Genomic DNA, 144,179 nt, shown 5'->3' with positions numbered 1-144,179 from the left:
TCAATGGACTCAAGCCTAGCAACAATTGTTAGCATGTCGCAGGACCGGGCAGTGTTTTGCTCTGTTGTACAGAGGATTGCTATTTATCCCCAGAATGGTTCAGCTGTGAGGATTTTTGTTTTCTTTATGTTGAGATGAAATCCATACTGAAGGCTGTGGTCTTTGATCTTCATCAGTAAGTGCTTCAAGTCCTCTTCACTTTCAGCAAGCCAGGCTGTGTCATCCGCATAATAGAGGTTGTTAATGCACATTCCTCCATTCTTGATGCCCAGTTCTTCTTCATAGAGTCCAATTTCTCAGACTCTTTGCTCAGCATACGGATTGAATAGGTATGGTGAAAGGACACAACCCCAACATACACCTTTCCTGACTTTAAACCACGCTATATATCCCCTAGCGTCTATAGGGTCGCTATGAGTCGGAATCAACGGCAGTGGGTTTGGTTTTTGGGGTGTATCCCCTAGTTCAATTTGAATGACTGCCTCTTGAACCATGTTCGGGTTCCTCATGAGTCCAGTTAAGTGTTTTGGAGTTCCCATTATTAGCAATATTATCCGTAATTTGTTGTGATTCACACACTCAAATGCCTTTGCATTGTCAATAAAACACAGGTAAACATCCTTCTGGTATTCTCTGCTTTCCACCAGGATTCATCTGACATCAGCAATGACACCCCTGGTCCCACGACCTCTTCTGAATCTGTCTTGAATTTCAAGTTCCCTGTCGATATACTGCTGCAGCCAATTTAGAATGATCTTCAACAAAATTTTACCTGCATGTGATATTAATGGTATTGTTCAATAATTTCCACATTCGGTTAAATCAGCTTTCCTGGGAGTAGGCATAAATATGGATCTCTTCCATTTGGTTGGCCAGGTAGCTGTCTTCTAAATTTCTTGGCACAGACGAGTGATCACTTCCAGCACTGCATTTGTTCCTTGAAACATCTAAACTGATATTCCGTCAATTACTGGAGCCTTGTTTTTCACTGCTGCTTGGACTTCTTCCTTCAGTACCATCGGTTCCTCACTACCTCCTGAAATGGTTGAACGCCAACAAATTCTTTTTAATATACTGACTCTGTGTATTCCTTCCATCTCGTTTTGATGCTTCCTGCTTCATTTAATATTTTCCTCACAGAATCCTTCATTATTGCAACTGGAAGCTTGAACTTTTTCTTCAGTTCTTTCACCTAGAGAAATCCCTAGTGTGTTCTTCACTTTTGGTTTTCTATCTCCAGGTCTTTGCTCATGTCATTATAATACTTTACTTTGTCTTCTTCAGCCACTCTTTGAAATCTTCTGTTCAGCTCTTTTACTTCATCATTTCTTCCTTTTGCTTTAGCTACTACTTTAGGTTCAAGAGCAAATTTCATAGTCTCTACTGACATCCATTTTGATCTTTTCTTTCTTTCCTGTCTTTTTAATGACCTCTTGCTTTCTTCATGTATGATGTCCTTGATGTCATTCCACAACTCGTCTGGTCTTTGGTCATTAGTGTTTAACACATCAAATCTATTTTTGAGATGGTCTCTAAATTTAGGTAGGATACACTGAAGGGTGTATGTGACTCTTGTGGACTTGTTCCACTTTTCTTCAGTTGTTCAGCCTGAACTAACATGAGCAATTGATGGTCTGTTCCACAGTCGGCCCCTGGCCTTGTTCTGACTGATGATATTTAGCTTTTCCATCGTCTCTTTCCACAGATGTAGTCAATTTGAGTCATGTGTATTCCATTTGGCGAGGTCCGTATGTATAGTCGCCATTCATGTTGGTCAAAAACGTAAATTGCAATGAAGAAGTCATTTGTCTTGCAGAATTCTATCATGCAATCACCAGCATCATTTCTATCACCAAGGCCATATTTCCCAACTACGGATCCTTCTTCATTTCCAACTTTTGCTTTCCAATCACCAGAAATTATCAATGCATCCTGAGTGCATGTTTGATCAATGTCAGACTGCAGAAGTTGGTAAAAATCATCTATTTCTTCATCTTTGACCTTAGTGGTTGATGCATAAATTTGAATAATAATCGTACTAACTGGTCTTCCTTGGGGGCACATGGATATTATCCTATCATTGACAGTGTTGTACTTCAGAAAAGATCTCAAAGTGTTCTTTTTGACAATGAATGCAATGCCATTCCTCTTCAAGTTGTCATTCCCCGCATAGTAGACCATATTTGCCTGATTCAAAATGGCCAGTACTAGTCCATTTCAGCTCACTTATGCCGAGAATATTGATGTTTATGCATTCCATTTCATTTTGGATGCTTTTCAATTTTCCTAGATTCATACTTTATGCATTCCATGTTCCTATGATTAATAGATGTTTACAACTGTTTCTTCTCACTTTGAGTCATGCCACATTAGCAAATGAAGATCCCGAAAGCTTGACTCCATCCACATCATTAAGGTTGACTCTACTTTGAGGAGGCAGCTCTTCCCTAGTCATATTTTGAGTGCCTTCCAACCTAGGCAGAGGGGTGGGGCTCATCTTCTGGCTCTATATCAGAAAATGTTCCACTTTTATTCGTAAGATTTTCACTGGCTAATTCTTTTCAGAAGTAGACCGCTGGGTCCTTCTTCCTAGTCTGTCTTAGCCTGGAAGTTCAGCTGAAACCTGTTCGCCATGGGTGGCCCTGCTGATATTTGAATACTGATGGCATAGCTTCCAGCATCACAGTAACATGCAATCCCACTCAATATGACAAACTGACAGACATGTGGGGGATTTTGCCCATAGAATCCTTCAAAATTGCAACTTGAGGCTTGAATTTTTTCTTCAGTTCTTTCAGCCTGAGAAATGCTGAGCGTGTTCTTCCCTTTAAATTTTCCAACTCCAGGTCTTTGCACATGTCATTATAATACTTTGTCTTCTTGAGCCACCCTTTGAAATCCATTCAGCTCTTTTACTTCATCATTTCCTCCATTTACTTTAGCTTCTCTACATTCAAAGGCAAGCTTCAGAGTCTATTCTGACATCCATTTTGGTCTTTTCTTTCTTTCCTATCTTTTTAATGACCTCTTGCTTTCTTCATGTATGATGTCCTTGAAGTCATCCCACAACTCATTTGCTCTTCAGTCATTAATGTTCAATGTGTCAAATCTATTCTTGAGATGGTCTCTAAATTCAGGTGGTTTGTACACAAGGTTGTATTTTCATTCTTGTGGACTTGTTTTAATTTTTTTCAGCTTCAAGTTAAACTTGCATTTGAGCAATTGATGGTCTGTTACGCAGCCAGCCCCGGCCTTTTTCTTACTTATGATATTGAGCTTCTCTATAGTCTCTTTCCACAGATGTAGTCAATTTGATTCCTGTGTATTCCATCTGATGAGGTCCATGCATAGTGACTGTTTAGGTTGGTGAAAAAAGGTATTTGCAATGAAGAAGTCATTGGTCTTGGGAAATTCTATCATGTGATCTCCAGTGTCATTTCTAACACCAAAGCCATATTTTCCAACTACCAATCCTTATTCTTTGTTTTCAACTTTCACATTCCAATTACTAGTAATTATCAATGCATCTTGATTGTATGTTTGAACAATTTCGGACTGCAGAAGGTGATAAAAATCGGTAGTTTCTTCATCTTTGGCATCAGTGGCCACTCTGTAAATTTGAATAATAGTCATATTAACTGATCTTCCTTGTAGGGTTATGGATATTATCCTATTACTGACAGCATTCTACTTCAGGATAGATCTTGAAATGTTCTTTTTGATGACAAATGTAAAACAATTCCTCTTCAATTTATCATTCCTGGCATGGAGACCGTATGATTGTTGGATTCGAAATGGCCAACACAAATCCATTTCAGCACACTAATGTCTAGGATATTGATCTTTATGCATTCCATTTCATTTTTTATGACTTCCAATTTTCTTAGATTCATAGTTTGTGCATTCCATGCTTTGATTACTAATGGATGTTTCCAGCTGTTTCTTCTCATTTTGAGTAGTGCCACATAAGCAAATGAAGGTCCCAAAAGCTTGACTCCATCCACATCATTAATGTTGACTCTACTTTGAGGAGGCAGCTCTTCCCCAGTCATATTTTGAGTGCCTTCCTACCTGAGGGATGCAAATCATTACAGAAATGCAAGTCAAAACAGGAATAAGATACAATCTCTCTCCTGCTAAAATTAAAAAAAAAAAAACGTTGCTGTAGAGTCAATTCTCACTCACAGCGACCCTATAGGACAGAGTATAACTGTTCCATAGGGTTTCCAAAGACTGCCTGGTGGATTTGAACTGCTGACCTTTTGGTTAGCAGCTATGGATCTTAACCGCTACACCACCAGGGTTTCCCCTACTAGGATGGTAATGATTAAAAAAAAATAAAGGCACATAAAATAGCAAATGTTAGCAAGGATGTGAGGAGATAAGCACTGTTATCCACCGCTTGTAGAAATGTAAAATGGCATAGCTAATGGGAACAGCATGGCGATTCTTCAAAAAAAATAGAAATATAGCTACCATATGATCCAGGAATTCCAATCCTAGGAATATGCCCTAGGGACCTAAAAGTGTGAACAAAAACAGACATATGTATGCAGACATTCATTGCAGCACTATTCACAATGAAAAAATAGTGAAAACAACCCAGGTGCCCTACAGCAGATGAACGGATACACAAAACATGGTACATATATAGTGTGGAATACTGTTGTTGTTGTTGTCGGGTGCCATTGAGTCAGTTCTGACTCATAAATATCCTATGCACAACAGAACAAAACACTGCCTGGTCCTGCCCCATCCTCACAATCGCTCTTATGCTTGAGCCCATTGTTGGAGCCACTGTGTCAATCCATCTCATTGAGAGTTTTTTCCTCTTTTTCGCTGAACCTCTACTTTACCAAAAATGATATCCTTCTCCAGGGACTGGTCCTTCCTAATAACATCTCCAAAGTATGTGAGATGTAGTCTTGTGGTCCCTGCTTCTATTGAGCATTCTGGCTGTATTTCTTTCAAGACAGATTTGTTCCTTCTTCTGGCAGTCCACGGTATATTCAATATTCTTCTCCAACACCAACACGGTATATTCAACACGATATATTCAATATTCTTCTCCAAAGACATCAATTCTTCTTTGGTCTTTCTTATTCAGCGTCCAACTTTCACATGGTTATGAGGCAACTGAAAACACCATGGCTTCCGCCAGGAGCACCTTAGTCCTTAAGGTGACATCTTTGCTTTTTAACACTTTGAAGAGATCTTTTGCAGCAGATTTGCCCAATGCAATTCGTCCTTTGATTTCTTGACTGCTGCTTCCATGAGCGTTGGTTGTGGATCCAAGTAAAATAATAAAATCCTTGATAACTTCAATCTTTTCTCCATTTATCTTGCTGTTGATTATTGGTCCAGTTGTGATGATTTTTGTTTTCTTTATGTTTGGTCTTCATCAGTAAATTCTTTAAGTCCTCCTCACTTTTAGCAAGGAAGGTTGTGTCCTCTGCATAACACAGGTTGTTACTGATGACACATTCTTCTTCATATAGTCCAGCTTCTCAGATTATTTGCTCAGCATACAAACTCAATAGGTACAGTGAAAGGATACAACCCAGACACACGCCTTTCTTGTCTTTAAGCCATGCAGTATCCCTTCATTCTGTTCGAATGACTACATCTTGGTCTAAGTACAGGCTCCTCATGAGCACAATTAAGAGTTGTGGAATTCCCATTCTTCGCAATGTTATCCATAATTTGTTATGATCCACACGGTCGAATGTCTTTGCATAGTCAATAAAACACAAGTAAATATCTTTCTGGTATTCTCTGCTTTCAGACATGATCCCTCTGACATCGACAATGATATCCCTTGTTTCATGTCCTCTTCTGAGTTCAGCTTGAATTCCTGGCGGTTCCCTGTCGATGCACAGCTTCAACTGTTTTTGAAAGATCTTCAGCAAAATTTTACTTGTGTGTGATATTAATGATATTGTTCAATAATTTCTCCATTCGGTTGGATCACCTTTCTTAGGAATGGATACAAATATGAATCTCTTCCAGTCGGTTGTCCAGGTAGCTGTCTTTTAAATTTCTTGGCATAGATGAGTGAGCACCTCTAGCACTGCATCCTTTTAAGTTGAAACACCTCAATTGGTATTTTGCCAATTCCCTAATCCTTGTTTTTAGCCAATGCCTTCAATGCAGCTCGGACTTCTTCCTTCAGTACCATTGGTTCTTGATCATATACTACTTCCTGAAATGGCTGAATGTTGACCAATTCTTTTTGGTACAGCGACTCTGTGTATTCCTTCTATCTTCTTTTGATGCTTCCTGCATTGTTTAATGTTTCGCTGTAGAATCCTTCAATATTGCAAGTCAAGGCTTAAATTTTACCTTCAGTTCTTTCAGCTTTAGAAATGCCGAGTGTGTTCTTCCCTTCTGATTTTCTATCTCCATGTCTTCGCACATTTCATTATAATACTTTAGTTTGTCTTCTCTAGCCACCCTTTGAAACCTTCTGTTCAGCTCTTTACTTCGTCATTTCTCTCTCTCCTTTTCTTCCTTTAGCTACTCTACATTCAAGAGCAACTTTCAGAGTCTCTTCTGACATTCATTTTACTCTTTTCTTTCTTTCCTGTCTTTTAATGACTTCTTGCTTTCTTCACATATGATGTTCCTGATGTCATTCCACAACTCGTCTGGTCTCCGGTCATTAGCGTTTAATGCATCAAATCTATTCTTGAGAAGGTCTTTAAATTCAAGTGGGATATATTCAAGGTCATACTTTGGCTCTCATGGAGTTGTTCTAGTTTTCTTCAACTTCAATTTGAACTTGCATATGAACAATTGATGGTCCGTTCCACAGTCGGCCCCTGGCCTTGTTTTGACTGATGATATTGAGATTTTAAACCGTCTCTTTCTACAGATAGAGTCGATTTGATTCCTGTGTATACCATCTGGTAAGGTCCATGTATGTAGTCACCTTTTATGTTGTTCAGAAAAGGTAAATATGATAAAGAAGACTTTGGTCTTGCAAAATTCTATCATTCAGTCTCCAGTGTTGTTTTTATCATCAAGACCATATTTTCTAACTACCAATCCTTCTTCTTTGTTTCCAATTTTCTCGTTCCAATCACCAGTAACTATCAATCCATCTTGATTGCATGTTTGATCAATTTCAGACTGCAAAAGTTGCCAAAAATCTTAAATTTATTTTTCTTTGGCCCTAGTGGTTGGTGTGTAAATCTGAATAATACTTATGTTAACTGGTCTTCCTCGTAGGCGTATGGATATTATTCTATCACTGAGAGCATCGTAACTCAGAGTAGATTTTGAAATGTTCTTTTTGACAAAGAGTGCAACACCATTCCTCTTCAGGTTGTCATTCCCAGCATAGTAGACCCTATGATTGTCCAATTCAAAATGGCCAATACCTATCCATTTCAGCTCACTAATGCCTAGAATATTGATGTTTATGCATTCCGTTTCACTTTTGACACCTTTCAATCTTCCTAGATTCATACTTTGTACATTCCATGTTCATATTTTTAATAGATGTTTGCAGCTGTTTCTTCTCATTTTGAGTCGTGCCACATCAGCAAACAAAAGCATCAGGATTGGAAGAAGACTCATTAACAACCTGAGATATGCAGATGACAGAACTTTGTTTGCTGAAAGTAAAGAGAACTTGAAACACTTATTGAAGAATATCAAAGACTACAGCCTTCATTACACATTACATCTCAACATAAAGGAAACATAAATCCTAACGACTGGACCAATAAGCAACATTATGATAAAAGAAGAAAAGATTGAAGTTGTCAAGGATTTCATTTTACTTGGATACACAATCAATGCCCAAGGAAGCAGCAGTCAAGAAATCAAATAACACATTACATTGGATGAATTTGCTGCAAAAGACCTCTTTGAAGTGTTAAAAAGCAAAGATATTACTTTAAGGACGAAGGTGTGCCTGATGCAAGCCACGATGTTTTCAATCACCTCATATGCATGTGAAATCTGGACAATGAATAAAGAAGACGTAAGAAGAATTGATGCCTTTGAGTTATGGTGTTGGCAAAGAATATTGAATATACCATGAACTGCAAGAAGAGCAAATCTGTCTTGGAAGAAGAACAGCCAGAATGTTCCTTAGAAGTTGGGAGGGTGAGACTTCATGTCACATACTTTGGACATGTTATCTGGAGGGAGAAGGACAACACGCTTGGTAAAGCTGACAGTCAGCAAAAAAGAAGAAGACCCTCAATGAGATGCATTGACACAGTGGCTGCAACAATGGGCTCAAGCACAACAATGATTGCGAAGGTGACGCAGAACCAGGCAGCGTTTTGTTCTCTTCACATAGGGTCACTATGAGCCAGGACCTACTCGACAATGCCTAACAACAACAACAACAACAATAGTGAAAGCCTAGAATGCCTTGAAGAGATCGTTGGTGGAATTATGGAATCAAACACAATTCTGGTGAGGACTCAGAAGGAAATGAGGAGAGCTATAACACCAGAGATGGCACAGCCAGTGAGAAGCAGCTGCAGAGAAACGGTGGCATCAGAACTAGGAGACTGGCATAAGGCAACACGGGTGCCAACCCACAGAGCAAGAGAGCTGAGTGCCTTTGCACAGGAGACTTTCTAGTGGGGTGGGGTGCCTTTAGGCACTTATCAGTGAATCTAGGCTTGCCAACCCATGGGGCAAAAAAGCTGAGTGTCTTCCAGTCAAAGTTTACTGACAGAGTGGGGTGCTTCCAGGCACTTCTCTGTAGAATTAAAGAGTTTTGGAACACTTGCCTGAGTCCAGGGAACCAGGAAGCAGAAGCTGAAGAGAAAAGGAACACAGGATGCAGAACTGCCTCAGTCTCAAAGGGTAGAACTACAACCTCTAGGGTGTTGGAGAGTGGAGCCATGGCCTCTGGGGTTTCAAAGGGTGCGACCACAGACTCCTAAGTTTCAAACAGTCAGATCTTCACCAACTCAGTTCTGCAGTGTGGGACTGCCTTTCATGACTGCCAGAGGGATGGGGACAGATCCACTGCCCAAAGCTGAGGGGGCAGGGCTGCCATGTCCAAGGGGCAGAAGAACAGGGTCTGCCAGGGCCGAGGGGGTAGGGCCGTCACTCAGATGGACTAGGAGAATAGGGCTGCCCAAATGTGAAAGAGCAGAGCTGCCATTCCAGTGGGCCTGGAAGGCAGAACTGAAGCCCAGGGCCGAGACACCTCCACCCAGAATCCGGAGAGTGTGGCCAACACCCAGTCTGGAGAGCAGATCCATTGCCTAAATGGTCTCAGAACAGAAGATTATTTTCAAGCCTTGAGAGCTGATGTAATGTGTTCTACTGACTTGCTTGGTATCTGTTTTTCTTCTTTCCCTCCAATTTCTCCCATTTGTAAATGAAATCTCTACCTTGTGCCTGCTCCACCATTGTACTTTCAAAGCAAATTACTTGTATTCTAGATTTCACAGATGAGTAATTTTGCAGAAGATGATAATTGGGACTTGGAGTCGATTTAAGACTTGGGATTATACGATGGGGCAAAAGCGTTTTACATGTGGCAAGGACATGAATTGGGGGGAGCCAAATGATGAAATATCATGGATTGCATAGTGTCCCCCAAAATATGTGTCAACTTTGCTAGCATTATGTGGTTGTCCACCATTTTGCAATGTGATGTGATTTACCTATATGTTGTAAATCCTAATCTGTGCCTGTGGTTAATAAGGCAAGATTAGGTTACGCTAAAGAGGCTTAGAGTGGGATGCAACACACTTACTCAGGTCACAGCCCTGATTCTTTCATCTTGCAAGAGATAAAAGGAGAGAGATGCAAGCAGAGAAGGGGGACTTCCTACCGCCAAGAATGAAAAGCTGGGAGAGGAGCATGTCCTTTGGACCTGGAGTCCCTGTGCTGAGAAACTCCTGGACCCAGTGGAAGATTGATAACAGGACCTTCCCCCAGAGCTGACAGAGATAGAAAGCCTTCCCCTGGATCTGGAGCCCTGAGTTAGGACTTCTAGCCTCCTAAACTGTGAGAGAATAAACTTCTGTTTGTTAAAGCCATTCACTTGTGGTATTTCTGTTATAGTAGCACCAGAAAACTACGACATCAAAGAAGGGCAAGCAGTGTGGAGAGAGATGGAGGGGGATGGGGGCTTTCAGACAAAGGCTTTCCTAAAACAGAAAATGCTCACTGTCCCTGTCACTAGGGAGGGGAGTAGCCCAATCAGCCCCCTGGGAGCTGGAGGAGCCATTAGGCCCTGGAGTCCCATTCATACATCAGGCCCCTCTTCTACCTGGGAGGACTGTGGGGAGGTGACAACATAAGACTCTTGAGGAGGAGGGGAAATACCCCTTTCACAGCAGCTTGTGGAAGAAAATGTCCAGGTCTGGGAATGGAGAGAAGGCAGAGGTTTCAGTGTGGAGGGAGTTCAGAGCTCCTGTCCCTCATCTTTGCAGCCCCAAAGCAGCTGCCAGCCCCACCCGCTCAGAGCTGTACCTTACCTAGCCCACAGCTGCCCAGGCCCCAAGTCCAGAAACCTGAGGTCAGGGGAAAGCCACCTCTGGTGATTTGCTTGGAAGGAGAGAGAGGAAGAGGAGGTAGAAGCTGATGTTGACTTGGAGAGGGCCTGACAGGGAACTCCACCACCCTGGACTGAGTGTTCAAGCTCTGAGTCACCCTTCTGGGAAACCCCATAGATCCTGTCTCCACTGACTCCATGGAGCAGGCAAGTAAGAAGCCAGAGCACACCTGAAGCCTTCCCCTTTTTTCACTATAAAGCTTTCCCAATCCCTGCTGACCTTGGAGTCCCTGCCCAATGCAATCAATGGTGGCCGACACCCTTGCTACAGCAAGCTCTGAACAAATAGCCTCTGTTTGTTCTCATTTTGTCTTTGCTTATTTCTACAGAACCATCTCCCCCATACACAAACACACACAAATATGTTAGGAATGACAGAGAAGGGAAGTGTAGAAATTCTTCAGAGGAAACACGCCAGTTCAGCCTGAGCAGTTTTGTCCAGGTGGAGGTGAAGTGTCTGGTTGGCAGCTAGGGCCAGCCAGCCTCTGCTGTATTTTTCCAAGTGACTTCTGCCAGCCTTTTAAAACTTCAATGTGCTTGGTTATTTTGGAGGCAATGACGTTGAAGGCCATGGAGGTGCCGGGTATCTTCTTCAGTTGAACCCCATTGAGAGACCAGCGAGGGACTTTGCACACCTCTGCCCGCCGTCACATGAAGTCCCCCTGGTCCAACTTGTGAGGCATGCACAGGAGCTGGGACCAGGAACTGATCTTCATTCTCACAGGAAGTTAGGGAACACAGCTTCGCCTCCAGAGGTTTGAGCATCTCCACTCAGTCCTTGCATTCAAATTCATTCAGGTTCCTTCTGGCACACCTGAAGACAGATTTCTTCTTATAAACTTGAAGAACCTCCCACTGGCCCCCTGCTGGCCCTGGGTAGTTCCAGAGGGAGAGGCTGGGGTCACACCACAGGGAAAATTCTGCTGGTCACATACCTGTCAGAGGTGCCCAGCATGGATGGAGTTTCTTTGGACACGTCTCCAGGGGAAATTGGTTCTGCCTGGGGCTCCACCAGTGCAGCTGATATGGTGGGCTGAGGAGCAAGTCCTAGAGAGGTGCAGGACTGCTGGGCTGGGATGCCGCACCTTACAGATACTCTCTGCAGGGTACAGCCCAGAAGCCTGGTTGGGCTGCACTGAGGCCAAGCTGGATTTCTGGTGCAGGAAAAGCAGGGCTGGGGAGACTGAGGCAGAATCAGAAACTAGGAGGTTCTGGACTCTCTCACAGTTAGGCTGTATTTGCCGTTCGAGATGGAGGTTAGCCAAGGCTGGCCTCCAGATAAGGGCATTCTTGCTTTCATTTGTGCTAGTTGAGAACTCTCCCTGTTCATAGGGCTGGTCTTCTCCCCTGGGTGAGATAGGGAGCTAGCAGTTTGAGTTCTGATCCATCTGTGAGGCCCAGATCTCTTCCTATGTGTAATCTATGAACACCACTAACTCAGTGTGTCAGGGTCCTTGTAGTCAGTAAGTAGCCATGTAACCCACAGGCACCACTAACTCACTAAGTCAGGGCCCTTGTAGTCAGTGAGTATCTCCATGTAAGGCTTTAGTTCATAATCTTTATGGCCCACATTCATCCATGGATCTTTCATGATTTGCTTTAAAGAGGCTTTCTTACTGGAATTGAGGATGAGACATTTCTTGAGCAGGTTTTCACACTCCATGAACATGTAGAAAGGAACGTGCTATTTTCCACTCAGTTTCTGCTCCTGCAACCACTTCAAGTTCTGTCCATCAAAAGGCAGGCATCCACTGACCAGTGTATACACAATGACTTCTATGCTCTACGTATCCTCTGTGGTTTCATTGTATTTTTGGCCCTGGAAGGGTTCTGGGGCAACATAAGGGGGACTGCTACAAAAGGTATCCAGCTTTTTGCCAAAGGTGAATTCCTTCCTGAAGACAATGTCTGTAATCTCAATGTCCTAACAGCATCCAAGAAAAGGTTTTCTGCTTTTAACTCTCTATGCACACTAAACTTTGGTGACAGTGCTGCACAGAGGACACTGAAGAGTTTGGCTTGGGTCACTTCACTTTTTCTTTCACATTTCCATGAGCCAGTAGGTAATCAAGCACTCTCCTCCATTAGTGTACTCTGAAAAGGTGGAGTTTTCTCAGTCTTGATCTCTTCAAATAACTATGTTAGGATGATTCAAAGTCTCCATTTTTCTTATGTCATGGGAGGGTTTCAAAAGGCTGAGGAAGTTCTGTTTAGCCTTGCCAAAGATCTTGACCCTCATGTTCAGCCAAGCTTGCGTCAGGCTGGTCTGAGTTACAACTTCTAATCTCAGGGCCACTACCAATGAGTAAATTTTAATGAAAGTAAAAGAAAGTTTTGAGGTAAACCCTGATACTGGGCAAAGCTTGAATTCTCTCTGGTCCTACCCTCTACCCTCAGGGCCCCTACAAAGGAACGTGCTGGGGCAGATAGTGACCCTGCACCAAGCTTAGATTATGTCCAACCTGAGCTATGGTCACTAGCCTCAGTGCTATTTCCAAATACTGAAACAAATGATAATACAGGAGATTGGAATGATTCATAAGAGAATGGACAAAACAAGAGGGGAAGAGAAAGGAATTCATTCCAGCAGGGTGGAGATCTTTACCCAGTTATTAAGAAATGAAAGGAATGAATATTGATGGAGTCAAAACAAATGTCTTTCTTAGTGCAGCACTCTCACAAGTTGGGTGGTTGTTCCTCAACATTAAAGGTCCCTAAAAATCTACTTTAGTCACCCAAGTTTGGAGGAATTTGAAAAGGTGCAGGACCAATATGACGATGAGAAACCTGACCTCCTATTGCCTGGGGCGATGATCCCAAATCTTATTTTGTGAATTAATATCGCCAGCTTCTTTTTTTTTTTAAGTTTTTATTGTGCTTTAAGTGAAAGTTTACAAATCAACTCAGTCTTACAAAACCTTATATACACCTTGCCATATACTCCTAGTTGCTTGCTCCCTAAGGAGACAGCACATTCCTTCTCTCCACTCTGTGTTTCCGTGTCTATTCAGCCAGCTTCTGTCCCCCTCAGTCTTCGCATCTTCCCTCCAGACAGGAGCTGCCCACATGGTCTCATGTGTCTACTTGATCCAAGAAGCCCACTGCTCACCAGTATCATTTTCTCGCTTGTAGTCCAGTCCAATCCCTGTCTGAAGAGTTGGCTTTGGGAATGGTTCCTGTATTGGGCTAACAGAAGGTCTGGGGACCATGACCTCCAGGGTCCCTCTGGTCTCAGTCAGACCATTAAGTCTGGTCTTTTTACTAGAATTTGGGGTCTGCCTCCCACTGTTCTCCTGCTCCCTCAGGGATTCTCTGTAGTGCTCCCTGTCTTGGCAGTCATCAGTTGTAGCTGGGCACCATCTAGTTCTTCTGGTCTCAGGGTGATGTAGTCTTTGATTTATGTGGCCCATCCTGGCTCTTCGGCTCATACTTACCTTGTGTCTTTGGTGTTATTCATTCTCCTTTGCTACAGGTGGGTTGAGACCAATTGTTGTATCTTAGATGGCCGCTTGCTAGCATTTAAGACCCCAGATGCCACTCTCCAAAATGGGATGCAGAATGTTTTCTCAATAGTTTTTATTATGCAGATTGACCTAGATGTCCCCTGAAACCATGGTCTCCAAACCCCATCCCTGCTACGCCAGCCTTTGAAGCTTTCAGTTTATTCAGGAAACTGCTTTTGCTTTAGTCCAGTCGTGCTGACCTCTCCTGTATTGTGTGTTGCCCTTCCCTTCACCTAAATTAGTTCTCGTCTACTATCTAATTAGTGAATCCCAGTCTCCCTCCCTCTCTCCCTTCCTTGACTCGTAACTATCAAAGAATATTTTCTTCTCTGTTTACCCTATTTCTTGAGTTCTTATAATAGTGGTCTTATACAATATTTGTCCTTTTGCAGCTAATTTCACTCAGCATAATGCCTTCCAGGTTCCTCCATGTTATGAAATGTTTCACAGATTCATCATTGTTCTTTATCAAGGCATAGTATTCCATTGTGTGAATACACCATAATTTATTTATCCATTCATCCATTGATTGGCACCTTGGTTGCTTCCATCTTTTCGCTATTGTAAACAGTGCTGCAGTGAACATGGGTGTGCATGTATCTGTTCATATAAAGGCTCTTACGTCTCTAGGATGTATTCCAAGGAGTGGGATTGCTGGATCGTATGCTAGTTCTATTTCTAGCTTTTTAAGGAAGTGCCAAATTGATTCCCAAAGTGGTTGTACCATTTGACATTCCCACCAGCAGTGTACAAGTGTTCGAGTCTCCGCACAACCTTTCCAACATTTGTTATTCTGTTTTTTGGATTAATGCCAGCCTCGTTGGAATGAGATGGAATATCATTGTAGTTTTGATTTGAATTTCTCTAATGGCTAATGAATGTGAGCTTTTCCCATGTATGTGTTAGCTACCTGAGTGTGGTCTTTAGTGAAGTGCCTGTTCATATCCTTTGCCCATTTTTTAACTGGGTTGTCTTTTTGTTGTTGAGTTTTTGCAGTAACATATAGATTTTAGAGATCATGCGCTGATCAGGGATGTCATAGCTAAAATCTTTTCCCCAATCTGTAGGTAATCTTTTTACTCTTTTGGTGGAGTCTTTGGATGAGCATAGGTGTTCGACTTTTAGGAGCTCCCAGTTATCTAATTTCTCTTTTGCTGTTTTTGGAGTTCTAGTAATGTTTTGTACGTTTATGCCATGTATTAGGGCTCCTAGCATTGTTCCTATTTTTTCTTTCAGGAACTTTATCATTTTAGGTGTTATATTTAGGCCTTTGATCCATTTTGAGTTGGTTTTTGTGCATGGTGTGTGGTATAGGTCTTGTTTCATTTTTTTGCAGATGGATATCCAGTTATGCTAACATCATTTGTTAAAGAGACTGTCTCTTCCCCATTTAACAGACTTTGGGCCTTTGTCAAATATCAGTTGTTCATATGTGGATAAATTTATGCATGGATTCTCAATTCTGCTCTATTGGTCTATGTATCTGTTGTTGTACCAGTACCAGGCTGTTTTGACTACCATGGCGGTATCATATGTTCTAAAGTCAGATAGTATGAGGCCTCCCACTTTGTTCTTCTTTTTCAGTAATGTTTTACTTATCCAGGGCCTCTTTCCCTTCCATATGAAGTTGGTGATTTGTTTCTCCATCTCATTAAAAAATGTCACTGGTATTTGGATCAGGATTGCATTGTATCTATAGGTGGCTTTGGGCAGAATAGACGTTTTTACAATGTTAAGTCTTCCTATCCATGAGCAAGGTATGTTTTTCCGCTACTGAAGGTCTCTTTTGGTTTCTGGCAGTAGTGTTTTGTAGTTTTCTTTGTATAGGTCTTTTATCTCTCTGGTTAGATTTACTCCTAAGTACTTTATCTTCTTAGGGGCTATTGTAAATGGTATTGATTTGGTGATTTCGTCTTCATCACTCTCTTTGTTCATGTACAGGAATCCAACAGATTTATATATGTTTATCTTGTATCCTGAAACGCAGTTGAACTCTTCTATTAGTTTCAGTAGTTTTCTTAAGGATTCTTTAAGTTTTTCTAAGTATAAGATCATGTCATCTGCAAACAGAGATACTTTTACTTCTTCCTTGCCAATTTGGATGCCTTTTATTTCTTTATCTAGCCTTATCGCTCTGGCTAGGACCTCCAGCACAATGTTAAATAAGAGTGGTGATAAAGGGCATCCTTGTCCGGGTCCTGTTCTCAATGGAAATGGTTGCAATCTCTCTCCGTTTAGAATGATGTTGACTGTTGGCTTTGTATAATTGCCTTTTACTATGCTGAACAGTTTTCCTTCTATTCCAATTTTGCTGAGAGTTTTTATCATGAATGGGTGTTGGGCTTTGTAAAATCCCTTTTCTGCATCAATTGATAAGATCATGTGGTTCTTGTCCTTTGTTTTATTTATGTGATGGATTAAACTGATTGTTTTTCTAATGTTGAACCATCCCTGCATACCTGATATGAATCCTACTTGCTTGTGGTGAATTATTTTTTGATATGTTGTTGAATTCTATTGGCTAGAATTTTGTTGAGGATTTTTCTATCTAAGTTCATGAGGGACATTGGCCTGTGGTTTTCTTTTTTTTGCGGAGTCTCTACCTGGTTTTGGTATCAGGGTTATGCTGGCTTCATAGAACTAGTTTGGGAGTATTCTGTCCTTTTCTATGCTCTGAAATACCTCTAGTAGTAGTGGTGTTAGCTCTTCTCTGAAAGTTTGATAGAATTCTCTGGTGAAGCCGTCCGGGCCAGGGCTTTTCTTCATTGGGTGTTTTTTGATTACTTTTTCAACTTCTTTCATTGTGGGTTTATTTAGTTGTTTGTGTTAGTTTAGGTAGGTAGTGTGTTTCTAGAAATTTGTCCATTTCATCTAGGTTTTCAAATTTCTTAGAGTACAACTTTTCATAGTACTCTGATATGATTCTTTTAATTTCAGTTGGGTCTGTTGTAATATCGCCCCTCGCATTTCTTATTTGGGTTATTTGCTTCCTCTCCTGTTTTTCTTTTGTCAGTTTGGCCAATGGTTTATCAATTTTGTTAACCTTTTCAAGAACCAGCTTTTGGTCTTGTTAACTCTTTCAATTGTTTTTCTGTTCTCTATTTCATTTAATTCTGCTCTAATTTTTATTATTTGCTTTCTTCTGGTGCCTGAGGGTTTCTTTTGTTGCTCTCTATTTGTTCAAGTTGTAGAGATAATTCTTTGATTTTGGCCCTTTCTTCTTTTTGTATGTGTGCATTTATTGATATAAATCGACCTCTGAGCACTGCTTTCACTGTTTCCCAAAGGTTCTGATAGGAAGTGTTTTCATTCTCACTGGATTCTATGAATTTCTTTATTGCTTCCTTGACGTCTTCTATAACCCAGTCATTTTTGAGCAGGGTATTGTTCAGTTTCCAAGAATTTGATTTCTTTTCCTCCTTTTTCTGTTACTGATTCCTACTTTTATGGCCTTATGGTCAGAGAAGATGCTTTGTAATATTTCAATGTTTTGGATTCTGTTAAGGCTTGCTTTATGGCCTAATACGTGGCCTATTCTACAGAATGTTCCATGTGCCTTGGAAAAGAAAGTATACTTGGATGCTGTTGGGTGGAGTGTATGTCTACAAGGTCAAATTGGTTAATTGTGGCATTTAGCTTTTCCAGGTCTTTACTGAGCTTCTTTCTGGATGTCCTGTCCTTCACTGAAAGTGGTGTGTTGATGCCTCCTACTATTATTGTCGAGCTGTCTATCTCACTTTTCAATGCTGTTAGAGTTTGTTTTATGTATCTTGAAGCCCTGTCATTGGGTGCATAAATATTTAATATGGTTATAGCCTCCTGGAATATTGTCCCTTTAATCATTATGTAGTGTCCTTCCTTATCCTTTGTGGTAGATTTAAAGTCTGTTTTGTCAGAAATTAGTATAGCCATTCCTGCTTTTGATTGTTGTTTGCTTGATATATTTTTTCCATCCTTTGAACTTTAGTCTGTGTCTTTAAGTCTAAGGTGCATCTCTTGGAGACTGCATATAGCCAGATAGTGTTGTTTTTTTTAATCCATTCTGCAACTCTCTGTCTCTTTATTGGTGCACTTAGTCCATTTACATTCAGCGTGATTATAGATGGGTATGAGTTTATTGCTGTCATTTTGATGCCTTTGTGTTTTGTTGACAGTTTCGTTTTTCCACTTCTTTTTCTGTGTTGAGAAGTTTTTCTTTGTAAATTGCGTGTTCTTCTTTTTCATTGTGGTTGAATTTGTTTTTGTCTTTATGTTTATCTTGTTTTTTATTTTGAAGTGTAGGATTGTTAGTCTTCTTTGTGGTTACCTTGATATTTACTCCTATTTTTCTAAGTTTAAACCTAACTCATATCTCCCTATATCACCTTGATTTCCTCTCCGTATGGAAGATCTATGCCTACTTTATTTAGTCCCTCTTTATTGATTATTGTCTTCTTTTACATAATGACATCACTGATTCTCTGTTTAGAGCATTTTTTTATCTTGATTTATTTTTATGATTTCCCTGAGATGATATCTGGATGTCAACTCTGTTTTGTGTTCTAGTGTTGGGTTGATATCTGATATTATTCATTTTCTATCCAGAGAATTCCCTTTAGTATTTCTTGTAGTTTTGGTTTGCTTTTTGCAAATTCCCTAAGCTTCTGTTCATCTGTAAATGTCTTAATTTTGCCTTCATATTTGAGAGACACTTTTGCTGGATATATGATTCTTGGCTGGCAATTTTTCTCCTTCAAGGCTTTATATATGTCATCCCACTACCTTCTTAACTGCAAGGTTTCTGCAGAGTAGTCTGAATTTATTCTTATTGATTCTCCTTGGTAGGTGACTTTTTGCTTATCCCTGGCTGCTCTTAAAATTTTCTCTTTATTTTTGGTTTTTGCAAGTTTGATGATAATATGTCTTGGTGGCTTTCTTTTGGGATCTACCTTGTATGGGGTTCGATGAGCATTTTGGAAAGATATCCTTTCATCTTTCACAATATCAGGGAAGTTTTCTGCCAACAAATCTTCAACAATTCTGTCTGTATTTTCTGTTATCCCTGCCTGTTCTGGTATTCCAATCACTCGTGAGTTATTCTTCTTGATGGAGTCCCACATGATTCTTAGGGTTTCTTCATTTTTTTAATTCTTTTCTCTGATTTTTCTTCAAATATATTGGTGCCAAGTGATTTATCTTCAATCTCACAAATTCTGTATCCCAGTTCCTCGATTCTGCTCCTCTGACTTTCTATCGAGTTGTCTAATTCTGTAATTTTATTGTTAATCTTCTGAATTTCTGATTGCTGCCTCTCTCTGGATCCTTGCAGTTTATTAAATTTTTTCATTATGTTCTTGAATAATCTTTTTTATTTCTTTAACTGCTTTATCTGTGTGTTCCTTGACTTTTTCTGTGTGTTGCCTGATCTTGTTCCTGATGTCTTGAAGAGTCCTGTATTCTTTTGTATTCAACATCTGGTAGTTCCAGGAATACAGCTTCATCTGGGAGAGTCCTTCATTCTCTGTTATGGGAGTTTGTTGAACAATCATTGTCTGCTTTTTTATGTGATTAATATCAACTATTGTCTCTGAGTCATTTATAAATTATTGTATTAATTTATTTTGTTTGCTGTGTCCTAGTTTCTTGCTTTGTTTTCTTTCAATATAGCCAAATAGGTTACTAGAGTGAGCTACCTTGGTTATTGGTGCCTTTGAAGCACTAATGTCCTCTAACCAGATGGCTAGAGCTGTTAACTGACCCATGAGTCTCAGAGTCCATTCAGTATTCTTGTATTGATTCAGCTTAGGTGTCCTGATAGTCAGTCACCGAGTGTGTGGTGTAGGCTCTCACCTGCTATCTTAGAGGAGCAGTGATGATGGGTATATGCACTGGTTTCTGGTAGTGGCAGGGGGTCACACTCCGAGGAGGGCAGGGTGCTGACAGCCTTCCCCCAAGTGTCAGTGAGGAAGGAGCATCTCTGTTCTCTAGAGCGCTCTGGTGGGTGGGCTCTGTAGCTGTACCTTAGGCACCCAATGCTTATATCTGTAAGTACTGGTAGGCATCGCTATCCTTTCGCGGGTGGCTAGGTGGCATGGATGGAGCCTCCAGTCCTCAGGCCCCTGCTGTGGGTAGGTGAAGGCCCTGTTTAATAGGCAGAGTGGTATGAGACCTCCAAAACCTGTTGCCCCACCACACAGCTAAAACAGTTACAGTCAGACCTCAAACAGATTAGCCCTTGCAATATAATAGCCACCTGTATCCATGTAGGTAGGGGTGAGACACAAAGTCTACGGATCACTTACGCCTGGGCTGAAGCCACTTCCGCTCTGAGCTTCCAAACTAGGGAGTCTGCAGGGTATTTTCCCCCCATTTGTTAATTCGTAACTTCTCCCAGGCCAGGAAAATGGCTCAGAGAGCACAGCAGGTTCTATCTCAGGCCCAGGGAAATCAACTGTTAATGAAGCCAGCTGGGGCAGGGGGGAGGGATCAGACAGATAGGGGAAAGTTCTTTCAAAAGGGAGCTATTAGATCCGCGCACGGTAAATTACACAAAATCACTTATCTTGTGTCAAGAGCTCTGTCTTATCTCAGATTCCAGAGGCATGTGTAGCCTGTGCGTGCTGGCTGGGTCCCCACCGAGATTGCCCCAGGGGGTCAGGGCTGCATCCCGTGCTTGCCTTCTTTTGCTGAAGGAGCTGTGTCCTAAACTCCACCGCCAGTCCCGTGGCCATCACTACAGGGGGTCGTGGTGCTAGCACTTTGGTTGCCTTCTTTCACTGAAGTAGCTGGTTCCTGAATGCCACAGCCAGCCCCATTGTGGACATGCCACAGGGTCAGGGGTGCACCACTCTGCTTGCCTTCTTTCACTGAAGCTGCTGTGTCTCAGGGAACTACCATCAACCCTGCTGTAGTTGTGACAAAGAACAGTGCCAAGGAATCAGAGCTGAGGTGCTGTGCGGGCTCCACAACTGTTGCTGCTTCTGCACTGTCTCTCCCTCCCTCGTTGCTCAGACCGATTCCTTAATTTTGCCTTTGATGCTCAGGGTTCCTAGTTTGTCATATATGTAATCAATTCACTTGTTTTTTCCTGTCTTTGTTGTAAGAAGGATCAGCAAAAGCTTCTGGCTAGTTCGTCATCTTGGCCCCGCCTCCTCACCAGTTTCATGAGGAACCTTAGTAAAATGAGTGTGAGAGTGACCACCTTAGGGTCAGTCTTATTGGTTTTGATTACAGGTAGTTCCTCACTTACGAAGTAGTCAAGTGACAAAAAGTCACACTTATAACTGTCCTTTTTTTTTTTTGGTACATCTTATTGTAATATGTACTACATACAACGTTGCACTGTATAATTTGCTGGTGTCATCATTCTCAAATGTTCACTCACAGATGTTCAATGTTACGACTTATTGATCAAAACACCACTGTACAGCAGGCTATGGCCTGGTCTACAATGATGTCTGTGTCGGTGTTAAGTGTAGGGACTCAGGGAGTCTTAACAGATAGAAAGTTGGGCAATGTTCAACTTTAGACATATGACAGTGGAACTGCACATGCGCCCAACAGCCATCAGGACTCTGACTTCATTATTACAACCCTGACACTGACAAATAAAGATCTGATTTATAAAAATACTAATAAAAGGCAGTAATAATGAAAAATAAAAAAAAAAAGTCTTCAACTATGCCACAGCAAATTATGATGAAGTCACTGAACGATAACCCCATTGTAAATCATGGATGACCTGTACCCTGAAATGGAGGAGTATGTTCTGGTTGACACAAGACCTACAGCTCACTGTTGAACAATCATACCCAAAAACCCCCTTGTCATCAAATCGATTCTGACTCAGAACAACCCTATACTACAGAGTAGAACTGCCCCATACAGTTTCCAAGGAGCAGCTGGTGGATTGGAACTACTGACCTTTTGGTTAGCAGCCAAGCGCTTCATCACTGAGCCACCAGGGTTCCTGAATAATCACGTTGTTGTTGTTAGGTGCTATGGAGTCGGTTCCAACTCATAGCAACTATATGTACAACACAACAAAACACTGCCCTGTCCTCCATCATTCTCACAATCCTTGCTACGCTTAAGCCCCCTGTTGCAGCCACTGTGTCAAACCACCTTGTCGAGGGTCTTCCTCTTTTTTGCTGACCTCCTACCTTCCCCAGGGATTGCTCCCTCCTAATAACATGTCCAAGTATGTGAAACGAAGTCTCACCATTCTTGCTTCTAAGGAGCATTCTGGCAGCACTTCTTCCAAGACAGATTTGTAAGTTCTTTTGGCAGTGTATGGTATATTCAATACTATTTGTCAACACCATAATTCAAAGGCATCCAGTCTTCTTTGGTCTTCCTTATCCATTATCTAGCTTTCACATGTATATGAGGCAATTGAAAATACCATGGCTTGGGTCAGGTGCTCTTTAGTCCTCAAAGTGCCATCTTTGCTTACCATGTAGGAAACTCCATACTGGAGGGCTATGGAGCCCTGGTGGGACAGTAGCTAAGAGCTTGGCTGCTAATCAAAAAGGATGGCAGTCTGAATCCACCAGCCATTCCTTGGAAACACTATGGGGCAATTCTTCTCTGTCCTATAGGGTCACTATGAGTCAGAATTGACTCTAGGGCACACAAAAACAAAAACCATCTGGTAGGAGGAAAAGGGCTCAGCTTCGGATATATGTGACCTACCCGGCTTTCCTCTTTTCCTTAAACTGTTTGAAACGTTAACAGAAGCAGCTCTGGTCCTCAGGATCCCAAAGACTTTGAAACGCCTCAATAGGAAGAGAATCAAGTTCTTTTGGACGGCCAGAAACTAAAGCTCAGGTCCGGGGTCGGGGGGGAAGCTCACGCCCAGCTGCCCCAGTCCGCTCCAGTGCCTAGCGGTTTGGGACCCCGCCCGATTCCCTGCACAGCCCCGCCCCCTGCAGGCCCACCCCGCCCCCTGCCTAACTCGGTCCTCGGCGCAGCCCCGCCCCCTGCAGGCCCCGCCCCGCCCCCTGCACAACTCGGTCCTCGGCGCAGCCCCGCCCGCCGCACCTCCTTCTACGCATGCGTAGGAGGTTCGCTTGGCGCGACAATCCCACGAGGGTGAGCGAGTGGCGTGTTTCTAGTTTAAACCCGCGCTCCGCGTCCCCTCCAGCCTCGCGTCCTCCCGCTCGGGGTCCGCGGGGCGCTGCAGACGCTCAGGTCCCCGCGCCCGCCCCGCTGTCGTCCTGGATCCGCGTCCGTTTCCGGTAAAACAGCTCCGAGCCGGCCCGCCTGGCCTTCCCACCCTGGCCAGGGAGCCCGCTACCCGCCTCCCGTCGACCCCTCCTCGACCCCTCCCCCCCTTCCCGTCGGGCCCTCGCCGACCCCTCCCCCCCTTCCCGTCGGGCCCTCGCCGACCCCTCCCCACCTCCCCCTTCCCGTCGGCCCCTCGCCGACCCCTCCCCCCTCCCCCTTCCCGTCGGCCCCTCGCCGACCCCTTCCCCCCTCCTCCTTCCCGTCGGCCCCTCGCCGACCCTTCCCGTCGGTCCCTTGCCGACCCCCCCACCTCCTCCTTCCCGTGGGCCCCTCGGCGACCCCTTCTCTGCGCTCTCAGGGTGGTGTCGGCCGCGCCCCCGCCCCAGTCCGCGAGTAGGGAAGTTTTGTTCATTTTGTCGTTTTCAGCCAAATAGTCTGCTTCGTCCTTTCATTCCTGAAATTTATCGTTTCTTGAAAGTTTTATTGATAATTTACTTAATTTTTAACGTGAAATTTGGGTTTCCTTTTTTCCGTCTCTTGGTTTACAGATTTGAACGGTCGGTTCATTTATTTTCAACCCCACTCCCCCACCCCTTTTATTATTGTATTTTAAATTAAGGTCTACATAACAAACTAGCTTCTCAAGAAGCAGTACATATACTGTTTTGTGATTTTGGTTACCAACCCCTTCTCGATCTTGGGTTCCGGATCACCAGCTTTCCTGTCCCCTCCTGCCTTCTCGTCCTTGCCCCTGGGCTGGTGTACCCCTTTTGTCTTCTTTTGTTTCATGGGCCTGTCCAATCTTTGGACAAAGGGTGAACCTCAGGAGTGACTTCATTACTGAGCTAAAAGGATGTATGGAGGCCGTACTCTCGGGATTTCTCCAGTCTCTTTCAGGCCAGTAAGTCTTGTGTTTTTGTGAGTTGTACATTTTTCTCCAGCTCTATCTGGGGACCCTCTATTGTGACCCCTGTCAGAGCGGTTGGTGGTGGTCGCTGGACGCTGTCTAGTTGTGCTGAGTTCAGTCTGGTGGAGGCTGTGGTAGTTGTGGTCCACTAGTCTTTTGGACTGATCCTTCTTTTGTGTCTGTTTTTTTTTTTTTTTTTTCTTCCATTCTCTCTTGTTCCAGCGGGATGAGACCAGCGGAGTATCTTAAATGGCTGCTCACAAGCTTTTAAGACCCCAGATGCTACTCATCAAAGCAGAATGTAGAACGTTTTGTTTATAAACTGTGTTACGTCAGTTAAGCTAGATGTTCCTCGAGACCATGGTCCCCACGGCCCTCAGGCCAATAATTCAGTCCCTCAGGGAGTTTGGATATTTCTATGGAGCTTCCATGACCTTGCCTCAGACAAGTTGTGCTGGGTTCCTCAGTATTGTGTACTGTCTCACACTCTTCATCGATGTTACAATTTCTCTCTTGTCTATTTAGTGTTTTTCCATCCCCACTCCTGCTCTCCCTCATAACCATCAAAGATTGTTTCTTTTTGTGTGTAAGCCTTTTCATGAGTTTTTATAGTAGTGGTCTCATACAATATTTGTCCTGTTGTGATTGATTTATTTCACTCAGCATAATGCCCTCCAGATGCATTCATGTTGTGAGATGCTTCACAGATTCATCACTGTTGCTTATGATTACATAGTACTGTATCGTGTGTATGTACCATACTTTATCCATTCATCTGTTGCTGGGCATCTAGGTTGTTTCCATCTTTTTGCTGTTGTGAACGATGCTGCAGTGAACATGGGTGCGCATATATCTATTCATGTGACTGCTCTTATATCTGTAGAATATGTTCCTGGGAATGGGATTGCTGGATCATATGGTATTTCTAGCTTTTTAAGAAAGGGATCATATCGTCTTGCAAAAATTTCCACCAGCTGTGCAAGAGAGTTCCAGTCTCCCCGCAGCCTTTCCAACATATGTTATTTCATTTCATTTTATTTTATTTTGATTTATGCCAGTAATGTCAAGGTGAGTTGGTATCTCATGGTTTTTATTTGCATTTCTCTAATGGGTAGTGATTTGATTTACATTTCTCTAATGGCTGGTGATCACGAGCATTTCCACCTGTGTCTGTTAGCCACTTGAATGTCTTCTTTGGTGAAGTGTCTGTTCATTTCCTTTGCCCATTTTTTTAGTTGGATTATTTGTCTTTGTTGTAGAGGTGTTGAATTTTCCTGTGGATTTTAGAGATTAGACCTACCTTTCCTGGATTTGTCATAGCCAAAAAAATTTTCCCAGTCTATAGGTTCTCTTTTTACTCTTTCAGTGAAGTCTTTTGTTTCCCCCTGCAGTGGGTTCCCGTTTATCTGTTGATATTGATCTAATGTTACCACAAGCCCCAACTCTAAGAAGATCCCAGTTATCGAGCTTATCTTCTGGAGTTTTTTTGTTGTTAGTTATGGTTCGTATCCTGTTAATACCGAGTATTAAGATCTCTAGTGTTGATCGTATTTTTTTCTTCTATGATCTTTGTAGTTTTTTATTTTATATTTAGGTCTTTGGTCCATTTTGAATTAGTTTTTGTGTATGGTGTGAGGTATGGGTCCTGTTTCATTTTTTTGCAAATGGACATCGAGTTTTGCCAGCACATTTGTAAAAAAGACTATCTTTTCCCCATTTGATGGACTTTGGGCCCTTGTCCACGAGGATCAAGTGACCGTAGATGGATGGATTTACATCTGGGTTCTCAATTCTGTTCCATTGGTCAATGTAGTACCAGGCTGTTTTGACTACCGTAGCTGTATAATAGGTTCTGAGGTCAGATAGCAGGAGTCCTCCTACAGTATTCCTGTTCTTCAATAATGCTTACTTATCCAGGGCCTCTTCTCTTTCCATATTAATGTTTTATTTTTCCATCTTTTTAAAGAATGCTGTTGGTATTTGGATCAGGATTGCATTGTTTGTAGATTGCTTTGGGTAGAATTGACATTTTCACAGTGTTGAGTCTACCTATTCATGAGGATGGTATGTTTTTCCATTGATGTAGATCTCTTTTGGTTTCTTGCAGTACCCTCACCCTTTTTTTTTAAGGTCCCTGAAAGGCCCAAACGGTTTGAGTTGGTGTACTAACCTAACGAAAGGTTGGCAGTTGAGTCCACCCAGAGCCCCGCGGAAGAGAGGCCTGTCTTTCTGTATAAAGGTTACAGCCAAGAAACCCTGTGGAGCAGTTCTAGGCTGTAACGTGGGGTGTCGGAAGAAGGAATCGAGTACAAGCCAACGTTTTTTCTTTCTTTGGTTTTTAATAGTATGTTTTTAAAGAGACACTTATTTCAGGGTCACTGCTTTGACTACATTATCTGGTTTTGAGTACTTTGATTCTTTGTGATGACAGTGATGCTAAATTGGTCATTTACCAGTTGTCACATACGTTATAAAAACTTTTTCTGTAATCAGATTCCAAGTATGTAAACTATCTTTAGCTTTTTGTTTCGTTTAGCTTTGCTTCCACTATTTGATTTTTGTTAACTTTTATTTTGATTTCCCTGTGCAAGGGCTGTGGCCTACCTCATACCTCTTTTTTTTTTTTTTTAATTGTTTCACAGCTTTATTTCTAATTTAAGACAGCACAATATCCAGTGATAATAATCTGTTCCTGTCGAGTCGATTCCAACTCATAGTGGCCCTACAGGACAGAGCAGAATTCTCCCATAGGTTTTCCAAGGAGCACCTGGTAGATCTGAACTGCCAACCTTTTGGTAAGGAGCACTATGCCACCAGGGTTTCCATCCAGTAATAGGAGAGTTGTTAAATACAGTGAGATATCATCTTATTTGAAATTAGCTGATGTTTACTTTATGACTCACTACATGGTCGTATCTCCAGTAGCCTCTAAGCACAGGAAATGGTGTACTGCCCCTTCGATCCTATTGAAGGCTGAGCCCAGGTCTCTGTCTGCACGCCCTTTGACTCTCCTCTTCTTCAGCACCCATGTGACTCAACGTGTGGCCCTCGAGTGTGCACCCCTCCAGGACCTGTGAGTAATAAACAAGTCATTTCTTCTTTTCAGGGGCTGAATGTTAAAGTGCAGCTTTGTAACCAAAGAAGCCACCACCTAATTTCCATACAGGTGGTTTCATCAGCTGACCCCTTCTGGGTGGCTTCGTGTTTCCCCCTGCAGTGGGTTCCCGTTTATCTGTTGATACTGGTCTAACGTTACCACAATCCTCAACTCTCTGATCACATGGTTGGTCTCTCTGGCATGACCAGTTTCCACTCTGTGTATTTCCTCCTGCAGTGAGCTCCCATTTACCTGTTGATATTGGTCTAATGTTAACACAATCCCCAACTGTCTGATCACATGGTGGGTCTCTCTGGCGTGACCAGCTTCCACTCTGTGTGTTTCCTTCTGGAGCGGGCTCCCATTTACCTGTTGATATTGGTCTAAGGTTAACACAAACCCCAAATCTAATCACCTGGTGGGTCTCCTTGGTATGACCAGCTTCCATTCTGTGTGTTTCCTCCTGCAGTGAGCTCCCATTTACCTGTTGATATTTGTCTAATATTAACAGAAGCCCCAACTCTCTGATCACATAGTGGGTCTTTCTGGCGTGACCACCTTCCACGCTGTGTGTTTTCTTCTACAGTGAGCTCCCACTTACCTGTTGATATTGGTGTAATGTTAACACAAGTCCCAACTCTGATGACATGGTGGGTCTTTCTGGTGTGACAAGCTTCCACCCTATCACCTCTTTGGTATAAACTATCAGGTGTGGACAGAGGGGCCTGCTGTGAATCACAAAGGCTGTCTCTCACTCTGGAAATTCCAGGGCTTTAGAGGTTACTTCCCAGGAGTCAGGACAAAGGCCAGAACGCTCTTTGTTGTTGTTGGAAGTTGTTATTGAATCTGTTCTGACTCAGAGCGAGCCCGTGTGTACAAAATAGAACTGCTCCATAGGGTTTTCAAGGTTGTGACCTTTCAGAAGCAGATTGCTAGGCCTGTCTTCCAGGTTGCAGGGCAAGGCTTCCCAGCTTGGGACCAAGTCCTGTTTAGGTACTTGCCTTCTGCTGACCAAGAATGACCAGGAGAGGCTCAGAGGTTCCACACGAAGAAAGGTTTATTAGCGACAGAAAGAAAGTAGAGGCTCGCGAGAAAGGAGAGGAGCTTCTGCCTATGCTAGTCTCCAGTCTTTCCCTGAATGGAGGTTTTCTTGAAGTTTATAAAGGGTTTTAGGAGGGAAGGATCTCATGTTTTATTCATTGCTTTTGGGGGGAAAAGGCGGGGCTTTCTGAGAAATAGAGGGGCTAAGAAATTAGGTGTGTGCGCATCTGGAACCCAGGGTAGAGTCAATTTGGATGTCACGTCACCACTGCGGAGTCTCAGGGCCCACTTGACAAGACTGTAAGGACACACCCATTCTCGCTGTGCATGCCCCGGGGATCGGCTGATTCTGTTCATCTTTGGAAAGCAGCTGGTAGGGAAGATACATGGAACTCTGTGTGTCAGAGTCCAGAATGTTGGTTATCTTGTAACACCACTCCCTATGGTGGAGTCCTGAAAAACAACTTCCAAGAGATATGCAGGATACCGCTCCTATGGTGGGGTCCTGAAAAACAACTTACAAGAGATAATGCAGGATGCCACCCCTATGATGGGGTCCTGAAAAACAGCTTAAGAGATATGTAAGATTTTGTGCATCAGGGACTGCACGTGTGGGTTGTCTTGTAACATCACCCATGGGTTAGAGTCCCAGATCAACGGGCCTGTTATTCCGGTATTGCGGCTATCCAGCCTTCTGTCCCTGTCTCATCCGAGGTGCAGCTGGGTGGATTCAAACCACCAACCTTTTGGCTAGTAGTCCAACGCGCTTAACCGTGTGCCACCCACCAGCCATAGCCCTTTCTTTAGGTGAGATCAAATTCTTTACTACAGAAGTAGAATTTAAATATGTTTATTGTATTAAATACTGAAAAAAATAAACAGAAAATGATAGTAAAAATCCAGCCATAAAATCCATCACTCACAGATAACTGCTCGTATTTTGATTATACTGATGGTGCGCATGCATCAGAGGTTTCTATAAAAAACATTGTATCATTTCGTAAATAAGTTTTACACATTTTCCCCATGGCCTTAAATATTTTTACACTATTGTGTTAATAAGGAGCCCTGGTAGTGAAATGGTTAAGTGCACAGCTGCTATCTGAAAGGCTGGCTGACGGTTTAACCCACTCAGCTGTTCTGTGGGAGAAAGACTTGGTGATCTGCTTCCGTAAAGATTACAGCCTAGAAGACCCTAGGGGGTAGTTCTACTCTGTTACATGGGGTCTCCATGAGTTGGAATCGGCTTCGCTGCCCCAACAACAATAATACCATGTTAATGGTAGTAAAAATACCCGTTAACCTGTTGCCATTGAGTCGATTCTGACTCATAGTGACCCTGTAGGATGGTAGAACTGCCCCATAGAGTTTCCAAGGAAAGCCTGGTGGATTTGAACTGCCGACCTTTTGGTTGGCAGCTGTAGCGCTTAACCACTACGCCACCAGGGTTTCCAGTAGTAAAAATAATAACTGATTATGTATATGCATGTGTGTGCATATATAATGATCTTTTGACTAATTCTTTTTGTGTGTGTGTGTCATATATATGTGTGTTTTTTTGTGCTTTAGGTGAAGGTTTACAGCTCAAGTTAATTTCACATACAAAAATGTATATACATATTGTTATGTGACACTAGTTGCAATCCCTATAATGTGACGGCACACACCCCCTTTTCACCCTGAGTTTCCCATGTCCATCCAGCCAGCTCCTGTCCCTTCTTGCCTTCTCATCCTGCCTCCAAACAGGAACCGCCCATTTGGTCTCATGTATCTGTTAGAACTAAGAAGCACACTCTTCACGAGTATAGTCCAGTCTAATCTTTGTCTGAAAAGTAGGTTGCAGGAATGGTTTTAGTTCAGGGTTAACGGGGTCTGGAAACCATGGCTTCAGAGGTTCCTCCAGTCTCAGTCAGACCATTAAGCTGGTCTTTTTATGTGAATTTGAGTTGTGCTCCACCGTTTTCTCCTGCTCCATCAGGGACTGTCTGTTGTGGTCCCTGTCAGGGCAGTCATTGGTGGTAGCCAGTCACCATTTAGTTCTTCTGGTCTCAGGGTGATGGAGCCTCTGGTTTATACGGCCCCTTTGTCTCATGGGTTAATATAAATAACTTCCTTGTGTCTTTGGTAGTCTTCATTCTCCTTTGCTCCAAGCAGGTTGGGACCAATTGATGCATCTTAGATGGCTACTCGCAAGCTTGTAAGACCCCCAGACACCAATCACCAAAGTGGGATGTAGAACATTTTCTTAATAAACTATGTTTATTAAAAATTCAAGCCTCAAGTTACAGTAGTAAAAGATTCTGTGGGGAAAATATTAAATGGCACAGGAAGGATCAAGAGAAGATGGAATATACAGTCATTATACCAAAAATAGCTCAGTGTTCAACCATTTTAAGAGGCAGCATATGATCAGGAACCAGTGGTACTGCAGGGAGAGGTCCAAGCTACACTGAAGGCATTGGTGAAAAACAAGGCTTCAAGGATTGAGGTAATAACAACTGAGATGTTTCAGCAAATGGATGCAACACTGAAAGTGCTCATTTGTCTATGCCAAGAAATTTAGAAGAGAGCTAACCGGCCAACTGACTGGAAGAGATCCATATTTATGCCTATTCCTGAGAAAGAAGATCCAGCTGAATGTGGAAATTATCAAACAATGTCATCAATACGACATGCAAGTAAAATTTTGCTGAAGATCATCCAAAAGCGGCTGCAGCAGTATATCAATAGGGAACTGCCAGAAATTCAGGCCGGATTTAGAAGAGGGCATGGAACCAGGGATATCATTGCTGATCTCAGGTGGATCTTGGCTGAAAACAGAAATTTCCAGAAAGATGTTTACCTGTGTTTTCTTGACTATGCAAAGGTATTCGACTGTGTGGATCATAACAAATTATGGATAACGTTATGAGGAATGGGAGTTCCAGAACACTTAATTGTGCTCATGAGGAGCCTGTACATAGACCAAGAGGCATTCATTCGAACAGAACAAAGGGATACTGCATGGTTTAAAGTCAGGAAAGGTGTGCGTCAGGGTTGTATCCTTTCATCGTACTTTTCAGTGTATACTGAGCAGATAATCTGAGAAGCTGGACTACATGAAGAGGAATGGGACATCGGGATTGGACATAGACTCTCTAACAACCCCCATTACGAAGATGATACAGTCTTGCTGAAAGTGAAGAGGACTTGAAACACTTACGGATGAAGATCAAAGACTACAGCCTTCAGTATGGATCACACATCAACGGAAAGAAAACAAAAATCCTCACAACTAGACCAATAAATAACATCGTGATAAACAAAAAAGATTGAAGTTGTCAAGAATTTCATTTTACTTGGATCCTCAATCAACACCCGTGAAAACAGCAGTCGAGAAATCAAAGGACATTTTATGTTGGGCAAATCTGCTGCAAAAGACTGCTTTAAAATGTTAAAAAGCAAAGACATCACTGTGAAGACTGAGATGCACCTGACCCAAGCCATGGTGACTTCAGCTGCCTCATATGCATGCAAAAGTTGGATTGTAGGATTTTTAGTCTCCTTAGTAGTGACCTTAATATTTACCCTTATTTTTCTAAATTTAAACCTAACTTTTATTTTTTTATATCGCTTTGTCTTCCTCTCCACATGAAAGATCTATGACTACATTTCTTAGTTCCTCTTTATTGTTTTAATGTTGTCTTCTTTTACATGATAACGTCACTGTTTCCCTGTTTTGAGACAATACATAAGGAAGATAGAAGAAAAATTGACACCTTTGAATTATGGTGTTGACAGATGATATTGAATACGCTATGAACTGCCAAAAGAACAAACAAATCGGTTCTGGTTGAAGCACAGCCAGAATGCTCCTTAGAAGCAAGGATGGCGAGATTTCGTCTCACATACTTTGGACGTGTTACCAGGAGGGACCAGTCCCTGGGGAAGGACATCGTGCGTGGTAAAGTAGAGGGTCAATGAAAGAGAGGAAGACCCTCAACGAGAAATGGATCGACACTGTGGCTGCACCAGTGGGCTCAAGCATAATGTTTGTCAGGATGGCACAGGATAGGCGGTGTTTCGTTCCGTTGTGCATAGGGTCGCTATGAGTCAGAATAGCACGTACGAACAACATGCACTTACGTCAATCAAAACTGATACATGTGGAGGCGGGGCCAAGATGGCAGAGGAGACAGAAGCTTCCGGTGACCCGTCTTACAACAAAGACCCGAAAAAACAAGTGAAACGCTTATGACAACTTAGGAGTCCTGAACTTCAAAGGCAAAGTTAGAAAACGGACTGAGTGGCAGGGAGAGGGAGAGACAGTTCAGAAGTGGAGAGGAGTTGCCAGACCTGGATCGCCAGGATCCCTCAGGGACCATTCCCAGTAGCAACTGCGACAGGGTTGGTAGTAGGATTCGGCCACAGTTTCTTCAGGGAGAAACACCAGCCACACAGCGTACTCACACCTCCAGAACAGCACTCTTGGCAATAACAAAGTATTTGTGTATTTTACTGTGCCCGCAACCCCCAAGCCAGCTTCAGTGGCTGTTGATTTCCCTGGGCCAGAGAGAGGTCCTGCTGAGTGCCCTGAGACATTCTCCCAGCCTTGGAGAAGGAATATTCGCAACTGGGGGAAAAGAGAATTTGCCAGCTCCACTAACCTGGGAAGCTCAGGACAGAAGCGGCTGCTGTCCAGGCATAAACAGTCCATGGGCATTGAATACCTTTCCCCCCTGCATGGACCTGTGTGGGCCCATCTCAGGAGAATAAGCCATTCTTGGCAGAGTGCAACTGTTTCAGCTGTGCAGTGGAGAGGTGGGTATTTGACATTTGACATTGCTTTGCCTATTAAGGTCCTCACCTACCCACATCAGGGACCTAAGAACTGGTGGCTCCGCTCAGGTCACCCAGCCACCCATGACGGGTCCAAAGGTAACTGGTACCTCCCAGTCATTACAACCAAAAGCTTTGGGTACCCATGGTCTATCTGCAGAATCCACCCACCTTTGTTCTCTAGGGAATAGGGGCGCACTTTCCTCCCAGACACCTGGGGGACATTTGTCAGTCCCCTGCCTTATTCAGAGCATGATCCCCTGCTGCAACAAGATACCAGTACCTACACCAATCACCCCATCTCTCTGTAAGACAGAGCCTGTACCACACACTTGATGCCCAGCTACCTGGACGCTTGAGCTGAATCCATACAAAAAAAATGAATGGACTCCTAGACTGATATACCTGATAACAGCTCTAGCCATCTGGGGACAGGACGTCAGAGCTTCAAAGGTGAAAATAATCAAGCTGGCTCACTCAAGCAACCTATTTGGGCATATCAAAACAAAACAAGAAGCTAGGATACAGTGAACAAACATAAACTAATACGGTAACTTACAGATGGCTCTGAGATAACAGTCAATATCAAATCACATAAAGAAGCAGACCATGATTGCTTCAACAAGCTCTCAAAAGAAAGAATCAAGGGATCTTCTGGATGAAGGTGCCTTCCTGGAATTACCAAATGCAGAATACAAAAGAGTAATGTACAGAGTTGTTCAACACATCAGAAAGGAAATCAGGCAATACACAGAACAAGTCAAGGAACATGCAGATAAAGCAGTCAAAGAAATTAAAAAGGTTATTCAAGAATGTAATGAAAAACTTAATAAGCTGCAAGAGTCCATGGAGAGACGGCAATCAGAAATTCAGAAGATTAACAATAAAATTTCAAAATTAGATGACTTAGTAGAAAGTCAGAGGAGTAGAATTGAGGAAGTGGAAGGCAAAATTGGTGAGATTGAAGATAAAGCACTTGGCACCACAATATTTTAAGAAAAATCAGATAAAAGAATTTTAGAAAATGAAGAAACCCTAAGAATCATGTGGGACTCTGTCAAGAAGAATAACTTGCGAGTGATTGGAATACGAGAACAGGGAGGGATAACAGAAAGTATAGAGAGAATTGTTGAAGATTTGTTGGCAGAAAACTTCCCTGATATTATGAAAGATGAGAAGATATCAATCCAGGATGCTCATCGAACTCCACATAGGGTAGATCCTAAAAGAAAGTCACCAAGACATGTTATAAACAAACTTGTCAAAACCGAAGATAAAGAGAGAATGTTAAGAGAAGTTAGGGATAAAGGAAAAGTCTCCTACAAAGTAGAGTCAAGAAGAATAAGCTCGGACTACTCAGCAGAAACCATGTAGGCAAGAAGGCAATGGGATGACTTACATAAAACCTTGAAAGAAAAAAATTGCCAGCCAAGAATCATATATCCAGCAAAAGTGTTTCTCAGATATGAAGGTGAAGATAGGACATTTCAAATAAACGGAAGTTTAGGGAATTCGTAAAAACCAAGCCAAAATTACAGGAAATACTAAAAGGAGTTCTTTGGTTAGAAAATCAATATCAGATGTTAACCCAGATACGGAAATCACAAAAATAAACCAAGATAAAAATGCTAAACACAGGGAAACAGCAATATTATTATGTAAAAGAAGACAACGTTAAAACAAAGAAGGACTAAGAAATGTAGTTGTAGATCTTTCATATGGAGAGGAAGACAAGGTGATACATAGAAATAAAAGTTAGGTTCAAACTTAGAAAAATAGGGATAAATATTAAGGTCACTACAAAGGAGACTAAAAATTCCACTCATCAAAATAAAACACAAGAAAGAAAGACTCAGCATAAACAAAATCAAAACAAAAAAGAGTAAAAAACAATATATAAACTACTCAGCACAAAAAATTAAGTGGGAAAAAGAAACTCAACAACACACAAAAAAAACTGTCAAAATGACAACTAAACTCACACCTACCCATCATAATGCTCTATGTAAATGGATTAAATGCATCAATAAAGAGAGAGTGGCAGAATGGATAAAAAAAAATCACAGTCCATCTATAGGGTGCCTAAAAGAGATACACCTTAGACTTAGAGACACAAACTAAAACTTAAAAATATATCAAGCAAACAACAATCAAAAAAGAGCAGGAGTGGCAATATTGATTTCTGACAAAATAGACTAAAGTTAAATCCACCACAAAGGATAAGGAAGGACACTATATAATGAGGAAAGGGACAATATATCAGGAGGATATAACCATATTAAATATTTATGCACCTAGTGACAGGGCTGCAAGATACGTAAAACAAACTCTAACAGCATTGAAAAGTGAGATGGCTCCACAATTATACTAGGAGACTTCAACACACCACTTTCAGTGAAGGACAGAACATCCAAAAAGAAGCTCAGTAAAGACATGGAAGATCTAAATGGCACAAGCAACCAACTTGACCTCGTAGACATATACAGAACACTCAACAGCAGCCAAGTATACTTTCTTTTCTAGTGCACGTGTAACATTCTCTAGAACAGACCACGTATTAGGTCATAAAGCAAGCCTTAGCAGAATCCAAAACGTCAAAATATCACAAAGCATCTTATCTGACCATGAGGCTATAAAAGTGGAAATCAATAACAGAAAAAGCAGGGGAAAGAAATCAAACTCTTGGAAACTGAACAATACCCTGCTCAAGGATGCAATAAAGAAATTTGTAGAATCCAATGAGAATGAAAACATTTCCTATCAGAACCTTTGGGACACAGCGAAAGCAGTTCTCAGAGGTCAGTTTATATCAATAAATGCACACATACAAAAAGAAGAAAAGGCCAAAATCAAAGAATTACCTGTACAACTTAAATAGAAGGAGAGCAACAGAAGAAACCCTCGGGCACCAGAAGAAAGCAAATAATAAAAATTAGAGCAGAATTAAGTGAAATAGAAAACGAAAACAATTGAAAAAGTTAAAAGGACCAAAAGCTGGTTCTTTGAAAAACTAACAAAATCACTAAACCATTGGCCAAACTGACAAAAGAAAAACAGGAAAGCAAGCAAATAACCCAAATAAGAAATGAGATGGGTGATATTACAACAGATCTAACTGTGAAATTAAAAGAATCATATCAAATAACTCTGAAAAACTGTACTTTAACAAATTTGAAAACCTAGAAGAAATGGATGAATTTCTAGAAACACACTACCTACCTAAACTAACGCAAACAGAGGTAGAACAACTAAATAGACCCATAACAAAAAAAGAGATTGAAAAGGTAATCAAAAGACTCCCAACCAAAAAAAGCCCTAGTCCGGACGGCTTCACTGCAGAGTTCTACCAAACTTTCAAAGAAGAGTTAACTCCACTACTACTAAAGGTATTTCAAAGCATAGAAAAGGATGGAATACTCCTAACTGATTCTGTGAAGCCAGCATATCCTTGATACCAACACCAGGTAAAGACACCACAAAGAAAATTACAGACCTATATCCCTCACGAACATAGATGCAAAAATCCTTAACAAAATTCTAGCCAATAGAACTTAACAATTTTTCAAAATAATAATTCACCATGACCAAATGGGATTCACACCAGCTACGCAGGGATGTTTCAACATTAGGAAAACAATCAATGTAATCCATTGTATAAATAAAATAAAACACAGGAGCCACACAATCTTATCAATTGGTGCAGAAAAGAAATTTGACAAAGTTCAACACGCATCTGTGATAAAAAACGCTCAGCAAAATAGGAATAGAAGGAAAATTATTCAACATAGTAAAGGGCATTTATACAAAGCCAACAGCCAACATCACCCTAAATGGAGAGAGCCTGAAAGCATTACTCTTGAGAACAGGAACCAGACAAGGGTGCTCTTTGTCACCACTCTTAACATTGTGCTGGAGCTCCTAGCCAGAGCAATTAGGCTAAATAAAGAAATAAAGGGCATCCAGATTGGTAAGGAAGAAGTAAAAGTATCTGTTTGTAGAGGACACGATCTTATACGCAGAAAACCCTAAGGAATCCGCAAGAAAACTACTGAAACTAATAGAAGAGTTCAGCTCAGTAGCAAGATACAGGATGAACATACAAAAATCAGCTGGATTCCTCTACACCAACAAAAAGGACATGGAAGAGGAAATGACCAAGTCAACACCATTTATAGTAGCCCCCAAGAAGATAAAATCTTACCACAGACGTAAAAGACCTATACAAAGAAAACTACAAGCCACTACTACAGGAAACCAAGAGAGACCTACATAAGTGCAAAAACAGACCTTGATCATGGATAGGAAGACTTAACATTGTAAAAATGTCTATTCTACCAAAAGCAATCTATAGATGTAATGCAATTCCGATCCAAATTCCAACGACATTTTTTAATGAGATGGAGAAACAAATCACCAATATCATATGGAAGGGAAAGAGGCCCTGGATAAGTAAAGCATTACTGAAAAAGAACAAAGTGGGAGGCCTCACTCTACCTGATTGTAGAACCTATTATACCTCCATACTAGTCAAAACAGCCTGGTACTGGCACAACAGGTGCTTAGACCAGGGGAACAGAATTGAAAATCCAGACATAAATACATCCAAAGATGAGCAACTGATATTTGACAAAGGCGCAAAGCCAGTTAAATGGGGAAAAGACAGCTTCTTTAACAAATGGTGCAGGCATAACTGGATATCCATCTGCAAAAAAAGATGAAACAAAACCCATACCTCACACCATGTGCAAAAACTAACTCAAAATGGTTCAATGACCTAAATATAAAATCTGAAATGATAAAGATCGTGAAAGAAAAAATAGGGAAAATGCTAGGAACCCTAATACATGGCATAAATAGTATGCAAAACATTGCTAACAATGCAGAAGAGAAACCACACAGCTGGGAGCTCCTAAAAATCAAACATTTATGCTCATACAAAGACTTCACCAAAAGACTAGAAAGATTACCTACAGACTGGGGAAAAAGTTTTTAGCTGTGGTATTTCCAATTAACGTCTGATCTCTAAAATCTATATAATACTGCAAAAACTCAAGTACAAAAAAAAAATAATGCAATTAAAAAATGACAAAGGGTATGAACAGGCACTTTACTAAGGAAGACATTTGGGTAGCTAACAGATAAATGAGGAAATGCTCACGATCATTAGCCATTAGAGAAATGCACATTAAAACCACAATGAGAGGGAGGGGGAGCCAAGATGGCAGAATAGACAGACGCTTCCATCAAGCCCTCTTTACAACAAAAACCTGAAAAAACAAGTGAAACGAGTATATTTGTGATGCACTGGAAGCACTGAGCGTCAAAGGCAAGCTTAGACAACGAACTGAGGGGCAGGGGAAGGAAGAGACCGTTCAGAAGTGGAGAGGAGTTACCGGACCTGAATCACAGGGAGCCCTCAAGCACCATTCCCAAAGCGGTGGCAGAGGGCTGGTACTAGTGTTTGGCCTCAGTTTCCTCAGGGAGAAGCAGCCAGCCACACAGCCTACTCACACCTCTGGAACCTGAGGAGAACGGCGCTTTCAGCAAAAGCTAAGTACTTGCGTATATTTTACCGCGGCCCCCCACCCCCAAGCCGGCTTCAGCGGCTGAATCCCTGGGCCTGAGATAGACCCTGGTGAGCACCTAGAGCCATCCTCCCAGCCTTGGGGAAGGAAAAAATTTGCAACTGGGGTAAAAGATAATTTGCTAGCTCCATTAACCAGGAGAGCTCAGGACAGAAGTGGCTCCTGTCCAGGCATAAACCGTCCGTGGACCTTGAGCACCTTTCCCTTCTGCGTGGACCTGTGTGGGCCTATCTCAGGAGAATAGGCCCTTGTTGGCAAACTCCAACCATTTCAGCTGTGCGGTGGAGAGGTGGGTGTTTGACATTTGACGTTGCTTTGCCTATTAAACAAGGTCCTCACCTATCCAGATCAGGGACCTAAGGACTGGTAGCTCCACTCGTCACCCAGCCACCCGTGACAGGGGTCCAAAGATAACTGGTACCTCCCAGTCCTTACAACCAAAAACTTTGGGTGCCCATGGTCCCTCTGCAGAACCCACCCACCAGCACACTCTAGGGAACAGAGATGCATTTTCCTCAGAGACACTTGGGGGTCAGTTCTCAGCCCCCTGCCTTGTTCAGAGTGTGACCCCCTGTTGCAATCAGATACTGGTATATATGCCAATCACCCCTGCCCATCTAAGACTGTACAACAGAGCCTGTTCCACACACTTGATATCAGCTACTTAGAAACCTGAGCTGAATTCATACAAGAAAACTGAATGGACTCCTAGACTGATATACCTGATAACAGTTCTAGCCCGCTGGGGACGGGACACCAGAGCTCCAAAGGCGAAAATAATCAAGCTAGCTCACTCAAGCAACACATAGGGGTATACCAAAACAAAACAAAGCAAGCAGCTACGACACAGTAAGCAAACATAAACTAAATACGATAACTTATACATGGCTCGGAGACAAGTCAGTATCAAGTCACATAAAAAAACAGACCATGATCACCTCAACAGGCTCTTAAAGAATCCAGGGATCTTATAGGTGAAAGTGCATTCCTGGAATTAACAGATGCAGAATACAAAAGTTTAATATACAGAACCCTTCAAGACATCAGGAAGGAAATGAGGCAATATGCGGAACAAGCCAAGGAACACACAGATAAAGGAACTGAAAAAATTAGAACGATTATTTAGGAACATAATGAAAAGTTTAATAAGCTGGAAAAACCCATAGACAGGCCGCAATCAGAAATTCAGAAGATTAGCAATAAAATTACAGAATTAGACCACTTAACAGAAAGTCAGAGGAGCAGAGTTGAGCAAGTAGAAGCTAGAATTTCTGAACTCGCAGATAAATCACTTGGCACTAATGTATTTGAAGAAAAACCAAGTAAAAAGAATTTTAAAAAATGAAGGAAACTTAAAAATCATGTGGGACTCTATCAAGAGAAATAACCTACGAGTGATTGGAGTACCAGAACAGGGAGGGATAACAGAAAATGCAGAGAAAATTGTTCAAGATTTGTTGGCAGAAAACTTCCTTGATATTGTGAAAGATGAGAAGATACCTCTCCAAGATGCTCATCGAACTCCATATAAGGTAGATGTTAAAAGAAAGTCACCAAGACATATTATAATCAGGCTTGCCAAAACCAAAGATAAAGAGAGAATTATAAGAGCAGCGAAGGATATATGAAAAGTCACTTACGAAGGAGAGCCAATAAGAATAAGCTCGGACTACTCGGCAGAAACCATGCAGGCAAGAAGGGCAATGGGATGACATTTTAAAAAATTGAAGAAAAAAAATTGCCTGCCGAGTATCATATATCCATCAAAACTGTCTCTTAAATATGAAGGTGAAATTAAGACATTTTCAGATAAACATACGTTGAGGGAATTCATAGAAATTAAACCAAAACTACAAGAAATACTAAAGGGAGTTCTTTGGTTAGAAAATCAATAATATCAGGTATCAACCCAAGACCAGAACACTGAGCAGAGAAACCAGAAGTCAACCCAGACAGAGAAGTCCAAAAAAACAAAGCAAGATTATTTTTTAAAAAGCCCAAAACAGGATAACAGTGATGTTATTACATAAAAAAAGACAATATAAGATAATGAAGAGGGACTAAGAAACGTAATCATACACCTTCATATGGAGAGGAAGATACGGCAATACAGAGAAATAAAAGTTAGTTTTAAATTTAGAAAAATAGGGGCAAATAATAAGGTAACCACAAAGGAGACAAACTATGCTACCCATCAAAATAAAATACAAGGGAAAAATACAGACTCAGCAGAAACAAAATCAACAACAACAAATATAAGGAAAGGACAATATATAATCTACTCAGCACATAAAATTAAGTGGGGAAAAAGAAACTATCAACAACACACAAAAAAATACATCAAAATGATAGCACTAAATTCATACCTATCCATAATTACCCTGAATATAAATGGACTAAATGCACCAATAAAGAGTTAGAGTGGCAGAATAGGTTAAAAAACAAGATCCAGCTATACGCTGCCTACAAGAGACACACCTTATACATAGAGACACAAACAAATGAAAACTCAAAGGATGGAAAAAATATATCAAACAAACAACATCAAAAAAGAGCAGGAGTGGAAATATTAATTTCTGACAAAATAGACTTTAAAGTTAAATCCATCAGAAAGGATAAGGAAGGATACTATATAATGATTAAAGGGATAATACACCAAGAAGATATAACCATATTAAATACTTATGCACCCAATGACAGGGCTGCAAGATACATAAACTCTATCAGCATTGACAAGTGAGATAGACAGCTCCTCAATAATAATAGGAGACTTCAACACAGCGCTTTAGGTGAAGGGCAAGACATCCAGAAAGAAGCTCAGTAAAGACACAAAAGATCTAAATGCCACAATCAACCAGCTTGACCTCGTAGACGTACAGAACACTCCACCCAACAGCAACCAACTATACCTTCTTTTCTAGTGCACGTGGAACATTCTCTAGAATAGACCACATATTAGTTCATAAAGCAAGCCTTAGCAGAATCCAAAACATTGAAATACTACAAAGCATCTTCTCTGGCCATGGCCATAAAAGTGGAAATCAATAACAGGAAAAGAAATCAAACACTTGGAAACTGAAAATACCCTGCTCAAAAAAGACTGGATTATAGAATACATTAAGGATGGAATAAAGAAATTTAGAGAATCCAATGAGAATGAAAACATTTCCTTTCAGAACAATGAAAACATTTCCTATCAGAATCTTTGGGACACAGTAAAAGCGGTGCTCAAATGCCAATTTATATCAATGAATGCACACATCCAAGAAGAAGAAAGGGCCAAAATCAAAGAATTATTCCTACAACTTGAACAAATAGCAACAAAAGAAACCCACAGGCACCAGAAGAAAACAAATAATAAAAATTAGAGCTGAATTAACTGAAATAGAAAACAGAAAAACAATTGAAAGAATTAACAAGACCATAAGCTGGTTTTTTGAAAAAATCAACAAAATTGATAAACCAGTGCCCAAACTGATAAATGGAAAACAGGAGAGGAGGCAAAGAATCCGAATAAGAAATGAGATGAGTGATACTACAACAGACCCAACTGAAATTAAAAGAATCGTATAGATTACTATGAAAAACTATACTCAAACAAATTGGAAAACCTAGAAGAAATGGGTGAATTCCTAGAAACACACTACCTACCTAAACTAACACAAACAGAGGTAGAGCAACTAAATAGACCCATATCGAAAGAACAGATTGAAAAAGTAATCAAAAAACTCCCAACAAAAAAAAAAGCCCTGGTCTGGACGGCTTCACTGCAGAGTTCTACCAAACTCATTCGATGAAGCCACCATATCCCTGATACCAAAACCAGGTAAAGACACCACAAGCAAAGAAAATTATAGACCTATATCCCTCATGAATGTAGATGCAAAAATCCTCAACAAAATTCTAGCCAATATAATTCAACAACATATCAAAAAAATAATTCACAACCAAGTAGGATTCATACAAGGTATGCAGGGATGGTTTTACATTAGAAAAACAATGTAATCCACCACATAAATAAAACAAAAGACAAGAATCACATGATTTTATCAATTGATGCAGAAAACGCATTTGACAAAGTTCAACACACATTCATGATCAAAACTCTTAGCAAAATAGGAATAGAAGGAAAATTCCTCAACATAATAAAGGGCATTTATACAAAGCCAACAGCTAACATCACCCAAAATGGAGAGAGCCTGAAAACATTCCCATTGAGGTCAGGAACCAGACAAGGATGCCCTTTATCACCACTCTCACTCAACATTGTGCTGGAAGTCCTAGCCAGAGAATTAGGCTGGATAAAGAAAGAATGGGCATCCAGATTGGCAAGGAAGAAGTATAAGTATCTGTATTTGCAGATGACGTGATCTTATACACAGAAAACCCTAAGGAATCTTCAAGAAAACTACTTTAATAGCATAGTTCAGCAGACTATTGGGATACAAGATAAACATACAAAAATCAGTTGGATTCCTCGACACCAACAAAAAGAACACCGAAAAGGAAATCACCAAATCAATGCCATTTACAGTAGCCCCAAGAAGATAAAATGCTTAGGAATAAGCCTTAGCAGAGATATAAAAGACTTATACAAAGAAAACTACAGTACATTTCTACAAGAAACCAAAAGAAACTTACATAAGTGGAAGAACATACCTTGCTCGTGGATAGGAAGACTTAACATTATAAAAATGTCTATGCTACCAAAAAGGATCTATACATTTAATGCATTCCGATCCAGATTCCAACGACATTCTTTAATGAGATGGAGAAACAAATCAGCAACTTCATATGGAAGGGAAAGATGCCCCAGATAAGTAAGGCATTACTGAAAAAGAAGAACAAAGTGGGAGGTCTTACCGTACCTGATTTTAGAACCTATTATACCACCACAGTAGTCAAAACAGCCTGGTACTGATACAACAACAGATACATGGGGCAATGAAACAGAATTAAGAATCCAGACATAAAGACATCCACATACGAGCAGCTGATTTTTGACAAAGGCCCCAAAAACAGTTAAATGGGGAAAAGACAGTCTTTTTAAAAAATGGTGCTGGCATAACTGGATATCCATCTGCAAAAAAATGAAACAAGACCTATACTTCACTTCATGCACAAAAACTAACTCAAAATGGATCAAAGACCTAAATATAAAATCTAAAACGATAAAGATCATGGAAGAAAAATTAGGGACAACGTTAGGAGCCCTAATACATGGCATAAACAGTATACAAAACATTATAAAGAGTGTAGAAGAAAAACTAGATAATTGGGAGATCCTAAAAATCAAACACCTATGCTCATCCAAAGACTTCACCAAAAAGGTAAAAAGACTACCTACAGATTGGGAAAAAGTTTTTAGCTATGACATTTCTGATCAGCCCCTGATCTCCAAAATCTACATGATACTGCAAAAAGACAACCCAATTAGACACTTCACTAAAGAAGACATTCAGGTAGCTAACAGGTACATGAGGAAATGTTTACCATCATTAGCCATTAGAGAAATGCAGATCAAAACTAAAATGAGATTTCATCTCACTCCAACAAGGCTGGCATTAATAAAAAAAAAAAAACACAAAATAATAAATGTTGGAGATGCTGTGGAGAGATTGGAACACTTCTACACTGCTGGTGGGAATGTCAAATGGTACAACCACTTTGGAAATTGATTTGGCACTTAAAAACTAGAAATAGAACTAGCATATGATCCAGCAATCCCACTCCTTGGAATATATCCTAGAGAATTAAGAGCCTTTACACAAACAGATACATGCACACCCATGTTTACTGCAGCACTGTTTACAATAGCAAAAAGATGGAAGCAACCAAGGTACCCATCAATGGATGAATGGATAGATAAATTATGGTCTGTTCACACAATGGAATACTACACATCAATAAAGAACAGTGAGGAATCTGTGAAACATTTCATAACATGGAGGAACCTCGGAGGCATTATGCTGAATGAAATTAGTCAGTTGCAAAGGGACAAATATTGGATAAGGCCACTATTATAAGAACTTGAGAAATAGTTTAAACTGAGAAGAAAACATTCTTTTGTGGTTACGATGGGGGAGGGTGCGAGAGGGGCATTCACTAATTACATAGTATTTAAGAACTACTTTAGGTGAAGGGAAAGACAGCACGCGGTACAGGGGAGGTCAGCACAATTGGACTAAACCAAAAGCAAAGAAGTTTCCTGAATAAACTGAATGCTTCAAAGGCCAGCGTAGCAGGGGCAGGGGTCTGGGGACCATGGTTTCACGGGACATCTAAGTCAATTGGCATAATAAAATCTATTAAGAAAACATTCTGCATTCCACTTCATGGAGTGGCATCTGGGGTCTTAAATGCTAGCAAGCAGCCATCTAAGATGCATCAATTGGTCTCAACCCACCTGGATCAAAGGAGAATGAAGAACACCAAGGATACAAGGCAATTACGAGCCCAAGGGACAGGAAGTGCCACATGAACCACAGACTACATCATCCTGAGACCAGAAGAACTAGATGGTGCCCGGCTACAACCAATGACTGCCCTGAAAGGGAACACAACAGAGAACCCCTGAGGGAGCAGGAAAGCAGTGGTATGCAGACCCCAAATTCTCATAAGACCAGACTTAATGGTCTGACTAAGACTAGAAGGACCCTGGTGCCCATGTCCCCCAGACCTTCTGTTGGCCCAGGACAGGAACCATTCCCAAAGCCAACTCTTCAGACATAGATCGGACTGGGCAATGGGTTGGAGACTGATGCTGGTGAGGAATGAGCTTCTTGCATCAGGTGGACACTTGAGACTATGTTGGTATCTCCTGCCTGGAGGGGAGATGAGAGGGTGGCTGGGGTTAGAAGCTGGCGAAATGGGCACAAAAAGAGAGAGTGGAGGGAGGAGCGGGCTCTCTCATTAGGGGGGAGAGTAATTGGGAGTGTGTAGCAAGGAGTATATGGGTTTTTGTGTGAGAGAGTGACTTGATTTGTAAACTTTCACTTAAAACACAATAAAAATTATTAAAAAAAAAAAAAACTACCATGAGATTCCATCTCCCTCCCGCAAGGCTGGCATTAATCCAAGAAGACAAAATAATAAATGTTGGAGAGGTCATGGAGAGACTGGAACACTTATACAGTGCTGGTGGGAATGTAAAATGGTACAACCACTTTGAAAATCAATTTTGTGCCTCCTTAACAAAGTAGAAATAGGACTACCATACCATCCAGTAGTCCCACTCCTTGGAATATATCCTAGAGAAATAGAGCTTTTACACAAGCAGATTTATGCACACCCACGTTAATTGCAGCACTGTTTACAATAGCAAAAAGATGGAAGCAACCAAGGTGCCCATCAACGAATTAATGGATAAGTAAATTATGGTACATTCATACAGTGGAATACTACACATCAATAAAGAACAACGATGAATCCGTGAAACATTTCATAACACAAGGAATCTGGAAGGCATTACGCTGAGTGAAGTTAGCCAGTTGCAAAAGGACAAATATTGTATGAGGCCACTATTACTATAAGAACTCGAAAAATAGTTCAAATAGAGAAGAAGGTATTCTTTGATGGTTACAAGAGTGGAGTGGGAGGGAGGGAGACAGAGGGGTTTTCTCTAATTAGATAGTAGATAAGAACTATTTTAGGTAAAGGGAAAGACAGGCCACAATACAAGAGAGGTCACCATAAGTGGACTAAACCAAAAGCGAGGACGTTTCCTGAATAAACAATGTTTCGAAGGCCAGCGTAGCAGTGGTGGGGTTTGGGGACCATGGTTTCGGGGGATATCTAAGTCAATTGGTATATTAAATCTGTTAAAACATTCTGCATTCTACTGTGGAGAGTGGCTTCTGGGGTCTTAAACGCTAGCAAGCAACCATCTAAGATGCATCAGCTGGTCTCAACCCACCTGAAAGCAAAGGAGAATGAAGAACACCAAAGACACAAAGTAATTATGAGCCCAAGAGACAGAAAGGGCCGTATAAACCAGAGACTACGTTAGCCTGAGACCAGACGAACTAGATGGTGCCTGGCCGTAACTGATGACTGCTCTGACAGCACAGCAGAGAACCCCTGAGGAAGCAGGAGGGCAGTGGGATGCAGACCCCAAATTCTTGTGAAAAGACCAGACTCAATGGGCTGACTGAGAGTAGAAGGACCCCAGAGGTCATGGTCCCCAGACTTTCTGTTAGCCCAAGACAGGAACCATTCCCAAAGCCAACTCTTCAGACAGGGATTGGACTGGACTATGGGATAGAAAGTGATGCTGGTAATGAGTGAGCTTCTTGGATCAAGTAGACACGTGAGACTATGTGGGCAGCTCCTGTGTGGAGGGGAGATGAGAGCGCAGAGCGGGGCAGAAGCTGGCCAAATGGACATGAAAAGAGTGGAGGGATGGAGTGTGTTGTCTTCTTAGGGGGAGAGCAGCTAGGAGTATATAGTGGGGTGTATATAAATTTTTGTATGAGAGACTGACTTGATTTGTAAATTTTCACTTAAAGCACAAGTAAAATTTTTTTTTAAAGTTACGCCTTTTGCCTCCTTATATTATGCAAAAACAAGAAGTGCCTCCCCACCACCAACACTTTACTGTGGACTACTGGAGAAATGTGTGTTTCATGTTAGCCACCATTGACATACAAGGATTTGTCCGTACATTCCCCCCAGAAGGGGTGGGGGAAATGATTGTATCCTGCTCAGAGAGCTTTGTAAAGGCGCATAATGTTGGAGAACTGCAGAAACCTGGTCAACCTGGTTCTCGTAGGAGAGATAGAAGTCAGGACCTGCACTTGGATGTCTTTGCATTTTCCAGTTTGAGTCTCTTGAGGGCCCCTGCCTTTCTTAACTGAGTTTACATTCCCTTCCTTAAGGGAATCATTGAGGCTTTGTAGATTCAAAACTAAAGATCTTCGTAATGAGGTATCTGGGCTTTTACCTTCCCCTTTCTTCAGATGATCTGCCCTGAATTGATGGTGGTTCTAGAGCTTTGTGTGCATAAACCTGTGGCCAGCATTTCAAACATCCAGTGTCTGGTTACTCCCGGGCTTTTGATTTAGTAGTTCATGGAAGAGTGCTTAGAGGTCTGTACCTTTGAAATGATCCCTAAGCATTTAGAAGGGAGAGGGCAGTGGCTCCATTAAAAAATTACTGTGGTAAAATATATATAACAAATGTTGCCATTTTCAGCTTTTTTAAGTGTATAGTTCAGTGACGTTAAATACACTAACAATGTTATACAACCATCTCCACCATCTAAGTCCAAAACTTTTTCGTTATTCCAGGCAGAAAGTGTTGCTGTTGTTAGGTGGCATCTAGTGGGTTCTGACTCATAGTGACTCTATGCACGACAGAACGAAACACCGCCTGGTCCTGCGCCACCCTTAAAATCATTGTTATGCTTGAGCTCATTGTTGCAGCCACTGTGTCAATCCACCTCGTTGAGGGCCTTCCTCTTTTCAGCTGACCCTGTACTTTACCAAGCATGATGTCCTTCTTCAGGGACTGATCCCTCCTGACAACATGTCCAAAGTATGTAAAATGTAGTCTTGCCTTCCTGCTGCTAAGGAGTATTCTGGTTGTACTTTTTCCAAGACAGATTTGTTCATTCTTTTGCCAGTCCGTGGTATTCAGTATTCTTCGCCAACCCCACAATTCAAAGGCGTCAACTCTTCTTTGGTCTTCCTTATTCACTGTACAGCTTTCACATGCATATGATGTGATTGAAAATACCATGGCTTGGGCCAGGCACACCTTAGTCGTCAGGGTGACATCTTTGCTTTTCAGCACTTTAAAGAGGTCCTCTGCAGCATATTTACCCAATGCAGTGTGTCCTTTGATTTCTTGACTGCTGCTTCCATGGCTGTTGATTGCGGATCCAAGTAAAACGAAATCCTTGACAACTTCAATCTTTTCTCTGTTTATCATGATGTTGCTTATTGGCCCAGTTGTGAGGACTTTTGTTTTCTTAAAGTTGAGGTGTAATCCATAGTGAAGGCTGTGGTCTTTGATCAAGTCCTTTTCACTTTGAGCAAGCAAGGTTGTGTCATCTGCATAACGCAGGTTGTTAATGAGTCTTTCTCCAATCCTGATGGCCTAATCGTCTTAATATAGTCCAAATTCTCGGATTATTTTCTCAGCATACAGATTGAATAGGATATGGTGAAAGAATACAACCCTGACACACACCTTTCCTGACTTTAAACCATGCGGTATCCCCTTGTTCTGTTCAAACGACTGCTGCTTGATCTATGTACAAGTTCCTCATGAGCACAATTAAGTGTTCTGGAATTCCCATTCTTCTCAATGCTATCCATAATTTATTATGATCCACATAGTCAAATGCCTTTAAATAGTCAATAAAAGACAGGTCAACATCTTTCTGGTATTCTCTGCTTTCAGCCAGGATCCATCTGACATCAGCAACAATATCTTTCCTTCCACATCGTCTTCTGAATCGTCCTGAATTTTTGACAGTTCCTCGTTGACGCACTCCTGCAGCAGCTTTTGAATGATCTTCAACGATATATTACTTGCGTGTGATATTGATGTTGTTCAATAATTTCCCCCATTCAGTAGAATCACCTTTCTTTGGAATAGGCACAAATATGGATCTCTTCCAGTTGGTTGACCAGGCAGCTGTCTTCCAAATTTCTTGGTGTAGATGAGGGAGCATTTCCAGTGCTGCATCCGTTGGTGGAAACGTTTCAGTTCCTGGAGTCTTGTTTTTCACCAATGCCTTCGGTGCAGCTTGGACCTCTTCTTTCAGTACCCTCAGTTCCTGATCATATGCTGTCCCCTGAAATAGTAGTCCTGAAAGTAAGAAGAGAGAATTTTACCACTGAACCATCAGTGTCCCCATTTTCCATTATAATGAGGGTGGCTGTTTGACACAGAGCTTGCCGATAACATAGACGAAGCCACTAGGTCTCATACTTCCCCACGTAAACAATGCAAAGCGTAAGAAGAAAAAAAAAAAACAGGCTTTTCCCCACAACCTTCAATCTTATTCTTTCTCATTCAGCAGCCAGCTGGCCACCATGAGAATGCTGGCGTGTGGTAATAGAAGCAGAGTACACAGAAAGGAGCCTGGGTCACTGATTACTTCACAGAGCACCTGTCATGTCCTGCACTGTAACTTCTGGACTTTTTGTTGGACGAGAAGATAAACTGATAAGATTCTTACTTGTTTCAGTTTCCAGGTGTTACATGACTCACAAACAAAAACATCCCCATCTAACCAATGAGATTATTATTTTGTGTTGAGGAATTCTGGACATTGACTGTAATTGTGTGCCTTAGAAAAACGTCATGAAAGGCTTCCTCCACTGCTGATGAGAGAGAGACAGGCAGGTACCACAATTAACCTTCCCTTTGTAACTAAATTTTGAATTGGCCTTCTGCCCTTCATCTGTGTATGTCCTCAATCCCTGTGGCTTTTACCTACAGTCCTTGGCTGAGACAATGATATCCTGCTTTTTAAGTTCAAGAGTCACACCTAGGGTCTATACTACTGTTATTTTCAACAATTGTGGTACCGTTGACCATTATTCACTTTGTTTATATAAGAATATGTTACATGAATATGTGTGATGGTCACTCTTAATGTAAGTAACATTAATTTTTTAATGTACTCTAATGCCCAAATAAATATATTGTGCTTCCCTTTGTCTTATGTTGTTGTTAGCTGCTTTTCAGTTGGCCCTGACTTGTGGTTATCCCATGTGCTGTGGAATGAAATGGACCATTGTGATTCATAGGCTTTTCACTGACTGATTTTCACAAGTAGATCACCAGGCTGTTCTTCCTAGTCTTGGTCCGAAAGCTCCACTGAAACCTGTTCAGCATCACAGTGTCACAAAAGCCTCCGCTGACAGACATGTGGTGGGTATGCATGAGATGTGTTAGCTGGGAATCAAGACAAGCCTTTCACATAGAAGATGGGAATTCTACCACTGAACCACGAACGTTTTCCATCGAGTCAGTACCATAATGGAGCCCTGGTGGTATGGTGGTTAAGAGCTCAGGCTGCCAACCAGAAAGGTCTGCATTTCGAATCCACCAGCTGCTCCTTGGAAACCCTGTGAGGCAGTTCTGCTCTGTCTGGTGAGTCGCTATGAATCAGAATCCACTCGACAGCAGCAGGGCTGCCATGAATAATAGCCATCATAGGTGGTGTGAAGTGGTATCTCAGTTTTGTTTTCATTTGCATTTCCCTAATCATTAATGACATTAAACATCATCTGTTGTGCTTATCGGCCATTTGTATATCTTTGGAAAGATGTCTGTTCAGGGTCTTTGCTCTTTTTGTTTTTAATTGTGCTTTAAGTGAAAGTTTACAGTTACGGTTAGTTGGTTCACAAAAACTTAACACACATGTTGTTATGTGACCCTAGTTCTTCTCCCTATGTGACAGCACACTCTTCTCCACCCTGTATTTCCCGTGTCCACTCAACCAGCTCCTCTCCCCCTCTGCCTTCTCCTCTTGCCTCTGGACAGGAGCTGCCCACTTAGTCTCATGTATCTACTTGAGCTGAGAAGCACACTCCTCACCATTATCATCTCGTGTCTTACAGTCCAGTCTAATCTTTGTCTAAAGAGTTGGCTTTGGGAATGGTTTTGGTTTTGGGTTAATAGAGAGTCCAAGGGCCATGTCTTCTGGGGTCTTTCCAGTCTCAGTCAGACCATTAAGTCTGGTCTTTTTACTAGAATTTGAGTTCTGCACCCCACTCTTCTCCTGCTCCATCAGGGACTCTCTGTTGTGTTCCCTATCAGGGCAGTCATCGGTGGTAACCAGGCACCATCCAGTTCTTCTGGTCTCAGCCTTTGCCCGTTTTTTATTGGGTTTTTTATCTTTTTTGTTGTTAAGCTGTAGAAATTATTTCCATATTCTGAATATTAAACTCTTATCCAATATGATTCCTAAATATTTTCTCCAATCTGTAGGTTGTATGTTCATTTTCTTGATAAAGTGTTGGATCCACAAAAGGTTTTAGTTTTGATGAAGACCAATTTATGTATTTTGTCTTCTGTTGCTCAAGATTTTGATGTCACATCTAAGACTCTGTCGTCAAAAACTAGATCCTTAAGCATTACCCATATATTTTTACCGTAAAAGTTTATAGTTTTAGTTTGTATATGGTCATTAATCTATTCCAAGTTAATTTTGATATACGGTGTGATGTACGGGTCCAACTTTATTCTTTTATATGTGGAGACCCAGAATTCCCAGCTTCATTTGTTGAAGAGACATTTTTTTTCCACATTGAATAGATGATTTACCTTTGCAGAGAATGAGTTGACGGTAAATGTGTGGGTTTATTCTGAATTCTCCGTTGTATTCCACTGGTCTACATGTCTGTCCTTATACCAGAATGACTGAAAGAACTGAAGAAAAAATTGAAGCCTCGAGTTGCGATATTGAAGTATTCTACAAGGAAAATATTAAATGGTGCAAGGAGCATCAAAAGAAGATGGAAGGAATACACAGAGTCACCGTACCAAAAAGAATTGGTCAGTGTTCAGCCATTTCAGGAGGCAGTATATGATCAAGAACCGATGATACTGAAGGAAGAAGTCCGAGCTGCACTGAAGGCGTTGGCTAAAAACAAGGATCCGGGAATTGACGAAATACCAATTGAGGTGTTTCAACGAAAGGGTGCAGTGCCAGAGGTGCTCACTCATCTATCCCAAGAAATTTAGAAGACAGCTACCTGGCCACCCGACTGGAAGAGATCCATATTTGTATCCATTCCTAAGAAAGGTGATCCAACTGAATGCAGAAATTATCAAACAATATCGTTAGTATCACACACAAGTAAAATTTTGCTGAAGATCTTTCAAAAGTGGTTGCAGCACTGCATTGGCAAGGGACTACCAGAAATTCAAGCTGGGTTCGGAAGGGAACATGGAACAAGGGATATCATTACTGATGTCAGATAGATCTTGGTTGAAAGCAGAGAATACCAGAAAGATGTTTACCTGTGTTTTACTACCTATGCAAAAGCATGCAACTGTGTGGATCGTAGCAAATTATGGATAATGTTGAGAAGAGTGGGAATTCCAGCACACTTAATTGTTCTCATAAGGAACCTGTACATAGACCAAGAGGCAGTCGTTCGATCAGAGCAAGGAGATACTGCGTGGTTAAAATCAGGAAAGATGTACGTCAGGGTTGTATCCTTTCACCATACTTATTCAATCTGTATGCTGAGCAAATAATCTGAGAAACTGGCCTGTATGAAGAAGAACGGGGTATCGGGATGAGAGGAAGATTCATTAACAACCTGCGATATGCAGATGATACAGTCTTGCTTGTGTAAGTGAAGAGGACTTGAAGCACTTACTAAAAGATCAAAGACCACAGCCTTCAGTATGGATTGATTACACCTCAACATAAAGAAAACAAAAATCCTCACAACTGGACCAATGAACAGCATCATGTCTCTTTCCACAGACGTAGTCTGTTTGATTTCTGTGTATTTCATCTGACGAGGTCCACAGGTACATTCACCATTTATATCACTGAAAAAAGGTATTCGCAATGAAGAAGTCATTGGTCTTGCAAAGTTCTGTCATGGGATCTCCGGCATCGTTTCTGTCACCAAGGCCATGTTTTCCAACTACTGATCCTTCTTCTTGGTTTCTGACTTTGGTGTTCCAATCATCAGTAATTATCAGTGCATCCTGATGGCGTGTTCAGTCTATTTCAGACTGCAGAAGTTGGTAAAAATCTTCAATTTCTTCATTTTTGGTCTTAGTGGTTGGTGTGTAAATTTGAATAATAGTTGTATTAACTGGTCTTCCTTGTAGGTGTATGAATTTGGATACCTTTTATTTCTTTTTCTTAACCTAATTGCTCTGACTTCTAGTACTTCCAGTACAGTAACAAAAAGCAGTGGTGGAAGTGAACATTACCGATCTGTCCTATTCTTAGGGGGAATGATTTCAGTCTTTCTCCATGGAGTATGACATTAGCTGTGGGTTTTCATAAGTGACTTTAGCATATTGAGGAATTTCCCTTCTATGTCTAGTTTATTGGAAACCCTGGTGGCGTAATGGTTAAGTGCTGCAGCTGCTAACCAAAAGGCCAGCAGTTCAAATTCGCCAGGCGCCACTTGGAAACCCTATGGGGCAGTTCTACTCAGTCCTAGGGTTGCTATGAGTCAGAATTGACAGCAGTGGGTTTGGGTTTTTTTTTTTTTTGGACCCTCCAAGAGAGCAGTAGAAATTCAAGAGGATTTGGGATCCTTTGGTGCTGTTGCAGTCACGTTGCTTGTTCCAAGTTTATAAACAACAGAAAGTCATTCCTTCTCTTTAAAAGCTATACTTATGTTCCAGCAGATGTGATTTAAGGGGTTTGCCATTTGATAACCTTGGGGATCATTTCTGTAAATGCCGTTGACACGCTTGCTTTTTGTACATGTGTTGGGTGATAAGAGGTGGCTTCCACAGCTGCTGCCAGCTTTTAGTATCTCTGGAATTTTCTTTATGACAGTACTTTTCTGGAAGGAGTTAGAAATGAACCAAGCTTCAGACAAAGAGGGCCAGCCAAGGTGGGGCCTGGAGGTGGAGCTCCCTCTGCACCCTGCCTGCCTCGGGGCCCTGGGACTGAAGCCTGGCCTTGGGGCTGGGGGAGCCATGAGCTTCACAAGGTGAACACACATGGTGATGCGAGGGAAGGGGTCTAGAAACAGGTCGTGTGCTTCTCTGGTAGCCTCGCCTTGGGGGTGGGAAGTGGTGAGCTTCACAAGGTGAACACGCATGATGGCGATGCATGATGGCGATGCGAGGGAAGCGTCCTAAAACAGGTTGCGCACCTCTCTAGTAGCCTGGCGTTCACAGATTAGTTTGCGATGTGATCCCCCTGCATCCTGTCACTGCCACTGCAGGCCTCCCAGCCTTCAGCAGTTCCCTAAGGGTGGGAAGAGGGCAGTGCTGGGGATCTCCAACCAGCCCTTCCTGCCAGATGACCCCCTACCGTCTTCCAGCCCAGCCTTCCCCCACGGCATTCCTTTTGTCTGTCCTGTCTCTCCAGGCTCCTGGTGGAGCATGATCCACAGTCTCCAGTGTTGGTGTGAGAGCTGGGCACTGGTCTTTTCCTCTCCTCCTAGGAGGGGGGGGGGCACGACAGGGGTACCCCGGAGCCCAGGTTAGTCACCTCCCTTCCCGCAATGTGTACCATCTGCCACCTGTCAGCCTGTCTTTGAGGCTTCGATCCTAGGCACCAGCCAAGGTGAGGGAGTGGCCGATCCCTCTTTCCTGAATCCTCCCCAGGCACCTCGAGGCCACTGCCCCCTCCTTACGCTTTGGCACTCCCTTTCCACCTAGCCCCAGCCGTCCCTGGGCTGTGGGGGACAGCCCCCAGTCTTTCCAGGAAGGCCGAGATACCGCACACCCTCAGGCTCACAAGCTGAGAAGGGCAGGAAGGAGGCATTCCTCAGGGCCTGTGTCCCACTCATGGAATGGCTTTCTCCTGGCCTAGGCTCCTCCAGGGATTCTCAGTCTCTGTCACCCGGTGCCTGGGTATCCACCTCTGCAATAAGTTTCACTGGTAACCTGCGTTGTACTTTGGAGACGGCTGTGGGTACACACATGGGCACCTCCCCCGGGCTTTTCTCCACACATGCAGGCCAGCATGCCCTAGCTGTGGGGGCACAGGGGTGGCATCTGCCTTCAGTGATAAGCCCAACAGAGGCCGGAGGCTGAGAGAGGCGAGCAAGGCCTGGCTGGACCACCAAAGCCAGCAGAGGCGTCGGGGCGTGGATTGGGCCGGTGGGCAGCTAGGCCAGAGCATTCGATAGAATGTTCCTTCCTTCAGTTACAGGCTCTACAGCACCGAGTGCTTGGATGTGGGGACCCCAGGTTCTTGTGAAAATGCAGATTTTTATCTTGGGTGGGGCTTGAGATTCTCTATTTCACAAGCTCCCAGTTTATGCTGAAAATAACTCATAGAAATAGGATGTAAATTAAAACTAGAGAAATTAATAAAAGGAAGGACAGTGCTGAAGAAAAGCCCTGGTATACAGATCATGCAAGAGAAGAGAGAAAACATTTACACTGACACCGAGAAGTAAAAAGTAGGGGTCCGCTAGGTGGGGTGGTGGGGAGGAAATGGGAACAGACGTGAGAGACGCTCCTCAGAGAAAACCTAATGATTTCCCGATTTATTGGTTGACTGATAATTGTAAGTTTGAAAGAGAGTGTGTTCAGAAATTCTCCCAGATTTTTGGAAAGCCTGGGGACTGGTGGTGTCATGGCCAAAGAGTGAAGGAAAAAAAAAAAAAAAAAGCTCAAGGAAAGAAGGAAATGTTAGTTGCAAAATCAACAGGAAAAATACTGATCACATATTATAAAACAAAACCCAAACCTGTTGCTACTGAGCCTATTCTGCCTTATAGCGACCCTGTAGGACAGAGTAGAACTGCCCCCATGGGGATTCCAAGGCTGTAATCTTTACAGAAGCCAACTGCCACATCTTTGTCCCACAGACCTGCTGGTGGGTTTGAACCAGGCCTTTTGGTTAGCAGCCGAGTGCTTAAGCACTGTGCTCCTTGATCACGTATTACCATGCTATAAATGAAATGAAAGCTTTTTTTAAAAAGCACAGCCGAAGAGTTTCAACTGCACATAATTAAAAATGAGGGACGCATGATGAGTTAACTGACTTGAACGTGATAAGTACGTTCTCCCTGAAAATTCACCCCTGTTGATACCAAATAAAAGTGCGTGGGCTGTTCTACAAAGGTGAACCCTTAACCTCTTAAGTGAACCTGCAGTTAAGCCTCGGAGCCCTGGCACCCTGGAGGGAAGCCAGGTTCACGTTTTCCAGCCTGGGCAGGCCTGGATGCCTCTCACGCTCTGGGATGAGAGCATCCCTCCCTCTGTGACTTTGTTGCCAGAGGAAGAGGCCTGTGGAGCTGCATGAAGAATGCACATGGGTGCTCTGGAAGGCTAGAGCAGGATCTGCCCTAAATGCAGATGTGCTCAGGGTGGAGCATGGCCTTGAGCCTGAGGAAACCCTGCCCAGAAAAGAGCTGAAGGCCAGGAACCCATCACTCCTTGCTCAACACTGTCTCCTTGCATTTCAGGTCCCAGGTGTGGCTCAGGGAGAGATAGTCCAATCTAGGCAGCGGGGGACCAAGGGTGACCATCTTGCACATCCATGGAATCACAAGTAAGGATTTCAGCTGCTCTGACTGGCTGTGTGGACCAAACATCATTCATCTGCCTCCAGACTGCCTAGTGGCTCTGCTTCCACTGCCATTCCTCTTCCTGAGGTGTCTTCTTGGGCTCAGAGAGCACATTCACTTAGACTTCCAGAAGCTAGAGCCAGGAAATGGTGAGTACCATAGAGAACCGGGATATTGTTACTCTAAGGGGTGAGGCTAGATGTGAACTGTTGGGGGACCGGATGCTCCAGGGCTGAGGTTCCTCAGTGAGGTAAAAAGGTGGCAGAGGAGACCAAGGTACGGAGCCCTAAGAGGCAACCTGAGGCCCTGCTTCTCTCTACTGGGCTCTTCCTCTACATGTATTTGGATTTTCAAGGCTTGGATGCCTGGGGTCATCTTCCTTATGTGACTCTCAGGGCTGGCATCATGGAGCGTTAACATCCCCATCCTGGGCCTTGGCTCTCTGGGCTGGATGACAGAACCTCCTGACCAGAATGTGAAGATGGCGCAGCTCTGGCTGAGGGGCCCGAGCCCCAGCTCCTCCAGAGCCGTCCTGGTCCCATCCCTACAGTTTTCTTGGCTTCCTCCATGTGTTAGTCATCTAGTGCTGCTGTGACAGAAATACCACAAGTGGATGGCTTCATCAGAGAGAGATGTATTTTCTCACAGTCTAGTAGGCTAAAAGTACAAATTCAGGGCACTGGTTCCAGGGGAAGGCTTTCTCTCTCTGTTGGCTCTGGAGGAAGGTCCTTGTCATCAATCTTCCCCTGGTCGAGGAGCTTCTCAGTGCAGGGACCTCAGGTCCAGAGGACGAGCTCTACTCCTAGTGCTGCTTTCTTGGTGGTATGAGGACCCCTACTCTCTGCTCACTTCCCCTTCCTTTGTCTCTTGTAAGATAAAAGGTGGTGCAGGTCACACCCCAGGGAAACTCTCTTTACATTGGATCTGGGATTTGACCCTAGGAATGGTGTTACAGCTCCACCCTAATCCTCTTTAACATAATGTAATCTTGCCTCATTAGAATTTACAACACCTACGAAAATTATAATCACAAAATGAAGGACAACCACACAATACGGGGAATCATGGCCTAACCAAGCTGACACATATTTTTGGGGTATGCAATTCAATCCATGGCACCCCAGGCACTGGAGCCTTTTCTGTACAGTTCTAAAACCACAGCTCCACCTCTCACACTGTGTAATGTGGTAGAAAACGGGGGAGACAGAGTAGCGGAAGGCCCTGACTGTTAATGGGGTTCTGTGTGGGGCTTGGTCCTCTCCTGAATTCATTTCAGTGAAATGAGCCAGGGGACAGTGAGTCCACTGGATCATGTGTGGGGTGTCCACATCCTTCCCTTTTGGAGGGATGGTGTTTCCTTGAGGCTTTCAGATGTGTGAGAAGCATGTTTCCCCAGCCTAAGTCTTTGTCCTCCTACCCATCTCTGCTAGAATTTGTATTAAGTCCCTCTGATTTTCACCGGCTCTCCACAATGGGAATCTAAAATAAAAGTGTTCTTTTCTGCCGGACAAGCTCAGCATATGAGGTGGTGCATTACAGTTTCTAGTGGAAAAAGATTTCCAGATCAGTTTGTTTTCCTACTGAGAATTACTTCTCAAACAGAGAAGAATGCCTATTTTAACTGATGTAAGAGTGAAAATTCAAAAGTAAAACACATTATTTCTCCTATTTGTTACACAAAAGGTGGCTTGGAATTTACACTTGCTTTTTGATTAACAGTTTTCCTGGAGTTTTTATAATAATACAGAAAGCTTAAATCCGGATTCCTAGAAAACTGCATAATGCTGCATATGGTTGATCTTTGTTGTTTTGACCATATCGCCACAAGTGGACACCTGGATTGTGCCCAGTATTTTGCTCTTTCAAAGCATAAATCTAGTGAATATAAATGTAAATTTCTAAGATTCAGGTATCAAAACTTTACACATATAAGCCCTTCTGAACTAAGACAAATTAAATCCAAAAGAAGGGGTTTTTGTAAAATTATTACATGAAAATTACAATTCTTTCATGTTTGAAGCCTTTTCTTTTAAGCCTTTCTTACCAGCTGAGTCATAAACCTGCACACATCTGTCAGTTTGTTGTGCTGTGGTGGCTTGCATTTTGCTGTGATGCAGGAAGCTGTACCACCAGTATTTCAAATACCAGCAGGGTCACCTATGGTGGACAAGTTTCAGCTGAACTTCCAGGCTAAGACAGACTAGGAAAAAGGACCTGGCGGTGTACTTCTGAAAAAATTAGCCAGTGAAAACCTTATGAATAGCAGCAGCAGAAGATGAGCCCCCCAGGTTGGAAGGCACTCAGAAAGATGACTGGGGAAAAGCTGCCTTCTCAAAGTAGAGTTGATCCTTAATGACATGGATAGAGTCAAGCTTTCAGGACCTTCATTTGTTGATGTGGCAGGACTCAAAATGAGGAGAAACACCTGCATACACCTATTAATAATAGGAGCGTAGCATGTACGAACTATGAATCTAGGAAAATTGGAAGTCCCAAAAAGAACTGGAATGCAAAAACACCAATATCCTAGGCATTAGTGAGCTGAAGTGGACTGGTATTGGCCATTGTGAATAGGACAATCATATGGTCTACTATACTGGGAATGAGAAATTAAAGAGGACTAGCATTTTATTCATTGTCAAAAAAGACCCTTGTAGATATATCCTGAAGTACAGTGCTGTCAGTGATAGGATAATGGCCATACGCCTACAAGGAAGACCCGTTAATACAACTATTATTTAAATTTACATACTAACCACTAAGGCCAACAATGAAGAAATTGAAGATTTTTTACCAACTTCTGCAGTTTGATGAAACATGGAATCAAGATGCATTGATAATTACTGGTGATTGGAATGTGAAAGTTGGAGACAAAGAAGAAGGATTGGTAGTAGCCTTGGCCGTAGAAATGACTCAGGAGATCGCATAATAGAATTTTGCACTACCAACGACCTCTTATTTGAAAATACCTCTTTTCAGCAACATAAACAAAGACTCTACACATTGACTTTGCCAGATGGAATACACAGGAATCAAATCGACTACGTTTGTGGAAAGAGACGATGGAAAAGCTCAATATCATCAGTCAAAACAAGGCCAGGGGCCGACTGTGGAACAGACCATCAATTGCTCTTATGCAAGTTTAAGCCAAAACTGAAGAAAATCAGAGCAAGTCCATGAGAGCCAAAATATGACCTCGAGTATATCCCACCCGAATTATAGAGACGATCTAAAGAATAGATTTGATGCATTGAACACTAGTGACCAAAGACCAGACGAGTTGTGGAATGACATCAAGGACATCATCCATGAAGAAAGCAAGAGGTCACTGAAAAGACAGGAAAGAAAGAAAAGACCAAGATGGATGTCAGAGGAGACTCTGAAACTTGCTCTTGAGCGTCAAGCAGCTAAAGCAAAAGGAAGAACTGTTGAAGTAAAAGACCTGAACAGAAGATTTCAGAGGGCAGCTCGAGAAGACAAAGTAAAGTAGTATAATGACATGCAAAGAGCTGGAGATGGAAAACTGAAAGGGAAGAATATGCTCGGCGTTTCTCAAGCTGAAAGAACTGAAGAAAAAACTAAAGCCTCGAGTTGCAATAGTGAAGGATTCCATGTGGAAAATATTAGACAATGCAGGAGGCATCAAAAGAAGATGGAAAGAATACACAGAGTCACCGTACCAAAGAGAATTAGTCGATATTCAACCATTTTAAGAGGTGGCATATGATCAGGAACTGATGGTACTGAAGGAAGAAGTCCAAGCTGCTCTGAAGGCATTGGCGAAAAACAAGGCTCCAGGAATTGATGGAATATCAATTGAGATGTTTCAACAAACAGATACAGCGCTGGAGGTGCTCACTCTACTATGCCAAGAAATACGGAAGACAGCTTCCTGGCCAACTGACTGGAAGAAATCCGTATTTATGCCTATTCCCAAGAAAGGTGATCCAGCCGAATGTGGAAATTATAGAACAATATCATTAATATCACACGCAAGCAAAATTTTGCTGAACATCATTCAAAAACGGCTGCAGCAGTGTATTGACAGGGAACTGCCAGAAATTCAGGCTGGTTTCAGAAGAGGACGTGGAACCAGAGATATCATTGCTGATGTCAGATGGATCCTGGCTGAAAGCAGAGAATACCAGAAGGATGTTTACCTGTGTTTTATGGACTATGCAAAGGCATTTGACCGTGTGGATCATAACAAACTATGGATAACACTGCGAAGAATGGGAATTCCAGAACACTTAACTGTGCTCATGAGGAACCGTTACATGGATCAAGAGGCAGTTGTTCCGACAGAACAAGGGGATACCGATAGGTTTAAAGTCAGGAAAGGTGTGCGTCAGGGTTGTATTCTTTCACCATACCTATTCAATCTGTATGCTGAACAAATAATCCGAGAAGCTGGACTATATGAAGAAGAACAGGGCATCAGGATTGGAGGAAGACTCATTAACAACCTGCGTTATGCAGATGACACAACTTTGCTTGCTGAAAGTGAAGAGGACTTGAAGCACTTACTAATGAAGTTCAAAGACCACAGCCTTCAGTATGGATTACACCTCCACATAAAGAAAACAAAAATCCTCACAACTGGACTAATGAGCAACATTATGATAAACAGAGAAAACATTGAAGTTGTCAAGGATTTCATTTTTCTTGGATCCACAATCAACAGCCATGGAAGCAGCAGTCAAGAAATCAAAAGACGCATTGCATTGGGCAAATCTGCTGCAAAGGACCTCTTTAAAGTGTTGAAGAGCAAAGATGTCACCCTGAAGACTAAGGTGTGCCTGACCCAAGCCAGGGTATTTTCAATCGCATCATATGCATGTGAAAGCTGTACAGAATAAGGAAGACCGAAGAAGAGTTGACACCTTTGAATTGGGGGGTTGGCGAAGGATATTGAATATACCATGGACTGCTAAAAGAATGAACAAATGTGTCTTGGAAGAAGTGCGGCCAGAGTGCTCCTTAGAGGCAAGGATGGTGAGACTGCATCTTACATGCTTTGGACATGTTGTCAGGAGGGATCAGTCCCTGGAGAAGGACATCATTCTTGGAGAGTACAGGGCCATTGGAAAAGAGGAAGACCCTCAACAAGGTGGACTGACACAGTGGCTGCAACAGTGAGCTCAAGCATAACAACGATTTTAAGGGTGGCGCAGGACCAGGCAGTGTTTTGTTTTGTTGTGCATGGGGTCGCTATGAGTCGGAACTGACTCAACAGCACCTAACAACAACAACACGGAGAAAATATTAAACGACACAGGAAACATCAAAAGAAGGTAGAAAGAATACGCAGAGTCACTGTACCAAAAAGACATAGTTGACGTTCAGCCATTTCAGGAGGTAGCATACGATGAAGAACTGATGGTACTGAAGAAAGAAATCCAAGATGCAATGAGAGCACTAGCGAAAAACAAGGCTCTAGGAATTGAGGGAATACCAGTTGAATGTTTCAACAAACGGATGCAGTGCTGGAAGTACTCACTCCTCTATGCCAGGAAATTTGGAAAACAGCTACCTGGCAATCCGACTGGAAGAGATCCATATTTGTATCCATTCCTAAGAAAGGTGATCCAGCCGAATGCAGAAATTTACGGAACAATATCATTAATATCACACACAAGTAAAATTTTGATGAAGATCATTCAGAAGCAGCTGCAGCACTGCATTGACAGAGAACTGCCAGAAATTCAAGCTGTATTCTGAAGAGGACATAGGAGGGGTATCATTGCTGATATTAGACGGATCTTGGTAGAAAGCAGAGAATACCAGAAGGATGTTTCCCTGTGTTTTTTTGACCATGCGAAGGCATTCAACTGTGTGAATAATAACAAATTATGGATAACGTTTTGAAGAATGGAAGTTCTAGAACACTTAATTGTGTTCATGCGAAACCTGTATGCAGACCAGGAGACAGTTGTTAGAACCGAATAAAGGGATACTGCATGGTTTAAAGTTAACCCCACGTTCTTGTTCGGCATGACCCATATTGGCCAATAAACCAGAGACCAAGGTGGGAGAACAGGGAAGACACCTTTATTTCATGGTACACGGAAAGGAGTCATTCAGAACTGGTACTGCCAAGACTGCTAGCCAAGGGTGGGCAGGCAAGTTACTTTTAAAGGAGTTTACAAGTAGGGAGTTCATACAAGTTACATCAGCAACTTTCTTAATCACACAACGGGGTTCACTATACCTTCCAAGCAAAAGCAGGATTCAAATGCAGACCTGGAGGGGGGTGGGGGAGGAAGCCCAGGAAAGGAAACAGGGTTTTTCAATACAACACTGTGGGGGAGGAAGCCAGGCAAAGAATACCTGATCTTTAATACAGCATTGTGGGAGCTCTGTCTCACTCTTCCTGTTTCATTTTGGATGTTGGTCATTCAAGACCAGTGTCCATTTTGAACTTTAGCAGGGCTTGGAATTGTTTGGCATATTTTCAGGGAGGGGCAGATACTGGACCTAGGCCTTTCATTGTGGCTACTGACCACTTTGTTGGTTCATAACTGATTATTTACTAAATACTAAAAGAAAAAGAGTGGCTTTTATGCCCTCTTTATGTGAATGTCTCCCTAAAAGATCCTGTGTTTTTTTTTTTAAGATTGTCTTAGCTATTGTCTTTATACCTCAGGACCCAGCTGATGTGTCTTTATGAGTCTTTGAGTTCAGCTCCAGCTGGGTCACATTCTTTATGCTGAAGGACAGGGAATAATGGCTCCAATATTATCTCTTAAATCATTCTTTTCTTTTCATTGGACATTGGAGATATTAATGCCTGGACTTAGTTGAGCCTTTAGATGGTGGCCATGGCAAGCTCTTTAAACTCTTGGTGCTGATTTTGCACCAGATACCATCTGGTTCTTCACCAGGATCTAAATAAAGTAAGAGCGACGTTGTCATCATTTGCATTGCCTAAGTGAGCAGACTCGAGGTACCTCAACATTTTAGCCCGAGACCTTCTTTTTACCTTTTATGTGTGTAAGACAATAGAAAGGTCAGGAAGGGTGTGCATCAGGGTTGTATCCTTTTGCCATACTCACTCAATCTGTATGCTGAAAACATAATCCAAGAAGTTTGACTATATGAAGAAGAACGGGGTATCAGGATTGGAGGAAGACTCATCAACAACCTGCGATATGCAGATGACACAACCTTGTTTGATGAAAGTGAAGAGGACCTGAAGCACTTATTTACTTGGATCCACAATCAACAGCTATGGAAGCAGCAGTCAAGAAATCAAAAGACCCATAGCACTGGGCAAATCTGCTGCAAAAGACCTCTTTAAGTGTTAAAAAGCAAAGATGTCACCTTGAAGACTAAGGTGCGCCTGACCCAAGCTGTGGTCTTTTCAGTCGCCTCATATGCATGTGCAAGGTGGATGATGAATAAGGAAGATCGAAGAATTGATGACGTTGAATTGTGGTATTGGCGAAGATTATTGAATATACCGTGGACTGCCAAAAGAACCAACAAATCTGTCTTGGAAGAAGTAAAATCAGAATGCTCCTTAGAAGCAAGGATGGCGAGACTACGTCTCACATACTTTGGACTCGTTACCAGGAAGGATCAGTCCCTGGGGAAGGACATCATGCTTGATAAAGTAGAGGTTCAGCAAAAAAGAGGAAGGCCTTCAACACAGTGGCTGCAACAATGGGCTCAAGCATAACAACAATTGTGAGGATGGTGCAGGACCAGGCAGTGTTTCATTCTGTTGTACGTAGGGTTGCTATGAGTCAGAACCGACTCGATGGCACCTAACAACAACAAGAAGAACAATAGGAGATAAATTTTATTATGTCTAATACTATCAGGATGCAGACTAAGAATATTACTATCCCTAGTGATCTAGCCCATGTACTTACTCCTGATGGTAACCAACCAAATAAATCTGGTGTTCGTAAGGGTGTTACAGTGGGTAACCAAGTAGCTTGCTAATTCTGTTTATATCCTGTTCTACTTCTCCTGTGTTATTTATCCAGATGCAACAAGAGGTATTTGCTGTAGCACAGACTACACTTTCTTGGGTTAATAAAAAAAATCTGAGGCTACTTTTTTATCTCATGTCACCTTGATTAATGAGGTCAGAGATTACGGTTGTGTTTTTATTCGTCTAGCAACTTTGCCTGCTATTTGTCCCATAGTGATTGACAAATTTCTTAAAGATTTCTCCAATTCAGCTACACTATAACTAGGAATCAAAGCTACTGACCAGAATCTGAGTGTTGGACCAATGGGTGTCTTTTTGACTCTCGTTTTATAAAGAAAAAAAAAATTTTTTTTGTAACATGTAACAATTTAACATTGTCTTTTCAATATTTACTAGCATCATTACTATGCATATCTAAAGGTCATCTTAAAATTCTCAAGCGCATTGCCTATGCATTCACCAGGAATCAAAACAAGAGATTGCCTATGTATACTCACTCTCAGTTGGAAAGGGATCGTTTAAAACTAGTATAGTTGGATCCACCACATAAAAATATATCCATAAGGAACATACAAATTTCGTCTAGAGGAAACAGAAGGTATAGAAAAATTCACATGTGATAACCAGATTTTCATTAGAGAATACATGATTAACAAGATGATACAGGATGGACCTCTCCTGTTGGAGGTCTTCAGTTAATCTGTTTAAAATATGCTAAGTGTTCTCCTCGAGGGCAAACTGCCCCTCCCTGGTTTACGTATTAACAGTCATGGGTCACTTTCTCAGAAGCAGAAGTGTCACAAAACTATTTTTACAGGAGAAGAACTTCTAATTCAGAAGTTAAAATATCTAGACTCATTAGTTAAATAATTGAGGAGAAAGAAAAAAGGTTTCTTATGTACAGAAAGTGGGACCTTAAACATCAGCAGTGTTCCTACATAAAACCCATAGTATTCCTTTACTCAGTCTTATGGAGTTAATTTCTGTTCCACCGAGTCCGGATCAGCCGCAGTCTGTGAACTCAACAGCTTCTACATAAGTTTTTGGAAATCTTGATTCAGTCTAGTCACAGTTCTTGTCTTAAGTCTAGTATAGACAATCTCTTGGTTGAACTTTTTGGTCAAATATTTTCAGCAACTCAGGAAAGTAAAAACTTATCTGCAGATGACAAATCTTTATATGGCCATGATTAATTTATAAACATACCACTCTTAATTATAAAAAAATTCAGAACGAAATAAAGTCATTTTAAAGAAACTTTAGACAAAAATATTTTTAAATATAATGATTAACCTTATTTTTAAAGAACTCCAGATATGATATACTATATAATAATTTTGAAACATAACACCGTATAGTCAGGATATGCCAAGATTATCAAGTCTCTAAATACCTGAATAGTAATAAAAAAGACTTCGTAGGTAAATGATGTGAATAACCCAGACATTGGCTTTGATGCTAGATTCAAAAAAATAAAGTTGTGGCCAAGTTAGTCATAAATAGTAATGAAATTGTGGCAAAATATTATGCATTTGCTGTCTAATATTAGGCCAAAACATAAGAGGAAATACTAACATATAAATTTTGACCCAGAGGGAGTCAGGCATTTCTCTTGATTTTGACTACACATTCCATGCAAGTTATTAAAACTTTTTAGCACTTTTCCTGTATAAAAATTTTTTGTGGCTTTCCATGAAGTTTCAGAGTTGTCAGGAGTTTATCACAGGTCACTGTGAAATAGTACTTAAGTTATTTAACCAAAGATCTTAAAGTAAAAGCTTTTTTTTTTTAAGCCATGTGGCTTGGTTTTTGACTCAGGAATCTTACTCTAGTGAAAGGCCAATCCCTTGCCTTCAAGGCAGATTACACAAAGAATAAATTAACCCTTCAATACAGAAATCAAAGGAAAGTCTGTTATTTTAACACTGAGAAACCCAGTTCTTTGTTTTATATGCTATTTAACATTAAAGCTCTTAAAAGTCTCATAAATTGAACCATTAAACATTTATTTGACCATATCAAATAAAATTTTTTTGATAAACCTCTTAAACATTGTCTTTGTTGCATATATCTTAGAGTACATTCTTTTAAAACGGCAAAAATGAACACACTATTAGCACATGTAAATATATCCTTTCTCTTGTGGTATAAAAAGCAAAAGTATATAAGCTTAAATTATGACAGACGTCTGTTAATTTAACATCAATAAGTTACCTAAAAGGTCTTAGTAATTATTTTAAGCTTGTATACCATAAAACATAGCTGTTGTTGAAAGAAAACCTGTTTAAACATTTTAAGTTTTCGTTCAACTTTTACTATTTCCCAATCTAATTTTAGCCCTTAAAGGTTTTATCACCTGGCTTTGAAAATCACAGAGTCTCTGCTCAACTGACCAAATTCATTGATATGGATATAACCTTAAGTGTCTGGCTAGTGTTGGAAACATTTTCCCAGGCTATTTCAGGTGTGTCTTATTGTGATTTCTTTTGTTTTTTTGGCTTCTTAAAGTTCCCCTACAATAGAGAGAACTTGTTCACAGTTATTTTATGATTGGGATCCACCCAATTTTTGATACCTATAGTAAGCTTCCTGGAGCTATTGACATTGGAGACTGGAGACCAGGGAGGCCTGATGTTGCCCCACCCTCCCTATTTTTGATTCATGGTAGGAGACAAGATTAGGCCATTCCGATTCATTTACATATGTTTAGATTAGGCATTTTGAAAGGCTGTCTACCCAGTAAATACCAAAGCTCTTCAGCAATTTTATAAATGAATCCATCAATTCTTTGCTGGTCTTCCCCCCTCTACCCCCCCACCAGGCTTGTCCTATGCCTCCTTTTGCCCACTCTGGAACTACTAGTTTTACTTTAGGACAAAAGTGTTCCTTTTCCTTAAATAAAACCCATTTCGTATATGTCTAGCTTAAGTTACTTAGAAAGGTTTTGCTTTTAAGATTGACATAAACATAGAGTCTTTCAATGTAGCTACTAAAAATCTAAATTGTTAAGCCAAAGGCAAAGAAGTTCCCTGAATAAACTGAACACTTTGAAGGCCAGCGTAGCAGGGGCAGGGGTTTGGGGACCATGGTTTCAGGGGACATCTAAGTAAATTGGCATAATAAAATCTATTAACAAAACATTCTGCATCCCATTTTGGAGAGTGGCATCTGGGGTCTTAAACACTAGCAAAAGACCATCTAAGATGCATCAATTGGTCTCAACCCACCTGGATCAAAGGAGAATGAAGAACACCAAAGACACAAGGTAATTACAAGCCCAAGAGACAGAAAGGGCCACGTAAACCAGAGACTACATCATCCTGAGACCAGAAGAACTAGATGGTGCCTGGCTAGAACTGATGACTGCCCTGACAGGGAGCACAACAGAGAACCCCTGAGGGAGCAGGAGAGCAATGGGATCCAGACCCCAAATTCTCATAAAAAGACCAGACTTAATGGTCTCACTGAGACTAGAAGGACCCTGGTGGTCATGGTCCGCAGACTTTCTGTTAGGCCAAGACTGGAACCATTCCCAAAGCCAAGTCTTCAGACAGGGATTGCACTGGATTGTGGGATAGAAAAGATACTGGTGAAGAATGAGCTTGGATCAAGTAGACACATGAGACTATGTGGGCAGCTCCTGTCTGGAGGGGAGATGAGAGAGCAGAGGAGGTCAGAAGCTGGCCAAATGGACACGAAAAGAGAGAGTGGAGGGAAGGAGTGTGTTGTCTCATTGGGGGTAAAACAATTAGGAGTATATAGCAAGGCGTATATAAATTTTTGTATGAGAGACTGACTTGATCTGTAAACTTCCACTTAAAGCACAATTTAAAAAAACTAAATCATAAGACAGAGCACAAGGTTTTTCTGGGATGAGGAAAGAACTGAGGTTCTAAGACAGCCTTACAAAAAACAGCAATTCTCAGCCATAGCCTCCAACTGATACGAGGAGATACTTAGACACGAGGCTCTAGACTAGAAGCAAGCTCTCAAAACAGCATGAGACGGGAAGACCACATAAACTTACTGAACAATACCACATAAAACAAAGATAGGAGGATTCTGGTTTCTTAAAGTATGTGTAAATACAAATCCCAAACCAGTGTCTCGGTAGCAGGAGGGAAATCCAGGCTCATTTATCAAAGATTTTAAGCTCTAAGGTTCAAGCTTTTGATTTCCTTCTTTTTAAACTTTATTAATTCTGTTGGCTGTAGACCTAGTCTCCTATTTTAGACCTTAAATATACTAGTTCTTCCAGTTGGAGAGTACTTTAAAGTAGCTACTGATTTTAATTTTAACATTGTGATTCTCTTTTGAAAAACTGTATCTTAAAACAGGTACAGAACTATCGCTTCTCCCTTAAATTTCCTAAAACAGATCAGGGGCTGCCACCTCCCTTAGGAATTTCATAACACAGGTCAGGAGCCGCCACCTCCCCTGAGAATTTCATAACACAGGTCAGGAGCCACCACTTATCCCTGAGAATTTCACAGCACAGATTAGGAGCTACCACTTCTCCCTGAGAATGCCATAACACAGGTCAGGAGCTGTCGCCTCCCCTGAGAATTTCATAACACAGGTCTGGAGCTGTCACCTCCCCCTGAGAATTTGATAACACAGGAGCTACCAATTCTCCCTGAGAATGTTATAACACAGGTCAGGATCCACCACTTCTCCCTGAGAATGTCATAACACAGGTCAGGAGCTGTCATCCCCCTGAGAATTTCATAGCAGGTCAGGAGCTGCCACCTCCCCCTGAGAATCTGGCAAAACAGGTAAGGAGCTGCTACCTCCACTTTTGCAAATTTGGTAAAACAGCATTATTTTCCAGGTTTTTCTCTGAGCCACAAAAAGAAACCTAATGAAGAACGCCACGGGGTTTGGGCAGTGTTTTGCTTCGACCAGTGTGTAACTTTGTTGAGCGAGAGTTTACCTAGGGGTGGCAGGCAGCCTGTCTTGCAGCCACCTTATCCTCTCACGGGAGAGTTTCAACGTTTATGATGAGCACCAGCAAAAAATTCAGTCACGGGGCTTTTTACTGATTGACCCGTGCCTGAGTTTTTTGCTTATAGTGGCTCAGAGCTCTCTGAAAATAGAATTACCTCTTTAATGTTTCAAACATCCAAATCCAGACCTAAACTGCAGCTCACCAAGAGTTACTAGATACCACTCTTAAACCATCAAAAAAAAAAACCTAAGATTCTCCTTAATCAAACCACTGTTTTTTTTTTTTCAAACAAATATGCTGAACAGAACTTAAGAAAACATGAGGAAAAGAGCAAAAAGAATAAGCACAGGCTGGTTTTCAGAGAGTGCTCACCCTGTCGGTGTGAAAGGGACATGGAGTGCAAATACTTGGGTCCAGAAGATAGGACCTCTCTTTTTGTTGGCGTCTCTGTAGTCCATGTCTCCTTGAGGCCTACTGGATTCATGGTTTTGGAATCCCTGCAGTGACTACACGTTAACTCTTGTAGGATGAAAACACCACAAAGTTTAGTAAAGCAAAAAGAAAGGTTTATTTGGCAGATATTTAAAGAGGCAAAAGTAGGGAAGGGACAAGCATGCTGTCAGAACCACGTCTGCCCTAGCTGCTGTTCCCAGTTCTTAAGGATGCATCTTAGCAGGCTGCATTCCAGGATCCCTTGAACGTTCCCGGTTCTCTGGATATACACACTTACACACACCCACAACCTCATCCTGTGTACCAACTAACAGGAATCTGAGCCAAAATGTCCTCAGTAGTCAATTCCTCCCGCTTCTTGGGACCCTTCTGAGGCCTTACCTAGTAGCTACCCTGTTCCCAAATAACCTCAGATCCCTTGTGCCCTCAATGGCCGATTTCTCCCACCTCTTGAGACTCCTGTAAGGCCGTACCTAGGCACTTACCAAGCAATCCAGGTGTGTTTCATGTCTCTCAGAACCATCGTTTGGGTACTGGGGTGATCTGCTTTCAGAACTGCTCCAAGATATCCAGGAGAAATCTCCTGGTGGCACCAAACATCACGGCCGGTCTGTTTCCTGGTCTACCTCAGGAACCCAGCAGATGGCTCCTGACTGGCTCGCCAGAAATGTTACCCAGTGGAAACCCCAGGTTCTTACTCAGCATGACTTGTATGGGCCAGTAAACAGGAGACTGAGGTGGGAGAACAGGGAAGGCATTTTTGTTTCATTGTACAAGGAAAGGAGTCAGTTGGAGCTGCTGCTGCCAAGACTACTCCCCAAGGGCGGGCAGGCAAGTTACTTTTAAAGGGGTTTACAAGTATGGAGTTCATAGAAGTTATGTCAGCAACACCCTTAATCATAGTACACAGGCACAGTGAGGTTTACATATAGCCTTCAAGCAAAAGCAGGATTCAGATGCAAAGCTGGGGGTGGGGGAAAGAAGCCCAGCAAAGGGAACAGGGCTTTTCAATACAACACTGGGGACTAAGCCAATCAAAGAAAACATAATTTCTAATACAGCACTGTGGGGGCTCTGTGCTAGTGTGTCAGGGTTGTATGCTTTCACCATACTTATTCAATCTGTATGCTGAGCAAATAATCCAAGAAGCTGGACTGTATGGAGAACAGGGCATCAGAATTGGTGAAAGTCTCATTATCAACTTGCCATATGCCGATGATTCAAACTTTCTTACTGAAAGCGATGAGGACTTGAAACACTTACTGATGAAGATCAAAGACTGCAGCCTTCGGTATAGATTACACCTCAACATAAAACAAAAATCCTCACAACTGAACCAATAAACATCACGATAAAAGAGAATATTCAGGAGGGACTAGTGTCTGAATACAGACATCATGCTTGGTAGAGGGTTGACAGAAAGGAGGAAGACCCTCAAGGAGATGGACTGACACAGTGGCTGCAACGGTGGGCTCAAGCATAACGACGATTGTGAGGATGGTGCAGGACCCAGCAGTATTTCATTTTTTGTACACAGGGTCGCTATGAGTTGGAACTGACTCAGTGGCACCTAAAACATAACAACGTATAAACAAGGAGTGAAGAAACTATGTATAGTTTAAATAACAGGAATTTAAATCCTTGATAATAGACCTTGTCAATTTTTATGGCCTCCCAGTATGTCCCACCTTGATCTCATCTACTTTCTGCCTGGAGATTACTGCTATCTGCATATGAGAAATCTATTATTACCCAGTTTTTATTCAAGAGCGGTTGCAGCAGTACATCGACAGGGAAATACCAGAAAATTCAAGCCTTATTCAGAAGAATACATGGAACAATGGGTATCATTGCTGTTGTTGGATGAATCTTGGCCAAAAGCGGAGAATACCAGGAAGATGTTTACCTGTGTTTTATTGACTATGCAGAGGCATTTGACTGTTCGAATAATAAAAGATAATGGATAGCATTGTGAAGAATGAGAATTCCAGAACACTTAACTGTGCTCATGAGGAATCTGTACGTAGACCAAGAAGCAGTAGTTCAGTCAGAGCAAGGGGATACTAAAAAAAAATGGTCTAAAATCAAGAAAGGTGTGTGTCAGGGTTGTATCCTTTCACCATACTTATTCAAACTGTATGCTGAGAAAATAATCCCAGAAGCTGGACTGTATGAAAAAGAACTCAGCATCAGGATTGGTGGGAGACTCATTAACAACCTGCGATACACAGATGTCACAACCTTGCTTGCTGAAAGTGAAGAGGACTTGAAGCACTTACGGATGAAGATCAGTGACTACGGCCTTCGTTATGGGTTACACCTCAACATAAAGAAAACAAAATCCTCCACAATTGGACCAATAAGCAACATCATGATACAGGGAGAAAAGATTGACGTTGTCAGTGATCCACAATCAACGCCCATGGAAACAGCAGTCAGGAAATCAAACAACGTATTGCATTGGGCAAATCTGCTGCAAAAGACATCTTTAAAATGTTAAAAAAAAAAAAAAAAAGAAGCAAAGATGTTACTTTGAGGACTAAGGTGCAACTGACTGAAGCCAAGATGTTTTCAATTGCCTCATATGCATTCAAAAGCCAGAAAATGAATAAAGAAGACTGAAGAATTGATGCCTTTGAATTATGGTGTTGGCGAAGAATATTGCAGGAAGAATGACCAAGTTTCTTGGAAGAAATACAGCCAGGGTGCTCCTTGGAAGCAAGGATGATGAGACTTTGACTCATGTCCTTTGGACATGTTGTCAGGAGGGACCAGTCCCTGGACAAGGACATCATACTTGGTTAAGTAGAGGGTCAGTGAAAAAGAACACAACCCTTGATGAGATGGATTGACGCAATGGCTGCAACATTGGGCTAAACATAGTAACCATTGTGAGGATGGCACAGAACCTGCATTGTTAAGTTCTGTTGTACACGGTCTCGCTATGAGTTGGAATCCATTCAGTGGTCCATAACGACAACAACATAATTTCAGTTAATACTATTTTATTATAGCTTTGACACCAAAAAAAAATTTTTTTTTTTTAGTGAAGGTTTACATAGCAGTTTAGGTTCCTATTCAACAATTTCTACACAAATTGCTCAGTGACATTGGACACATTCTTTGTTATTCATGAACATTCCTAATATTTCTGTTCTGGTTGTTCCCTTTCTATTAATCTGGTTTCCCTACACCCTTACATTCTTATCTCTTTTTTAAAAAGTAGTTGTTGACTCTTTGGTCTCATATAGTTGATTTTTTTAATGGAGCACAGTGAGGCGATGTTCCTTATTTTGTGAGCCGGTCTGTTGTTTTAGCTAAAAGATGACCTCAGGGGCTAGTTTTGGGTCAAAGTTTAAAGACTATTTCAGGGCAACAGTCTTGGGAAGTTCTCCAGTCTCAACCAGTCCAGTAAGTCTGTTTGCTTTTTGGTTTTGTTTTTTAGGAATTTAACATTCTATTCCACATTTTTCTCCCATTCCATCAGGGTCCATCTATTATAGCTCGGATCAGAATGGCCGGAGTGGTAGCCAGGCACTGTCTTACCTGGTTCTTCCTGTTCTATGGTAGGTGAGGTCGTGCTTCATGTAGACCCTTAGTCCTGTAGACTAGGTTCTTCTTTGAGTCTTTGGTTTCCTTCTTTCTCTTTTGCTCCAGATGAATAGAAACAAATGGTTGTATCTTAGATGGCCACCCTCAAGCTTTTAAGACCCCATACACTAGTCACCAAACTAGGATATAGAACATAAACTTTATGAACTATATGTTGTTGTTGTTGTTAGGTGCCCTCGAGTGGGTTCTGACTCATGGCAACCTTGTGTACAGCAGAATGAAACACCATTGGGTCCTGAGGCATCCTCGCAGTCGTAATTATGCACGAGCCCATTGTTGCAGCCACTGTGTCGGTCCATCTCGTTGAGGGTCTTCGTCTTTCGCTGACCCTATACTTCACCAACCATGATGCCCTTTTCCGGGGACTGGTCCCACCTCATCACATGTCCAAAGTACGTGTGACGAAGTCCTGCCGTCCTTGCTTCTAAGGAGCATTCTAACTGTATTCCTTTAAAGACAAACTTCTTAGTTCTTTTGGCATAGCTTCCAGCGTCACAGCAGCACGCAAGCCCTCACAGTATGACGGACAGACAGATGTGTGGGGGTGTGAACTATATATACATATTATGCCAGCTGACCAGATGTCCCACAACACTTTGGTCCTGATTCTTCAAACCCAGGAACAAATCCCATGGAGTGTTTGGTTACACCTAAGAAGTATCCATATATATGACACTGAGTCCTTAATCCATAATCTCTATATTTTTTCATTTTGCCTCTTTTGAGCTTTCTGTAAATTTAATTATAATTGTGTTTGGTTTCTTCCATGACTTGTTTTCCTCAGAATGCTTTTGAGTGTCACATGTTGATGTCTGTAGCTCTAGCCTACTCATGTTGCTATGTATGCATGCTACCACTGTATGAGTGGGCCAGAATTTACTTACCCATTGTAGAGCTTACTTTAGGTTTTCTTTATGTTGAGGTGTAATCCATACTGAAAGCTGTAGTCTGATCTTCATCAGTAAGTGCTTCAAGTCATCTTCACTTCCATCGAGCAGGGGTGTGTCAGCTGCATATCGAAGGTTGTTAGTGGGTCTTCCTCTAGTCCTGATGCTGCGTTCTTCTTCATATAGTCCAGCTTCTCCGATTATTTGCTCAGCGTACAAATTGAATAAGTATGGTGAAAGAATACACACCTTTCTTGATCTTAAACCATCCAGTATCCCCTTGTTCTGTTCCAGTGACTGCCTCTGCTTGGTCTATGTTCTCATGAGCACAATTAAGTGTTCTGGATTTTCATTATCCTCAGTGTAATGCATAATTTGTTAATGATCCACGCATTCAAATACGTTTGCATAGTCAAGAAAACACAGGTAAACATCCTTCTGGTATTCTCTGGTTTCAGCCATGATCCATCTGACATCAGCAATGGTATCCCTTGTTCCACGTCCTCTTCTGAATCCAGCTTCAATTTCTGGCAGTTCCCCGCGGATATAGTGCTGCAACCGCTTATGAATGATCTTCAGCAAAATTTTACTTGTGTAATATTAATGATACTGTTCGATAATTTCCACATTCTTTTGGATGACCTTTCTTTGGAATCGATGCACTTGTGGATATCTCCCAGTCGGTTGGCCAGGTAGCTATCTTCTAAATTTCTTGGCATAGACAAATGTGCACCTCCAGTGCTGCATCTATTTGTTGAAATATATCAGTTGATGTTCCATAAATTCCTGGAGCCTTATCTTCCGCCAGTGCCTTCAGTGCAGCTTGGCCCTCTTCTGTCAGTACCATGAGTTCCTGATCATGTGCTACCTCCTGAAATGGTTGAACGTCACCGAATTCTTTTTGGTACAGTGACTCTGTGTATTCCTTCCATCTTCTTTTGATGCCTCTTGTATCATTTAATATTTTCCCTGTAAAATCCTTAAATATTGCAACTCAAGGCTTAAATTTTTTCTTCAGTTCTTTCAGCATCCCTTTTGGTTTTCTATCTCCAGGTCTTTGCACATGTCATTATCATACTTTGTCTTTTCAAGGTGCCCTTTGAAATCTTCTGTTTACCTCTATTATTTCATCATTTCTTCCTTTCGCTTTAGCTATTCGACACTCAAGAGGAAGTTTCAGAGTCTCTTCTGACATCCATTTTGGTCTTTTCTTCCTTTCCTGTCTTTTTAGTTGACCTTTTGCCCTCATATATGATGTCCTCAATGTCATTGAACAACTCGTCTGTTCTTTGGTCATTAGTGTTCGATGCGTCAAATCTATTATTTAGATGGTCTCTAAGTTCAGGTGAAGTATACTCAAGGTTGTAATTTGGCTCTTGTGGACTTGCTGTAATTTTCCTCAGTTTCAACTTGAACTTGCATATGAGCAGTTGACGGCCTGCTCTACAGTCGGCCCCTGGCCTTGTTCTGACAGATAATACTGAGCTTTTCCATCGTCTCTTTCCACAGATGTAGTCGATTTGATTCCTGTGTATTCCATCTGGTGAGGTCCATGTGTATAGTCGCCGTTTATGTTGCTGAAAAAACGTATTTGCAATGGAGAAGTCAGTGGACTTGCAAAATTCTGTCAGGCAATCTCCAGCGTCGTCTTTATCACTAAGGCCATATTTATCAACTACCATTCCTTTTTCTTTGCTTCCAACTTTCGCATTCCAATCATCAATGATTTTCAATGTGTTTTGATTGAATATTTGATCAGTTTCAGACTACAGAAGTTGGTAAAAATCTTCAATGTCTTCATCTTTGGCCTAAATAATAGTCATATTAACTGGTGTTTCCTGTAGGCATATGGATATTGTCCTATCACTGACAGTGTTGTACTTGGATAGATCTTGAAATGTTCTTTTTGATGATGAATGCAATACCATTCGCCTTCAATATGTCTTTTCCAGCATAGTACACCACATGATTGTCTGATTCAAAATGGCCAGTACCAGTGCATTTCAGCTCACTAATGTCTAGGATATTGATGCTTACGTGGTCCATTTCATTTTTGACAACTTCCAATTTTCCTAGTTTCATACTTCATACATTCCTTGTCATGTTATTGATGGGTGTTTGCGGCTGTTTCTTCTCATTTTCAGTCATGCCACATGAGCAAATTGAGGTCCTGAAAGCTTGACTCCATCACGTCATTGAGGGTCGACTCTACTTTGAGGAAGCAGTTTTTCCCTAGTCATCTTTTGAGTGCCTTCCAACCTGATGGGCTCGTCTTCTGGTGCTCTATCAGATAGTGTTCCGATACTATTCATAGGGTTTTCACTGGCTAATTTTTTCAGAAGTAGACTGCCAGGTCCTAGTCTTAGTCAGTAAGCTCCATTGAAACCTGTCCACCAAGGGTGACTCTGCTGGTATTTGAAATACTGGTGGTAAAGCTTCCAGAATCACAGTAACACTCTACCACCACAGTATGACAAACTTCGTTTATTTCAGTCTGTTTGGATGTCATTTAATAATGCTATATAATTTTCTCATTAGACTCTCTTATTAATAGCACTTCTTTTTGATGATTTTTATCCTTACTAAAAATGTGGTATCTTTTTAAAATTAATTTTTCAACTGCTAGGTGCTAGTATGTTGTTGTTGTTAGGTGCCGTCGAGTCGGCTCCGACTCATAGCGACCCCGTGCACAACAGAACGAAACACTGCCCGGTCCTGCGCCATCCTTACAATCGTTGTTATGCTTGAGCTCATTGTTGCAGCCACTGTGTCAATCCACCTCGTTGAGGGTCTTCCTCTTTTCCGCTGACCCTGTACTCTGCCAAGCATGATGTCCTTCTTCAGGGACTGATCCCTCCTGACAGCGTGTCCAAAGTATGTAAAATGCACTCTTGCCTTCCTGCTGCTAAGGAGCATTCTGGTTGTACTTCTTCCAAGACACATTTGTTCATTCTTTTGGCAGTCCATGGTATATTCAATATTCTTCGCCAGCCCCACAATTCAAAGGCGTCAACTCTTCTTCGGTCTTCCTTATTCATTGTACAGCTTTCACATGCATATGATGCGATTGAAAATACCCTGGCTTGGGTCAGGCGCACCTTAGTCTTCAGGATGACATCTTTGCTTTTCAACACTTTAAAGAGGTCCTTTGCAGCAGATTGGCCAAATGCAATGCGTCTTTTGATTTCTTGACTGCTGCTTCCATGGCTGTTGATTGTGGATCCAAGAAAAATGAAATCCTTGACAACTTCAATCTTTTCTCCATTTTATCATGATGTTGCTCATTAGTCTAGTTGTGAGGATTTTTATTTTCTTTATGTTGAGGTCTAATCCATACTAAAGGCTGTGGTCTTTGATCTTCATTGGTAAGTGCTTCAAGTCCTCTTCACTTTCAGCAAGCAAGGTTGTGTCATCTGCATAACACAGGTTGTCAATGAGTCTTCCTCCAATCCTGATGCCCCGTTCTTCTTCATATAGTCCAGCTTCTCGTATTATTTGTTCAGCATACAGATTAAATAGGTATGGTGAAAGAATACAACCCTGATGCACACCTTTCCTGACTTTAAACCTATCAGTATCCCCTTGTTCTTTCGGAACAATTGCCTCTTGATCTATGTAAAGGTTCCTCATGAGCACAATTAAGTGTTCTGGAATTCCCATTCTTCGCAGTGTTATCCATAGTTTGTTATGATCCACACAGTCAAATGCCTTTGCATAGTCCATAAAACACAGGTAAACATCCTTCTGGTATTCTCTGCTTTCAGCCAGGATCCATCTGACATCAGCAATGATATCTCTGGTTCCACGTCCTCTTCTGAAACCAGCCTGAATTTCTGGCAGTTCCCTGTCGATATACTGCTGCAGCCATTTTTGAATGATCTTCAGCAAAATTTTGCTTGCATATGATATTCATGATATTGTTCTATAATTTCCACATTCGGTTGGATCACGTTTCTTGAGAATAGGCATAAATATGGATCTCTTCCAGTCAGTTGGCCAGGAAGCTGTCTTCCATATTTCTTGGCATAGTAGAGTGAGCACCTCCAGCACTGCATCTGTTTATTGAAACATCTCAATTGATATTCCATCAATTCCCGGAGCCTTGTTTTTCGCCAGTGCCTTCAGAGCAGCTTGGACTTCTTCCTTCAGTACCATCAGTTCCTGATCATATGCCACCTCTTGAAATGGTTGAATATCAACTAATTCTTTTTGGTATAATGACTCTGTGTATTCCTTCCGTCTTCTTTTGATGCTTCCTGTGTTTTTCAGTATTTTCCCCATGGAATCCTTCACTATTGCAACTCGAGGCTTGAATTTTTTCTTCAGTTCTTTCAGCTAGAGAAATGCCGAGCGTGTTCTTCCCTTTTGGTTTTCCATCTCCAACTCTTTGCACATGTTATTATAATACTTTACTTTGTCTTCTCAAGAGGCCCTTTGAAATCTTCTGTTCAGTTCTTTTACTTCATCATTGGTGCTAGTATATATAAATGAAATATTTAAAATAAAGTTCACCTTCATATTTATTTTGTTATCTGAATATTCTCAGTACTAAAATCATCTGTACCATCTTTAAGAGTTCTACATATGCAATTATTTAACCTACATACATAGGTTGATGTGGTTTTTGTTAATCTTTGACATTCTTCTTTACTTTTTTTCTTCCTTTTTCTTTTTGGTATGTGTCAGCTACAACCTCTAGGATAATGTTGAGTAGGAATGGAATAATGGATACCCTTGTTTTTTATATGCTTTTACTAGAAAAATGTTGATGTCTTCAATATGTATGTTCTTTGATGTCCATTTTTTGTATATGCCAATTTTCATCATTTGTTGTCTGATAATGGCCATAACCTTATAACTTATCTCCTAGCTTTTACATGTGCCCCCACACAGGGTTCTTTAAATTCTTTAAAAACTGTTTGATCAAAGGCGTAAAATTGCAGTGCATTTTACTCAGATTAGAAGCCGGTGACTTTTCAGAAGCCAGCATGATCCCTGGAACCTGATATGCCCACTGGTTCCGATGCCCTCTCCAAATTCCTCTACTGTTACTCTCCAGCATCTCACTCTGCTCTGGTCATGTTGGGGCTTGGGGTCTCCCTAAAACATACCAGGCACACTCCCACCTTCTGGCTTGTGCTGGTGTTTCCTCCTCCTAGAATAGTCTCTTCTCAGCTATTCTTTGGGCGATTCCTTCACATCTTTCAAGTCTTAGATCATTCTTTCCAATGAATTCAGTTAATTATGCTGTTGAGACCATAGAGCACCTCACATAAGCACTCTGCTCCTGGGCTTCTGCTCTGGACTGATTCTCTGTGTTTGCCTGTGGTCCCTCCAGTTTGGGGGGCAGTGGCTTGCCCTGTGACCTCAATAGCCTCATTAGTTGAATTCATTGAAAGAATGCCCTGTGACCCCTGAATAGCCTAATTAATACTGCTACTTGCGTTGTCAGGGCTGTCAGTACTCCGCATTCCAGCAATTAGGTCTCGACAGTTAGTGAACCTGTGCCCTTGGGCAGTGACTTCACCAGTGCTTCTCTGCTTCTCGCCTCCCCACTGTGGTGAGACAGGAAGCCTGCAGGAGGCTAAGGATGGATATTCCACTACTCCAGGTTTGTTAGGCTGGGGTAAAAGTTTTGCTTCAGCGCAGGGGTGTGAAGCAGAAGAGAATGCTCTGGGTGAGTTTCAAAAAGGCTGCTTTTCCTCCAGCCCCTACTGGCAGCACAGGGGCATTTTTCTCTGATCTTCACACTGAAGACCTGGTAGGGTTCATGGAGATAAAATTCACAAAACTCTGTAAGTCCCCCTAAGATGGCCCCCTGGCATATTCAACCCCGAAGCTTGTCTACACCAAGCCTCCAGCAATTCCTCAGCTTTCCTTCTCTGGTCCAGATCCTAGCAGTGGTTTCTGCTCTGGAGCTCCTGCCCTAGAATGATTCTCTCTGTCTCCCTATGTGTCCCCTCAGTTTTGGGGGTGTAATTGAACACCTCTCGAGTTCTTGTCCTGTCCTATTAGCCAATTGAAATAAGATGGACACCAGTTGAAAGAGAAAGAGAAAGCAGCAAGTTTATTATCTGCACAGATAAGGAGCAACTTAGGGTCCAGCAACCAACTTGGGGACTTGGGAGTCTTTTATGGGGAGACTGATTCCAGGTCTTACAGCTCAGTCCCCCACAGCCCACCCATTCTTGGAATTCCCCTCCCCTGTCCAAGTTTGGGAGTCCAGCTCTCGAGTTGTCTTGGGCCGGGTGTACTGGTGGATGGACCTCTGGCTCCAGAACGGGCTCCAGGTGCAACGGTGGGCTGGTGGGTGGACTTCTGGGTCCAGAACGGGCTCCGGGTACAACGGTGGGGTGGTGGATGGACCTCTGGCTCCAGAATGGGCTCCAGGTGCAACGGTGGGCTGGTGGATGGACCTCTGGCTCCAGAATGGGCTCCAGGTGCAACGGTGGGCTGGTGGATGTACCGCTGGCTCCAGAACGGGCTCCGGGTGCAACGGTGGGCTGGTGGGTGGACTTCTGGGTCCAGAACGGGCTCCGGGTACAACGGTGGGGTGGTGGGTGGACCTCTGGGTCCGGAACGGGCTCCAGGTACAACGGTGGGCTGTCGGGTGGACCTCTGGCTCCAGAATGGGCTCCGAGTGCAACGGTGGGCTGGTAGATGTGCTCCCTCAGGAGTAGGGGAGTTCCCAGGTCAGGTTCCGGGCAGACTGCGTGGTTCCCAGGTCAGGTTCCGGGCAGGCCTGGGAGGTTCCCAGGTCAGGCTCCGGGCAGGCCTGGGAGGTTCCCAGGTCAGGCTCCGGGCAGGCATGGGAGGTTTCCAGGTCAGGCTCGGGGCAGGTGTGGGAGGTTCCCAGGTCAGGTTCCAGGCTGGCGTGGGTGGCCAGTTGGAGCTGGTTCTCAAGGTGCAGGCTTCTGGCCTGAAAATGTTGCTAAGAAAATGTTGCCTAGGGCATATCAGAGGTTAGTCATGAAGAACAGTAAGTTGCTAATGACCTTTTCACTTTGTGAATAACCAGAGTATCCTCCCTTTCCCATGTGTGAAGGTCAATGGTGGTCTTTGACTCATGTGCCTCTACATTGGGAGTTGTTGAAGTCAACGAGCATATGAAATTTGTTTTCAGAATTATCACAGAGCTCTTCAAAGTTTTTAGAATTGAAAGTACGGTTTTTTTTCCCTTAACATCCAGGTTTCGCTTGCTAGTATTTCCTAAAATGATTATTTTGCTTTCCCTGAACTAACTCACTGAAGATAAGTGCTTGTGTCACTGCTTCTCCCCTGAGTGTGCTGCACTTTTCATAGAACTTACACCACGTGACGTTATGTCATTGTTGTTAGTTACTGTGGAGTCAGTTTCAGCCAGTAGAGACCCTATGTGTGCAGAGTAGACCTGCTCCATAGGGTTAAGGCTGTGACCTCTCAGAGCAGATTGCCTGGCCTGTCTTCAGAGGAACCTCTGGGTGGCTTTGAACTGCTAGCCTTTTGACTAGCTATAAAACGCTTAACTGTTTGTGCCACCTGGGGGACTTGACATCTTTCATTTATTTACTGCCTGCACCCAAAAAAGTTATGATCTATGTGCGTCCTGATTTTTTCTGTTTTGTTCAGTACTGTATCTGCTTTGCCCATGTCAATATTACTAAATCAATGTTAATAAATGAAAGAGCCAGATGTAAGAGCCTGAAGGGACGCTGTCTTGCCTGAGACATGGGCTTTGCCAGAAGGAGATCCAGGTTGTCTGAATTGAATGGAACATTTCCTTTGTTTCCTCTCCCTACTACCCAGCAGGGCTCAGATCATCCTTGTAACTGAGGATTAACAGCCAGAATACTGAGCGCATTGTAGGTGTATGCACAGAAATGTATTTGTCAGGAGTTTAGTCTTAGACACATTGACCTGCATTCTGACCCTGGCTCAGCAAGGTACCACTCGGTCAACACTGAGCATGTGATCAATTGATTATAACTTCCCTCAGCTGTGACCTGTTTGAAGCAATATTGGCTTAGGAGAGGCATGAGGAATAAATGAGCCAGTGTGTCGAAAGCATTTTTCAAATCCCTTCAGATATTGGAGTTACTCAGTAAATGCAACATTTCTTATCGTTAATGTATTGTAGGGCTGGAAGTTAGGGTTTTTGATGGCCTTTAAATATGTAACCTGGCCCACTGCAGTGGAGAGTTTTGATTGTGGCACTGGATCAAAGTTTGCTGTGACGGTATAATACCAGGATTGATTAGGAATGACCTTGACAGCTCCCTTCACCCCACAGTCTTTCTGTTCTACAGCTGATGGGCTGTTCAGTGCACTGTTGGCATCAGAAGTGCAGAGTAGCAGTGTTTTGTCTCTTAACTAAATGTGGAAATCAAAGGGTTGGTGCTGTTCCACAGTGTCAGTCCTACAGCCCAGAGGATGCCAGTGGTCAGGGTTTAGGTAGTCATGCTTGTGTGCCTTCCAAGGACTACAAAAGTGAGAAAATTTTGGAGTGGAGAATCTAGAGGGTTGGTGTGTAAGGCTTTCTTTCCTAGGATATACGAGCAGTTTAATAGCTGAATCCCCTGCACTTCAGTGAACTTACTAGAAAGTGAGAATCTTAACCTCGTGTTCACAGTCAGCAAACACAAGGGTCTGCTGTTCTGGTTCTTCAGAGATTGGGCTCTGTGTCATCTTGTAACATTAGTGTGTGTTCGTGTGGGTGCCTGGGTGTCTGTCTGTTGAGGGAACAGTCACTAATAATTGCTCTGCAGTAGCTTTGGGTCTCAAAGTTTGAAAATTGTGATGATATCTGGATTATCTTGTTTCCTGTCTCTCACCTGAGCTCTGTTTGCCTTTTCATTACCCTTGCCTGTCTCCATGAAGGGACAGAGTGCATGACAGCGCAGCTATAGAGTTACTGAAAAGTAGATGACAGACATGTAAAAATTCATAATTCCCCAAAATAATATTCTCTGTTCAGTAGGTGGTCCTGTCAGCTCTTGATCACCTGGAGTTCTTTAAGAAAAGCTCAGGGCCTTGGGTTTCTGGTTTGGTCAGGCCACTGGTCCCTCCCATGGCTGGTGAGGGGCCAGAGGAAAAACCTCCAGTCCTGCAGTGTTTCCCAATTGTTAATATCTCATCCTGCTTTCACCCCATGCTTCATGTTTTCTTAAATATCCTGGTGGGTCCTGTGCAAGGAGGCAAACTTTTTTTTTTCCCCACAACTAAGAGACGATCTGAATGTGGGAATAAGGCTTTCATTGTAGAGCTTTTCTCTGATTTATGCTGTGTGTTCTGACTGTCGTAGACCATAAAGGTAGAGAGGAATCAGACTCCAGTCAAACTGGAGAGATAAGTCCATTGTGTTGGAAGTATTGTTAAGTGCCTGAGACAGCATGCAGTCAGTGAGGAAGTGAATGCAGACAGTGAAGGGATGAGACTGATGGCTGAACCCTAGATTAGGTCTTAGTAGAACACAGAGCCCTGTGTCAAATCCCCATGAAATCTCAGTTCCCCAGAATTGTCAGCCTCACCTTTCATTTCACACACTTTGTAGTGCATGGTACCTTGCTGAACCAGAATATGTGGGACATTTTAGGACTCAGTGACTGGTGAGGATGTGGCTGTGGACTTTACCCAGGAAGAGTGGGCACTGCTGGATCTTTCTCAGAGGAAACTCTACAAAGATGTGATGATGGAAACCTTCAGAAACCTGGCCTCAGTAGGTATGGATGGCTTCATTTTCCTTTAAATTTATTCTTAATGACCAAATATGTCATATCATCGATATTACACGAATACGTGGGCCAAGGAATGAGAATACATTGCTAAATAAGACAATATAATCATTTGCTCCCTGGAGCATGCACATCCTGGCTTCCTCACAAATACAAAGCTTTGTGTGTTAAACTGACTTCTCATTTCAATTTTGGTTAAAAGTCTTAAGGCCCTTTAAATGTTGTAAGTGTGAGCATTGATTTCCGGGGTTTCTTTGGTTAACAGAAGAGAATATTTGTGGTCCGGAACCTTGTAAACAGCCTTACTGTGTTTATTACAAGTTTGACATGATTTTGCTACTAGTAAATTCATACCCACCCATCTCCAGAGACCCTGAAGACCAAAGTGTTGGCTCAGTGTCAGGGAAGTGTTAATTGCTCTTCCCTGTCTTCCCCCATGATATACCTTTCTCCATGAACACCAATGCAGCTGCACCTGTGTGTTCTCCCAGAGTAGCTAGAGGAAGACCTAAGTGCTCATTGCGCTGCCCTGTCTTAGGTCATGGTATGCCTTTCTCCATGAGCACCATGTCAGCTGCACCCATGTGTTCTCCCAGAGTAGCAAGAGGAAGACCTGAAGAGAGTGGCACTCATCCAGGGCCACTGTTTCAGGGCACCAGGAGGCAAGAATCCTTTGAAGGACCAGGCCTGCATGGAGGGAATGAGATTTGAATAAATCAGTTAGAAAAAGCCTCTTTGGGGTTGAGGAATATTGTACTTCACAGATACTTGAGCTTACTTTTCTGACTTCCCTCAACCCTGACACATCTGTATTCATGGAGGAAGACTGGCCCCTTTTCCTGTTTTAGTGTTCCGTGTGCACTGTGTTCAGTACCTCTCTACTCTATTCATCTGATTACACCCCATTTATGTCACCGTCACTCTCTATCGTCATGGAAGTACTTCCTAGAAAATTGCTTTTTGACCATTGCGAATGTACTGAAACACCAAAATGTGTTAAAGTCTTTCTTGTCTCACAGCTAACTTTTCCCTCTGAGTAATTTCATTCCTTTTTGTTTCATGTTGTGACCCTCAACTTAAATCTTTGGGTCAGTTTCTCGAAACATTAATGATGGAGAAAAGCTATCCAGTGAAAATAGGATAGTACGATTCATGAAAAATGACACCTGGTCCTTCATGGTAGGAGAAATCTGTGAATTGCATGGCATTGAAGATCAGGATAACAACCAGAAAACACATGTGAGGTGAGTGTCATTCACTCGAGAGTCAGCAGTGCTTCAGGAGAGAGGCTTAAGGTATCATGTTATTAAAATATTTATGAGGAGCCCAGGTGGCACAAATAGTTAAGCACTGGACTGCTAACCAAAAAATTGGTAATTCGAACCTACCCAGTGGCTCCGTGAGAGAAGTACCTGGCAATCTGCTCCTGTAATAATTATAGCCAAGAAAATCCTGTGTGTGTGTGGGTATAAACTAAATGCTGTTGAGTCAATTCTGACTCATAGCAACTCTACAGGGCAGAGTAGAACTGCCCTATAGGGTTTCCATCTTTATGAAAGCAGACTGCCACATCTTTCTCGAGTCTATTCCAACTCGTGGCAGTGCTGCTGGGTTGGTTTTAACCACCAGCCTTTAGGTTCTAGTCGAGCACAAACTCTTTGTGCCATCCAGGTATCTTATAAACCCAAAAACCAAACCCATTGCTGTCGAGTTGATTCCAATTCATAGCTACCCCATAGGACAGAGTAGAACTGCCCCATAGGGTTTCCAAGGAGCAGCTGGTGGGTTTGAACTGTCAGCCTTTTGGGTAGCAGCCAAGTTCTTAACCACTGTGCCACCAAGGCTCCAGGTGCCTGCTCAAATGCTGTGTGTACACACAACTTTCGCAGTATAGCATTTTCATCAATGTGAGTCAGGTATTGGATATTTGAAACGTATTTCACTTATATACATTGCAGAAGGTCCCATATTTTAGAAATACAGTGAAAATAACGGTAGCATCTCTGCCAGATGATTTAGTCTATGAAACATGAGACAATTCAGGGCAAAAAAGTGCATGATTACTGTATGTGGTAATGGTGAAATGGTAACATTTGTATCCAACAGTGTGCTGCCTATTTTTAACAGACAGCGTGTGATAGAGAACCTCTGTGTAAGTAATGAAGACAATCAGTGTGGACAGACCTTCAGCCAGATTCCAAATCTTTCTGTGCTCAATAGAACTCCCATGGAAGCATATTCTTCTGAATTCCTTGAGTGTGGACAATCTTTGACGGATCATCAATCATTTAAGCACCCTATCAGATCTCACTCTGGATGCAATGCCTCTCAGCCTAAGGAATGTGGAGAAGCCTGCAGTTGTCCCTCTTACCTCAGCACTCCTGTGAGAATACTTACTGGAGAGAAGCCCTATGAATGTAAGAAATTTGGGAAAGCCTTTTGTCAGTCTTCAGACCTCATACATATGAGAACTCACAGTGGAGACAGGCTTTATAAATGTAAGGAATGTGGCAAAGCCTGTCATCATTCCTCACACCTCACTAGACATACGAGTACACATAGTGGAGAGAGGCCTTATCAGTGTAAGGAATGTGGGAAAGCTTTCAGTTGGCCATCAAATACCACTACACATGTAAGAGCTCACAGTAGAGAGAAGCCTTATGAATGTAAGGAATGTGGGAAAGCCTTTAGTGTCTTCTCAGACTTAACTAAACATATGAGAATTCACAATGGGGAGAGGCCTTATGAATGTAAGGAATGTGGCAAAGCCTTTACTTGCTCTTTAAGCTTCACTAACCATATGAGAATTCACAATGGGAAGAGGCCTTATGAATGTAAAGAATGTGGCAAAGCCTTTTGTCATTCCTCACACCTCACTACATGTATGAGTACTCACAGTGGAGAGAGGCCTTATGAATGTAAGGAATGTGACAAATTCTTCAGTAGCTCCTCAGACTTAACTAAACATATAAGAATTCACAATGGGGAGAAGCCCTATGAATGTAAGGAATGTGGCAAAGCCTTGAGTTGCTCTTCAAGCTTCACTAAACATATGAGAATTCATAATGGAGAGAGGCCTTATGAATGTAAAGAATGTGGGAAAGCCTTTAGTTGGCCATCAATCCTCACTACACATACAAGAACTCACAGTGGAGAGAAGCCTTATGAGTGTAAGGAATGTGGGAAAGCCTTTAGTTGCTCTTCAAGCTTCACTAAACATATGAGAATTCACAGTGGAGAGAAGCCTTATGAGTGTAAGGAATGTGGCAAATCCTTTAGTTCCTCCTCAAACTTAACTAAACATATGAGAATTCACAATGGGGAGAGGCCTTATAGATGTAAGGAATGTGGCAAAGCCTTTCGTCATTCCTCAGACCTCACTACACATATGAGAATTCACAATGGAGAGAGGCCTTATGAATGTAAGGAATGTGGGAAAGGCTTTACTTGGCCATCACACCTCACTGCCCATATAAGAACTCACAGTGGAGAGAGGCCTTATGAATGTAAGGAATGTGGCAAATCATTTAGTTGCTCCTCAAACTTAACTAAACATATGAGAATTCACAATGGGGAAAGGCCTTATGAATGTAAGGAATGTGGCAAAGCCTTTTGTCATTTCTCAGACCTCACTACACATATGAGAATTCACAGTGGAGAGAGGCCTTATGAATGTAAGGAATGTGGGAAAGCCTTCAGTTGGCCGTCACACCTCACTAAACATACAAGAATTCACAGTAGAGAGAGGCCTTATGAATGTAAGGAATGTGGAAAAGCCTGTCGTAATTCCTCACACCTCACTAGACATATGAGTACTCATGGTGGAGAGAGGCCTTATAAATGTAAAGAATGTGGAAAAGCCTTTAGTTGGCCATCAATCCTCACTACACATACAAGAACTCACAGTGGAGAGAAGCCTTATGAGTGTAAGGAATGTGGGAAAGCCTTTAGTTGCTCTTCAAGCTTCACTAAACATATGAGAATTCACAGTGGAGAGAAGCCTTATGAGTGTAAGGAATGTGGCAAATCCTTTAGTTCCTCCTCAAACTTAACTAAACATATGAGAATTCACAATGGGGAGAGGCCTTATGAATGTAAGGAATGTGGCAAAGCCTTTCGTCATTCCTCAGACCTCACTGCACATATGAGAATTCATGGTGGAGAGAGGCCTTATGAATGTAAGGAATGTGGGAAAGCCTTTACATGGCCATCACACCTCACTGCCCATATAAGAACTCACAGTGGAGAGAGGCCTTATGAATGTAAGGAATGTGGCAAATCATTTAGTTGCTCCTCAAACTTAACTAAACATATGAGAATTCATAGTGGGGAGAGGCCTTATGAATGTAAGGAATGTGGGAAAACCTTTTGTCACTCCTCAGACCTCACTACACATACGAGATTTCACAGTGGAGAGAGGCTTTATGAATGTAAGGAATGTGGGAAAGCCTTCAGTTGGCCATCACACCTCACTAAACATATAAGAATTCACACTGGAGAGAGGCCTTATGAATGTAAGGAATGTGGCAAATTGTTTAGTTGCTCCTCACACCTCACTACACATATGAGTACTCACAGTGGAGAGGGGCCTTATCGATGTAAAGAATGTGACAAAGCCTTTAGTTGCTCCTCACACCTCACTACACATATGAGCACTCACAGTGGAGAGAGGCCTTATGAATGTAGGAAATGTGGCAAAGCCTTTAGATGCTCCTCATACTTAACTAGCCATATGAGTACTCACAGTGGAGAGAGGCCTTATGAATGTAAGGTATGTGGCAAAGCCTTTCGTCGTTCTTCACACCTCACTAGACATATGAGAACTCACAGTGGAGGGAGACCTTAAGAATTAGTTCATTCATAGTGCTGTGATTTCAAACAGCAAATTTCTGAAAGTCTCTGATTAGAGAACAAAGTTTCTCAGTGACTAAGAGAACAACAGAAACTCATACAAAGGGCCATTAGAGCTACTTTGTTTCTTTGGATAAAATAACTGTTTTCATGGTAACTGTTTTTGTCTTTATTAGTGTTCATTTATCCAGTTCCATGAACAGCTGGACAGATATTTACTTCCTCAGTCCATATTGAATTTTACCTTCTTTGGGTATTAGAAATAAGGCTGCAGTGAGTAGCTTGAGCATATGTGGTATTGTGTTTTTTAATGTTTTTAATTGATGTTAATTTGCATGCAATAAAATGCACTGATCTTGTATTTGGATTGAGGTTTTGTTTTGTTTTCATGTATAAAGTCTTCTATTCCAGCTGTCCCCACTGTAAAGTATTTTGCCATTTGTAATTAGTAAATTTCTCATAGGGAGGTACTTTGAGACTATACAAATTTCTGTTTTTCATCTTTTGTCACTAATTTTAGATCCACTGATAATTATTACCTGCAACCATTATTACTGTGGTGTTTACCAAATGGTGATTTTTCTCTTCCAAGCATTCATTCTAGACTTATTAATTGGAATTCTACTGTGAGAAATAGCTTTGCTTTCTCCCCCACCTTCTTTACTTGTTAAATTGTTTATATCAGTATAGGCTAATGAATATTAGTATTTTTTGTTTTCTTAAATTGTCACAGATTTGGTTATTAGAAGCTGCCTTAAGTAGGTTCCTGTACATTTTTTTTTAATTATTTTCTGACAGTGTCCCAGGCTCATCTTGGACTTTTGCATCAACCCTGAAATCAGCCTCATAAAAATAAAATTGTTACATCCTGAATGTGTGTGCATCCATGTGGTGTAGGAGCAGCCCCTGGTGCCCTCTGATGGGGAGAGACTTGAGGTAGGGCCCAGCGTAGTTGATTGTCACCATCCAGGAGCAGAGCAGGTTGTGGGGAGAAGAGGCATTCCACTGTCTGAATTTCTGGGCCTTTTGACTCTGACCCTTTGGAACTCACCGCCCCACCCCCCGCCCAGCAATGAAACAGGACCCATTTCATCTGTGAACACTCTTCTCTAGGCTCTGCTCCAGTGAGCAAGCAGCCTGCCCTCTGCATCCACATGTGTGCAGTCTCGTCACTTCCTCAGGGAACAGGAGGCTCTGGGGTTCTAACACGTGTATGAACAGAGGAGGCCAAGGCAGAGTTTGGGGAATGGATGTGCACGTGTGCGCTGGAGCTCAGGAGGGCTGGTGGGCGTTTTACTTCTGCCTCAAAATGGCATGAGTCTTTGGCCGATCATCATGTGTAAATCTCCTGACACATCACCTGATGGTACGTTGTTGTCGTTAGGTGCCGTTGAGTCCATTTTGACTAATAGCAAATCTGTGTATGACGAAACACTGCCCTGCCCTGCACCATCCTCACAATCATTGTTGTGTTTGAGTCCATAGCTGGAGCCACTGTGTCAGTCTATCTTGTCGAAGGTCCTCCTCTCTTTCGCCAATCCTCTACTAAGCATGATGTCCTCCCCCAGGACTGGTCCCTCCTGATAACATGTCCAGTAGTACCTTGTTAGGCTGTGCTTATCAAGTGGTGAAGAGCCAAACCTCTTAAAATCTGTATTTTTCTTTTTTGCATGTAGTTCAAGAAGTTTAGGTTTTAAACATATGGTTCTGATGTTTACTTTTAATATCAGTGATACAGTCCCTAGCACTTCAAAGCCCTTCTGTCTATGGGCAGGTATTTCATGGAGCCTAGTCTCTGAGAGAAGCCCTGGTGGTGCAGTGGTAAAGTGCTCTGCTGTTAGCCAGAAGGTCAGTGGTTCAAACCCACCAGGTGCTCTGTGGGAAAATGATGTGGCAGTCTGCTTCCATGAAGATTTACAGCCTTGGAAACCTTATGGGACAGTTCTCCTCTGTCCTGTAGGGTCACTGTGAGTCTGAATTGACTCGACGGCAATGGGTCGTGATTTTTTTGTTTTAGTCTCTGTGAGTAACCACCTGTTTGTCACTTTATTGTCCTGTGGTGGCTTGCATGTTGCCATGATGCTGGAAGCTATGCCACCAGTTTCCCTTTTTATCATGATGTGGCTTCTTGGTCCCATGGTGAGGATTTTTGTTTTCTCTATGTTGAGGTGTAATCCATACTGAAGGCTGTGGTCTTTGATCTCATCAGTAAGTGCTTCAAGTCCTCTTCACTATCAGAATGCAAGGTTGTGTCATCTGCATAATGCAGGTTGTTAACGAGTCTTTCTCCAATTCTGATGCCCCGTTCTTCATATAGTCCAGCTTCTTGAATTATTTGTTCAGCATACAGATTGAGTAGGTATGGTGAAAGGATACAAACCTCACTTACACCTTTCTTGACTTTAAACCATGCAGTATCCTCTTGTTCTGTTCAAACGACTGCCCCTTGATCTATGTACAGGTTCCTCATGAGCACAACTAAATGTTCTGGAATTCCCATTCTTTGCAATGTTATCCATAATTTCGTATGATCCACACAGTCGAATACCTTTGCATAGCCAGTAAAACACAGGTAAACATCTTTCCGGTGTTCTCTGCTTTCAGCCGAGATTCATCTGACATCAGCAATGATACCCCTGGTTCCTGGTCCTCTTCTGAATCTGGCTTGAATTTCTGGCAGTTCCTGTTGATACACTGCTGCAGCCACTTTTGAATGATCTTCAGCAAAATTTTACTTGCATGTGATATTAATGATATTGTTCAATAATTTCTGCATTCAGTAGGATCACCTTTCTTGGGAATAGGCATAAATACAGATCTCTTCTAGTCGGTTGGCCAGGTAGCTATCTTCCAAATTTCTTGGCATAGACGAGTGAGTACTTCCAGTGCTGCATCTGTTTGTTGAAACATCTCAGTTGGTATTCCCTCAATTCCTGGAGCCTTGTTTTTCACCAGTGCCTTCAGTACAGCTTGGACTTCTTCCTTCAGTACCATTGTTTCTTGCTCATATGGTACCTTCTCAGATGGTTGAGCATCGACCAATTCTTTTTGGTACAGTGACTCTATTCTTTTCATCTTATTTTGATGCTTTCTGAGTCGTTTAATATTATCCCCACAGAGTCCTTCAGTATTGCAACTTGAGGCTTGAATTTTTTTTTCTTCAGTTCTTTCAGCTGGATAAATGCAGAATGTCTTCTTCCCTTTTGGTTTTCCATCTCCAGTTCTTTGCACATGTTATTATAATACTTTGTCTTCTTGAGCCACCCTTTGAAATCTTCTGTTCAGTTCTTTTACTTCATCATTTCTTCCCTTTCGCTTTAGCTACTTGGCATTCAAGAGCAAGTTTCAGAGTCTCTTCTGACATCCATTTTGGTCTTTTCTTTCTTTCCTGTCTTTTCAGTGACCTCTTGCTTTCTTCATATATGATGTCCTTGATGTCGTTCCACAGCTCGTTTGAGCTTCAGTCATTAGTGTTCAGTGAGTCAAATCTATTCTTGAGATGATCTCTAAATTCAGGTGGGATATATTCAAGGTCGTACTTTGGCTCCCCTGGCCTTGTTCTGACTGATGATATTGAGCTTTTCCATCGTCTCTTTCCACATATGTCGCCAGTTTGATTCCTGTGTATTCCATCTGATGAGATCCACGTGTACGGTCACCGTTGATGTTGTTGAAAAAAGTATTTTCAATGAAGAAGTCACTAGTCTTGCAGAATTCTATCATGCGATCTCTGACATCATTTCTGTCACCAAAGCCATATTTTCCAACTACCAGTCCTTCTTTGTTTCTAACTTTCGCTTTCCAATCACCAGTTATTATCAATGCATCCTGATTACATTTTAGATCAATTTTATACTGCAGAAGTTGGTAAAAATCTTGAGTTTCTTCATCGTTGGCCTTAGTGGTTAGTGCATAAATTTGAATAATAGTTGTAATAACTGGTCTTCCTCCTAGGCATGTGGGTATTATCCTATCACTGACAGCATTGTACTTCAGGATAGACCTTGAAATGTTCTTTTTGACAATGAATGCAACACCATTCCTCTTCAAGTTTTCATTTCTGGCATAGTAAACCATATGATTGTCTGATTCAAAATGGCCAGTACCTGTCCATTTCAACTCACTAATGCCTAGGATATCAATGTTTGGTGTGTTCCATTTAATTTTTGACCACTTCCAATTTCCCTGGATTCATACTTTGTACATTCCACATTCCAATTATTAACAGATGTTTGCAGCTGTTTTTTCTTATTTTGAGTCATGCCAGATCAGCAGATGAAGGTCCCAAAAGCTTGACTTCATCCACGTCATTAAGATTGACTCTACTTTGAGGAGGCAGCTCTTCCCCAGTTGTATTTTGAGTACCTTCCAACCTGGGGGCTCATCTTGTGACGCTATATCAGGCAGTGTTCTGCTGCTATTCATAAGGTTTTCACCGGCTAATTCTTTTCATAAAGTAGACTGCCGGATACTTCTTCCTAGTCTTAGTCTGGAAGCTCAGCTGAAACCCGTCCACCATGGGTGACCCTGCTGGTACCTGAATACTGGTGACGTAGCTTCCAGCATCACAGCAACACACAAGCCCCCATAGTATGACAAACTGACAGACACGTGGGAGCCTGAGGAGTTAGGGGTGGTTACTGCCAGGAAAGACAGGGCTCACACTGGGGGCCCCCTCCTCATCCGGGTGAGTGACCCTCATGAAAACGGCATCCTACAACTGCTGTGCTTACTTAGGACTGTAGTTTTTCCTGAAAATAGGACTAGTTCCATAGTGATGCAGCTTTTCTAAGGACTGGCTAGGATCCCACCACCTGTTATCGGGCCTGACGTCTGAGTCACACCCACCTCACTCGCCACCTGCCCTCACAAAGGCCTTTGATTTAACCTTTTTTTCTCCTTTTTATGAGGAAAATGTCTAAGCTTCCAATGTACGTGGCCCATACAACACTAGACTTTGACCCTAAATTGTTTGAGACATTAACTTAAATAGGCAGGCATCATCTCTGATCCACAGCACACCAAAGATTCCTATGGATGAGAATCAAGTTCTGTTGGGATTAAGGACCTACAAACCCTTAAAGTCGGGGGTGGGGGCGACCTGCAGGGTCGGGGGGCAGGAGAAAGATTAGGTTCCATCCCATACAGACCCTGCATGGGCCCCGCCTATGTCACACTCACACCGTTTCCTGCTGACCTGGAAGCCCACTGCTCTGAGCAAAGGTTCCCTGCAGTGAGTTTCCATCTTTCCAGTTCAGACCTGTGCTTTGTGTCCCTTCCAGCACTCTGCTGCACCCCGTCCTCCACATATGGGCCAGGGAACACCCAGGCACGGGGTCACTGCAGACGTTAAAGTCCTCACACTGCCCTCCCTGCACAGGTCCAGGCACGTCGCTCACACCTCCTCAGCTGGCCCAACCATTTCATCTGGGAAACTGGCCCTTATTAACCTTCCCTTTATCAAAAATGCTGATTTCAAAAGTCAGCCTCTTGCATTTTGATTGTGTTTCTTAATAATCATTGGTACAAATTTCAGTAATGACAGGAGCGTCTTCCTTAGTCCAACAAATCTTACTATTTACTAAATGCTAATAGAAAAAATGGGTTTGGGTTAATAGAAAAAGATGAGAGTGGAAAATATGTGGATCTTTTGTGCTCTATCTATCTGGAAACCCTCGTGGCACAGCGGATAAGTGCTTTGGCTGCTAACCAAGAGGTCGGCAGTTCGAATTCGCCAGGTGGTCCTTGGAAACTCTATGGGGCAGTTCTAGTCTTTCCTATAGGGTCACTATGAGTCAGAAGCGACTAGATGGCAGTGGGTTTGGTTTTTGTGGGGGGGGGGCTGAGTAGTATTTGTTTATGTGAAAGGTTTCCTAAAATATGTTTTCCAAGATTGTCCTAGCTATTGTTTTTATACCTCAGAGCCCAGTTGATGTGTCTTTGTGAGTACTTGTGGCTTCAGCTGGACAATAATAATGGTTCCAATTTTAACTCCTAAACCACTGCCTCCTTTTGTTCAGAGATTGGAGATAACATGTCAGTGATCAAACCCTGGACTTAGGCTCCTAGATGGTGGTGATGGCAGGCTCTTGAAACTCATGGTGCCGGTTTTCCACTGGATACCATCTGGTTCTTCACCAGGATCTTAAGAGTGATGTTTTCATCAGTTGCAGTGCAGAAATGAGCAGAGTCAATGTACATCAACATTTTAGCCCAGGCCTTTCTTTTGCCTTTTAAGTGTGTAAGACAATAGAAGATAAGTTTTATTATGCCTAATGCTATCAGGATGCAGACTAAGAATATTACTACTCCTTGCAATAGTGATCTAACCCATGTACTTATTCCTGATGGTAACCAACCAAATAAATCTGGTGTTTGTAGGGATATTATAGTGTGTCACCAAGTAGCTTGCTGTCTAATTCTGTGTATATCCTGTCCTATTTCTCCTGTGTTATTTATCCAAATCAACAAGAGGTATTTGCTTTAGCACAGACTCCACTTTTTTGGGCTAGTGAAAAATCTCAGGCTATTCGGTTATCTAATGACACCTTGGCTAGTGAGGTCAGAGATCACTGTTGTGTTTCCAGTCTACTAGCAAGTTCATGAGCTATTTGTTCCATAAAAAAAAAAAATTTTTTTTTTGTTCCATAGTGCTTGGTAAATTTCTTAAAGACTTTTATAATTCAACTGTACCGTAAGTAGGAATTAAAACTCTTAGAAATGACCAACCCCACCCTGAGTGTTGGAACAATAGGTTTTCTTCCCTCTACCTTTGCTAACCCTAACCCTAACCTTTGCTAAATTTGGAAACCTTGGTGGCGTAGTGGTTAAGTGCTATGGCTGCTAACCAAAGGGTTGGCGGTTCAAATCCACCAGGCGCTCCTTGGAAACTCTATGGGGCAGTTCTACTCTGTGCTATAGGGTTGCTATGAGTCGGAATCGACGGCACCGGGTTTGGTTTTTGGTTTGGTTTGCTAAATTTAGCATACTTTGGTGGCGTAGTAGTTAAGAGCTCAGCTGCTAACCAAAAGGTCAGAGTTTGAATCCACAAGCCCCTCCTTGGAAACCCTATGGGGCAGTTCTACTCTGTCCTATGGGGTCACAGCCGGAATCCACTCAACAGCAGTGGGTTTGATTTTGGTTGCAATATTTACTAGCATCATTACTATGAATATCTAAAGGTAATCCTAAAGTTCCCAAAGTGCATTTCCCACACATTTGCCGGGAATCTAAACAAGAGAGTGCACGCATAAACTCACTGTCAATTGGAAAAAGATCATCTAAACTAGTATAGTTGAATCCACCACATAGAAACATATACCCATAAGGAGCACAAAAAGTTTGTCTAGAGGAAACAGAAGGTATAGAAAAATTTACATGTGACAACCAAGTTTCCATTAGAGGTAGTCTTCCTAGTAGTCATAATTCTCTATAGGTAAGATTTTTTCCTACATTCATGATTATAATTATGAGGATGAGGTAACTGATTGTGGGTTGCAGTTTCAACTAGCTTCTTATACCATTTTCATATCAGTCACCTAAATCTCTAGGAGGGTGTTGATACCATTCTATAAAATATCTATTCTCATTACAAGGCAAATGAAGATAACTTCGAAGTAACTGGGTGTCACACAAGTAATCATTTAACTGGATCTGAGTGATATTAAAGCATGGTATTGAAGATGTTTGAGTTACAGACGGAGGAGCCCATAACTTAACTCTAATTCCACCAAATAAAACTTTACTAGAGTTTAAAGTAGGAGGTGGAATCAAATTGTAATTTAACACAGAGGATACTAAAGGGTCAGAGTTTTCTTTAACAGAGCAAGAGTTCTGATGACAAATCCAACATTGTGTCAGATAACTAGCACTGACTACAGATGGTGATAATTGGACAAACGTATTTTCATTCCAAGTATCCCTTTAACAAATAAAAAGGTAACTAAACAATCAACATCAGCCTGAATCAAAATAAAATTAATATAGATTAATAAAGTAACAAAGAATATAACAAATTAACAAAATATCTAATGTACTTTTGAGTCACTCATTCAAGGGAAAAGGTCAGTTGGTGGTCATTTTGGGAGGCCATCTGAATTTCAGCTTCAGTCCTCCTGCTGGTTTGATCACCCAGTCATGAACCTTTGTTGTTGTTAGGTGCTGTTGAGTCAGTTCTGACTCATAATGACCCTGTGTACAACAGAATGAAACACTGCCCAGTCCTTTACCATCCTCATTGTCATTATGCTTGAGCCCATCCTTGAAGCCACAGTGACAATCCATCTCATTGAGGCTCTTCTTCTTTTTTTCTGACCCTCTACTTTACCACCCCATGCATCTGTCAGTTTGTCGTACTGTGGGGGTTCATGTGTTGCTATGATTCAGGAAGCTATGCCACCAGTATTCAAATACTAGCAGGGTCACCCATGGCGAACAAGTTTCAGCTGAGCTTCCAGACTAAGACAAACTAGGAAGAAGGACCTAGCCATCTACTTCTGAAGAGAATTAGCCAGTAAAAATCTTATGAATAGCAGTGGAACATTATCTGATACAGTGCTGGAAGATGAGCCCCCCCAGGTTGGAAGCCACTCAAAAGACAACTGGGGAAGAGCTGCCTCCTCAAAGTAGAGTCAACCTTAATGATGTGAATGGAGTCAAGCTTTCAGGACCTTCATTTGCTGATATGGCACAACTGAAAATGAGAAGAAACAGCTGCAAACATCCATTAATAATAAGAATGTGGAATGTACAAAGTATGAATCCAGGAAAATTGAAAGCTGTCAAAAATGAAATGGAACATAAAGATTGATATCTGCCCTGGATTGAATTGTGTCCCCCCAAAACTGTGTCAACTTGGTTAGGCCATGATTCCCAGTATTGTGTGGTTCTCCTCCATTTTATGATTGTAATTTTATGTTGAGAGGATTAGGGTGGAATTGTAACACCACCCTTACTCGGGTCACCTCCCTGATCCAAGGTAAAGGGAGTTTCCCTCAAGAGATAAAAGGACGAGGAAGCAAGCAGAGAGTTGCGGACCTCGTACCACCAAGAAAGCTGCACCAGGAGCAGAGCGTGCCCTTTGGACCTGGGGTCCTTGTGTCTGAGAAGCTCCTCGACCAGAGGCAAGATTGAGGACAAGGACCTTCTTCCAGAGCTGACAGAGAGAGAAAGCCTTCCCCTGGAGCCGACACCTTGAATTTGGACTTATAACCTACTAGACTGTGAGGAAATAAATTTCTCTTTGTTAAAGCCATCCACTTGTGGTATCTCTGTTACAGCACCACTAGATGACTAAGACAATATCCTAGGCCTTAGTGAGCTGAAATGCATTGGTCATTTTCAATTGGACAATCATATGGTCTACTGCTTAGTCACCTATTACTGCTATAACAGAAATGCCACAACTGGGTGGCTTTAACAAAAAGAAGCTTATTATCTCACAGTCCAGTAAGCTAGAAGTCCACATTCAAGGCACTGACTCCAGGGGAAGGCTTTCTGTCTCTTTTGACTCTGGAAGAAGGTCATCAGTCTTCCCTTGGTCTGGGAGCATCTCAGCACAGGAACCTCTGGTCCAAAGGGTGCACTCTGCTCCCAGCACTGCATTCTTGGTACTATGAGTTCCCCATGTCTCTCTCCTCACTTCTGTCTTTTATATTTCAAAAGATACTGGCTTAAGACACTATCCAACCTTGTAGACCTCATCAATATAACTGCCATTAATCCATCCTATTACATCATAGTGGTAGGATTTACATCACATAGGGAAATCATATCAGATGACAGAATAGTAAACAATCATACAAAGGAATCATGACTTAGCAAAGTTGACAGATATTTTTGGGAGACACAATTCAATCTATGACATCTACTATGCCAGGAACCACAACTTGAAGAGGAATGGCATTGCATTCATCATCAAAAAGAACGTTTTAAGATCTATTCTGAAGTGCAGTGCTGTCAGTGATAGGATAATATCCACACACCTACAAGGAAGACGAGTTAATATGACTATTAGTCAAATTCATGCACCAAACACTAAGGCCAAAGATGAAGAAATTGAAGATTTTTACCAGCTTCTGCAGTCTGAAATTGATTGAACATGCAGTCAGGATGCATTGATAATTACTGGTGATTGGAATGCAAAAGTTGGAAACAAAGAAGGATCAGTAGCTGGAAAATACGGCCTTGGTGACAGAAATGATGCCAGAGATAGGATGATTGAATTTTGCGAGACCAACGACTTTTTCATTGCAAATACCTATTTTCAACAATATAAACAGTGATTATACACGTGGACCTCGCCAGATGGAATACACAGGAATCAAATCAACTACATCTGTGGAAGGAGATGATGGAAAAGCCCAATATCATCAGTCAAAACAAGGCCAGGGGCCAACTGTGGATCAGATCCATCAGTTACTCATAATGCAAGTTCAATTTGAAACTGAAAAAAATTAGAACAAGTCCACGAGAGCCAAAGTATGACTTTGAGTATATCCCACCTGAATTTAGAGACCATCTCAAGAATAGATTTGACTCATCACACACTAATGACTAAGACCAGATGAGTTGTAGAAATGACACCAAGGACATCATACATGAAGAAAGCAAGATGTGATTAAAAAGGCAGGAGAGAAAGAAAAGACCAAAATGAATGTTGGGAGAGACTCTGAAACTTTTGAACGTTGGTCAGCTAAAGCAAAAGGAAAATATGTGAAGTGAAAGAGCTGAACAGGAGGCGGGACCAAGATGCCTGACTAGGCAGAAGCTTCCGCTGATCTCTCTTGCAACAAAGACTCGAAAAAACAAGTGAATTGATTACATACATGACAATCTAAGAACCCTGACCATCAAACACAGAACTAAGGAATTGACCTGAGTGACGGGAGCGAGAAACCACATGCTGAAGCAGCAACCAGTTCCGGAGCTGGCGTGCCATGCCCCAGCCCTGAGCCCTTGCAGTGCCTTGGTGTCAGAGCGCTGGGGCTGATCGTGCTCCCTGAGACAAGGCAAGCACGGGACGCAGCCCTAACCCCCTGGGGCAATCTTGGCAGGGACCCAGCCAGTGCACATAGGCTACACACCGACGTGGCTAATGGGAACAAGAGACCACACAGAAGCAGCGACTGGTTCTGGAGCCTGGCACGCAGCATCCCAGCCCTGAGACCTTGATGCTGGGCTTTGGACTAAGTGCAGCGGGGCTGATAGTGGCTTCCTGAGACAAGGCAAGCACAGGACACAGCCCTAACCCCCAGGGGCAATCACCACAGGGACCTAGCCAGTGCATATAGGCTACAAACCAACCTGAGTGGCAGGGGACCAAGAGACCACGCACAAGCAGCCACCCAGCCCTGATGCCTTGGTGCTGGGCTTTGGAGAGAGTGCTGTGGGGCTGATGGTGGCTTCCTGAGATAAGGAAAGCATGGGACTCAGCCCTAACCCCCTGGGGCAATCTTGGTGGGGACCCAGCCAGCGCACACAGGCTACACACCCCTCTGGAATCTCAGATAAAACAGCCCTCACCAAACAAGATAAGGATTTTGTCTATTTTACAACGCTGCTATCTCCTATCTATCTGATCCCTCTCCTCCCTACCCCAGCTGGCTTCATTAATGTTGGAATTCCCTGGGCCAGAGAATGAAGTGCTCTGCAATTCTTTTTTTTTTTTTTTCTCTCACCTATTCTTCTGGCCTGGGAAAAGCAGCAATTAGCAATCAGGGGAAAAATCCTTTCCTGACTTCCCTAAACTGGAATAACAGTGCAGAACCAGCTCCATCCAGGTATAAGAGATCCACAATCTTTGGCTTTCACCCCTACGTGGAACCAGGTGGCTATTTTAATGCAAAGGCAATTCTGTTAGAGATCTGACTGTAATTGTTTTTAGCTGAGCAGTGGAAAGGCAAGTTTTGGAGATTTGATACTGCTCTACCTATTAAACAGAACCCTAACTGATCCACAGCAGGGAATTGAGGGCTGAGGCTCCATCCACACCAACTAGCCACCTCCTAAAGGGGTCTGAGGATAGTGAGACCTACCAGTCTTTACAAGTACAAGCATTGAGTGCCTAAGGTACAGCTGCAGAGCCCACCCACCAGAGCACTCTAGAGAACATAGACATTCCTTCCTCACTGGCACTTGGGGGAATGCTGTCAGCACCCTGCCCTCCTCGGAGTATGACCCCCTGCCGCTACTAGAAGCTGGTGCATACAGCCATCACCACTACTCTAAGATAGTAGGTGAAAGCCTACACCACACACTAGGTGACCATCAGGACACCTGAGCTGACTCCATTCAAGAAAAGTGAATGGACTCATAGGCTCATATACCAGGTAACAGCTCAAATCAGCTGGTAACAGGACATAATGATTCAAAGGCTCCAACAATCAAGTTAGCACACTCTAATAGCCCATCTGGGTGTACTGAAAACAAAACAAGAAGATAAGACTCAGTGAGCAAATATAAGATAAATCATTACAGTAACTTATAGATGGCTCAGAGACAGCAGTCTATAACAAATCACATAAAGAAGCAGACCATGATTGCTTCTACAAACCCCCAAATCAGAGAATCAAAACGTTTCCCAGATGGAGATACATTCCTGGAATTGCCAGATGTAGAGCATAAAAAACTAATATACAATGCTTCAAGACATCAGGGGTGACCTCAGAAATGAAATAAGGCAATCTACAGAAAAAGCCAAGGAACACACAGATAAAGCAGTTGAAGAAATCAAAAAGGTTGTTCAAGAACATAATGAAAAATTCAATAAGCTGCAAGGATCCCATAGACAGCATTCAGAAATGCAAAATATTGACAATAAAATTACAAAATCAGACAATAGGAAGTCAGAGGAGCAGAATCGAGGAATTGGAATGCAGAGTGGGGGAGATGGAGGATAAGGCAATTGGCACCAATATATTTGAAGAAAAATCAGATAAAAGAATTTAAAAAAATGAAGAAATCCTAAGAATCACGTGGGACTCTATCAAGAAGAATAACTTGCCTGTGACTGGAGTTCCAGAACAGGGAGGGGTAACAGAAAATACAGAGAGAATAGTTGAAGATCTGTTGGCAGAAAACTTTCCTGGCATCATGAAAGATGAAAGGATATCTATCCAAGATGCTCATTGAACCCCATACAAGATAGATCCCAAAAGAAAATCACCAAGACTTATTGTTATCAAACTTGCCAAAACCAAAGATAAAGAGAAAATTTTAAAAGCAGCCAGAGATAAACGAAAAGTCACCTACAAAGGAGAATCAGTAAGTTCAGACTACTCGGCAGAAACCACGCAGGCAAGAAGGCAATGGGATGACATATATAGAGCACTGAAGGAGAAAAACTGCCAGACAAGAATCATATATCCAGCAAAACTCTCTCTCAAATATGAAGGTGAAATTAAGTCATTTACAGATAAGCACAAGCTTATAGAATTTGCAAAAACCAAACCAAAGCTACAAGAATTAGTAAAGGAACCCCTTTGGTCAGAAAATCAATAATATCAGATATCAACACAACACAAGGTCACAGAACAGAGCATCCTGATATCAACCCAGATAGGGAAATCACAGAAACAAAATAAGATTAATTTTTTAAAAATGCTCAAGGCAGGGAATCATTGATGTCATTATGTAAAAGATTACAATAATCAATAAAGAGGGACTAACTACAGGAGGCATAGATCTTCCATATGGAGAGGAAACCAAGATGATATAGGGTGATACAAGTTGGGTTTTTACTCAGCAAAATAGGGGTAAATATTAAGGTAACTGCAAAGAGTTCTAACAATTCCATACTTCAAAATAAAAACCAAGATAAACATAACGACTTAGCAAAAGTAAATTCAACTACAATGAAAATGAGGAACACAGAATTTATAAAGAAAAACAGCCCAAAAAAGTAAGTGGAAAAATGAAATTCTCAACAACACACAAAGGCATCAAAATGACAGCACTAAACTCATACCTATAATTACATGGAATGTAAATGGACTAAATGCACCAAGAGACAGAGAGTTGCAGATTGGATTAAAAAAAAACATAATCCAGGTATATACTGCCTACAAGAGACACAGCTTAGAATTAGAGACACAAACTAAAACTCAAAGGATGGGAAAAAATATATCAAGCAAACAATTAAAAAAGCAGGAGTGGCAATATTAGTTTCTGACAAAATAGACTGTGAAGTTAAATCCACTACGAAAGAAAAAGAAGGACACTACATACTGATTAAAGGGACAATTTACCAGGAAGATATGACCGTATTAAATATTATGTACCCAGTGACAGGGCTGCAAGATACATAAAACAAGCTCTAACAGCATTGAAAAGTGAGATAAGACACCTCCACAATTATAGCAGGAGATTTCCACTTTCAGTGAAGGACAGGACATCCAGTAAGAAGCTCAATAAAGACACAGAAGATCTAATTGCCACAGTCAACCAACTTGACCTCGTAGACTTATACAGAACACTCCACCCAACAGTTGCAAAGTATACTTTCTTTTCTAGTGCACATGGAACATTCTCCAGGAGAGACCACATGTTAGGTAATAAAGCAAGCTTTGCAGAATCCAAAACATCAAAATATTACAAAGCATCTTCTCAGACCATAAGGCCATAAAAGTAGAAGTCAATACCACAAAAACCAGGGAAAAGACATACTTGGAAACTGAAAAATACTCTGCTCAAAAAAGACTGGGTTATAGAAGACATTAAGGAGGTAATAAAGAAATTCATAGAATCCAAAGAGGATGGAAACACTTCCTATCACAACCTTTGGGACACAGTGAAACCAGTGCTTAGAGGTCAATTTATATCAATAAATGCACACACACAAAAAGAAGTGCCAAAATCAAAGAACTGTCCCTACAACTTGAACAAATGGAAAGAGAGCAACAAATGAAACCGTCAAGCACCAGAAGAAAACAAATGATAAAAATTAGAGCAAAATTAAATGAATTAGAGAACAGAAAAACAATGGAGTTAACAAGACCAAAAACTGGTTCTTTGAAAAAATTAACAAAATTGATACACCATTGGCCAGACTGACTAAAGAAATACAGGAAAAGAAACAACCCGAATAAGAAATGAGATGGGCAATATCACAACAGACCCAACTGAAATTAAAACAATCATATCAGATTACTATGAAAAATTGTACTCTAATAAATTTGAAAGCCTAGAAGAAATGGGTGAATTCCTAGAAACACAGTACCTACCTAAACTAAAACAGAACTAGAACAACTAAATAGACCCATAACAAAAAAAAGAGATTGAAAAGGTAATCAAAAAACTCCCAAGAAAAAAAAGCCCTGGCCCTGACAGCTTCACTGCAGAGTTCCACCAAATTTTCGGAGAAGAGTTAACACCACTACTACTAAAGGTATTTCAAAGCGTAGAAAAGGATGGAATACCCGCTAACTCATTCTATGAAGCCACCATATCCCTGATACCAAAACCAGCTAAAGACACCACAAAAAAGAAAATTACAGACCTATATCCCTCATGAACATAGATGCAAAAATCCTCAAGAAAATTCTAGCCAATAGAATTCAACAACATATCAAAAAAATAAATCACTATGACCAAGTGGGATTTATACCAGGTATTCAAGGATCATTCAATATTAGAAAAACAATGTAACCAACCTTGTAAATAAAACAAAAGACAAGAACCACATGGTTTTATCAATTGATGCATAAAAGGCATTTGACAAAGTCCAACACCCATTCATGATCAAAACTCTCTGCAAAATAGGAGTAAAAGGAAAATTCCTCAACATAATAAAGGGCATTTATACAAAGTCAACAGCCAACATCATCCTTAATGGAGAGATTCTGAAAGCATGCCCCTTGAGAAAAGGAACAGACAAGGATGCCCTTTATCACCACACTTACTCAACGTTGTGCTGGAAGTCCTAGCCAGAGCAATTAGGCTAGATAAAGAAATAAAGGGCATCCAGATTGGTAAGGAAGAAGTAAAAGTATCTTTGTTTGCAGATGACATGATCTTATACACAGAAAACCCTAAAGAATCCTCAAAAAAAACTACTGAAAATAATAGAAGAGTTCAGCAGAGTATCAGGTTACAAGATAAACATACAAAAATCAGTTGGATTCCTCTACACCAACAAAAAGAACATCGAAGAGGAAATCACCAAATCAATACCATTCACAGTAGCCCCCAAGAAGATAAAATACTTAGGAATAAATCTAACCAGAGACATAAAAGACCTATACAAAGAAAACTACAAGGTAATACTGCAAGAAACCAAGAGACACCCACATAAGTGGAAAAACGTACCTTGCTCATGGATAGGAAGACTTAACATTGTAAAAATGTCTATTCTACCAAAAAAAAGCCATCTATATATACAATGCAATTCCAATCCAAATTCCAATGACATTTTTTAATGAGATGGAGAAACAAATCACCAACTTCATATGGAAGGGAAAGAATCCCCGGATAAGTAAAGCATTACTGAAAAAGAAGAACAAAGTGGGAGGCCTCACTCTACCTGATTTTAGAACCTATTATACCGCCACAGTAGTTAGAACAGCCTGGTACTGGTGCAACAACAGACACATAGACCAATGGAACAGAATTGAGAATCCAGATATAAATCCATACACATCATATGAGCAGCTGATATTTGACAAAGGCCCAGTGTCAGTTAATTGGGGAAAAGATAGTCTTTTTAACAAACAGAGCTGGTATAACAATATCCATCTGCAAAAAAAAATGGAACAAGACCCATACCTCACACCATGCACAAAAACGAGCTCAGAATGGATCAAAGACCTAAACGTAAAATCTAAAATGATAAAGATCATGGGGGAAAAAATAGGGACAACATTAGGGGCCCTAATACATGGCATAAACAGAAATCAAAACATTACTAAAAATGCCAGAGAGAAGCCAGATAACTGGGAGCTCCTAAAAATCAAACACCTCTGCTCATCCAAAGACTTCACCAAAAGAGTAAAAAGACCACCTACAGACTGGGAAAAAGTTTTCAGCTATGACATTTCCGACCAGCACCTGATCTCTAAAATCTACATGATTCTGCTAAAACTCAACCACAAAAAGACAACCCAGTTTAAAAACGGGCAAAGGATATGAACAGGCGCTTCACTAAAGAAGACATTTAGGCTGCTAACAGGTACATGAGGAAATGCTCTCGATCATTAGCCATTAGAGAAATGCAAATCAAAACCACAGTGAGATTCCATCTCACTCCAACAAGGCTGGCATTAATCCAAAAAACACAATCAATGTTGGAGAGATTGTGGAGAGACTAGAACACTTATACACTGCTGGTGGGAATGTAAAATGGTACAACCACTTTGGAAATCAATTTGACACTTCCTTAAAAAAAAGCTAGAAATAAAACTACCATATGATCCAGCAATCCCACTCCTTGAAATATATCCTAGAGAAATAAGAGCCTTTACACGAACAGATATATGCACACCCATGTTCATGGCAGCACTGTTTACAATAGCAAAAAGTTGGAAGCAACCAAGGTTCCCATCAAAGGATGAATGGATAAATAAATTATGGTATATTCACACAATGGAATACTATGCATCGATAAAGAACAGTGTTGAATCCATGAAACATTTCATAACATGGAGAAATGTGGAAGACATTATGCTGACTGAAATCAGTCAATTTCAAAAGGACAAATATTGTATAAGACCGCTATTATAAGAACTGAAGAAACAGTTTAAGCAGAGAAGAAAATACTCTTTGATGGTTACGAGAGGGAGGAGGCCAGGAGGGAGGGTGAAGGATATTCACTAATTAGATAGTAGATAAGTTTCATTTTGGGTGAAGGAAAAGATGATACACAATACAGGAGAGGTCAACACAAATGGACTAAACCAAAAATAAGTTCCCCTAATAAACTGAACACTTTAAAGGCCAGCGTAGCAGGGCTGGGGGTTTGAGGACCATGGTTTCAGGGGACATGTAAGTCAATTGGCATAATAAAATCTATTAAGAAAACATTCTGCATCGCACTTTGGAGAGTGATGTCTGTGGTCTTAAACACTAGCAAGTGGCCATCTAAGATGCATCAATTGGTCTCAACACACCTGGAACAAGGAAGAATGAAGAACACCAAAGACACAAAATAATTATGAGCCTAAGAGACAAAAAGACCACATAAACCATAGACTACATCAGCCTGAGACCAGAAGAGCTAGATGGTACCTGGCCACAACTGATGACTGCCCTGGCAGGGAACTCAACAGAGAAACCCTGAGGGAGCAGGAGAGCAGTGGGATGCAGACCCCAAATTCTAGTAAAAAGACCAGACTTAATGGTCAGACTGGGACTGGAGGGACCCCGGAGGCCATGGACCCCAGACCTTCCATTACCCCAGGGCAGGAACCATTCCCAATGCCAACTCTTCAGACAGGGATTGGACTGGAATAGGGGATGGAAAATGAGACTGGTGAAGAACAAGCTTCCTGGATCAAGTAGACACATGAGACTACATTGGCATCTCCTGTCTGGAGGGGAGATGAGAGGACAGAGGGCCAGAAGCTACCCGAATGGACACGAGGAGAGTGGAGGGAAGTACTGTGCTATCTCATGAGAGGAAGAGCAATTAAGAGTCTATAGCAAGGTGCATGTAAATTTTTGTATGAGAGACTGACCTGATTTGTAAACTTTCACTAAAGCACAATAAAAATTAAAAAAAAAAAAAAAAGAGCTGAACAGAATGTTTCAAAGGGCGGCTCAAGAAGAAAAAGTAAAATGATGACATGTATAAAGACCTGGAAATAGAAAACCAAAAGGGATGAACACACTCAGCAGTTGTCAAGCTGAAAGAACTGAAGAAAAAATTCAAGCCTTGAGTTGCAATACTGAAGGATTCTACAGGGAAAATATTAAACAACACAGGAGGCATCAAAAGCAGATGGAAAGAATACACAGAGTCACTATACCAAAAAGAATTGGTGAGCGTTCAACCATTTCAGGAGGTAACATATGATCAGGAACCGATGGTACTGAAGGAAGAAGTCCAAGCTGCAGTGAGGGCACTGGTGAAAAGCAAGGCTCCAGGAACTGACAGAATATCGGTTGAGATGTTTCAACAAATGCAGCGCTGGAGGTGCTCACTCATCTACGCCAGGAAATGTAGAAGACAGCTCCCTGGCCAACCAACTGGAAGATATCATATTTATGCCTATTCCCAAGAAAGGCGATCCAACCGAATGCAGAAATTATCAAACAATATCAGTAATATCACACGCAAGCAAAATTCTGCTAAAGATCATTCAAAAGGGCTGCAGCAGTATATCAACAGGGAACTGCCAGAAATTGAAGCTGGATTTAGAAGAGGACGTGGAACCAGGGATATCTTTGCTAATGTCAGACAAATCCTGGCTGAAAGCAGAGAATACCAGAAAGATGTTTACCTTTGTTTTATTGACTATGCAAAGGCATTTGACTGTGTGGATCATAACAAAGTATGGATAACACTGCAGAGGATGGGAATTCTGAAACACTTAATTGTGCTCATGAGGAATCTGCCCATGGATCAAGAAGCAGTCGTTCAAACAGAACAAGGGGATACTGCATGGTTTAAAGTCAAGAAAGGTGTGTGTGAGGGTTGTATCCTTTCAGCATACCTATTCAGTCTGTATGCTCAGCAAATAACCTGAGAAGCTGAACTATATATGAAGAAGAACGGGGCATTAGGATTGAAGGAAGACTTATTAACAACTTGTGTTGCGCAGGTAACACAGCCTTGCTTACTGAAAGGACTTGAAGTGCTTACTGATGAAGATCACAGACCACAGCCTTCAGTATGGATTACACCACAACATAAAAGAAAACAAAAACCCTCACAACTGGACCAATAAGCCATATCATGATAAAAGGAGAAAAGACTGAAGTTGTCAAGGATTTCATTTTACTTGGTCCACAGTCAACACCCCTGGAAGCAGCAGTCAAGTAATCAAATGACACGTTGCAATGGGCAAATCTGCTGCAAAAGACCTCTTTACAGTATTGAAAAGCAAAGGTGTTACCTTGAGGGCTAAGATGTGCCTGACCCAAGCCATGTTGTTTTCAGTCGCCTCACATGCATGCAAAAGCTGGACGATGAATAAGGAAGACTGAAGAAGAATTGACACCTTCGAATTGTGGTGTTGGCAAAAAATATTGAATATACGAAGGACTGCGAAAAGAACGAACAAATCTGTCTGGAAGAAGTACAACCAGAATGCTCCTGAGAAGCAAGGATGGTGAGACTACATCTTGCTTACTTTGAACATGTTATCAGGAGGGATGAGTCCCTAAAGGACATGATGCTTGGTAAAATAGGAGGTCAGTAGAGGAAGACCCTCAACGAGATGGATTGACACAGTGGCTGCAACAGTGGGCTCAAGCATAACAAGGATTGTGAGGATGGCGCAGGACCGGGCAGTGTTTCGTTCTATGTGCACAGTGGCACTATGAGTCGGAAGCAACTCGACGGCACCTAACAGCTACTACTTCACCAAGCATTGCGTCCTTTTCCAGGGACTGATCCCTCCTGACAACATGTCCAAAGTATGTGAGAAGCAGTCTCGCCATCCTTGCCTCTACGGAGCATTCTGGCTGCACTTCTTCCAAGACAGATATGTTCATTCTTTCGGCAGTCCGTGGCATAGTCAATATTGATCACCAACACCATAACTGAAAGCCGTCGATTCTTCTGTCTTGCTTGTTCACTGTTCCACTTTTGTACGCATAAGAGGTGATTGAAAACACCACGGCTTGGGTCAGTTGCACCTTAGTCCTCGGAGTGACATCTTTGCTTCTGCACACTTTAAAGAGGTCTTTTCCAGCAGATAAATTAAAGATTAAATAATCATAAATAAAATTAAATTAATTAAAATTAAATATTTAATGAAATAAAATTACATTAAATACGTTACAATAAAAGTAAAATAAAATAACATTAAATTAATATAAAAATAGATAAAATTTTTTTAATGAATGAGTGTTATGTCCAAACTTGTTATAAAGTTGTACTAAGAAAAATTTTTGAATCATTAAGGTGTGATTTTTTAATACCAAGTAATGCATATCACTTAAAACCATTTAATTCAAAATATTAACAGGGCTTAGACTGTCAGAATAATTAAGAGACAAGACAGTTGCTAGTTGTGTAAATCAGATGTATTAATTGAAAATAGTTTTTCTCCTGTTAATCGTCCCCTGTCAGTGAACGCTTCCTGACAGCTTCAGTCGCCTGTGGCGCTGTGGTCGGCTGACACACCCACTTCAGCACAAGTTGCTTTCAGGGCCTCTCCCAGGCAAAGGCATATCTGGGGTATGGCAGGGACGGCACGGCGCTGGGTGCTGCTTGAGGGGAACGGGCAGCGATGAGCAGTTTCTGTTGGCCAGTGCAGTTCCCATTGCCACTGTGAGAGATCATCCAGCAACTTAAAACTGATTGCCACGGGTGCAATTTTCAGAGGATACACTGTTGCTCCTGGGGCTCCCACTTGGAATGTCCACCTTGTAAGTTGTCTAGAGTCACCCTAGCACGGTGGGGAACGTTTTGTGCAAGACAGTAATTAGTAATTAGTTTAAATATGTGTATTTTTTACAGCGGGGTTTCATGCTAGCTACTTAATATTTGTTTGGATATTTTAGTCAAATTAATTTTTGACACACTGAATTTGGCATCCCGGTAAGCCTTATGCCCCAGGTGGCCGCCCATAGAGCCCGACCCTTAATGCAGCACTGTCAACAGGTTTTCCTCTTGGTCTTCAAGGGAGAGGCCCCCAAGAACACAGAAACATCAGGATGCTGCCAACACCACTCGCAAAGAGAACTGACTGGGTGAAGTTTTACCTTGTGCCACAGGGCACGTAAGAAGGCAGCCCGCAGTGGAGCACTCCACGTCTAGAGAGGCCTGAGCTGCCTTACAGGGCACATAAGAAGGCAGCCCGCAGTGGAGCACTCCACGTCTAGAGAGGCCTGAGCTGCCTTACAGGGCACCTAAGAAGGTAGCCCGCAGTGGAGCACTCCACGTCTAGAGAGGCCTGAGCTGCCTTACAGGGCACCTAAGAAGGTAGCCCGCAGTGGAGCACTCCACGTCTAGAGAGGCCTGAGCTGCCTTACAGGGCACCTAAGAAGGTAGCCCGCAGTGGAGCACTCCACGTCTAGAGAGGCCTGAGCTGCCTTACAGGGCACCTAAGAAGGTAGCCCGCAGTGGAGCACTCCACGTCTAGAGAGGCCTGAGCTGCCTTACAGGGCACCTAAGAAGGTAGCCCGCAGTGCAGCACTCCACGTCTAGAGAGGCCTGAGCTGCCTTACAGGGCACCTAAGAAGGCAGCCCACAGTGGAGCACTCCACGTCTAGAGAGGCCTGAGCTGCCTTTCTAGAGGGAGAGCTTGTCCCAGGAGCCAGACTCTCTGGTCTCTCGTGCCTGAGTGGAAACAAACCCACCTTTGACTTCTGATCTCAGGAACATTTTCAAATACCGCCTCCGATAAAGCCTCTTTCTGACATGTTTTTGTTAGTGATGTGGGGCAAAGAGCAAGAAGACACAAACAGCGAGATGGAAACAAAGGTGCAGGCAGCCTCCTGCGAACGTGAGCAGACAGAGCAAGCACTGACGGCACGGCCCAGGAGCCCTCGCTAACCCTACAGACTCCGTTGCGTCACAGGCTCTGGGTGAAGGCCTGGATATGCAGTGTGACGAGCACGGACGGCACGGCCCAGGAGCCCTCGCTAACCCTACAGACTCCGTTGCGTCACAGGCTCTGGGTGAAGGCCTGGATATGCAGTGTGACGAGCACGGACGGCACGGCCCAGGAGCCCTCGCTGACCCTACAGACTCCGTTGCGTCACAGGCTCTGGGTGAAGGCCTGGATATGCAGTGTGACGAGCACGGACGACACGGCCCAGGAGCCCTCGCTGACCCTACAGACTCCGTTGCGTCACAGGCTCTGGGTGAAGGCCTGGATACGCAGTGTGACGAGCACGGACGACACGGCCCAGGAGCCCTCGCTGACCCTACAGACTCCGTTGCGTCACAGGCTCTGGGTGAAGGCCTGGATACGCAGTGTGACGAGCACGGACGGCACGGCCCAGGAGCCCTCGCTGACCCTACAGACTCCGTTGCGTCACAGGCTCTGGGTGAAGGCCTGGATATGCAGTGTGACGAGCACGGACGGCACGGCCCAGGAGCCCTCGCTAACCCTACAGACTCCGTTGCGTCACAGGCTCTGGGTGAAGGCCTGGATATGCAGTGTGACGAGCACGGACGGCACGGCCCAGGAGCCCTCGCTAACCCTACAGACTCCGTTGCGTCACAGGCTCTGGGTGAAGGCCTGGATATGCAGTGTGACGAGCACGGACGACACGGCCCAGGAGCCCTCGCTGACCCTACAGACTCCATTGCGTCACAGGCTCTGGGTGAAGGCCTGGATATGCAGTGTGACGAGCACGGACGACACGGCCCAGGAGCCCTCGCTGACCCTACAGACTCCGTTGCGTCACAGGCTCTGGGTGAAGGCCTGGATACGCAGTGTGACGAGCACGGACGACACGGCCCAGGAGCCCTCGCTGACCCTACAGACTCCGTTGCGTCACAGGCTCTGGGTGAAGGCCTGGATACGCAGTGTAACGAGCACGGACGGCACGGCCCAGGAGCCCTCGCTGACCCTACAGACTCCGTTGCGTCACAGGCTCTGGGTGAAGGCCTGGATATGCAGTGTGACGAGCACGGACGGCACGACCCAGGAGCCCTCGCTGACCCTACAGACTCCGTTGCGTCACAGGCTCTGGGTGAAGGCCTGGATATGCAGTGTGACGAGCACGGACGACACGACCCAGGAGCCCTTGCTAACCCTACAGACTCCGTTGCGTCACAGGCTCCGGGTGAAGGCCTGGATACGCAGTGTGACGGATCACATGTGGGCTCTGCAGTCTGCAGACCTCATTACAAGCTGGGTAACCTGGGGAAGGTCCATTAAGCTGTGTGGGGTCAGTGTTCTCCCCTGTGATGTGGTGATAATAATGGTACCTCTGCTTTTTTCCCGAAGACCAAAATTATCTGAAAGAACAGACGGTGAGCACCCTCCTGTAGCTCCAGCACCCACCTCAACCCAGAAAGTGTCTGAGAACAGGGATCCCTGCGAGTGGAGGGAATCTCTGAGAAGGAGCTGGGTACCACAAGCATTTTCAGCTCTTTGTCCACGCTACACTTTGGCTGGGACTGTGGGGACAAACTGTGGGAGGGTCAAGCTGCTCCGGGGGAGCAGAGACAAGACCCAAGGCCCTGGGGGGCAATGGCTGCTTGGGCTGAAAGTGCTGGGCCTGAGGTGGCCTCCTGGAGATTCCCGCATCCAACACTTGTGGGCAGCAGGAGCCTGGCAGCATCCGGGGACCAGTCAGGAGAATCAGACACACCCCCACACCTATGTGCCACCTGACCCTCCCACATCTTCACTCCCTGCAGCTTCTACTGCCCCCACCTATGGCCTTACTGTAGACACGTTGGTGGCTTGCTGGTCCTTTGTACCTCTTCTTGGGCCACACCTGTGCACTCTGTGAATTCCTCCCTTATCCTTCCTCCCACATCTGTGCCTTGTGGCCTGTCCCTCCTCCTCACTCCCTACATCCTCCTCACCACAACTAGGCTCCCCCTGGTCCCACCCACCTCATCATTACCCATACCTGGTGGTGGTGTTTTCCTTATACAAGGTCTGATCACTTACTCCTCCCACCTCCTCCCTCACAACACCAGTGCTGCCCCAGACCCCACCTGTCTCCTTTTACCCATAAGTGGGAGTTGTCTAGGCCTCTGCCACCTCCTCAGCTCCCATCATCTGTCTGCCTCTTGCTCTCTTGCACAACTCTCACTCCCAAATCTGGGCTTTCTCCTCACCTTGCCCTCTTCTTCTTTATCCACCCCTGGCATTTATCATGAAGCCAGGTGGTCAGGTAGATACTTGTACACAGATGCTGACAACAGCACTACTCACATTAGTCAAAGGGTGGAAACAACCCAAATGTCCATCAACAAATGGATAAACAAAATGTGGTATACCATGAGATAACATTCACCATTGAAAGAATTCCATACTGACACAGAGTACATGTTGGATGAACGTGGAAAACATTGAGCTAAGTGAAAGAAGCGAGACGTAGAAGGCCAGACGTTGCATGATCCCATTTAGAGGAAGAATCCGGAGTAGGTAAATCCATAGACACAGGAAGCCAAGTAGTGGTTCCAGGGGCTAGGGGGAGGGGAGAGTGGAGAGTGGATGCTTCATAGCTACAGGGTTTCAGTTTGGGGTGGTGAACATGCTCCAGAACCAGACAGTGGTGATGGCTGAGCAGCACTGTGAAAAAAGCCACTGAATTACACACTTTAAAATGACCAAAACGTAAAACGTTAACTTTACCTCAAATCTAAAACTTTGAAACTTGATTTTATGTCAAACCTAAAAATTTTTAAACTTAAAATTTAAGAACTTAAAGTTGACTAAACAATAAAGTATTTGTAAAACAAGAAAAATCCTACAAACACATCCAACGGATGACCTCTCGGGGGAGGGGCAGGGAGGTTCCCGGGCTGGAGCTACAGCCTTGGCTCAGGAGCTGCTGCTGGTGGAGGTGCTGAGGCTGCAGGCCTGGAGTTGATGCTCCAGGTGAATCTGGAGCAGGAGCAGGCTCTCCCTCTGGAGCTGGGCTGGGCCTGATGATGGAGTAGTGGGGTGAGACTAGGCTCTGGTGCTGGTGCCAGAGCTGGGCCTACCTCGGGAGGTGATACTACAGCTGGTTATGGAGGTGGGGCTAGGCCTTGAGCTGACTTGAGAGTTGGTGCTGGAACTGCAAGAGGAGAGAAGATCACCAACATGGCTGCCTTTCCTTGTGCCTTTCCAAAGATGGAAACGCTTCACTGCATCAAGAGAAGCCCAACCCCACCAACTCCTCTTCAGGAGCCTTCACAGACTGCAGTCGGCCAGGTGAGTGGTCTGAGGTTCTCTGAGCTCTGGCCCAACACCCCCAGCCTCTGGAGACTCCTCCCTGTGTAGCCCAGCCCTGCACCCCTGCACGCGTGCTCACATGCACCCACCCGTCCTCCCCACCCTCTGGCTGTCTCAGTGGACTCTGGGTGCTCTGACTGGTCAAGGATCAGGTGGGTATGGCACTCCAGGTGTAAGCCCGGCATGTTCAGCTGAGCGTACACTGTCAGCATCCTTGAGGGGGAGGAAGTCCAGAGGTTGATGGAAATCCAAATACTCTAACAGCCACATGCCCAGGATGAAAGAGATGGCACTGAGGGTGGGCGTTCTGAAATTCCCATTCTTCGCAATGTTATCCATAATTTGTTATGATCCACACAGTTGAATGTCTTTGCAACACTAAAGTAGCTACCTCATAGGCTTGCTTGGACCAAAGGTGATTTGAAAATGATTTCTGCAGTATCATTAATTAAAGCGTATGTTTCTAGTTTGGAGTCCCTGGTAGCACAAACAGTTAAGCACTCAGCTACGAACCAAAAGGTTGGAGGTTCAAATTCACCCAGGAACTGAGGAAGAAAGGACTGGCAATCTACTGAAAGGTCACAGGTGTTGCAAAGTTTATGGAGCACAGTTCTACTCTGACACACATGGGGTCACCATGAGTTGGAATAGACTCGGTAACTTCTTTTAATTCTTCTGTTAGAGATGTAGGAGCCCTGAGGCAGAGTGGTTAAGCACTCGGCTACTAACTGAAAGATCAGAGGTTCATATCCACACAGACCCATAGGAAAAAGACCTGCTGATCTGCTCCCATAAAGATTATGGAAACCCTACGGGGTAGTTCTACTCTGTTGTATAGAGTTGCTATGAGTCAGAATTGACTCCATGGCACACAGCAACAACATTGGGGCTTCAAGCAATCAGAATCTTAAAAGGTTAAAAGATATACAGTAAAACCTGGGAAAGCTGGAAACTGTAAAGCAGAAACATGTCAGAGAAGGAAAACTAATATTTTCCACTAGTAGAAAAGTGGTAAGACTGCACCCTGTCAAAAGCGGAAGACTTGAAAGACCCAGAAAAAAGGCAGTCCAGTGGCATTCTGGCTCTCGCAGGTTCCACTGTATCAAGGCGGTGATGTGTAGGACTGTGTGCAGGAGGGTCAGGAGAGGGAGGCAGCTGTCCTCGGTTCCGTACATTCATCCTCCTGCTGCTTCCCGAGAGTGGCTCCACGAGGAAGGTGCTCTTCTCTGCAGGACTCCCAGATACCTTCTGGTGTTTGCTCCGCTTGGGAAGCCACCCAAGGAGGTTTAACTGAAAGGCGATGAGAACTCAGAATTTATTTGCATGGTGAATTTTTCCAAACTCTGGAGATGCTCACGTAGGGACAGAAAATTAGGAACCAGAGCAGGGAGAGTCCAAGGCTTATCCAAGCGGGATTTGAAATGGTTTCTGCAGTATCATTACTTGATGGCTAACTGGTTTCTTAAAATGATTTAAACCATCTCTGGTTCATCTTATGTACATAAAGTCTCTTACATTTATTTTAAGAAATTAATTGACTGCGTTGGGTATCTTAACTGGGTTCAGATAGAGACGTGTGATAAACCATGAGGGAGAGGGTTAGCCGTGAAAACTCTCCGTGTCAAAACCGGACAAGCAAGCACCGGGCTTCACCTCTCCCACGACTGCCTGAGCCTACAGCGTGGGAAGCCCGGGGACGGGAATCACGCATCTTGAATCCAACTTGCTCCTTCCGTTTAGGAGGACTGACTGTCGTTTTATAAACTCTCCTGTCTGAGCAGAAGTGAGCTGCTCGCTTCTGTCGTGTAAAGATGGCACATCACTTTCTTTGCCTGATGCCATCTCTGGTCAGAGCGTGTGGGAAAGCTCAGGGAGATTAAACAGCTCCCAAGCCTCTCCGAAGATCAGCACAAAAAAACAGGCTCCTTTTGGGGTAAGAGGGTCCTGTGTTGTGATTGAATGATACATAAGCTACGCGTTTTTATGGTGCCAAGCTCCTTAGGCCCCGCCCCCGCACGCCGAAGGCCCGCCCGCCGGGCCCTGACGCCCCGCCCCTCCCCGAGGCCCGGCAGGCCCCGCCTCCGCCCTCAGCGCCTCGCCCGGGGCAGCGCCTGCTCCACACTTGGGGGCGCGAGGGAACGTTTGGAAACCACCCCACCCGCATGCATGACTCCGACAGCCGTACTGAGCCGTCGTCGGCCGGGCTGCCCCACCGACTGGAGCCCGTGGAGCATCAGTCACCTCTCTCAGCTCCCACGGACGCCTGGACCCGGAGACCCAGAGCAGCCAATCCCCGCGGGGTGGGCGTGACCTTCCGCAGGGGCGGGAAGATCTGGTCCCCCACCCACAGCCCACATCCCAACTGGGTTCTGTCCGGTGACTGACAGAAAAGGCTCCGCCCAAGCCCTGCCCCCCAGCCCCACCCTGGTCGCCGATTGGTCGGGCCGCTCTATCCGCGCGTTGATTGGCGGCCTGAGCCTGACGGCGCATTAAAGGCGGGTTCCTCGTAGTTCACCGCGCCCTTCCTGAGGAGCCGCAGGTGCTCAGAGACGGCGCCAGCGGGTGGGCAGCGCGGGAGAGCCGAGGGGACGCTAACAGGACACGGGGTGCTTCTGCCATGCTTCAGACCCTTATAAGGCTTCATAAGCTGTCCGGCCGAGACCTTCAAATGCCAGCCTGCGAGACCCCAGATCTCACCCCGAGAGGCTCCGAATCCCGCCAACTTGAGGGACCTCCAAACTCCCTCAGCACGAGAGACCCCAAACCCCCTTACCGTGAGGAGCCCCAAGTCCCCTCATCCTTAGACTCTCAAATCTCCTGAACCTGAAGAACCTCAATTCCCCTCAGTCTGAGAAACGCTAAATCTCACACCAAAAAAAAAAAAAAACACCCAAAGAGACCCCAAATTAACCCAGCCTCAGAGACCTTTACCCCCGTCAACCTGGGGACTTTTAATCTCCTCAGCCTCAGAGACCCCCAAATAACCTCATTGTTAGATACCCTAAATCCTCTTAATGGCCCTAAAGCCCCTCAGCCGAAAACCAAAAACCAAACCAAGCCCGGTGCCAGGAACAGACCCTAAAACTCCTGAGTGAGCCTAAGGAACCCTCCAATCCTCTTAAACTGGTGGATCCCAAATTCTCTCAGCCTAAGTACCCCAAATATCTTCAGACAGAAAGACTCTAAATCCTCATCTCCCATGAGATTCCAAATCCCCTGACCTTGAGAGAGCCCAAATCGCATCAGCTTCAGAGACCACAAATATTCTCAACCTCAGGGACCCCAAAAACCCTCAGTCTGGATGACACAACCAAAAAAAAAAAAATACCTGTTGCCATCGAGTCCATTCCCACTTGTAGCGACCCTCTAGGACAGAGTAGAACTGCCCCACAGTGTTTCCAAGGAGCACCTGGTGGATTTGAACTGCCGATCTTTTGGCTAGCAGCCATAGCTCTTAACCACTAGGCCACCAGGGTTTCCGGATAACACAAAATCCCCTTGATATAGGAGACCCCAAATGCCCCCACCCTGAGAGACCCCCAAGTCTCCTCACTGTGAGAGACCCCAGATCCCCTCACCCTGAGATACCCCAAGGCCCTCATCTTGAGAGACCCCAAAGTCACCTCACCCTAAGAGGATAGCTGTTTTTAGGTTGTTGTTGTTAGGTGCTGTCAAGTCGGTTCCAACTCATAGCGACCCTATGCACAACAGAATGAAACACTGCCCGGTCCTGCGCCATCCTTACAATCGTTGTTATGCTTGAGCTCATTGTTGCAGCCACTGTGTCAATCCACCTCGTTGAGGTCTTCATCTTTTCCAATGACCCTGTACTCTGCCAAGCATGATGTCCTTCTCCAGGGACTGATCCCTCCTGACAACATGTCCAAAGTATGTAAGACACAGTCTCGCCATCCTTGCTTCTAAGGAGCATTCTGGTTGTATTTCTTCTAAGACAGATTTGTTCATCCTTTTGGCAGTCCATGGTATATTCAATATTCTTCGCCAACACCACAATTCAAAGGCGTCAACTCTTCTTCAGTCTTCCTTATTCATTGTCAAGCTTTCATATGCATATGATGCAATTGAAAATACCCTGGCTTGGGTCAGGCACACCTTAGTCTTCAGGGTGACATCTTTGCTCTTCAACACTTTGAAGAGGTCCTTTGCAGCAGATTTGCCCAGTGCAATGCGTCTTTTGATTTCTTGACTGTTGCTTCCAGGGCTGTTGATTGTGGATCCAAGTAAAATGAAATCCTTGACAACTTCAATCTTTTCTGCGTTTATCATGATGTTGCTCATCGGTCCAGTTGTGAGAATTTTTGTTTTCTTTATGTTGAGGTGCAATCCATACTGAAAGCTGTGGTCTTTGATCTTCATTAGTAAGTGCTTCAAGTCCTCTTCACTTTCAGCAAGCAAGGTTGTGTCATCTGCATAACACAGGTTATTAACGAGCCTTCCTCCAATCCTGATGCCCCGTTCTTCTTCATATAGTCCAGCTTCTCGTATTATTTGTTCAGCATACAGATTGAATACGTATGGTGAAAGAATACAACCCTGACGCACACCTTTCCTGACTTTAAACCACTCAGTATCCCCTTGTTCTGTGCGAACAACTGCCTCTTGATCTATGTAAAGGTTCCTCATGAGCACAAGTGTTCTGGAATTCCCATTCTTCGCAGTGTTATCCATAGTTTGTTATGATCCACACAGTCAAATGCCTTTGCATAATCAATAAAACCCAGGTAAACATCCTTCTGGTATTCTCTGCTTTCAGCCAGGATCCATCTGACATCAGCAATGATATCCCTGGTTCCACGTCCTCTTCTGAAACCAGCCTGAATTTCTGGCAGTTCCCTGTCGATACACTGCTGCAGCCATTTTTGAATGATCTTCAGCAGAATTTTGCTTGCATGTGATATTAATGTTATTGTTCTATAATTTCCACATTCGGTTGGATCACCTTTCTTGGGAATGGGCATAAATATGGATCTCTTCCAGTCAGTTGGCCAGGAAGCTATCTTCCATATTTCTTGGCATAGACTAGTGAGGACCTCCAGCGCTGTATCTGTTTGTTGAAACATCTCAACTGATATTCCATCAATTCCTGGAGCCTTGTTTTTCCCCAGTGCCTTCAGAGCAGCTTGGACTTCTTCCCCCAGTACCATCAGTTCCTGATCATATGCCACCTCTTGAAATGCTTGAAAATCGACTAATTCTTTTGGGTATAATGACTCTGTGTATTCCTTCCATCTTCTTTTGATGCTTCCTGCAACATTTAATATTTTCCCCCATGGAATCCTTCACTATTACAACTCGAGGCTTGAATATTTTCTTCAGTTCTTTCAGCTTGAGAAACGCCGAGCGTGTTCTTTCCTTTTGGTTTTCCGTCTCCGGCTCTTTGCACATGTTATTATAATACTTTATTTTGTCTTCTCAAGAGGCCCTTTGAAATCTTCTGTTCATTTCTTTTACTTCATCAATTCTTCCTTTTGCTTTAGCTGCTCTACACTCAAGAGCAAGCTTCAGAGTCTCCTCTGACATCACCTTGGTCTTTTCTTTCTTTCCTGTCTTTTCAGTGACCTCTTGCTTTCTTCATGGATGATGTCATTCCACAACTCCTCTAGTCTTCGGTCACTAGTGTTCAATGCATCAAATCTATTCTTCAGATGGTCTCTAAATTCAGGTGGGATATATTCAAGGTCATATTTTGGCTCTCGTGGACTTGCTCTGATTTTCTTCAGTTTCAACTTGAAATTGCATATGAGCAATTGATGGTCTGTTCCACAGTCAGCCCCTGGCCTTGTTCTGACTGATGATATTGAGCTTTTCCATCTTCTCTTTCCATAGATGTAGTCAATATGATTTCTTTGTGTTCCATCTGGTGAGGTCCATGTGTATAAAAAAAAAAAATTTTTTTTTTTTTAGTCATCGTTTATGTTGGTGAAAGAAGGTATTTGCAATGAAGAAGTCGTTGGTCTTGCAAAATTCTATCATTCGATCTCCAGCATTGTTTGTATCACCAAGGCCATATTTTCCAACTACTGATCCTTCTTCTTCGTTTCCAACTTTTGCATTCCAATCTCCAGTAATTATCAATGCATCTTGATTGCATGTTTGATCAATTTCAGACTGCAGCAGCTGATAAAAATCTTCTATCTCTTCATCTTTGGCCCTAGTGGTTGGTGCCCAAATTTGAATAATAGTCGTATTAACTGGTCTTCCTTATAGGAGTATGGATATTATCCTGTCACCGACAGTGTTGTACTTCAGGATAGATCTTGAAACGTTCTTTTTGACGATGAATGCAACACCATTCCTCTTCGAGTTGTCATTCCCAGCATAGTAGACTATACGATTGTCCGATTCAAAATGGCCAATACCAGTCCATTTCAGCTCACTAACGCCTAGGATATCGATGTTTATGCGTTCCATTTCATTTTTGACGTCTTCCAATTTTCCTAGATTCATACTTCGTACATTCCAGGTTCCAATTATTAATGGATGTTTGCAGCTTTTTCTTCTCATTTTGAGTCGTGCCACATCAGCAAATGAAGGTCCCAAAAGCTTTACTCCATCCATGTCATTAAGGTCAACTCTACTTTGAGGAGACAGTTCTTCCCCAGTCGTCTTTTGAGTGCCTTCCAACCTGGGGGGCTCATCTTCCAGCACTATATCAGACAATGTTCCACTGCTATTCATAAGGTTTTCACTGGCTAATGCTTTTTAGAAGTAGACTGCCGAGTCCTTCTTCCTAGTCTGTCTTAGTCTGGAAGCTCAGCTGAAACCTGTCTACCATGGGTGACCCTACTGGTATCTGAATACTGGTGGCATAGCTTCCAGCATCACAGCAACACACAAACCCCCACAGTACGACAAACTGACAGACACGTGGGGGTTTTTTAGACTAACAGCCTGCTTTATTCTCAGCTTTTTCCAGAATGCCCAGGTGGAAACCCCAGACTCTTCTCTGAGAAACGCAATTTCCTCTCACTGGAGCAGGATCCCGAGGCCCCAGTCTAACCCCAAGGACCCCTCGAATTGAGTTGCGCTAATGCATCAGGGTCTGTCCGGCCTGGGGGACCCCTGACCCATCAGCACCCCAACGTCGTGCAGCACCCTGTACCCCCACCCTGCAGCTCCAGCGCCGGACACTCAGGCACAGAGGCGGTGGTCCCGTGGTCGTCTCTTCCAGAACCTTCTCTTTCCATAGGTGCTGTGGCCTTGGGCTAGGACACTCCAGGCTGGCCCGGGGGCAGTGCCAGTACCATGAGCCTCACCAGGGCCACGGAGGAGAACCCTGGGGGAGACGCCGGGAGGACGCCCACGGTGAGGGCGGGCAGTGGGGTCCACAGGAGGAGGGGAGAGTCCCAAGGAGAGGGGAGGGGGCCACAGGGAGTGACATGGCAGGGCGTCTACGGGGAGGGTGGGGGATGGGGTGGTCCACGGGGAGGGCAGGGGGGTCAACGGGAAGAAAGGGGAGGGGGCTGTGGGTGAATCAGGACGCCTGCATCAGCACCTGGTCTGTTTGGGGAGCCCTAGAAGATGCCCAGCGTCCACTCAGTTCACTATCAGGATGCAGAGAGGGAGGGTCATTGTCCCCCAGCTGCCCTGTGCCCAGGTGAAGGGACAGGCCAGCTGAACATGTGCCCCCACTAGTGAGCCATTGCAGGAATGTGTCCTTTCTCTAGGCCAGGGACTCTTTCAGAGACATTTCCATTTACTTCTCCAAGGAGGAATGGGCGGAGATGGGAGAGTGGGAGAAATCCTACTACAGGAATGTGAAAAGGAACTAAGAGGCTCTGGTCACTATAGGTGGCTGAAGGTGCTGGATCCACAGAGCTGTGGGTTCTCAGTCCCTTCAGTCCTGTGACTCCCTCCTGCATGCAGGGAGTTGGTGCTCTTGTTAGGTGCCATGGAGTCTGTTTGACTCAGTGACCCTGTGTGCCTAGGGAGACCTGGGGGGAATGTTGCTTTTCTTGTGTCCATACTAGGCTCTCCCAGGCCATCCACTGAGCCGCCGCCCATCCTTCTTCCTCCCAGCTTTTCCCTCTGAGGACTATGGTTTTGCTTCTTTCCAGGTCTCAGAGCCCCTTGCCCAGCTGTCATGTGTCACCGCAGGCAGGCCATCAAAGCCTAGGTGGATAACACTGACGATTCTGATGAGGAATGGACACCTAGGCAGCAAGGTAAGGCCAGCAGGATTTCCAGGGGCCAGATCTCAGCCACTCCTCAGGAGTTAACAAAGGAAAGGGCTTGTTCACACAAAGACATAAATGTTCAGCAAACGAGCAAGATCTAAAGGGTACATACAGCAAGAGGCCAGTCATTGGAAGTTTTAAAATGTGTAAGAAGATAGTGGCGTAGTGGTTAAGTGCTACGGCTGTTAACCAAAGGGTTGGAAGTTCAAATCTACCAGGTGCTCCTTGGAAGCTCTATGGAGCAGTTCTACTCTCTCCTATAGGGTCACTATGAGTTGGAATCGACTCGACGGCACTGGGTGGGTGGTAGGTGGGAAGAAGATAGTATGTTATTCGTAACTAAATTAATAAATGGTAAATGGGTAGAAATCTGAATGTGAATAAGAAATACCAAATTCAGAATAGTTGTCACCACCAGAGAAAGAGGAAGGACTCACAGGTGACTTAGCTGTGATTAGTTTTTGTTTTTTAATTTTAAAATAGAAATAAAAAGATCAGAGGCAGTGGTAGCAGAATGTTGAGGTCTCACTGAATGGTAGTGGGTATATAGGTTTTTCCAGTGTAATTCTCCATACTCTTCTTTATGCTTAAAATTTATCATCTTTTTTTTGAGGAGATTGGTTTTGCTAAACATTGATAATTAATCAAAGAACAATTAAGGAAACCTTAATTGAACCGTAAGACCACTTTCTAATGTTAATTTTATAGTGGTTCATAGTTACTGGATTAAATGTCTTAGAAGAGAAAACGATTAACACATTTGTAAAGATATGTAGTTTATGTACATTTAATCAGAACACATGATGCTCTTACCCCAAATGGAGCCTGTCTTTTTGTGCTGATCTCAGAAGAGGGCTGAGAGAGCTGTTTAATCTTCCTGAGCTTTCCCACATGCTCTGACCGGAGATGGCATCAGGCAAATAAAGTGATGTGTCATCCTTATACGATAGAAGTGAGAAGATCACGGAGATGGCATCAGGCAAATAAAGTGATGTGTCATCCTTATACGATAGAAGTGAGAAGATCACTTCTGCTCAGACAGGAGAGTTCATAAAAAATGGGAAAGATCAAGCTGAATTCAAGATGCGTGATTCCCGTCCACAGGCTTCCAACGTTGTAGGCTTACGAAAGTCGTGTGAGAGGTGAAGCCCAGTGCTTGCTTGTCTGGTTTTGACATGGAGAGTTTTCACAGCTAACCCTCTCCCTCACGGTTTATCACACATCTCTATCTGAACCCAGTTAAAATGCCCAACCCAGTCAATTAATTTTTTTTAATTAATATGAGAAACTTTGTGTATGTAAGATGAACCAGAGATGGTTTAAATCATTTTAAGAAACCAGTTAGCCATCAAGTAATGATACTGCAGAAACCATTTCAAATCCCCCTTGGATAAGCCTTGGACTCTCCATGCTCTGGTTCCTAATTCTCTGTCCCTACGTGAGCATCCCCAGAGTTTGGAAAAATTCACCATGCAAATAAATTCTGATTTCTCATCGCCTTTCAGTTAAACCTCCTTGGGTGGCCTCCTGGGTGGAGCAGAGTAAACACCAGAAGGTGAGTATCTGGGAGTCCTGCAGAGAAGAGCACCTTCCTCGTGGAGCCACTCTCAGGAAAGAGCAGGAGGATGTATGTACGGAGCCCAGGACAGCTGCCTCCCTCTCCTGACCCTCCTGCTCACAGTCCTGCACATCACCATCTTAAAAGTAACAATAGCAACAGTAATAGCTACCACTTGTTTTATTTCCACAGTATTCCTGACTTTATTTTAAGGACTTTACATGAATAAAGTCACTTAAATCTTATCACTTAATAGATAACTTAAGAACATAGAATGAATCAAAGATGAAATTTTATCTAGATTTTTTTTAGCATTTTAAGAAAGTGATTAGTTGACTCCCCAGCAGAAGCATAAAAAAATAAAAAGTTGCTGTTGAGTCTTTTCCAACTCACGGCAACCCTATGTGTCAAGAGGAGAACTGTGCTCCATGAGGTTTTCATTGGCTGTGACCTTTCAGAAGTAGATCACAAGGCCTTTCTTCCAAGCACCTCTAGATGGATTCTAACCTCCAACCTCTTTGTTGGTAGCTGAGCGCTTAACTGCTTGTGCCACCCAGGGACTCCAAATAGAAAAACAGTTGCTATTGAGTCTATTCCGATTCATGGCGACCCCATGTGTGTCAGAGTAGAGGTTTGCAATGCCGGTGACCTTTCAGAAGCAGATTGCCAGCCCTTTCTTCCAAGGCGCCTCTGGGTGGATTTGAACCTCCAACCTTTCAGTTCGTAGCTGATTGCTTAACCGTCTGTGCCACCCAGAGACTCCAGACTAGAAGCATCGGCTTTAATTGATGACACTGCAGAAATCATTTCCAAATCACCCTTGGTCCAAGCAAGCCTGTGAGGTAGCTACTTTAGTGACTGTAGACGAGGAAACTGAGGTGCAGGCGTGTTCATTTACACACCTGACATCACAGTATCAGTGGGAGTACAGTCTAATCCAAAAAACTTTCTTGTTCATTAAAATCTGCACATATTTGTGAAGCTCAGGCTGTCTCCTCCGAGGCCCAGCTGATGATTCAAACCTCATTCCTTCTCTGCTGTGCTAAAGCGGTTGCTGCTCTAAGAGCCTTACTCAGGGAAGCTTACTTTTACCTGGTTTCCTTGTCATTCCATCACGTGCAAATGTAAGGGCAGCTTGTACAGTGGATTGTCCCAGGTGAAGGAGATAGGTCCCCACCCTCAGGGGCTCCCACCTAAGAGGAAGCAGCTCCCAACCCTGAGGACCTTCAGGTTGATGATTGAGGAAAGAGTAAGACAAGGACTTAAGGATTTCTGTCAGATACACACTATTCGGTAGAAACTCCTCCTTCTGGGACTGATTTCAAATGCTCATTCCTGTAGGAGGAAGTAACAGCTGTCCTCTGGGCTCTGATTAGGTGCATCTCACGTGGTTTGAATCGTCTGCTTAGCTGGCCCCCTGCATGGGATCTCATTGGGAGCCTGCTCCTTAACTGATTCATCTTGGAAGTCCCAGGCCCAGCTAGGGTCCCCCCACACCTGAATGTTTTCCGAATGATTGATTACGCATTTGCAAATTAAACTATGAATAAGAAGGTTAAAGAGCCCTGGTGGCACAGTGGTTAAGAGCTCAGCTGCTAACCAAAAGGTCAGCAGCTTGAATCCACCAGCCACTCCTTGGGAATCCTATGGGGCAGCTCTTTGTCCTAGAGGGTCGCTACGAGTAGGAGTTGACCCGACAGGAATGGGTTTGGTTTTTTGTTTTTAAGAAGGTTAAGGAATGCTGAAGATGATACCTGTGAGTTAGATTTCAACTGTGGAGATGGTCGAGGAGGCGAATTTTGTAGCACAACTGTGAAAGAAATAATCGCACATTTATGCTGTATTCAATAACTCACAAAACATTTCGATGAGCATTATTACATTTAAAGTTCACTGTAACCTTAAGGATTAGGATCTATGCCCATTTATGCACAAGGAAACTAAAGGAAAGATCAATAGAAGTAGCTGATGGTATACACTTATTCAGCAGAATTGGTACAGGAACCAGCTAATTTAATTCCAGTTTTCCAGTATTTTCTAATTACAAAGTAAGTATTCTTTCCAGGATATGGAAATTTTTAACTTTCAGCATCACTGTCTCTGTTGTCAAGATACTTTTCTGCAGTTGTGTCTGTTCTCTTCCCGGTCGCGCTGCCCCACCACGCGCTGTCCAGCGTGCTTTTTCCCCTTTCTGCTTTTCTACATTTTATCTCCTATCAAATTCCCCTGGTTTATATAAAACTCCCTCTTTCTTTAAGCCCCACACTATCTCTCACAGGCTTTGTTGATTCTCAGCTAGTCTCCTCAAGCCTTCTCCTTCCCTAACTGGCTCCTACACAAAGACATTTGGACAAAGTTGAAGGGAAAGAGCCTGAAGACATGGGTTCCTGTCAGGTCCTTCCTCTTCCCTCAAGCCCTCTGGCTGCCCAGGTACCTCAGGGTTGTTGGAGCTCTAGCTAATGTCATGTGTGTGGAAATGTCGCATCCTAAAGCACTGAAGAAATGCTTGTTGTCCTTTAATATATGACTCTCACATTAAAGGAAACACCCAAGGTGCCACTAGGTAATGAATCTAGTTTGAAGGAAGTGTCAGGAACAGCAATTTTGCTGAGCACAACTGGCTCAGAGCAGGCCCAGAAGCCAGTGTCGTCTCCTGGAGAAGCAAGTACCTCTGATCAGCCCTCGAGATGGAAACTGGGTAAGAAAATAACTGGGGCCTAGTCCCTCCAGCTTCTCTAGAAAGGTTCATGAGCATGGACTATGCACCTAGGTTTAAGCTGGAGACCAGAAGTTGAATGCATTATTGAATGTAATTAACTTCAAAGTTACAGACGTTGGTTATGATCCACACAGATGCACTGGGCATAGGCAAATCTTCAAAATTTTCTGAGGTCCAGATTCCTAACCTGTAAAATAAGGATGAAGATACAGAGCTCATATATTGTTTGAAAGCATTAAATTAAATATAAAGGAGCTGACACATGCTGGGTGCCCCATAAATCCATCTGTGACTCTAGGCACCAAACCTTCATAAGTGTTTTTGCCCTCACTCAATGCCTAACACATAACATGCCTTCAACAAATGTTTTCAGAATAAGCAAATGCCTGGCAACCCCCTTTTTTTAAATTTTTATTCTGCTTTAAGTGAAAGTTTACAAATCAAGTCAGTCTCTCATATAAAAATTTATATACACCTTGCTATACACTCCTAATTGCTCTCCCCATGATGAGACAGCACACTCCTTCCCGCCACTCTCTCTTTTCGTGTCCATTCCACCAGCTTCTGACCCCCTCTGCCCTCTCATCTTCCCTCCAGGTAGGAGATGCCAACATAGTCTCATGTGTCTACTTAATCCAAGAAGCTCATTCTTCACCAGCATCATTTTCCATCCCATTGTCGAGTCCAATACCTGTCTGAAGAGTTGGCTTTGGGAATGGTTCCTGTCCTGGGCTGACAGACGGTCTGGGGACCATGACTACCGGGGTCCTTTTAGTCTCAGTCAGGCCATTAAGTCTGGTCTTTTTATGAGAATTTGGGGTCTGCATCCCACTGCTCTCCTGCTCCCTCGGGGGTTCTCTGTTGTGTTCCCTGTCAAGGCAGTCATCGGTTGTAGCTGGGCACCATCTAGTTCTTCTGGTCTCAGGCTGATGTAGTCTCTGGACAACCCCTTTTTTAAGTAGAAAGGTTGGGAAGTTAACCTGACAACAGGAGGAACAGAGCCTAAAGTTGCATTAAGCATCTGTAGTCAGTGTGTGTGGAATTTTGGTCTTTGAACCAATAGTTATGGGAAAATCACAGTCTGTAGAAGGACGGTGATGATTTGATGGGAGAGACCTCACGTATTCTGACCAAGCAGAGACTCACACTCTACACCGCACCAGCCCACCCTCCTATCTCCTCCATCTCAGAGCCCAGGAGAAAGGAGTTTGAGGTGAACATGTACAGCCTGCGAGAAAGAAAGGGCCTTGAGTACCAGGAGGTCGGTGAGCCCCAGAATGATGACTACCTTTGTAAGTGACCCTCCTGCCCCCAGCAGAAGGCTTAGGTCCTGGTCCCAAAATGGTTTCCCTTCCCTAGTGACTTGGAGTCCAGGATTGAGATCTGGGCTCTTTCTGCTTCTGCTCTCTATGTCCAGGATTGTCCTACCCTGCATCTTAATCCCTACTGCTCCCTCCTGCAGATTGTGAGAAGTGCCAGAACTTCTTCATCGACACCTGTGCAGTTCATAGGGCCCCAATGTTTGTAAAGGACAGCCCTGTAGACAGGGGGCACCCCAATCACTCAGCCCTCACTCTGCCCCCTGGACTGAGAATTGGGCCATCCAGCATCCCTGAGGCTGGGCTCAGAGTATGGTATGAGGTGTCCGAACAGCTACTGGGTCTGCACTTTGGCCCCTATAAGGGCCAGGTGACAGAAGATGAGGCAGCCAACAGTGGCTACTCCTGGCTGGTGAGAAGCACCCACCCCCTGTCCTGTCCTCGCCCCTGTCTCCCTCTGTGCTTTGGTAGGGCATGCTAGGGCCCCCGGTGGCAATAGGCCAGCTCTGTGTACTGCGTGGTCTCTGTGTGGCCCTGGAGCTCCTGTTGAAGATCAGAGGGAAAGCAGAGGACAGTGGGACAGAGATAATGAAGGCGCCTACCACTACTCTGACTGACAGTCCACACAGATTTGGAGGTGCTGACAGATGGGTGTATTGTGTTGCAATAAACTCAGGAGAGTACAATTCCTCTGGTTATTAACCAAAAAATGCCTATTTTTCTAAAACTCAGATCACCAAGAGGAGGAACTGCTATAAGTATGTGGATGGAAAGGACGAGCCTTGGGCCAACCGGATGAGGTAAGGCCAGAAGGTGTTTGGCTTCAGAGAGTAAACAAGACTTACAAGGACAGAGCTGCTTCCTTTTCATCATGCCTCCATCACTGGATTTTGTACTCTGTCCTTTTTTCTCCATACAACTCTTTCATGTCTTGAGACACTTAGAAATAAGGAGCTAAAAACATATGCCCTCTGCATAAACGTCTGTGCTAGACAAGATCCCAGGGACACACAGAAAGGACTCTTGTCTCACAGGCAGTTACTCACGCTTCATTTTTCTGATGGACATCTGTTACGTGCTTACTGTGGCCTGCTTAGACGCTGCCATTCAAGGCCAGACCCCTCAGCCCATGTCCTTGTGGACGCCACAGGCTTACTGGAGACAGACATTAAACAGTTTGTTATAGAAATATTTCACTATAATTTTCATATCTTTCGAGAACTAGTACCAAGATAACCTAAAACAAGGGACCTTTAATCTGGGAGGTCAGACCTGATGGAAGCCTGCATGAGGTGAGCCACAGGCTATTCATGGGCACCAGCTCATGATCCAGCCCCTCTCCTTGAGGGTTCTCGTTCTGTTGGGGTACCCAGTGAGAATGAATTAAGGCAAAAGACCTCGATGTGTCTGTGGGAACCTGGAGGGCAGGTGAATAGTACTTACGTAAAGTGTGGGGAGATTGGAGAAAGGCTCTCAGAAGAAGATAGACTTGGCTAAGTGCTGAATGACCTGTAGTTATTTAGAAGCAGAGTATATCACCAAGTGCCATGTTCTGTGGCATAAAACACAAATCAGAGTTCAGAGATGCTGTACTTCACTGTGTTAATGGCCAATCAAGGTGGAGGTAAGTCTGGGATTGGGCTTTGGAACATGGTTGTTTAGGCCAGGGAGGAGCATCACCACAAGCTGGGCTTGGGGAGAGGATTTCACGTGACATCACGAACAAGGCTGAGGTGGGAACAGAAGGTTTCCGTGGGGAGCCTCAGAACCTCAAACATCAGGAGGGTACAGGAACAGGACTTGACATTCCTGGTCACTCACCGTTAGTCGTTCTGTCATGTCCTATCAACCTGGGGTATGTGAACTGCACCCGGGACAAGGAGGAGCAGAACCTAGTGGCCTTTCAGTACCACAGGCAGATCTTCTACTGGACTTGCCGCACCATCCAGCCTGGCTGTGAGCTGCTGGTCTGGTATGGGGACAACTACGGCCAGGAGCTGGGCATCAAGTGGGGCAGCAGGTAGAAGAAGGAGCTCACCTCAGGGACAGGTAGGCACCGGGGACTCTTCTGCTTGCAGATTTTCCTGGTCCAACCCATAAGTGGGGTAGAATCCATCTAAAGTCAATGAAATTCAAATCAGGTGCTCCCAAAATGAAGAATTCGTTTTATATGCCTTTTACTTGGGAACCGTTTTAGTTCTAAGTTTTTGTTCCAATTTTATTTTTTAATACTTCAGGCACAAAATGTTTAATAGTACACAGTGCTAGAGGCAAAAATAAGTTCTCAGACACTGGCCAGCTCCCACCAAGGCAGTTCTTGTGGCCCTTTTAGCTCTTTCTTCTTAGTCTCCCCCATGTGTCTAAAAAAGATTCATATGCTGTCATTCGTTCATTCAGTCATTCTTTCAGTCATCCTATCAGCTCCTGCTCTGTGCTAGTTGGGTCCCAGGAACTGGAAACACAGATTGATCAGATTAACCCCTCTGCAGCAGCTGACATGAGGAAAACAGAACATCAACATATAGAACATATGCACACATGTGTGTCACACCAGGCAGTGAGTATGCACATGTGTGTCACACCAGTGAGCATGTACGCGTGTGCGTGACACCAGGCAATGAGCATGCACGTGTGTGTCACACCAGACAGCAAGCATGCACATGTGCCTTCCACACCAGACAGCAAGAATGCACACGTGTATGTCACACCAGACAGCAATCATGCACGTGTGTATGTCACACCAGACAGCAAGCATGCACACATGTATGTCACACCAGACAGCAAGCAGGCACACGTGTATGTCACACCAGACAGCAATCATGCACGTGTGTATGTCACACCAGACAGCAAGCATGCACACGTGTATGTCACACCAGACAGCAAGCAGGCACACGTGTATGTCACACCAGACAACAATCATGCACGTGTGTATGTCACACCAGACAGCAAGCATGCACACATGTATGTCACACCAGACAGCAAGCATGCACACGTGTATGTCACACCAGACAGCAATCATGCACGTGTGTATGTCACACCAGACAGCAAGCATGCACACATGTATGTCACACCAGACAGCAAGCAGGCACACGTGTATGTCACACCAGACAGCAATCATGCACGTGTGTATGTCACACCAGACAGCAAGCATGCACACATGTATGTCACACCAGACAGCAAGCAGGCACACGTGTATGTCACACCAGACAGCAATCATGCACGTGTGTATGTCACACCAGACAGCAAGCAGGCACACGTGTATGTCACACCAGACAGCAATCATGCACGTGTGTATGTCACACCAGACAGCAAGCATGCACACATGTATGTCACACCAGACAGCAAGCAGGCACACGTGTATGTCACACCAGACAACAATCATGCACGTGTGTATGTCACACCAGACAGCAAGCATGCACACGTGTATGTCACACCAGACAGCAATCATGCACGTGTGTATGTCACACCAGACAGCAATCATGCACGTGTGTATGTCACACCAGACAGCAATCATGCACACGTGTATGTCACATCAGACAGCAAGCACGCACATGTGCCTTCCACATCAGACAGTGAGCATGCTGTGCAGAAACTCAATCCAGTGGGAAGGCAGAGTGTGAGCGGAGGCTGAGCGCTGCAGAGGGGTCAGGAGTCCTCCCTCAGAGTCCTCACGAAAAGGTGGATCCCTCAGAGTCCTCACGAAAAGGTGGACTGAGACCTGCAAACACCTATGAGCAGAGGGCTCAGGTGGAGGGAGCAATATGTGCAACCACCCAAGGCAAGAAAGAGTCGGGGTGTTTGAAGAACAGCCAGGAGACCTCTGAGGAGGAAAGTGGGTGAGGGGAGCAGAGAGGGTCAGAGTTGAAGTCAGAGAGATACACAGCAGCGGGGAAAAGCAGGGCCCGTGATTCACACCACAAAATCAGGGTTTGTCCCGAATGAGACGGAGGCCGATGGGGATTTCCAGCTGGGGGATGACATATTCTCTGTGCAGGTCGATGCTTTGGTTTATCTGTGGAATGAAGATGTGGTGGGGACCCACTCAGGGGCTACTTCAGTGTCCAGGTGAGAGGATGGTGGGCAAAGGTGGGAGTCAAGTGGGTGTGAGAAGTCTGAACAAGGTATAATTTGGAACAGGACTTCCTAATCCATTTCAGCTGGGATAAGACTGAGTGAAATAAATCAAGTATGAACAGAAAGAGCCTGAGAAAAGACATGTTTTCATGTCTTTTCATTTCATAATCTCTGGAAAACTAGGAGAAACACAAGTCAGCAGGACCTGGCGTCCTTTAGTCAGTGGCCTGGGCCAGCCCTGTGTCCTTCACACCCGAGTCTCTGAGACAGAATGAGGCAGAGTGGTCCTCGGTCAAACACATCTTCACTCACATGCTCTCCAACCACTGCTCCACACTGCTTTCCCATGTGGGTAACTCTGGGCCGAGGGCTCCTGACTCAGTGGATCCCACCCCTGGTAGGAAAGGCCACTGGGGAGGTTTCCACCTAGGTCATCAAGAACAGTATCTCTCGGGGAAAGAAAGAGCTGCCCACACCATATCCAAGTAGTGACAGGGTTTAGAAGACACCGCGGAGCGTGGGAAAGGCCACTGCAGTTCCAGCGAGGCTCTCCTCCAATTCCTGTTTGAAGGCCTCTCGTCTGGCTGAAATGTGGAGAAGGGCCTTGATGTGGGTTTCCAGATAGCTAAGGAAGATGTAATGAATGAAAATGGAGTGAAAAGTAGGCCCATGAAACATCTATGTGGAGACAGATCCTGTGTTGTGAGCATGCTGTGAATGAGACAAAGCAGACAACCAGGCAGCCTTGTCTGCATCGACTCTGACTGAAAACTTTTTCTTCCACGAGAACCAAAGCCAGAGATCCATCCATGTCCCTCCTGCCCTCTGGCCATCTCCAGTCAGAAATTCCTCGGCCAACACACGAAGCACAGCCACCCCTCTCCACCCTTCCCAGGAACACCTGAAAGAAAACACCTCCAACCAGAGGACCCCCGTCCAGGGGGTCGGAGGCAACAGCATTCTGAGCAACACACCTGAATGACAAAGCAGAAGACCCAGAGACTGGAGATGGGTCCAAACCAGTGTTCGAAAGGGCAAGGCTGGGGGCGGGGGGGGCGGGGGGGCAGGGGGAGGGTTGTTTCAAAGGTCTGCTCCAGCCTACTCAAAGGACAAATGGGGAGCTCTAGGGAGGGTAACAGAATGATGGAGACAGAGCCCGCCCAGGCCAGAAAGTGAATCCTGAGGACACAGAAAAATTATTCCTGGGGGTAGGAATCTCAAGAATTGCAAAAGTCAGGTGTGGAGAGTATGGACAAGGCTTTAGCCAGAAGTCAGTCCTCATCAGACACCAGAGGACATACTCAGGAGAGGAGCCCTATGTCTGCGGGGAGTGTGGAGGCTTTAGCTGGAAGTCACAGCTTACCAGGTACCAGAGGTCACACTCCGGGGAGAAGCCCTATGTCTGCAGGGAGTGTGGGCGAGGCTTTAGTGTAAAGTCAACCCTCATTGGCACGGGAGAAGGAAACGCAGCCCACATACACCTCCACCTCCCTAGCTCTGAGGACTTCAGAACAAGACTGCTGAACCCTTACACTCCCCAAGAGGTCAAGAGAGCAGAAATAACTCAGTTAATAGATTCTCTGCTTTCATGTAAACGGATGAGGTAGAAAAGCCCAGAGGGTCCCTGAAGTGGTCAGGGTGTTTTTGGTTTTCTTTCCCACATCCCAGCCCCCCATGCCTGTGAATGAGACCTTATTTGGAAAAACGGTCTTTGCAGACGTAATTAAAGGGTCTGAAGATGAGATCATCCCGGATTAACCAGATGAGCCCTGAAGCCAATGACCAGTGTTCGCATAAACAGAGACGCGCGGAGGGGAGACACAGAAGAACCGATAAATCTACGTGAACACGGAGGCTAAGAACAGAGTAACGGAGTAATGCAGCCATAAGCCTGGGGCCACCAGAAGCTGGGAGAGACAGGGAAGGGCCCCTCCCCCCAGGCCCTTCAGAGGGAGCCCGGCCCTGTCCACACCTTGATAACAGATTTCTGCTCACCAAAACCTCGAGAGAATAAATTCTTGTTGTTTCAAGCCGCCCAGAGTGTGGTAATTTGTAACGACAGCCGCTAGAAATTAATACGCCTGCGTTGGGAACTGGATGGAGCACGGGTGGCACAGTGGTTAAGTGCTCAGCTACTAACCAAGAGATTGTCAGTGCAAACCCCCTGGTGTCTCCACAGGAGAAAGATATTGCAGTCTGCTTCCGTAAAGATTTACAGCCTTGGAAACTCTATGGGGCAGTTCTACTCTGTACTATAGGGTCACTATGAGTTAACATCAACTCCATAGCAACAGGTTTGGTTTTTGGTTTGGGGGAACTGTAAGGCTGCTCTGTGTGTGTGTGTGTGTGTGTGTGTGTGTGTGTGTGCACTTTAAGTGAAGGTTTACAGAGCAAGTTAGTTACTCAAACAATTAATACACATACTGTTTTGTGACATTGGTTGCCAACTCCACGATGTGTCAACACTCTCCCCTTCTAGACCTTGGTTCCCCATTTCCATTCGTCTAGCTTTCCTGTGCCCTCCTACCTTCTCATCCTTGCTCCTGGGTTGGTGTCCCTATTTAGTCTCATCTACATGGTTGAGCTACTTGTGTTAATGTTTATGGGCCTCCCTCATCTTTGGCTAAAGGGTGAACTTCAGGAGTGACTTCAGTACTGAGTTAAAAGGGTATCTGGGGGCCATACTCTCAGGGTTTCTCCAGTCTCTGTCAGACCAGTAAGTCTGGTCTGTTTTGTGTGTGTGTGAGTTAGAATTTTATTCTACATTTTCTTCCACCTCTGTCTGGGACCCTCTATTGTGATCCCTGTCAGAGCAGTCAGTGGTGGTAGCCAGGCACCATCTAGTTGTGTTGGACTCAGTCTGGTGGGGGCTGTGCTAGTTGTGGTCCATAAGTCCTTTGGACTAATTTTTCTCTTGTGTCTTAAGTTTTCAAAGAGAATAAATTCTTGTTGTTTTAAGCCACCCAGTATGTGGTAATTTGTTACGACAGCCCCAGGAAATTAATACGCCTTCCTTTGGGAACTGGACAGAGCACTGGTGGTGCAGTGGTTAGGTGCTCAGCTACTAACCAAAGGGTCAGTAGTTCAAACTCACCAGCTGCTCTGTGGGAGAAAGATGTAGCAGCCTGCTTCCGTAAAGATTTACAGCCTTGGAAACCTTATGGGGCAGTTCTACTCTGTCCTATAGGGTTGCTATGAGTCGGAATCGACTCGATAGCAATGGGTTTGGGGAACTGGAAGGCTACTTTTTTTCACTGGAAGAAAGCAAGCCTCATTTTATGAACTTTGTATTCTTTATGGTGGTCTTTCTCTTAGCTGACTCTCTTCTTTGTTCTAATAATTAAGGGTGAAAGGCAGAAGGGCCCATTCTTTCTCACCAGTCCAATCAACACTGTTTCTGACAGAGCCATCTTTTTATTTTGGAACAAGAAAAATAAAACAAAAATCTTAAAAGCTAAATAAATTTTGGAATTATGGAGGATTTGAGGGGCGCCTGGCTTTCTGGGCTCTGGTTCGAGTGTAAAGCAGGTGGCGTGCTCTCTGCTGATATTATTGGCAGGGGAACAATATGGGGATGTGGGGGGTCTTGATGGTCTGGGAGGGATGGTGTGGCAATGCTTTTCTTCTTCAGTTTTTCATCCTTAAAATGAATCGCAAGAGGGTAACAGGCTAAAGTCCTTCTAATCCTTCCACTCCAGCTCTACGATGGGAGCCCCTGGGTGGTACAAACGGTTAAGGGCTGAAGCACCAGCTGAAAGGCTGGTGGTTTGAACTCACTCAGAGGTGCCTCGGAAGAAAGGCCTGGCAATCTTCAGCTGAAAGGTCACATCCTTGAAAACCCTATGGAGCAGTTCTACTCTGTACATGTGGGGTCACCATGAGTTGGAATTGACTCGACAGCAACTAACAACTACTCTATGATATCGAAGAATAAGAAAAGACAATTTATTTAGCTTCAAGGCACGTTATATACATAAAAAAACAGCCACCAGGTAGTGTATTTTTTTTTTGACAGCATTATATTTTATTAAGAAATTTCAAACATGTTAATAGAAGAATAGGCAGAAGAAATGAACAAAAACTTAATGGAAGAAAAATACAAATAACTAATAAATTTAAAAATGACTTATTTTCAATTTCTCTAATAATCAAAGATATATAACTTGACAGTACACGTTTTTTTCATATCAAATTAGCAAAAAAAAATTTGTAATACTCAGTGTTACCAATGACGCACAGAAATTAGTACTGAGACATTGCAGGTAGGAAGCCTTTCTAGCTGGATTTTTGGAACTATATATGATGTCGTGTGCTATGAAGTCAATTCCAACTCACAGCGACTTTATAGGACAGAGTAGAACCTCCCCATAGCTTTTCCTAGGCTGTAATCTTTATGGGAGCAGATTGCCAGGTCCTGTAGTGTATGTACAAGGCTACTGTCACTTTCATCGACAAGGTAGACTATACTTTCCAAAAACTCGCCTAAAACCAATCACCCACTTTTTGGAGATAACGAATACCCTTTGAAATGCAAAGCTGAGCTCACAAGAAAATAGCAAACTCCCCCAAGAACCAAAAAGAAAGAGGTCACTGAAACCAGAGTGAGAAAAACACAAAACTGATAACATCTAACTCCAGAGATTCAGGAAGTTCAGTGAATACCCAACAGGATAGATAAAAAAGAAACATAAACCGGAGGCGGGGCCAAGATGGCGGACTAGGTGGACGCTACCGCGGATCCCTCTTGCAACAAAGACTCGGAAAAACAAGTGAATCGATCACATACATAACAATCTACGAACTCTGAACAACAAACACAGATTTAGAGATGGAGAAAGAACAAATACGGGGAGACAGCGATTGTTTTCAGAGCCAGGAGCCAGCGTACCAGTCAGGTGACCTTCGGAGCCCGATTTGGGGCAGAGCCCAGGGGGGCAGACGGCACAGACAAGGGGCCCAGCCCTAGCCCCCGAACTCATCCCGGGAGGGAGCCCAGCAGGTTGGCACGGGCGGCGTGGAGGCGCAGCCTGTGGGAGAAGTCCCCAGGAGGCAGTGACTGGTCCTGGAGCGGGGAGAGCAGCGTCCCAGCTGGGGAGCCATCCCGCCGGGATTTTGGAGGGGAGCAGGCGTGGCGTGAGTGCGGGGAGCAGCTACATTCCCCTGAATTGACCCCGGGGGGGGGCCCAGCCGTTCGCATGGGCGGCACCCACTCAGTTTGCGCGGGCGGCGTGGCGGCGCAGCCGGTGGAAGAAGTCCCCGGGAGGCAGTGGCTGGTCTTGGAGCGGGGAGAGCGGCGTCCCAGCCGGGACGCGCAGTCGCAGCTCAGGCGCGGGGAGCTGCTCCACTCTCCTGAGCTGACCACAGGGAGGGGAGCCCACCCGGTTCACGGGAGCGGCGCGCGACGCAGCTGGCGGGACGGGGAGTCCCCGGGAGGCAGCGACTGATTTTGGAGTCGGGAGTGCACCGTCCCAGTAGGGGAGCCTTAACCTTGGGGGTGGGGCTGACAGCGGAGGATCTGACCGTGACACCAGCGGGCCAGACCCCCCGGGGGGTAATCTCCACACAGCCAGTACATATAGGCGATGCGCCCCGCGGAAATCTCAGATATAAGAGTCATTCCAAGTAAGACAAACAACTCTGGCTATATTCTGAGGTGCTACACTCCTAGCTCTCTGATCCCTCCCCCACCCTCCCCAGGTGGCTCCATTAACATCCGAATAGCCTGATCCAGAGGGAGAACTCTGATAGGGATCTGACTGCATTTTCTTTTTAGCAGATTTTCTGGAAAAACTAGTTTCCCAGTGATGGCTCAGAGACAGCAGTCCATATCAAACCACATAAAGAAGCAGACCATGACAGCTTCTCCAACCCCCCAAACAAAAGAATCAAAATCTTTCCCAAATGAAGATACAATCCTGGAATTATCAGATACAGAACATAAAAAACTAATTTGCAGAATGCTTCAAGACATCACAAATGAAATTAGGCTAACTGCAGAAAAAGCCAAGGAACACACTGATAAAACTGTTGAAGAACTCAAAAAGATTATTCAAGAACATAGTGGAAAAATTAATAAGTTGCAAGAATCCATAGAGAAACAGCATGTAGAAATCCAAAAGATTAACAATAAAATTACAGAATTAGACAACGCAATAGGAAGTCAGAGGAGCAGACTCGAGCAATTAGAATGCAGACTGGGACATCTGGAGGACCAGGGAATCAACACCAACATAGCTGAAAAAAAATCAGATAAAAGAATTTAAAAAAATGAAGAAACCCTAAGAATCATGTGGGATTCTATCAAGAAGGATAATATGCGAGTGATTGGAGTCCCAGAACAGGGAGGGGGGACAGAAAACACAGAGAAAATAGTTGAAGAACTCCTGACACAAAACTTCCCTGACATCATGAAAGACGAAAGGATATCTATCCAAGATGCTCATCGAACCCCATTTAAGATTGACCCAAAAAGAAAAACACCAAGACATATTATCATCAAACTTGCCAAAACCAAAGATAAACAGAAAATTTTAAAAGCAGCCAGGGAGAAAAGAAAGGTTTCCTTCAAGGGAGAATCAATAAGAATAAGTTCAGACTACTCAGCAGAAACCATGCAGGCAAGAAGGGAATGGGACGACATATACAGAGCACTGAAGGAGAAAAACTGCCAACCAAGGATCATATATCCAGCAAAACTCTCTCTGAAATATGAAGGCGAAATTAAGATATTTACAGATAAACACAAGTTTAGAGAATTTGCAAAAACCAAACCAAAGCTACAAGAAATGCTCAAGGAGATTGTTTGGTCAGATGACCAATAATATCAGGTACCAGCACAATACAAGGTCACAAAACAGAATGTCCTGATATCAACTCAAATAGGGAAAACACAAAAACAAACAAATTAAAATTAATTCTAAAAAATAAATAAATAAATAAAATAATACACATAACAGGGAATCATGGAAATCAATAGCTAAAAGATCACAATAATCAAAAAGAGGGACTAAATATAGGAGGCATTGAACTGCCAGATGGAGAGTGATACAAGGCAATATAGAACGATACAAGTTAGGTTTTTACTTAGAAAAATAGGGGTAAATAATAAGGTAACCACAAAAAGGAATATCAACTCCATAACTCAAGATAACAGCCAAGAAAAATGTAACGACTCAACTAACATAAAGTTAAACATTATGAAAATGAGGATCTCACAATCTACGAAGAAGAACGTCTCAGCACAAAAAAGTATGTGGAAAAGTGAAATGGCCAACAACACACATGAAAAGGCATCAAAATGACAGCACTAAAAACTTATTTATCTATAATTACGCTGAATGTAAATGGACTAAATGCACCAATAAAGAGACAGAGAGTCACGGACTGGATAAAGAAACACGATCCATCTATATGCTGCCTACAAGAGACACACCTTAGACTTAGAGACACAAACAAACTAAAACTCAAAGGATGGAAAAAAATATATCAAGCAAACAATAAGCAAAAAAGAAGAGGAGTAGCAATATTAATTTCTGACAAAATAGACTTTAGACTTAAATCCACCACAAAGGATAAAGAAGGACACTATATAATGATAAAAGGGACAATTGATCAGGAAGACATAACCATAGTAAATATTTATGCACCCAATGACAGGGCTGCAACATACATAAATCAAATTTTAACAGAATTGAAAAGTGAGATAGACACCTCCACATTTATAGTAGGAGACTTCAACACACCACTTTCGGAGAAGGACAGGACATCCAGTAAGAAGCTCAATAGAGACACGGAAGACCTACTTACAACAATCAACCAACTTGACCTCATTGACTGATACAGAACTCTCCACCCAACTGCTGCAAAGTATACTTTTTTTTCTAGCGCACATGGAACATTCTCTAGAATAGACCACATATTAGGTCATAAAACAAACCTTTGCAGAGTCCAAAACATCGAAATATTACAAAGCATCTTCTCAGACCACAAGGCAATAAAACTAGAAATCAATAACAGAAAAACTAGGGAAAAGAAATCAAATACTTGGAAAATGAACAATACCCTCCTGAAAAAAGACTGGGTTATAGAAGACATCAAGGAGGGAATAAGGAAATTCTTAGAAAGCAACGAGAATGAAAATACTTCCTATCAAAACCTCTGGGACACAGCAAAAGCAGTGCTCAGAGGCCAATTTATATCGATAAATGCACACATACAAAAAGAAGAAAGAGCCAAAATCAGAGAACTGTCCCTACAACTTGAACAAATAGAAAGTGAGCAACAAAAGAACCCATCAGGCACCAGAAGAAAACAAATAATAAAAATTAGAGCTCAACTAAATGAATTAGAGAACAGAAAAACAATTGAAAGAATTAACAAAGCCAAAAGCTGGTTCTTCAAAAAAATTAACAAAATTGATAAACCATTGGCTAGACTGACTAAAGAAACACAGGAAAGGAAACAAATAACCCGAAATAAGAAACGAGAAGGACCACATCACAACAGAACCAAATGAAATTAAAAGAATCATTTCAGATTACTACGAAAAATTGTACTCTAACAAATTTGAAAACCTAGAAGAAATGGATGAATTCTTGGAAAAACAATACCTACCTAAACTAACACATTCAGAAGTAGAACAACTAAATAGACCCATAACAAAAAAAGAGATTGAAACGGTAATCAAAAAACTTCCAACAAAAAAAAGCCCTGGCCCGGACGGCTTCACTGCAGAGCTCTACCAAACCTTCAGAGAAGACTTAACACCACTACTACTGAAGGTATTTCAAAGCATAGAAAATGACGGAATACTACCCAACTCATTCTATGAAGCCACCGTCTCCCTGATACCAAAACCAGGTAAAGACATTACAAAAAAAGAAAATTATAGACCTATATCCCTCATGAACATAGATGCAAAAATCCTCAACAAAATTCTAGCCAATAGAATCCAACAACACATCAAAAAAATAATTCACCCTGATCACGTGGGATTTATACCAGGTATGCAAGGCTGGTTTAATATCAGAAAAACCATTAATGTAATCCATCACATAAATAAAACAAAAAACCACATGATCTTCTCAATTGATGCAGAAAAGGCATTTGACAAAGTCCAACACCCATTTATGATAAAAAACTCTTACCAAAATAGGAATTAAAGGAAAATTCCTCAACATAATAAAGGGCATCTATGCAAAGCCAACAGACAATATCACTCTAAATGGAGAGAACCTGAAAGCATTTCCCTTGAGAACGGGAACCAGACGAGGATGCCCTTTATCACCGCTCTTATTCAACATCGTACTTGAAGTCCTAGCCAGGGCAATTAGGCTAGACAAAGAAATAAAGGGTATCCGGATTGGCAAGGAGGAAGTAAAGCTATCACTATTTGCAGATGACATGATCTTATACACAGAAAACCCTAAGGAATCCTCCAGAAAACTACTGAAACTAGTAGAAGAGTTTGGCAGAGTCTCAGGTTATAAAATAAACATACAAAAATCACTTGGATTCCTCTACATCAACAAAAAGAACACCGAAGAGGAAATAACCAAATCAATACCATTCACAGTAGCCCCCAAGAAGATAAAATACTTAGGAATAAATCTTACCAAGGATGTAAAAGACCTATACAAAGAAAACTACAAAGCTCTACTACAAGAAATTCAAAAGGACATACTTAAGTGGAAAAACATACCCTGCTCGTGGATAGGAAGACTTAACATAGTAAAAATGTCTATTCTACCAAAAGCCATCTATACATATAACGCACTTCTGATCCAAATTCCAATGTCATATTTTAAGGGGATAGAGAAACAAATCACCAGTTTCATGTGGAAGGGAAAGAAGCCCCGGATAAGCAAAGCATTACTGAAAAAGAAGAAGAAAGTGGGAGGCCTCACTCTACCTGATTTCAGAACCTAATTTACAGCCACAGTAGTCAAAACAGCCTGGTACTGGTACAACAACAGGCACATAGACCAATGGAACAGAATTGAGAACCCAGATATAAATCCATCCACGTATGAGCAGCTGATATTTGACAAAGGACCAGTGTCAGTTAATTGGGGAAAAGACAGTCTTTTTAACAAATGATGCTGGCATAACTGGATATCCATTTGCAAAAGAATGAAACAGGACCCATACCTCACACCATGCACAAAAACTAACTCCAAGTGGATCAAAGACCTAAACATAAAGACTAAAACGATAAAGATCATGGAAGAAAAAATTGGGACAACCCTAGGAGCCCTAATACAAGGCATAAACAGAATACAAAACATTACCAAAAATGATGAAGAGAAACCCGATAACTGGGAGCTCCTAAAAATCAAACATCTATGCTCATCTAAAGACTTCACCAAAAGAGTAAAAAGACCACCTACAGACTGGGAAAGAATTTTCAGCTATGACATCTCCAACCAGCGCCTGATCTCTAAAATCTACATGATTCTGTCAAAACTCAACCACAAAAAGACAAACAACCCAATCAAGAAGTGGGCAAAGGATATGAACACACATTTCACTAAAGAAGATATTCAGGCAGCCAACAGATACATGAGAAAATGCTCTCAATCATTAGCCATTAGAGAAATGCAAATTAAAACTACGATGAGATTCCATCTCACACCAACTAGACTGGCATTAATCCAAAAAACACAAAATAATAAATGTTGGAGAGGCTGCGGAGAGATTGGAACTCTTATACACTGCTGGTGGGAATGTAAAATGGTACAACCACTTTGGAAATCTATCTGGCGTTATCTTAAACAGTTAGAAATAGAACTACCATACAACCCAAAAATCCCTCTCCTCGGAATATACCCTAGAGATACAAGAGCCTTCACACAAACAGATATATGCACACCCATGTTTATTGCAGCTCTGTTTACAATAGCAAAAAGCTGGAAGCAACCAAGGTGTCCATCAATGGATGAATGGGTAAATAAATTGTGGTATATTCACACAATGGAATACTACGCATCGATAAAGAACAGTGAC

At 43.1% G+C, this 144,179-nt stretch overlaps 2 protein-coding genes across 8 annotated transcripts; both read left to right on the top strand.

The window, feature by feature from the left end:
• The first annotated feature begins 23,048 nt into the window (after positions 1-23,048).
• LOC126084685 (zinc finger protein 420-like) lies at positions 23,049-92,405 on the top strand. 7 transcript variants are annotated; one of them, XM_049899331.1, is made up of 6 exons: positions 23,074-23,261; positions 56,791-57,041; positions 73,723-73,801; positions 84,306-84,432; positions 85,538-85,688; positions 86,551-92,405. In XM_049899331.1, the coding sequence occupies exons 3-6, from the start codon at positions 73,799-73,801 to the stop codon at positions 89,288-89,290; spliced, it is 3,021 nt and encodes a 1,006-aa protein (XP_049755288.1). In that variant the 5' UTR covers positions 23,074-23,261; positions 56,791-57,041; positions 73,723-73,798; the 3' UTR covers positions 89,291-92,405. The 7 variants fall into 7 exon arrangements, with proteins under 7 accessions (XP_049755289.1, XP_049755288.1, XP_049755293.1 ...); XM_049899332.1 differs by lacking the exon at positions 73,723-73,801 and having other exon boundaries at positions 23,049-23,115; XM_049899336.1 differs by lacking the exon at positions 73,723-73,801 and having other exon boundaries at positions 86,665-92,405.
• Positions 92,406-122,305: 29,900 nt separating this feature from the next.
• LOC126084693 (uncharacterized) lies at positions 122,306-140,063 on the top strand. Its single transcript, XM_049899401.1, has 5 exons — positions 122,306-122,368; positions 122,518-122,633; positions 123,386-123,493; positions 129,834-129,901; positions 138,952-140,063. Exons 2-5 carry the CDS (start codon positions 122,574-122,576, stop codon positions 139,436-139,438), a joined length of 723 nt encoding a protein of 240 aa, XP_049755358.1. The 5' UTR covers positions 122,306-122,368; positions 122,518-122,573; the 3' UTR covers positions 139,439-140,063.
• The last annotated feature ends 4,116 nt before the right edge of the window (positions 140,064-144,179 follow it).

This window comes from Elephas maximus, chromosome 10, assembly GCF_024166365.1.
Source record: "Elephas maximus indicus isolate mEleMax1 chromosome 10, mEleMax1 primary haplotype, whole genome shotgun sequence".
In the NCBI taxonomy this organism is placed as follows: Eukaryota; Metazoa; Chordata; class Mammalia; order Proboscidea; family Elephantidae; genus Elephas; species Elephas maximus.
The sequence above is the reverse complement of the archived record's forward strand: the minus strand, read 5'-3'. Positions and strand labels throughout refer to the sequence as shown.

Coding starts and splice junctions, on each gene's coding strand:
- LOC126084685 (XM_049899332.1), top strand. Junction 84,433..85,537: donor CAGAAACCTGGCCTCAGTAG/GTATGGATGGCT, acceptor TCTTTGGGTCAG/TTTCTCGAAACATTAATGAT. Junction 85,689..86,550: donor AACCAGAAAACACATGTGAG/GTGAGTGTCATT, acceptor TGTATCCAACAG/TGTGCTGCCTATTTTTAACA.
- LOC126084693 (XM_049899401.1), top strand. CDS start 122,574: ATGAGCCTCACCAGGGCCACGGAGGAGAACCCTGGGGGAGACGCCGGG. Junction 122,634..123,385: donor ACGCCGGGAGGACGCCCACG/GTGAGGGCGGGC, acceptor GCTTCTTTCCAG/GTCTCAGAGCCCCTTGCCCA. Junction 129,902..138,951: donor CCTTGGGCCAACCGGATGAG/GTAAGGCCAGAA, acceptor TCTTTTTAGCAG/ATTTTCTGGAAAAACTAGTT.